This window comes from Centruroides vittatus, unplaced genomic scaffold (genome assembly GCF_030686945.1).
Source record: "Centruroides vittatus isolate TY-2023 unplaced genomic scaffold, ASM3068694v2 contig_19, whole genome shotgun sequence".
NCBI classification, from domain to species: domain Eukaryota; kingdom Metazoa; phylum Arthropoda; class Arachnida; order Scorpiones; family Buthidae; genus Centruroides; species Centruroides vittatus.
In genome coordinates this window covers 5,946,363-6,064,428 of record NW_027121169.1, presented here as the reverse complement: position 1 = coordinate 6,064,428, position 118,066 = coordinate 5,946,363, and the positions used below count along the sequence as shown (strand labels likewise).

At 32.1% G+C, this 118,066-nt stretch overlaps 4 protein-coding genes and 3 pseudogenes across 7 annotated transcripts; 3 read left to right on the top strand and 4 right to left on the bottom strand.

Moving 5' to 3' along the window:
- The first annotated feature begins 8,432 nt into the window (after positions 1 to 8,432).
- LOC136970285 (inactive hydroxysteroid dehydrogenase-like protein 1 pseudogene) lies at positions 8,433 to 9,592 on the top strand (annotated as a pseudogene).
- Positions 9,593 to 10,876: 1,284 nt separating this feature from the next.
- Positions 10,877 to 12,103, bottom strand: LOC136970200 (inactive hydroxysteroid dehydrogenase-like protein 1 pseudogene; annotated as a pseudogene).
- Positions 12,104 to 17,945: 5,842 nt separating this feature from the next.
- Positions 17,946 to 41,268, bottom strand: LOC136970183 (EF-hand calcium-binding domain-containing protein 4B-like). 3 transcript variants are annotated; one of them, XM_067264597.1, is made up of 23 exons: positions 41,119 to 41,268; positions 29,323 to 29,479; positions 28,971 to 29,212; positions 28,754 to 28,907; positions 28,527 to 28,673; positions 27,762 to 27,852; positions 26,934 to 27,029; positions 26,291 to 26,362; positions 25,858 to 25,973; positions 25,711 to 25,782; positions 22,033 to 22,093; positions 21,863 to 21,960; positions 21,292 to 21,441; positions 21,127 to 21,226; positions 20,898 to 20,960; positions 20,745 to 20,825; positions 19,482 to 19,544; positions 19,275 to 19,404; positions 18,890 to 18,971; positions 18,718 to 18,805; positions 18,503 to 18,610; positions 18,166 to 18,242; positions 17,946 to 18,092 (listed from the first exon to the last, which is right to left on the bottom strand). In XM_067264597.1, the coding sequence occupies exons 3-23, from the start codon at positions 29,197 to 29,199 to the stop codon at positions 18,011 to 18,013; spliced, it is 2,160 nt and encodes a 719-aa protein (XP_067120698.1). In that variant the 5' UTR covers positions 29,200 to 29,212; positions 29,323 to 29,479; positions 41,119 to 41,268; the 3' UTR covers positions 17,946 to 18,010. The 3 variants fall into 3 exon arrangements, with proteins under 3 accessions (XP_067120698.1, XP_067120696.1, XP_067120697.1); XM_067264595.1 differs by having other exon boundaries at positions 18,691 to 18,805; positions 41,119 to 41,266; XM_067264596.1 differs by having other exon boundaries at positions 18,691 to 18,805; positions 29,323 to 29,456; positions 41,119 to 41,266.
- Positions 39,142 to 40,840, top strand: LOC136970184 (hydroxysteroid dehydrogenase-like protein 1 pseudogene; annotated as a pseudogene).
- Positions 41,269 to 43,634: 2,366 nt separating the features above from the next.
- Positions 43,635 to 108,277, bottom strand: Prp5 (pre-mRNA processing factor 5). Of its 2 annotated transcripts, XM_067264601.1 has the most exons (21): positions 108,104 to 108,276; positions 90,015 to 90,179; positions 83,527 to 83,589; positions 75,348 to 75,401; positions 70,549 to 71,062; positions 70,076 to 70,138; positions 69,879 to 69,980; positions 68,992 to 69,157; positions 68,787 to 68,907; positions 64,474 to 64,649; positions 60,906 to 61,106; positions 56,923 to 57,005; positions 52,456 to 52,620; positions 50,604 to 50,831; positions 49,281 to 49,384; positions 48,324 to 48,486; positions 47,801 to 47,950; positions 47,465 to 47,728; positions 47,205 to 47,381; positions 46,926 to 47,117; positions 43,635 to 43,977 (listed from the first exon to the last, which is right to left on the bottom strand). In XM_067264601.1, exons 1-21 carry the CDS (start codon positions 108,118 to 108,120, stop codon positions 43,930 to 43,932), a joined length of 3,216 nt encoding a protein of 1,071 aa, XP_067120702.1. In that variant the 5' UTR covers positions 108,121 to 108,276; the 3' UTR covers positions 43,635 to 43,929. The 2 variants fall into 2 exon arrangements, with proteins under 2 accessions (XP_067120702.1, XP_067120703.1); XM_067264602.1 differs by lacking the exon at positions 75,348 to 75,401 and having other exon boundaries at positions 108,104 to 108,277.
- A 917-nt stretch (positions 108,278 to 109,194) lies between these two features.
- LOC136970284 (uncharacterized) lies at positions 109,195 to 111,081 on the bottom strand. The gene is made up of 4 exons (XM_067264704.1): positions 110,971 to 111,081; positions 110,714 to 110,884; positions 110,442 to 110,648; positions 109,195 to 109,283 (listed from the first exon to the last, which is right to left on the bottom strand). Exons 1-4 carry the CDS (start codon positions 111,007 to 111,009, stop codon positions 109,215 to 109,217), a joined length of 486 nt encoding a protein of 161 aa, XP_067120805.1. The 5' UTR covers positions 111,010 to 111,081; the 3' UTR covers positions 109,195 to 109,214.
- Positions 111,082 to 112,773: 1,692 nt separating this feature from the next.
- On the top strand, positions 112,774 to 117,545 carry LOC136970283 (uncharacterized). Its single transcript, XM_067264703.1, has 7 exons — positions 112,774 to 112,882; positions 113,140 to 113,232; positions 115,633 to 115,714; positions 115,794 to 115,876; positions 116,002 to 116,112; positions 116,185 to 116,232; positions 117,220 to 117,545. The coding sequence occupies exons 2-7, from the start codon at positions 113,155 to 113,157 to the stop codon at positions 117,310 to 117,312; spliced, it is 495 nt and encodes a 164-aa protein (XP_067120804.1). The 5' UTR covers positions 112,774 to 112,882; positions 113,140 to 113,154; the 3' UTR covers positions 117,313 to 117,545.
- The last annotated feature ends 521 nt before the right edge of the window (positions 117,546 to 118,066 follow it).

The window sequence follows — 118,066 nt, the reverse complement described above, 5'->3', positions numbered from 1 at the left end:
AAGGGATTCGAATCTTGATCCCTGAAAGTAATTCGCTCATGGAGTTAGCTAAAGTACTTGTATATAAAAAGTGTATTAATTTAAGTATTATTTTAATTTTTGGTAAATTGAGCCAAAACAAGTAAACAAATATTGAATATTTTGCAATGATCGTTTTAAATTCATAACTGGAAATTACAGAATAAACATTGCTCTTTTATTAATAAATAGTGTATTAATTTGTATATTTATAAATAGATAAAGTTAATGTCAGGAATTGTACATTTGTTTAAATCACTTTATTAAATTTTAAACATAAATATATATGTTACAGTAAAAACCCGTTTTTAGTTAAAACGCGTTTTAACCCTTTTTCCTCGACATCTTGTTTACGTTTATTTTGCGATCCCTCCTAAAGGCAATATAGGTCAGTCAGGCGATATTATTTTAAAAGTTTACCAAAAATCAAATCATCATTATATCTATATGAAAAAACTCACTCACATTCATTAATATCTTTAGTTTTAAATACGATATTTTTCAATGCATTTTATTAGAAAAATTTATAAGAAAAAAAATAATATATATCAGAACTGACACACAAACTTGATAATTTGTAACATTTTGTGAAAATTAACATTGTCTAGTTACATAGTTGTTTGCCAGCACTGAGCCAGAAAGACGTAGAATATTGTTTTGTACAATTCGATATAACACTTATGCATGTATGTTTATTTGTTGTGAAATTATCGCATACTGTATTATGTCAAACATTTGTTTGAAATCAAAATTTTATACTGCTATCAACTAATATAATGAATTTTTATACTTTATTCACTTCATATCGAACGAGATTATATCTGTTGTTAATAAATTTCACAAAAATCGATATTTACCAAAGTAACGATGAATCGGTACCCGCGAAGTTTTGCTTAAAAAGCCAGGGTACCGATCGATCGGTGCCTTCAGGGACAAAGGGTTAATTAATGTTAATAACACAGATGCGTGACCAATATTTTCAGTAAATATCGTATTAAATAATACCAATGTTTTCATCCCAATCATCGCTTTATTTATTTCCCCCAAACATATTTATGTGGCTAAAATTAGTTTTAAATAATGTTAAAAGTTTAAACTAGTTCTATCTAAAATCAAAACATGTACAGCAGTAAATTCTAGTTTTAACTAGACAAAACGGGTTTTTACTGTAACATATATATTTTTAAAAAAATTGGATAAAAATTGTCCTTATTATTAATACCGAATTATAATGGTTTCCAACAGTGGCCGAGTGGATAAAATCACCGAACATTCGTAGTTAAAACCTATTAAAACTTGAAGTGGCCTGGCTAATGGGCCTGCCACGTAGAGTTTTCAGGGTATTCTTCATGTTAGTAACACCTAAATAGTCGGTTTTCTATGAAAGTCCTCCCGGGAGGCACCCCTCTCGGCAGATCGCCCAAGAGTCGCGTTGTCATAACCAAATAAACCAATCGAATATATACGGATTAATATGTAAATATTGATGATAAAATGAAAAATATCGAATAGCAAAGTTTCATGAAAATCGACCGATTAAATTTTGAAAACGAATACAATTTTTCTCAATTAATTTTAAACGATAAAACAATAAAGTAACAAAGACATTCGATAACATAACTTATCGCAATAATTATAGCATATAAATTGTAATTTTACATAATTCTTGATGGGTAAAACATACCTTACATGTACACTAGAACTTTTGTTGGAATAAAACACTAAAACGACACTTAACTAAACATCATCTGATCTTTACCAAACATACAAAGGTCGCTTATTATAATAATTATTTTTTAACATTCATTATCACGTAAAGAATTACCGATGTTCCCGATTTGGTTTGGTTTCTTCGTATACTGCAACGTAATACGTGGGCGATGCCTCCGGGGAGACCTTTTATGGGAAACTAGTCTCTTTTTAGGTGTTATTAACGTGAAGTAAACCCGGAAAACTCCAGCCCGTTGGCTAAACTCGAATCCATGGCCAGTGTTCGGTGGTTTTAGCCCCCTGACCATAGATGGGCTCAGATGATCCCGAGTAGCTCATTTACCGTATTAATCAGTCGAAATGTAAAGTAGCAAGTATTCATTTGATATTTAATATTTGAAATTTGTTAATGAATATTATTACGATTTTAGTCTCTGTAATCCAAAAATTATTGGTAGACCAATCTCACAGCAATATCATTGGCAAATTGATTTTATTTAGAATTACATCATATGCATTTCGGGTTGGTCTAATGTATTCCAATCTCTCTTCAGTGCTAAACCAAAAAAAGTTTTTTTAGAACACGACATCAATGTATAACATCAAGTTTAAAAAAGGAAAGAACTTACAATATACGTTGGTGAAAATTACAACAATATTTATATAGGTGGGAAGGCAAACCTTTCTCGCATTGACTGGTATCCTAAAATTACAATTTTTTTGTTGTATACATCTTATTGATATATGGCTAATTTAAATAAAAATTGCAAACAACACTTATACTCACAGATTAAAATTGTTTTCACCACAGATGTATAATAAACACTCTAAAACATCTAATAATTAAATAAGCTGACCAACAAATGTATAGGTGCATTTCCAAAGCATAAATTACTTAACAAATTAACAACACTATTAGTTCATGTATACTTCATTGAATTCTTTTACAATAGTAATCACGTGATGACTTCTTATTACTTATTAATTTATTTTAGCGCCATCTATTAGATTGTACCAGCGGTAATCAATTTCCACCCCTTTCGAATTATTAATTAAATTATTATTTTTTTGATTTCTTATTTCTATATGTTCTTTGAATTTTCTTTTATAAATGTCTTTTTCAACATGAAAAATTTTAATATTATTTCGATTAATGTTACAATTATTATTGTTAGTGTGGTTAAACCACGGGGAATTACTGTACTTGAGTCGAATGGCAGCTTCATGTTCTTTGACTCTTACTTCTAACACTCGCCCGGTTTCACCAATATATACACACGGATTATGACAATTACATTCAAGTTTATATACAACACCAGCTTTTTTTAAAGGATCTAACTTATTATTACTACTTTTATTAATATATCTACAAATATTTTGTGAAATTTTATTGGTCAAAGATGGGGCCAAACAAATATGATTATTAATACTTTTCTTACAATGCTCAAAGATATTTTTAATATATAGAAACCTTTTATATGTTTTGTCAGCTTTAAACTTAGTATTGTACCTATTCTTTAAATAATGTTTTCCATTTTTTGAGAATGAATTTCGGATAATCGTTCATTATGAATTTTGTTTCCAATTTTTTGAGTTTAATATTTATATTATAATTATCAGATATTCTTGTATATGTGTTTTTTTAATTCAATAAGGTAAGAATTCTTTTTAATGTAATCAGGGATATATGAATGGTAATTAATAGTTTTGTTCACGTTAGATGATTTTTTATAAGTTATAAAATCAAATTTTTTAGGGTTGTTAACTATGGTAATTACCGGATTACCGGAAGTGCCGCCATTTTGTATACCTAAGCTCACATTAACCCAAAAAAACTGTAATTTTAGGATACCAGTCAATGCGAGGAAGGTTTGCCCTCCCACCTATATAAATATTGTTGTAGTTTTCACCAACGTATATTGTAAGTTCTTTCCTTTTTTAAACTTGATGTTATACATTGATGTCGTGTTCTAAAAAAACTTTTTTGGTTTAGCACTGAAGAGGGGTTGGAATACATTAGACCAGGGGTGAGCAACCTTTTTAATCAACGGGCCAATTCAAATTTTAAAATTTTTTGGCGGGCCGCACATAAAGTAACACTTATTAATAATTTAGAAAACTTTATTTATAATAAACATTAGAATAAAAAGATATAAAATTTAAAAAAAGTAAAGATTTCATATACAAATTTGAATGCAAAATAAAAACAAACAAGAAAAGAACAGAAAAACGAATTTACTTGAAATTTTTAATGAGAAATTTGGCACTGTTTTTTCGATACCAGCTGATCAATATCGGCCGGAATTGAATTGACGAGGTAGCTACACGTACGAGCTTTCTAATCGTGCATCACTCAGTCTTGATCGGTGGTCATTTTTGATTAATTTCATGGTTGAAAATAATTGTTCGCAAACATACGTACTTCCGAACAGAGACATCATTTGCTTTGCATTTTTCGTCAAAAGCGGAAATTTCTCAGGGCTCACATAAGATTTATAAAAATTTTCGATATTTACTGAGAAAAATACATTTTTTAAATCGATATTATTCTGCATGTCAATCACTTCCATTTGAAAGTCTTCGGGAACTGTATCCACATCGATATTAAATGGCGAGGAAAACATTTTCATGGAAACCGCTGTCTTCTCAGCTTTGAACATTTGGAATCGTAATTGAAATTCGTTGATTAAAATGTCTATATATTGTGCGTATTTTTGAGAAGTAGTAACGTTTTCTTTTTCTAAATGTGGAAAGTGAGACACATTATTCTGCAAAAGATGCTGTTTCCACAATTTTAATTTGCGCTCAAAGCCCTGAATTTTATCATACAAATTGTGAATAAACTGTCCTTTGCCTTGAAGTTCCACATTAAGATCATTGAGATGCTGAGTCATGTCGATAAGAAACCCAAAATCGCACATCCATTCTTTATTACCGAAATGAGGAAAGGCATATCCCTTCATATCCAAGAACAATTGTATTTCGCTTTTTAAGTTGTATACTCTTTTTAGCATTGCACCTCTACTAAGCCAACGTACTTCGGTATTAAAAACCACGTCGCCATATTCAGTTTCTAAATCTTTCAGGAATTCTTTAAATTCACGGTGATTTAACGCGCGCGACTTTATAAAATTGATTAGTTTAATTATTGGTACTGTGACATTCGGCAAACTCAATCTTTTCGCACACAAATTTTCCTGGTGAATTATGCAGTGATTAACGAATATTTCCCTTCTTATGACCTTCTTAATGTCTTGAAATAGCCTTCCCGATACTCCTACCTCCATGCTTGACATTGCTCGTGCTCCATCTGTCGATATACCAATAATCTTTTCTAATGAAATTGAAAAATTTTCCAACACAGAGTTTAGTTCATCGTACAGGTCTTTGTCGGTTGTAGTCCCTTGCATTGGAATCAGTGAACACAATTCTTCGGTAATATTAAATTTGCTGTCAATACCACGTAAAAATATATCCAGTTGTGCTGTATCGCTAATATCGCAACTCTCATCAAGTGCCAAAGAACAGTATTCGAATTTTGCAATGCGTTCACGAAGCGTTGTTGCTATGTTCTCGGACAAGTCTTCAATTCTCCTTGCAATGGTGAATCTTGATAAACTAATGTTTGAAATAATATTTATTTTATCAGGAAATGCTATTTCTGCAACAGCCGTCAGACATTCTTTTATCATCTCTCCATCCGCAAAGGGTTTCATTTTTTTTTTTTTTTTTTTTTTTTTTTTTTTTTGTCAGTATTTGACTGACAACAAAACCAGCCTTCACTGCCGTATTTGATAAAATAGCCTGTTGGTTTCCCAAGTTTTTCTCCATTTGATTAAACTTATTTATCCGGAGTTGTCCTGTTAAGTTTTTATATTGTTGTTTATGTTTTGTATCGTAATGCCTTTTTATGTTATATTCTTTTAATGTCGACACAGTCTCTGAGCATATTAAGCATACAGCTTTATCTTTGACGAAAGTGAAAAAATAATCAAATTTCCACTTTTCTTGGAAATGCCTGTGCTCATCCGCAACCTTCCGTTTTTTTGTTTGCTTTTCCGACATGCTATTATGGATTAAAAATTTGAAAGTAAAAAAATTTGTATGAAAACTTAATTTTGAATAAAAAAAAACTCTAATATTACCTTTTTGACAATAATATTGCACTCACGCCTTTCAAGAAACACAAGAATTGCTAAAATTGCTAGTTAACAGCTTACCAGTCTGACTAATTGTGTGACAGAAGCAAACACAAACAAGCACAGACGCGGCGCGTTCGAATTGCATGTTTGAACAAGTCGCCGACAAGTGAGTAACTCGTCACAAAAAATTGTTTCGGTTTAGTATGTACTACCATTTTATTATAATTAATTTTATAACAATATACTGATGGGAGAAAGTCGATAAAATAAACTCAATTTTAGAAATGCTTGGCGGGCCGCATAAACATGTTTAACGGGCCGCAAGCGGCCGCGGGCCGCGTGTTGCTTATTCCTGCATTAGACCAATCCGAAATGCATATGATGCAATTCTAAATAAAATCAATTGCCAATGATATTGCTGTGAGATTGGTCTACCAATAATTTTTGGATTACAGAGAATAAAATCGTAATAATATCTACATATACAGCAAAACATTTATATATTGTTAATGAAATTTTCAAGAAACTACTAATTAAGAAAAACCCGTCCCCATTTCATAATATAACATTTCTACGTTATTGATTTATATTCGCAACTAAAAGAGACCATCTTTGATTTTAATTAATTAACATTTTGTGCACGGATTCAGCGCCGGATTAAGCCTCTAGCGGGCCCTAGACAAAATTTAAATTGGGGCCCCATTTAAATAAGTTGCTTCTAAACAAATCTTATATAATGTGACATTAGCGTAGGTAGCATGGGTGACACCCGGTGCGGATATCGTGGTGTCACCCCAAGTCACACCGTGGTGTCATCCTTTTTAACTCTTTTATAAAACACTATTGAATTGTAATATCTCCGCACTCGAGCAACTCGAACGCTATATCGAATATGCGATGTCGCGACGTATAAGTTTAGATTTAGAAAATAAATCATAACCATACATCAGTACTACCACGAGAGACGACCCTAGGAAGATTTCTAGATGGTGCGAGAGATCTCGTGGCGTACATTACTTCTGACGCACGGGTGGCTGTTGACCTTTTTTTTTTTTTTTTTTTTTAGGCAATGGCTGGTCGACCGCAGCTTACTAACCATTGTCAAATACAGTCAAACCTGTTTTTATGCGGTCTTTTTTGTGCGATTTTTTATTTGTGCGGTATAGTCGGCGACTAGTCTCGTGCGATTTGTCATGTCTCACGTTGACTTATTATAGCTAAATAAACTTATTATAGTAATATTATTGCATGAATACGCGAAAAATGAAATAATTTATTTTTTAAGTCAACAAAACACCACCTGGACAAAAATACGTAAAACAGACGATCGATGAGACGATGCAGTCAAGTGCTGACATCTGTTGTCAATAAATTCTATTTCGTTCGGTTTTGAGTTATTTTCTGTGAGACTTTTTTATGCGGTCCCTATTGACCGCATAAAAAAATATATTTTTAATTGTGTTGCGAAAACTATTTTTTATAGCCACTCGTGAAGTTTCGTGCGATTTTTTTTATGCGGTCCCTATCCACCGCATAAAAATAGGTTTGACTGTACAGCCTTTTCTGTCCTATCGAATTTCTTAAATAATTTTTAACTCGTTTTGAAACAGAAATCTTCTGCACTGAAGCCGGGCCCTAGACATTTGTCTATTTTGCCTATTCGATAATCCGGCCCTGCACGGATTTGAATCGGATAAAATTTACTTACCTTTTGTTGAACGTTATCTATGACCACAGAAAATTTCGTAATTGTATACAGAATAGAAGTTTTTGTTTGGACCGTTTTTCCGGTCCCCTCCTATAAAACTAGTATAAATAACCGAAAATAACGTGATGTATTTGAATATTTGCAGTAACTAGTATAAACCCTACTAGAACCCCAACTTCTGAGATGTTCATATAAATGTCCCGCGAAAGTCGACCAGCAACTGTTCTCAAGGTTAACGAGATGTAAACACTGTCTCTCATTGCGGCTTGTATTAGATAGGGGAAAAAAACACAAATTTAATCTTTCTCAAGCTATAATTTGTAACTCAAATCATTTATTTCAAATTATTATATATTTCTGTAATAGTTTTCCTATAAAAACGCGTTTCGGGGTAAAAATTTTTACCTACTGATTTTTAAATATCATGTTTGCTTTTATTTCTACATGAATATTAATTATCAATACAAAGTTCCACAGGTTTTTTACGAATTAATCTAATCCGGTCAAATGAAGGAAAAAATAATAGTAAAAAACTGAAAAATGTGTGAGAAGAGGAAAAAAACTAACTTATTTAAATTTCAAAATTTTTGACTACTGTAAATTAGAATTGGATATTTGTATTGCGAAACAGTAATTTATTTTATGGTGTAGTTTCAAGACATACAACTAGACTTCTATTGTAAAAAGATTCAGTAAAAATAAAAAATAAAAAATTTTTAAGAAGAATAAATAATTTAGAAACAATAGAACATTAGTCGCATACATTTTTTTTATACACTCTCACCGGCATTGATAACGCATTCAGTACTCAATCATGTTCTTTCCTCTTTTCATTTCGCAGAATGTCACATTGATAACGCATTCAGTACTCAATCATGTTCCATTGTATGACACCGACAGTTTTTTTCCTCGCAGCCGTCGGAGTAGCTTTTATAATTTTCATATTTGTCTACTCATTCTACGTCTTGGTCCTTGGTGCGAAGCTCTTCGTCTTCTCCAGATTCCTGTCGACCGATATCAAGAAGTACGGAAATTGGGCAGTCGTCACCGGTTCCACCGACGGAATAGGAAAGTCTTACGCTAAAGAATTGGCCAAAAGAGGCTTAAATATTATTCTGGTCAGTAGAAATGCGGAAAAACTAAGAAAAACCGCCGAAGATCTGCGAAGGAGTTATCCGATCAACGTGGAAGTTATACAAGCCGATTTTACATCAGGATGGGAATTATACGAAAACCTGAAGGACGAGTTAAAAGAGAAAGACGTAGGAATACTCGTAAACAACGTCGGAATCGCCGGCCCTTCGCCTTCTTATTTCTTATCGCTTAGTGAAGAAAATTTGCTCGATATCATCCACGTTAACATCGATTCCGTTTTAATAATGAATTGCGTCGTGTTACCAGAAATGTTGAAGAGAAAACGCGGAGCCATCGTCACTATTTCTAGTTTGGTGTCCATGTTTAATTTGCCTCTGTTTAGTTGTTACGGCGCGACTAAGGCCGCCTGCGAAGCAATAAGCTGCAGCCTTACCCACGAAAAATTGCCGGGTGTGGTTTTTCAAACACTCATTCCTAGTTTCGTGAATACAAAGATTTTGGATTACAGCAACAAAATATGGAATCGACTATCGTTCTTCGCTCCCGATGCGGATTCGTACGCTAAGAGCGCGATCGGAACTTTAGCTTTATCAAATTACACAACTGGTTACTTGGGGCATTCTCTTCAAATTCCGGGAAAATTTTTGCCAGAAATTATACAGAAATATTTGAAGAAATGGTTAGCGTTTAATATGTTTGGAAAGGAATCTGTTCTTCAGTAATTAAAGTAGTTGTTGTTATTTTTATACAAGAATGTCCTTATTAAAGTTTCGAGATATCAATGCTTCTCGTTAATACGAAATACTTTTGTATTAAGGTTTTTTTTTTCTCTGTAAGACATGTATTTTAAGTCGGTTCTGTACGCAAAATATGTAATTTTAAAGTGAAATTAATTAAATTATGAAGTAGATACGAAGGCTTGGATGTGTAAAATGTTTTTACAATAATAAATATTATGTTTGAAACTATAAAAATCATTAAACGATATTTTAAATCCTAAAGGTAAAGATGAACGGTACTGGTTACACTGGTTACTAGTTACTGATTACATACATTGGTTTTTATATATAGTGACGTATACACGGGGTGCAGTAATCCTATATATACGTCACTATAATGCATTTACACTCGCACAAGATTAAATTTTACATTTGGCTATGTTTATCGGGTTTCGGGGTTGGGAGGATGGTGAGGGGTGGATCCACCGCCAAGGAAAATAAAAAAAAGGATTAAAGAGGGGTCATCAGAACCCGAAAAGTATATCCATCAAATACAGCAATAAAGTCAATATCAATTAACGTTTTCTGTGATTTAATTTATTTAAAAAAAAAAGCCAAAATTTAGGCTTAGTAAATACACATCATCGTACTTCTAGCCGCAACTAAGACAGATCAGATCGTGGCTACGTGTTTGAGTTTTAAGATAGAAGACTGAAACTTTGAGGATGCAGTTCGCTGACATTTTAATGATCTTTTAGGCGTCATTATATATAAAAATCAGTGTATGTAATTTAGTTAAATATTGATAATTATCTTCTATAAGTATTAGATATTAATGGTGCGGTTTCTTTATATTGTTTAAATATCAATTTCTTTAAAAAAAAACTTTTCTTTTCTTAAAAATTAATTGATTTAACTTCACAGTATAGTTAAAGTGTTCTTACTTTGTAGAAATGTAACACCAGATGAGGGGCGCAAAATAGACGAAAAAGATTGCACCCGAAATGCATAGTGGAATAAAGAATGATGAGGATAAACCCAATAGTCTTTGTCTCTGATAAAATGCGGTACAGACAAAATAACAACGGTTAAACTAACTGTGTAGTTAAATCAATTAATTTTTAAGAAAAAAAAAGCATTTTTAAAGAAATTGATATTTAAACATTGATAATTATTCTTATTTACAATTCTTTCCTCCTGAATTTAATCTAGCATATCATTCAAGTAAACACTAGCTCTGTGGCATTCCTTTAAATTCATCTACTTTTACTCATACGCGATATTGTATTAATATTATTGTCAGTGTAAATAGGAGGAATTGTAATTATAATATTTGTATAATTATCTGGATTGTTAATATAATTTATTATCCTATTAAACCTTGTATATATCTTCTATCAATGGTAATACTTTACTGACAGACAATCAACAGAATTTTCTACCGTTTACCTTTATTGTAATGTAAAAACATTTTACACATCCAAGCCTTCGTATCTACTTCATAATTTAATTAATTTCACTTTAAAATTACATATTTTGCGTACAGAACCGACTTAAAATACATGTCTTACAGAGAAAAAAAAAACCTTAATACAAAAGTATTTCGTATTAACGAGAAGCATTGATATCTCGAAACTTTAATAAGGACATTCTTGTATAAAAATAACAACAACTACTTTAATTACTGAAGAACAGATTCCTTTCCAAACATATTAAACGCTAACCATTTCTTCAAATATTTCTGTATAATTTCTGGCAAAAATTTTCCCGGAATTTGAAGAGAATGCCCCAAGTAACCAGTTGTGTAATTTGATAAAGCTAAAGTTCCGATCGCGCTCTTAGCGTACGAATCCGCATCGGGAGCGAAGAACGATAGTCGATTCCATATTTTGTTGCTGTAATCCAAAATCTTTGTATTCACGAAACTAGGAATGAGTGTTTGAAAAACCACACCCGGCAATTTTTCGTGGGTAAGGCTGCAGCTTATTGCTTCGCAGGCGGCCTTAGTCGCGCCGTAACAACTAAACAGAGGCAAATTAAACATGGACACCAAACTAGAAATAGTGACGATGGCTCCGCGTTTTCTCTTCAACATTTCTGGTAACACGACGCAATTCATTATTAAAACGGAATCGATGTTAACGTGGATGATATCGAGCAAATTTTCTTCACTAAGCGATAAGAAATAAGAAGGCGAAGGGCCGGCGATTCCGACGTTGTTTACGAGTATTCCTACGTCTTTCTCTTTTAACTCGTCCTTCAGGTTTTCGTATAATTCCCATCCTGATGTAAAATCGGCTTGTATAACTTCCACGTTGATCGGATAACTCCTTCGCAGATCTTCGGCGGTTTTTCTTAGTTTTTCCGCATTTCTACTGACCAGAATAATATTTAAGCCTCTTTTGGCCAATTCTTTAGCGTAAGACTTTCCTATTCCGTCGGTGGAACCGGTGACGACTGCCCAATTTCCGTACTTCTTGATATCGGTCGACAGGAATCTGGAGAAGACGAAGAGCTTCGCACCAAGGACCAAGACGTAGAATGAGTAGACAAATATGAAAATTATAAAAGCTACTCCGACGGCTGCGAGGAAAAAAACTGTCGGTGTCATACAATGGAACATGATTGAGTACTGAATGCGTTATCAATGTGACATTCTGCGAAATGAAAGGAGGAAAGACCCACGTCTTTCCTCCTTTCATATTAAAGAATCTCCTTTCTTATAGTTAATGATAGCCGGAGGAAAGGAAACGTGTTATTTTATCATTTTTATTTAGATACTTGTATTGAGTTTTAATCTAGAAATAGAATTTCCTGTTAACTTCTTACATCATAAGTATAATTTTATAAATTAAGTTAAATGCATTTATTAAACAGTTTATATGAATTTTATTGAACTACGCTATTCTCTATTTTAATAGTGTTCGAATGAAAATTTTTCTGAATTGTTAGAACTAAAATTTACCTTAATTTAGTACTGCAAACTCCTTTGTCAGACACGATTCCTCAAACATGTCATCCTTATACTGCAGGGATCAGGATTCAAGTCTGATTTAGATCCTCGTTTATCCTACGTAGAGCATTTAAAGATGCATTTTCCATTTGTTATCCCTGCTTGCTGCTTCATTTGAGTCAAAACCATCTATAAATAATGGGAAATCTGAGTTTGGATGCTTGAAAGTCACATGGTTTGGTGATAACTATTAAAAACGTGTATATTTATTAACTCGGGCATTGCAAGGTTTTCTTTTCTGAGAAAGACCCCTTTTCAGTAACGAGTACGGGGCTATTTAGAAGGGAGTTACAACGAGGTTTGACTGTAATTTTAAATAACCTTGATCGTATCTTAAGCAAGTGTTCAGTTCGTTGACTTGATTTCAGTGACGTGACATAGAAAAAAACGAATTACGTTATATTAATAACAACCTGTTTTTAAAGTTGGCTTATTTAGCAAGTAAAGAGTAAAAAATAACAATTGCTTCGGATATATTTAGTTGTCGATACTAATAACAAGTAAAATCTTCATTAAGTTCGACCCAACTGGAGACATGACGTATCCATCTCTTATCTATCACGTCTTCTCTATCTCTTCACCTCTCGACCTTTAACCATTAAAATTCAATAGCATCGATCCCCTAATACAAAAATCTCCCTGCAAAATTTCAGAATTTTCGGCGAGTTTCAAGAGGAGTGAACAAAATCGCGCCCCCACACAGGCTAGTATCCATACATACAGGGGAAAAAAACATTTATTTTTGCATTTCTTTGGTGTTTCAAGACCCCATGAGTCCAAAAATATAAAAATATTCATGGTAATTTTTGACCGATCGCCACACTTTCTCTCTCTCTTTTTTTATATACAACATTATTATAAAAAGGATTTTATTTCTGTTGTTATTTTATTAAACTAAACTAGAAAATACGAAAATTAGGTCATTGCGAGAAAAAGTAGATGGAAGAATGTTTAAGAAACTGCAATGTAAACTTGCATTCATTACCACGTTTTTATTGAATCAAGAAAGGTAAAAGGTAATTGGGTCAGTAACACGTTGGAAAGTTCATAGGTTTTAATACGAACGAATTATACATGCTTAATTACTTAAGGGAAGCACCAATCTTCATTTTTCTTGAATAAAGGTTGGTGTTTCCCTCAAATTTTCGATGAATTCGTCGATCGAAGTACTCGTCAGCCATCTTGAATTGTCTTGACTTTCGATAGCCTACTCTGTGTCATAATATAACTACGCCTATTTACGATATTTTCGTTTACGACAAGTATTGTGAACACAAAATTTTATCGTATTGCAACTTACAACAAATGTTCATTGTAAGTTGCGATACGATGCCTTCGTGAATCGCTGCCTATATGATTTAATTAAACCTATTAAGGATAGACTTTAATCAGTCCGGTTGAAACCTAAAATAACTAGGCAAATGCCTAGGGATATGTCTAATAGAGTCCGTAAATGGAATTGTTAATTTACTTATAAATAAAATTAATTTTTTATTACGAGGTCCGGATTACAACTTTTCCTAGGTTCTGAAATTTCCATATTCTGACGCACTGGACCTAATCGCTGCAAAAAGTTATGGAGCCACATGTTAAGGCCTAGCACAGCATGATCTTAACGTGTGGTTGTCAATCAATAAAGAGGTTGAGGCGCACGTATTCAGCCAAAAACGTGAACGGCGGACGGACGAGCGCCGCCATCTGATAATTCTATACGGTCGATAATGGCGTTCGCTACGTCTAGCATGGCGAGTAGAAGATCGGTTTAAAAGTCTTCGTTTTTTGTGTTTGGGGCTAAAATTATGACGTATTTTATTAAAATAATAATTATTTAAGCATTTACGAATAATATTGTAAAGAAACAGACGATTTTAATCCAGAAATTATTTAATTATTCAATTTTTTTGCAAACGATGTGAAGTGCCTATAGAATTTACATATATTTGTCTTCATAATAGCTTATCTTAAGATAGGTTTGTTCTTCCACTGCATCATCTACCATCAACAGCGTAATACGTTTGTAAATTTTCTAAAAATTAATTTTCCGAGCTGCTTTCGAATTTACATAAGCCACTACTTCCCTCGACAAAAGTATGAAGTAGTCCTATCGCACAATAGGAGACACGACGCTAATTAAAAATAATTATTTGTTTATTTACCTTCGCTGGCAACATTCCTCGTCGTTAAACGTTTCCGCCATTTTTTAACAATATCCCATGAGTCAGTGCGCGACGTGGACGTGTGGCGCAACGTGTTTTACTTGGAGTTCAAACATCAAAAGTGTACTTCTGCTTGCTGTACAAGTTTAACGTTTGTACTTGCGCATCAACCTCTCTAATGCCATAAGTAAACTATGTAAATCTGTATATAAATAGACTTATCATCTTTGAATTTTTCCTCTCTACTCATCATGGTTGACTAAGCTTGCAATTGGAAAATCATTTAATTAATGAGGTACAGTACGGTTTGGCTTGAAGTGTTAAGAGAAGAAAGCGATTTGTCAAAGAGGAAGTCTTCCGGGAAGATTTCCTAAGAAAAATTGGTCCTTGTTTAGTTATTAGACACCCAAACAAAGGCCAGTTTCTTATAGAGTTTCTTAGTAGGGAACAATCTTTGCAACGTCGTAAACTGAGTCATTGTACATCAACCGGAGCAAAAACGAGTTCAAAATTTTGTTCGTAAATCGTCGAGGAACATGAAAAAAGATCGCGGATTGAAGGAACCTCCGAAGTTACCAAATATGGGCATTAAAGTGGCAGGGGAGGACATCAAATAAAAAGCAAGAGGGCAGATGACGACACAGAGTTTACCTGCCTAATTTCCGTGTGTTAAACTCTCATTTAATAGTTAAATGCGTAGTGGACTACGTTATATCCGGAGTACCCGACCGCTCGCGCGAGACGGGTACTCCAAAAAATACATATACTAACGTAACGGTCACAACATCAATCTAATGTAATCCCCAAAATAAAAGATGTATCGCACAGTTAATGCTTGAATATCAATTTTATTTATTAAACAAATATTTACTTTGGAAGATTAATAGAAAATCCATTAAGAACAAGTACTTACATATGAAAAAGTACATTTTTATAGTCCTTTTATTCTAACCTTGGGCATCTCTTCCGCGAGAAATAGTTTCCTCTAAAACTTTAAATTCGTAAGAAACAATTATATAATTCAAAATTATTTAATCGTCAGTTATATATATATTTAACATTTTCAATGACTGGTTGAATAGCAATACGCTCCACCATCTTGTTCGATTTTCACAGTTAACACGGCCGATGTTAGCGATACTAGTTTAAAAAAATTATCTTTTGGATGAATGTGGAGCTTCTTTCCAATGTTCAATCAACAAATCTTGTCGAGTATTTTGATACGAATTTAATTTAAAATTATAAAATTAATTAAAAAATAAATTTACAGCGTATGGTAATCTACAATTCTTCTGTTGTTACTTCTGGGGAATTAAAGCGCTTTAATTCCCCAGAAGTAACAATAATACCAACACTTTCATTGCTAAAGATTAGCTTCACCTTACGCTCTTGAACAGGGACCACCAAACTACGGCCCGCGAGGTCAGCTCATTTGTGGCCGCCGCACTCTGCCACAAATGAGCTAAAATACATGCCGTGTTTAAAAATATCATATTGCTAATGTCGCCTTCTTTGATAACTTTTTGGTAAATAAATGTGTTTGTCGGCTTTATTTTTTGTGTATTCGGTGTATTGTGTTGAACAAAATGGTTATGCGGCCCGCTCTCGTCGTTCTCTCAGTAATCTGGCCTGCTGTGAAAAAAGTTTGATAACCCCTGCTCTTGAATATGATAAACTTGTATGAAAAAATTCTGAATACCAACTCATAAAATTAAGCAGGAATTTATCAGAAAAGTCTGATGTAACTAGTAATTTCCTCTTTGTTTTTAGAAAAATGTTAATCAAATTACTGTAAGTTTATCAAAGGAAATGATTCTAGAGCCCGCGTAGGTCTGAAATCACGCTCAATCAGTTATAATTTTTTGTTTTAATCTTGATAAAATGATCGCAAGTGAAAAAAAATCAATCAACGAGTTACATAACTTTTAAGGTTTCGTCTGGAAAGTTTGCAACATGCTTTTGTGTCGCGAAAAGTAATGTTACTTCAGGCTTCTCCCGCTTTGTAGAAAAATTTCTCAAGTCTCGACTCCATTCGAGATATGAAACATATGACCTCCTCTATCTCGCCACCTTTCGACCATTAACCCCAAAATTTAATACCATTAATGTCCTTTATATACAAGTCACCGTACCAAATTTCGTTTCTTCATCTTTACCTCATCCTGAAATATTAAACGAAATATACTCATATATTCAGAATCACCAGGCATGCACATCCATGGATTTCCCCCCACTTTTTGACGTTTTGGATTCAAGGAATCTCAAAACATCAAGATTTGTGAAAAACCTGGAGAGTCAAATTTCACACAGTTACAATACATTTCCGTGTTATTTATTCATACCTTTTATTATCTATTCCTCATTGTTTATATGGAGTGCTAGCCTTTCTGGCTATATTACTCCGATAGAGCGATGGTGTGAGTATCCGATGATCTGGCCGAAGCTTTTCAACTGCTTTGCCTTACGTGAGAAAAGGGAAAATAGTCTTCAGGAGGTCTTTTAAGGGTGACTGGCCCCTATTCAGGCGATACAGACGTAGAGGAAACGCGGAAAATTTCAGGCGCAAACCCACAATCGAATTCCCAGCGTTCAGGGAATTTTAAAAATATTATTTCTAAAGAATGGTCAATGGTGAGACAAAACAAACATCCTATTATTTAAAACAATGCGAATCAAATCAATTAAAAATACTAAAAACTAGCAGACAAGCTCGGTGTTGCTCGGGCAAAAAGTAACGATAGCGAAGATTAATATTATTACATTATAGCCAATCTTACCCGTTTTCACAGAATGCAAGAATTAGGTTCCCTTGTTTCCAGACTAATTAGAAAATTTTTAGATGAGTCTAAAAATATGTTCGATTTTCCACAAAAACGCAGAAAACCGCCTGTAAATTTTGCACGTCGCTTTCTCTTAACATTACCTTTGTTAACACTTTCGGGGGAGAGGTTGTTAACACTTCCCTCCCCCCGCGGGGGGAATTTCGAAAAATCCCTTCTTAGTGTACGTTCTCGTGACGTACCCTAACTGTGTACCAAATTTCAACTTTCAACTTCTAATTGTTTGGGCACTGCGCTTATTATTATTATTATAATCATTATATATATAGATAGGTAATGGCGCTTGTATTAAAGTACAACGTTTAGTTATCTAATCTATAAACTAAAAATCGTAATAAAAAAATAGTAACAGTAAGAAAACACAAGAGTTTTAATTTAATATAATTATGCAAATTAATAATAGTTATAGTTTTCATAAATATGCAGATGGCGCTTGAAACATTTCGGGTTGAACGCTTTCTATTTCATGGATGTCGTATGATAAGCTTTGATCTGAGAATCTGAGATTAAAATTTTAATGGGGAATCAATATGTGGAAAGAAAATTATATATTATATATATTTTATTACGATTAAATTATTTTATCTACAACACCGTCCAGGAAAACCCCTAACAACATTTATTTTTCTTTGTTTCTTCTTGAAGTCTCAATACTTTTTCTAACTCTGCATCTTCTCTTACTTGAAGAAGACTTGGAAATCAATTATAAAACTATTATTTACAAGCACTGCTAATGCTTTGATAATCACGAAAATTGGAAATACCTTGCCATTTTCTTAACAGATTCGTCCACGTGTGCCCCATTTTTTGAACTTGTTTCGTAAAATACCGCTTCATACTCCTGAAAAATTATTTATTTACATGGTAAATCAGGTGCCAATAAATTACGTTAAACAAAGAATTATGTGTACATAGCACGATATTGCCCAAAAACGAGTTAACCATTGTAAAGGCTAAAATGTTATTGTTCTATTCAATTGACAAATTAAAATTCTTTGGCATCCTTTCACGAATTGTTGACAAACAACGATTGACTGGCTTTTGGACCACTCTGTATTTGTGACATTTTATTCATATTTTTAATATTAAACCAGTACAAACCTCTGCCAGCTTTTGTCCATCTTTATAGAGTATGACTCTGTTTTCATCGTTTTCGCATAAATCAATTTTGTTACCAATTAATAACAACACTGGGCTGTCTGCTGTTTCCTTTTTTAAAATAAGTAATAATCAATCAGCACAATAAACTTTATTAATATACATCAAAAAAAATGTTAAATGACGATCACTTTAATGCGATTGATCCATCCTCTTACGCTCTTGAACGAAGACTCAGAAGTGATGTCGTACATGATGATAACCCCATCCGCTTTGCGAAAGTATTGCTTCGTTATGCTACGAAATCTGTCGAGATTACATTACGTTGGGTTTTTTTTTTTTTTTAATCGTCTCTCCTTTTTTATGAATAGATGTATGAAAACACTTTACCTTTCTTGTCCCGCCGTATCCCAAAGCTGAAGCACTATTGTCTGACCTTCTACAATTATAGATTTCACTTGAAAATCTACACCTGTATGGGGGGAGCATGTTTAAACTGAAAGTCTACATTAAAATTGTTTATTAATATGGCAAATTTAAGTGGTAGCTGTTATTGCAAATGGTTATTGTACAGTTGCACAACAATATTCCCAAATCCTAGCCAACCTTTTAGAAATTTTGTCATGTTAACAATACATTTTATCTGTTTAATATCTGAAATATCCATGATTTAAAGCAATATTACAATTGAAGAAATGGATTATCGTATTTACATAATCTATAAACGTATTACAAACATATTTTATACATACTGATGATGATTATCCCAACTCACCAATAGTAGCAGTGTAATTTGGTCGAAAATTATTTCCACAAAATCTGCTCATGAAGCTGCTCTTACCAACTCCAGAATCACCGACAAATACCACTTTGAACACTCTCTCGGGACTAAGTATTAATCTCGTCTAAAAAATCATAATTTAAAAAATAATAATATTCTGTTGAGTGAAAGAAAAGTAGAATTTAATAAGTTTATCTTTACCTGTTTATTATCTACATTTTGATGATTACTACAACAGTTTATATTTTTCTTTATTGTCATTTCCTAATAAATTTAAAAAAAAAAATTGTTGTCAGTATTTCAAATGTATTAAAATTTATAATTTGAAACTACATTTATATATAAAAGAGGCTGAGATAGAGGTGGACCAACAGAGCCATATGTACAGGCTCCCAACACAGAGGAGCACAAAGTTTAGTGATATCCATTTCTTAAATAACAATTGTGGTTTGTACAAACAAAGTTAATGTTTTTTACATGTATGTAATTACTGAATCTTTGAAGTGTCTTATGATATCGAGTCAGTGATCTCAAAACTAAATTTCAATGTCATATCAATTCAAAGGGGATGATAGGAGAGAAGGAGGAATTATGATATATCCCCGAACATTTGCTATTAATTTGTCTGTATACCTTGATAATATGTTGGTAGACAAGCTTCTAAAATTAAAATTACTTGCAAAGAACCAAACAATCTTTCGATTTCAAGAGATTTCTACGGCCACAGATTCCGTGAACTCTTACGGAGATCTTCTATATTTCTCCATAAGGTAAAGCCAATTGCATCCATGGTTTGTCTCTGTTTTCCAATTTTCTATGATTCAGTGATTCCATTCACTTTATGGTCAATTCTAAATAATGAATTTCCATTATAGCTTGGTTTAGAAATTATTTTCCATTTAAAAAAATCTGTCAATTTACTGCCACTACCAATCCGTATCCAACCGATCGATTCTTAGGGTCCTGTTTTATGCAAATTTTTAATTATTATTGTATTCCTCTAAGGATGTTCACTACATCAATACATAGTTTTGGTAAATCTTAAATTACACGAACCAAGATTTTAATATTATAATACTGTAGTATGTGAATTATTGAGGCTGTTATATTATTATTATTATTATTATTATTAAATTTTTTTTATATTTTCTTATTTTATAAACGGTTAAATGGTGAAATATGCGGCTAAATGATGATACTAGCGCAAGCACCTCACCTTTTGTCATGTGTATATTAATGGGATTTCCGAGTGGATTTCTACTATTGCTATCTATTTTTACTCTCCGTCTGTTACATATAACAGAGGGAAAGTATAGCGATTGGTCATTAGCCACCAATATATCCATTATAGGTCAAAAAATGCTGATGCCTCGCATCAACCAATCAATAACTTAGCAATATCTTGTACTATTTTATTATCTATCATCTGTATAATTAAATTAGCGTGAAATTTAAGAAAATTACCTGATCCTTCTCTACGAAATATCGATTTCCTCCATCATTCACTGTCTCAAACGATTTCTTGACTTTCCATTCATTTTTGGGCTATTTGAAAAAGCATATATTTACAAAAATTAATATATTTACATCTATTGAGATAATTATGAGAAGACAAACCTCGTTTACTGGACTACTTTGTATAGCTGCAGGAAATATAATGCATTTTACTTTCCACATAACCTTCACAAAGAAAGAAAATTATGAAAAATTTCACAATATTGTTATAAATGCCATTAAAGGATGCTCCTAAGTAGCAAGGCAATATGAAACGATTTGTGCCATTGATTTGCTTACTTAGCCGCTTTGTCGTTTAGAAACACCCAAAGATTCGTGCAAAAATTATTACCTGTTTATTACTTTGAGATTTTGTTGGAAAAATATTTTCATGAGAATCGGGCATAACGCAATCACCTTCAGCAACAATTCTGCAGTTTTTCATTTCAGTGCTGGAAAGAAGTGATCCGCTTTAAGACATGTAAAAATGTGAAAATGTAAGGGAAATAATACAAACTTTTCATTATTATTTGAAATTTCTTGTGTACTTTCTAATATTTCTTCATTTTCGACTCCTTCTTCAGTGTTTAGAGTGGAATTATCAGTTGTTTCTGGCTCTTCATCGTATATTTCGGATAAAATAGAGCTACGAGGTGATTTTTGGCTCCTATATTTAATTAAAAGATCACTAAATTATATATTTGTTGTTCTTTTTTTTATGTTCTAAATCATAACGATATCCTAACGTGTTTTATCATCGGTTGGTTTAATGCATAATATGAGGGCAATCTACCAAAAAGAATGCTTCTTTAGAGACTTTCTATGGTAAACTAACCCTTATTTAGGTGTTAGACGTGAAGAAAACTCGGAAATTGCCACGCAGCCAGTCTATTAGTGAGATGCGAACCCGTGACATGTGCTCCAGCTTTATCTACTTGACCACTGGTGGGTCTGATCATGAATTATATAAGCTGTCTATACCAGAAACTTCAGGCCGCTCCCATTGTGGATCAAGCTGAACCCACGATGGTTTTGGAAAAAGTCATCTTGCTGCTCAGAGGAGGAAAGAGATTTTAAAAATGACTTACCCTAAATAATCGGAGAGAACACTTCCCTGTTTCATAAAAACCCTGTTTGAAGGAGAAGGTATTTCGATATTAGGAGCTACTTCTTCATCAAAACTATTCTGAAATTTATTTCTTTTATGAGTTCTTTACTTTTTCAAAAAAATTTGTCATAATTTTTACACATTTCTTACCGTTCTGCTACTAACTGTGGAGTTCATATCCTTTTCGTCCAATAATTGTTTATTAACAGTCCTGTAAATTCATTTATTGATAATTAATAAATATGCAATTTAAAAACACACTGCTCAACAAAATTGGGGAATAGTGCAATATGTAACAACCTACGATCGATTAATTTTCTCACAAAAATGATATGAAATACAAAAAAAGCAAAGGTTTTAAAATTTTACATTCATTTTAATTTATGTATAACTGGCGACTTGTCAGGGACAACCGAAAGATTTCTGATGTTAAAACGACAAAACAAAGAAATAAAAACATCTTTAATACGATTATAATCTCCGTGAACTGTTATAACCATAGCACACCTGTGTGCTATAGTTATAACAGTTTACGGCATTAATAAAATTAGAATATTCTGGAGTTGTTATTGTATTCTTATTCACTCTTGTTGAAGGGCACGAACCAATTCAGTAGACATTTGTGGATCTAGTTGACGGACAGCAATTCGTCTTCCCAGCACATTCTTAGCATTTTCAGTTAAAATGGTTGATGGTATTTCACAAGTTAAAAATACTGTACATGGAATAAACTAAATCGTCTTCATACTTCTGTCTGTTTGTTCCTGGTAATTGGACATAACGGAAGTATGTAGACGATTTAGTTTCTTCCATGTACAGTATTTTTAAGGTTCTAAGCATGTTCAAATCAGATTTGGCAAGCTCACAGGCCAGTCCATGTGTTCCATACCCTGGTCTTCAAGCATATCTGTAATCAGTTGTGCTCTGTGAACATGCATTATCGTCCACAAGAAGAAGATGAAAATTTCCAACTGCAGTAACATAAGGTATGACAAAAGATCTCTGGATTTTCACCCTTTACACTATTGTCGTAAGTGAACTATTTCTGATTATGCAGGGATCAGTACGACCACCAGTTCCTATTCCTGCTCCACTAAATAAAACCCACTCTTGTACAAGACCTATCATCGACAGAGTTGATAACACCATAGTTAGTCGTGGGTTTGTAGTTGACCAAAGGGATGGCCACGTGGAGTTTTGTGTCTAAAATCTAAATAGGGGCCAGTTTCCTACAGTAAATCCTCCCGGGACGCATCTACACTTGACAAGGGAAAAATTCTTCCAGGTCCCTTTTATAAGCTTGAATTCATCAATTATCTAATGTATGCTGATTTGTGGAGCTGGGATTTCGGGGAAGGCCGTCGCAAAAGCTAACATTAGGAGGAAGCTCCTTTCCACTCAAAGGAATTTCCTTACACCGATCACTAAAGCTTACAGGACCTCACCGACAAACGCAATGCAAGTCATGGCCAACCTAACTCCCCTAGATCTCAAAGTGGCGAAAATGTACTGGAAATATCATCTACTTCACCAAAACAAAAGCATCCTTGAATCTACCAGCATTCCACCTGACATCAAACATCTGTGGGACAAAATCAAAACCTACAACCTCGATCTGCACTATGACTTCCTTCCTGACCATCCATCTCTCAACACCCCGAAGTCTTGCTCATCCCAGGCAAAAGAAAACAGGGGCATCACTTCTATACAAATGGATCCAAATCCCTCAGTGGGATGTGCTTTTGTTCATGTCAACCCTAGAGGCACTCCACACATCAGGCCAACTATCGGCTCATGGAATATTGCTCTAACAATCAAGCTGAAAGCTTCGCCATTCTTAAAGCCCTAAAGTACATACAAACTAATCACAAACAATTTTCCAAGGAACCAATCACCATCCACACAGACAGCACGATTGCTCTTCATCAAATACATAAACGAAATAAAAAGTTTACCATAATCCAGCAGATCTGTGACTCTCTCACATGCCTAGATAAGCTTAATTAATCGGTGTCCTTTGAATGGATCAAGGGGCAAACTGGAGACCAGTGGAATGACAGGGATGATCTACTGGCCAAAAAAGCCATCAGCAACATCATCACCACCACTTTCTTCGGATACATTCCAGCTAGCTGGGTTCTTGGGCGCCTCAATGATTACATCATAGGCGTATGGCAACAACGATGGGACACTGAGGTCACTGGGAGACTCACGTATGAGTTTATCCCAAACATCTCCAACAGAGAACACATGGGACATCTAACACCAAATCACTGTCAATCGCAACTCATGACTGGCTACGGAAACATGGCAGCATACCTCCACCGCTTCCTCAGAAAGGGGAATGGGGAATGTGACTGTGGCACGGGAGAACCAGAGGACTCGCACCATATCATGTACTTCTGCCTGAAATACCACAATGACAGAAGGAAACTGAAGGAAGAAATTTACAAGACAGGAGTCAACTGGCCGTGTAAGCTTCTTGACTTAGTTAACAACAGGAACAACTACGAAGCATTGGTCAACTTTGTGAACGGTACGAACATTGTTAAAAATTAGGTCTTAGCTGCCGGTCAAGTAGGACATCACTCACAACATTAGAACAGCACTAACTGTATTCTTTTCAAAGTACTATAAATGTGAAGCAGGTATTCTTTTATTGACTCTCAGTTATGCTTTGGAATAAGGCTACTCGGTCACCTTTGTTATTCTCAGTTTTATAATACCTGCAAATCTTATTGTTAGTCAGTGCACACAGCCATTTCTGTAAATTGTTAATTCCTGTTTTTTGTGCCTCACTGTTTTGTCACCTGTTCCCTCCAAAGTCTGGAGGAAGCATTGTATCACTTGTTCTATTTTCAACAATCTGATGTTATGTTTTTGCGTCGGCTCTGCATGAAGCCAAGGGAACATTTTCTTTGTTGCCCCATCCTCCCCACCAGGTTAGGGGCTCTACTTTCGCAATTTCATTGGAGAAACTCAAAAGCCAACGGCTGTCCTAGGGTTTTCCCTTGCCTAAAACTGCTGAGGCGTGTTTCCTGTAACCTCATTGTATGTACTGTACTTTTATTGTAATTCTGGTATCCCATTCTCCCCACTGGGTAAGTGGAAAAGTATATTGTCACTCGCGTCCTCTGTGTCTGGATGGAGCATTCTATCCGTTGCTCAGTTTCCAGCCATTCGGTGTACTGTATATGTCGGTTCCTAATTGGTTTTATATGTCGGTTTTCACACTTTCCTATCATTCTTTTCTTTCCTTCACCCTTCTCACTTCAGCTAAACTCTTAATTTTTCCTTTTCAAAGGCTATGCCTCGGTGTTAGGCCATCTATCCTTTGAAAGAATGAATGATGTACGTTGAATCTCGACTTATTTTTCAATATAACACACCTCCATTGCTCAGATCCTAGTCTCCGTTTTATAGTCCGATGGCTTCGAGCTCTGTGTTGATTGATTATTTGTTAACATTGAACATGTCAGTAATCTCCAGTGTAAAGTCCTGATTTATAAGATAAGAGTGAATGGCTTAGCAGTTAAGCAATTAATGAAAAATAATGATTCTCCTTTGGTGGGAGTTACTCATCTACGACCTTTATTCTGGTATTCTGTGATGATTCTGTATTGAACTTACTCCATCTTCTTCGCACTATTTAGTGTCTACAATTAGAGTTATGTTAGACATAATTGTAATTGTAACAGCTTCTGGATTTACTCTGTAAATTTCTACTTAACTTATAATGCCTTATCTTCCAATTTTCTTGAGCTGTGCAATAAATTATTTGTATAAATTAAGACCCTCTCGTAAGTACATATAACGCCTTTTTCGTACCTGAGAACATCAAGTTCTTTAACCAAATGTTCTCTTTCCATTGCTATGTTTTCTGACACCTGTAAGGCTGCTCTAGAATATAAAGAAATAATTATAAAATTAACTTAATTTTATTATTATTAAATCTAGTATGATTAACAATTATACCTGGCTCGTTTCTTTCTGTCTTCTAGTGTCTTCTGACGAAGTTCTTCTAAGTAATTTTGCATTTCTTTCATCGATCTGTCAGATTCTGTCAAACGTCTCTCTAGATTATCTCTCTCCTAAAGATTAAAGTACAAGGTAAACTAATTTATTTAATTTTTTTAAATGATTCACTATTCTGAGGTATTTAAAAAGTGTTTTTAAATATTTTTCTATGTTAATGTCGTATCATTTCATATAAAGAGAACCTCGATTTCATTACAAAAACGTGTACAGAAAGTTAAATTTTTTAATACGTTTAAGAAACTAAACTTAAATTAAGCTTGTAAAATTTGAATTATGCATTAAAAATGTCAAAAAGTTCATATTTTTATAATTTCTTCAGTTTTCTTATTTTAAAAATTTTCATAACTTGATAAAAATACCAATATCTTACCATTTGAAGTTTGATATTTTCTTGTTTAGTTTCACTTCCTGCAGAGGTAATTTCTTTTAGTTGCTTTTCCATCTAAATTTTCGAAAACTTTACTAATTAATTCATAAAAATTATTACCTCTCTTCATATTTATTATATCACTAAAATGTTAATAGTCACGAAATAGTTACAGATGTCCATAGGGTTACAGTTATAAATGACACCATTGACGAGTGCAACCCTATGGACATCTGTTCTCTATTAATTTTCAATATAAGAAGTATACCTTACTTGATCATCATTGCTCTGATATTAAATTATTTAACAATGATGAGATTGTTACCCTCACATCAGTTGCCAGATTAGAGTGTCAGATATTAATATATTTGATAATCTAGAATTATATTGTAGAATTTGATACATTGCAAAGCAATTTCACATCCAATTCCAGAGAAACTCAATTACTTTTATGGAACGAAATGCTCTAGAATGTTTTGCAATAGAAAATTTTGGAATTTGTAAAGAGCACATAACGAAAATGTTTCATTACATTTCATAAAGTTTTTTAAATTTTTCTTAAAAAGAAGAATTTAAAAAATTTAAGCGATTGTAATTGAATCAATTCCGTAAATTCAATTAATTTAACTTTAAAAATCTTCATCACCTCCGATTGTTTCTCGAGAAGTTCTTGCAATTGTTTTTCTTTGAGATGAATTTCATTTTCCAATTCTTCTCGTACTCGTTTTTCTCTGCTTCGTTCCTAAATTTGGAGTGAAAAAATAATTATTGAAGTAGATCATCGTTTCGGCCGTCTGCTGTCCTAAGAACATGTGTTTGATAGAACCTATAACTAGGTAGGTATACTCGAATACTATTCACAGAGGCCTTAGTGTACCGAGCAGTATTTACGTATAAGCAATAGCTTAGAGCCTCGATATATTCTCAGCGACAGTTTATACATATTGCCCATTTTATTTGGTGAAGGGGTCTCTTGTTTGGTTTGGTTTTATTCGATTATGACGTGGGCGATCGGCCGAGGAGCATACGTGTCGCAACACGTGGGCATAATGCCTCCCGGAGGGTCTTTTATGGTAAACTGGCCCCCTATGTACGTGTTACAAACGTGAAGAAAAACCGGCAAACTCCACGTGGCAACGCGAACCCACGACCAACTACCACTGTTTAGTAGTTTTATCTATTTGCCCACTGATGGGCACGGAAGGACCTCTTGTATGACCCGAAATTAAAGTACAAAGCAGGAAGTACGTGCTTCTATGGACTTTCGTCAAGTTAGCTTGCCAAAACCAAAAATGGCCGACCAGTTTACGCATTGGGTCTAGTAGTTCTGATGATAAATTTGATCAATTTCTATGTTATTTTCTGAAGTGCTAATACATTTTTAATTTCATTTTATCATCATTTATGTAAGGACGTTGTTAAGGTACGAAAATTATGTATAGGATGTAAATCTTCAAAAACTTATAATACTGACCTCAGCTAATAGTCTCTCTTTCTCCAGTTTTATTTGTTTCTCCATTTCTTCATATAATTGTTGCACCTGTTCGTCGTGCTGATTCATTCGGCTACATAAAAAATATATTTGTTTTCTTAAAATTTAAAATAATCATACAGAACCGTAGGAACGACTCTGCATTTGAGAGCCAAATAGCGACGCCTACCGATAGCTCAACATATTAATATTCAGGGCCGGATTTACATAAGGGCATTTGGAGCCTGTGCCAGGGCCCCCACAAAATAGGGGCCCCCACAAAACTAAAAAAAAATTATGTTTAAACATAATTTTTTTCTATTACTGCGACAGCCTAGTGTGGCTTAATCATGAGGGCAACAGGCAGAGAAAACCAAACCCGGGAAAAAACCTATGAAACATCGGAAAATTTCGGAAAAAAATTTCACATAGGTATTTTTCAGTTAAATTAAAATAATTAGTTTTACACAATAAAATATATGTATGTTTACAATAACCTTATTTTTAAATGAAATTTACAACTTCCTAGTTCAAATCTAATTGAAAGTACAGTATTTTGTGTAAATTTTCTAAATCATCAAATTTGCCTACTCTTAAAGGGGGACCCCACCGAATTTGTGTTCAGGGCCCCTGGATTGGTAAATCCGGCCCTGTTAATATTAGTTTACTGTGATAAATTATAGTCACAGTAAACTAATACATTGTACTAATAAACAAGATGCTTTTAAAAAATTATTTTAAGAATGGTTGAAAAGAAAGTATTAATACTTTTTCAAAGCTGTTTCGAGATTCACACATTCCATTTTTGATTCCTTGACTTCTTTAATCAATTTCCCTAAAAAATCTTCGAATTTTCTGCACATATCTATGTTTTCCGATCTCAGTTGCATCCAAATGAGACGTACATGCTCTTTACTATAAATATATTTAAAATAACTTACATAGAATAAATATAAAATTAGTTTCATTGAAAATATAGAAGGTTGCTGTCATACTCTTCAAATAAATCCGCTGCACCCAGCTGTTCAAGGAAATCTTCGAACGTTTCATCTTCGCATTCTTCTTCGATATCTTCCAAAGTTTCTGAATCTGTATCGTAATTATTCTTATTTTTTGTAGTAGGGCGTGTATCAATTCCAATGAACATACCTGCAACAAGTAAAAACATTTAAATTCGATGAAATGTCATAAAATTGCATAAAATCTACGTACCAAAACCGTCAGTAAACTCTTGCAACGTTAAATATCCATTTTTGTCACTATCTAACGAATCAAATACAACTTCTAATTGTTCTGGAGACAATGGTAATTCATTAATTAAGCGTTGCATGTCTCGTTTCGTTATTATTCCCTTTTGTTCCTTATCACATAACGAGAATAATTCGTGTGCCTTCTCTACAAGCACCTGTTTCATGTTCTGAGATGACAATACTTCGGACATTTTCACGAAAAATCTGTAATTTATGTATAAATTTTTATTTTTATTTTTTTACTACCTGTTAAATCCAGTGGATCCAAATGATTTCTATAGAATATGAACTAGATATAATCATAATAGTTTTACCTGAGGTTTCATATATTTTCTTACAACTTAACCAGTTTTCTATTAGAATCAGTAAGAACGATACTTTCCGCACTTTGGAGGATTCAAGAGCTGAGTTTTCTAAGAACACTTCAATATATTCAGCAGTTTGCGGTCTAAATTGATACAAATACAGAATCTGCAAGAATTAATAGATTTATCAACATGTAATCCAATATATCATACGATTTACACATTTAATCGAATACAGGGCGATCAAAATTGAGCTCTGTACAGAATACTATTGGGCAAATCTCAACCAAATTTGGTATACACAGTGTCCCGAGTTTGCGGTTTCGATTTACGTAAAAATTTTACTTCAAAATTCAGCCGTTAGGGCGAAATTTGGTGTTATCTTCTTCTTAACATGTATATATCACGTACGTTTTTCTAACGAAATTTCGGAAGTTAAACAAAATGCAATAATTTTATTTTAATTACATATGTGAAACGTTGAATTGACGATTACATTAAAGATATGACTCTGAGTACCTGTTCACCTGTCGAAGACTTGTGAAGAATTTATTGCCACCCTTTTTATACCAGAAATTCCTTAGAAAACATACATAATTATTACATTAAAAAGACAATCGCGCCAAATTTCGGCCTAACGGCTGAATTTTGAAGTATTTTTTCACGTAAATCGAAACCTCTTTGTCGGAGCATTATGTATACAAAATTTTGGACAGTATAAATCGTAAAGTTTTATGGGCGTTACTTCCCATCCCTCGCCCATAAATAAAACTGATCACACTCGCCCTTAATTACATTAAAGCTTGTTCGAATTTTAAAAAAGTATAGAATTATGTTAAATTTTTTACACCAATCCTCTATGAACTTTGCAGAATATTTTAATACAACTTTTACTAACTTAATTTTAAAAAGTAATTTAACATGACTTAAATTTGAAAGTTAAGACAATGACGAAAATATATACATTTTCAAGTCTATTTTTTATCCATTTTCCACCAGCCACAGAAGTAACAGTTAAAATAACATGAAGAAAAGCTTCACAAAATGACTTAAATTTCTTTATCCCATTCAAACATTATAAAAATAAATTTTTCCCTTATAACCTTTGACATACGAAAGCAGACTAGCAACAACTTTAACCTCAATCTCTTCTAGTAACTTGAAACAGAGAAGTTTAATTTAAATAAAATTATCTAAAAGTCTTCCGCCTCTTGTTTACGTAAGATAAACGTTTTGCGTGATGTTAGAACACCCAACATGCACATGTGTGAAGAAGCCTACATCTACTTCTTTGCTATAATTGGTGTAATGTTCGTGGCTCTGTCCATTCTTTATACATTTAAAGTGTTAATGGAAGGATTAGGATTTTTTACAGTATCTTTTTTTACACGAAGAGAGTGTAAAGCAAGAACAGTAGTTGTCAGTTCTGTTGACGGAAGCGGAAAATATTAACGTGAGTTAAATGCATAAATTTAATTGGACTAATTGATTATGAAGATTAGAGCATCAGGATGAACGAGGAAGGTGAGGAAGAACGTGATGACGAAGCCGAGAGGTAGGAGTTATAATGTAAAGATTGTAATGTAATTTATTGTTTTACCTATAAACCCCTACATAATTTTATTTTGTGGTGGAGTGCAGGAAACGGTTGTGTTCGAGAAACACCCGCAGAGGGCCATTTACGCCTTCCTAGAGTGGATGATGGGAATAGGGAATTTTGTGTATTATGCAAGGCTAGTCCATCTCCAGGTTTCAGAATGTCAACATCAACTGCAACTTTACCAAGAAGGGCAAGGGTATATACCCTCACTACCATAATTATTACTTAAAATTATATTACCTCTGGACACTCGTATTGTATAATGGTGGAGTCTGCAGAGTTCAGCGAACTCTTAAAGTTAGGAGGTAAGCAGAACCTTAAAGACCATTAAAACTCGAGATAAATCAGGCTAGAAGGCTTAATGTCTGATGCAGTGGGGGCAGATGATCTGTATCGTCGTGTCTTTTCGGGAGTTGCAGTGTTGCTGTGTTCTTGCACTTGCGACAGTAATATATAAATCATTTTCTTGTATTTTTATTAATCGAAAATAAATATAAAATATTTTGTTTACTCGACTTAAATTTTTTATATTTTTCGCAAAACGTGTGTGACCTATATATAACATATGGTGAATTTCACTGCTGGAAATTCAACGTGTCACTTGTCTGCTTGTGTTAAAATAGGTCACACACTTGCATTATTTTAAAAATTTAAAAACTGCATGGCATTTATTATCATTTTAATATGAAATTTAATTTTAAATATATTTGTTGTTAAAGTTTAAATTAAATACTTTATATCGAAAATATTCCAAAACAAAGCCCAAATGGCCTTCTCTGTCTGGTCCTGAATGAACAATCCTTTTTCTGCCATTTTCTACAAATCATAATCAAATTGACTTTTACACTCATTGTAAATTTATATTTGTGTATGCAGTAGAACCTGTCTAAAACGGACTCTTGTCGTAACGTTTAAACGTAAATCTTCATCAATATAACAAATAATTTTTATCCGAGATTTATTTTATGTAGAATACTAGAATATTAGCCGGAGCCCAAAACCTGTCTAACGCGGAACGATTTTGCATATTATCCCATTCTGAAACAAACTTTTAACTGGAGGAAAAGCGGTTCTAAATACGAATTGTAATATCTTGTTAAATTTTTCTCTTATTCCTAATTAATACTAACTTAACCTTCTATAAAACGAAGACCTGTCAAAGCAGAAAATTTTGGTGAAGCAGATATGAATAAGTGCATAACCTGTTTTAGATTATCAAGGATTGAATTCGGGTGAAGAGATTTCTTAAAGTAAAAATGGAGAACATGCCTTCATTGTGTATCCTTCATTGATCGTTTCTTTCGATCTCAATTACTTGGATTTCTTGTTATATATATAACAATATGCTTTAAATATATATATATATTAAAATAGTTTGGTGTTCAGCACCGAACCATTCTCACAAACATTACATATTATGTAAATTAAACCTTCAAAAACATTTGCGAGAGGTAATAATTTCCTTCATTTAGGAACTTTCTTATGCATATAAACTAAATTTAATTATTTTTGTAGAGAATTACATAAATATGTTTATAACATTTATTCTGTTTAATAAATCTTTATTCTAATGTTTCTGTTAATCTGTCTAATAATTTAATTAATGTTTAATTTTTTCTTCCGATTGTTGTTTTAATTTTAATTAATATTTGGAGACAAAGTTCGCCCATGTAGGGACCACCATTTATTAATTCTGTGTTCCAGACAGACAATACAATCTCGGCGATCGACCTTTCTTTTTAGGCTACTAGCCGCCAAAACGCTAAAAGTTCTTTAAAAAAAACAAAAATTTTTCCAATTAAAACATATAAAAGTTTTTTAAAAGGACTTTTAGCGTTTTGGCGGCTAGTAGCCTAAAAAGAAAGGTCGATCGCCGAGATTGTATTGTCTGTCTGGAACACAGAATTAATAAATGGTGGTCCCTGCATGGGCGAACTTTGTCTCCAAATATTAATTAATTAATGTTGTTATACAATTAATGTCTTGACCTTATGTTTATGTCCATACTAATAGAAAATGACGCCATTTCAAAGGTGGCAACGCTAATAAATCGTTTCTAGCAATTGGAGTTACTGGCAAGTGACGTGACTCAGAAAGTCTAATATTAAAAGTTATATTTATTACATTAAGTATATAAATGATTCGGGCAATAAAAATAAACGACCTAGAACTTTCAGCATCTGTTTCGTGCCATTTTGTAAATCTGGATAACGTTCCTGCTCCGAAAAATGTGGGAAAATGCGATAAGAGACAACATTAAATTGGAACCGTGGCAAAGTGTGTGAACTCAACTTTGAGGAACGTTTTGTAATTCGAAGTTGGAAGCATATTGTTAATGGTGAAGTTTTAACCCTTACAGATTTAGAAAGCATTATTTTGTCTCCTTCTGGCTAAGATGTCCAGTAAAAAATGACGAAAATTTAGTATTATATTCAAAGAATGAGTTAAATTTAGAAGACAACAGTTAAAACCAGTGGTATGCCTTCATTGGAAGTGGTGGAAGCGCCGCTTCCACCTTCCAATGACCTTCCCTTGTAGTTTCTAAAATATAAATTTTCATATTTTAACGTACTTTGAATTAATTAAAATTAATATTTTATTATAACTGCATTATGTATACATGTGAAAAAAACGATAAGATTGCTATTGTATATTCGAATATCAGTGGTGGAATGGAAGCGCTTACGAGACAGCTTCCACGGCGAGAATAACTGAATGGTGTAAAGCAGCCAGAGGGCATTGGCGCATGCACCTTACAGAGCACCAACCTCAGCCAGTTTAGCCGGTGGAAACTACACACATGTAACGCTTCCAACGATTCTATCCCTTTGCCACTGGTAGGGAGCTATCTGACTAAGTGAATTGTTTAGGATTTAAAAAGTAAAGAGTATTCAATGTTATTTTTATGTACGTTTTGTTTGCAAAGTTATATTTAATTATAATTTTCTTTTAATTATACTGTAATTATATTGATAGATTTTCAGACATAAAATTTTTAGAATTTTTATCACTTTTAGATGTTAATAATTTTAATATTATAAAAAACAATTTTTCCAAGCATGTTTTAATTCTATAAATTAAGTAAATTTTATGGGAAATTTTTTGATTTATCTAAATTACGTAGTGAATCGCAATATTTATATTCGCCCGGACTATATTGACAAGTAACACCTAGACATAAAAAGCATTATAATTAATGACGATCCGAACAAAGACGTACTAAAAGAATTATATGATTTAATATTATTAATTTTTACGGTACCATCTACCGGTGGGTCTGCTGAGCGCAGTTTTTCGACCACGAAGCAAATTCATACATTGGCCAGGAACACTCGGTCGGAGGAAAAATTGTCGTCGCTAGCATTGCCTTCGATAGAAAAAGAGCTTTCAAATACGTTGTTGGAGTCGACGACCAGCGACTTTTATGATAAAGTAATTAACGACTTCGCGGAAAAAACCGCCGAATAGAGTTAGTTTATAAAAAATATAAAAAATAAGTTTTTCTATTATTGTTTATAATTATATCATATCAATTTGTATTATGTATGTATATAAATTGTTTATTTTTGTCATTTCCAGTATTTGTTTAAAACTTTTATGGAAATGTGAGGTTCCGGACAGGTCTGACCCGTCACGAAAGACGCGAAAAAACGGTTAATTTGAAGAAAAATTTATTAGTTTAAAAAAAACATAGGTAAAGGTCGTTTGTAGTCGGACACCCGTTGTTTATATCAAACTGCCAGGCAGAAACCATAAATCGAGGAAGGAAATCGTCCTATGATCGGTGGAAGATCGAATTCGTCTTCGATTTTGACTTTTCTCGCGCTCCAGGTAAGAGTCTCGTTACCCTTAGTAACCAGGGACCAACCACTCGGGAAGCGTGATTGAGGGAGAACGACCAATCAAATGGACGAAAGAAAGAACGGAGATTGATATAATCTCCGACAATCGAGGACACCTGGCACTCGGTTAACGTTCCGAATAACCAAAACGCCGTGTGTCAACGCGCAAAAAAACAAAAAAAAAATAAATACAATTTCTCGTCTATTGTGCCAACCTGTAACCATGCCACTTCGGACTTAGACCGTCTCCCCGACTCAAACAGAGGAAGTCTCCTCGTGCCCTACAGACTTGTCAACGCCACTGTCCCGGGGCCACCTTCGATCGACCATCGAAGAACCACATCGACGCCCAGGATGTCCGAACGGCTGATTGTCTTAAAGCAAACTATTTTGTACATAGTATACGTTTATTTTATGTTTCTTTTTTGTCGGTTTTTGTCTCTTCCGCCACCACGCACGTACGAATGGACCCTAGGTCATCACTGACGTGCAATTAACTGATTGCCCCTGGAAGTCGGCTTCTTACAGAAACACAGCTTCCCTATCATTAAATGTCACGGCACGCCACTGGTTAAAACACTCTCAAACTTAGATGTTAGATGGAAAAATTACTGGTAAAATACATCTGAAGGGTGTGCTGATAGAAGTAATTTCTCCCAATTCTTCACCAAAACAAGTACGGGATATCCTTTCTAATACTACAAAATTGGAGATATGTGCTGATGCTGAACATGAATTTTAAAAATTGTTGCTGATTTAAAGAATGTGTGAGCTGTTTGATTGCGATAACTGTTGCAAACAATTACTTGAGTCACAGGCAAGGTGTGATGAAAGTGATGCTAATTTCACATTAGACAAGGATGGACTTATGCATTTCCATGAAGTGCATAAGTCTAGTTGGCTGCAGTATACATAAAGAAATTATTACTAATCACATTGTTAAATTTTATTTATCGACTAGGTTTATATAATTTCTTATATTTTCATTTGTATGTATTATTTGTACTTGTAGAGAGGTCTAATATATGTTGACTAGCGTATATAAAGATATTTATTTAAAACAAATATGCTTCGTTTTTGTTCGAATCCTGTCAAAAGATTCATTACTATGTAACTACGTTTTACAAGTCTTTGGACTCGATTTTCTCAGTTTACATGTCATTTCGTAATTACAATAACTAGAAAGTAAATTTAAAAATAAAAAAAAAACATTAAAACGTATTAATAATTCTCGGTGATAATTCGTATAACGATTTCTCAAAGCTTACTAGCCTTGTCGCTGATTGTAGCGATCCTAGCGGCAAGTATCCGAACGATAGACACACTATATTATTCTAGCCACTGTACAGTACCGTGGCTATTACTGTATAAGTAGCGACCAGTAACTCTCGTTGATCTGTGGCCAGTCACGTGATATAAGAGCGGTATTTTCTGGCCACTCAGTAAGTTGCTATCAATTCCGTATTAACTACGATTCCTTGTTGATCTGCATGTAAATGATCAAATTGTGAGAATACATTAGATAATAATTAAAAGTATCTAAAGAGTTTATATTAGGAAAGAATACCCTTACGATTGGAAATATATATGATAAATTGAAAATTGAGATGGAAACACTTTTGAAAACCGTACGACTATGACATCATAGGTTACAGGGCCAGTCACAGTTATATAAAGGAACCATGGAGAGTTGCGTTGAATCCAACTCGCCCTGATTTTCGCGTAATTCTTCGTGGAGTAAGACAGACCCTACCAGACAGAATAGAGCGCTAACATAAGGCATATATGTAATTGGATGAAAACACTCGTATGAAAGTATATTAGCGGTGAGCACATTTTCTTGAATTTTTTGTTCGATGAATTGCCATAATCATACGATAATGGTTGCCCACAAATACACGTATTTGTGTAACAAGTGACCAAGCCGATGAAACCACGGAACACTGGTGGCGGGGTGGCGCCTGGCTACGTGTTTTCTGGGTTATTCTTCATCCAAATGGAACTCAATTTCGTATTGAAAGCCCTCCCTGGAAGCACTCACCCTTGCAGATTGTGTGTGTTGCTTTGCCTTATCTCATTAAACCAAACGAACACCTTGTTTCAGATGATTTAAGCTTAGTAAATGATCATTTTTCTACGTTTTCTTGCAAATAATTTACCATTTTATAAATTTATTTGGGTGTTGCACTTCGTACTTATCATGGCGGCGCGCACGACTTAGATTCAAGAATAAAAACGTAGTAGTGATTATTTTAATGTGTTTAATCTACTGGAAAGTGATGATGATGAAGGCTACAAACCTAGATTTGAATGGAGCCGAGCGCAGCCATATTTGTTTTCACTTTGTCTTCGATGGTAGATGATGTCATGCGTATTGTCTTTTAATACTAGGTTATCATTGGCTGGTTTATCGAGGCTACAAGCACGCCATCCTCTCAACAAAAACCAAGAGGGAAGCGAGATTGCATCAAAAATTTACATTGCCTCAAACGGTTGCACGCAGAGCATGTTATTGCAATTTTAACACCTGATCACTGGCAATGACTCCAAAAATATCTGCCATAAATACTCATTAATGCACATAGCGTGACTCATACAAAGATCGTTTAATAGTGACCAAGACATCTTCGGATATAACGAATAATTAGCGTTATCGAATCATTGCCCTCGTTGTATCGAGGGCAGCAGTATTTTTTTTTAGTAAATTCTTACTTATTAACTTAATACTCGTGTATTCAATGGGATAATATGACATATGAAACTTAGATCTAAAAATTGAAAATCGGGTTTCTGAGTATCCTCTTACTTTAACGTGAAAGTTAAGTGATGTTTTGTACAAATGAAAAGGGCATAAAATTTAAAAAATTGCAAAACAAAGCTGTTAAATTCAAAAGGTACCGATGCAGAACGTGCTAGATTTTCGGTGCGTACAACCCGCAATGCATTTTGCCTGCAGAAAATTGCTAGAATGAACTAAAAACTTCACTCCACTCTTTGCAGCAACCGTTACTCCTTATACACGAGCCGAAAATTACGATTTAAAATCGGCATATAACCCGCAAGTCTTCTAAAGTGTATTACGGACACTTAAACTACAGTTAAAGCATCCATTCTTCACTCCGGTGAATCCCGGATATAATGGCGGCTCCAAGAACTTTTCTGGTGGTCTCTTCGTATAATTCCGAGTAAGGCCGAACCCTTAATGGATGATTAAAAAAGCTGCATTACTTCCCACAGGGTAGAGTAACTAATTAAAAAAAAAAAGCTATGGAAGAAAGATTCTGACCCACATACCATTCGCCAAGAAATTTTAATTTAAGAAATAGCACAAAAAAATTATTTACAAAATCTGGTGTGGATGAGAAACTCCTACAATCTTCTGTACGTCTGCATGTCTATATGTATCCTACAAGGCCTTACAAATTAAGAATTTCTCGAGATTTCAATATAATTTTGCCATAAAGAGTTACTTTCCTCATTAATTTCGAATGAATAAACGGAAGTTTTAATCTGAATCACTAAAAACTGAACTATTTAATAATAAACTACTAGTTTTTATACGAGAGGTCGAGGGTTCGTTCGTTCCTGCTTCTACAGTCTTTATAGGGGGTCCAGTTTTTCTTAGAACGGTTGTAAGGAGGTATAACATAACGCATCTATCAAGTATATTCTGTAAATTACGGTTTATACTTATCTCTATTTGTCCTTAAAAGCAAAATATAATTGCTTATTAGCAATTGCATAAGTAGAACGTGCGTTTTTTACTCCCCAAACCGATCGATTTTTACCATAGCAACTCTAAACACTTATCGAGGATATTTTATGTCTGTAAATGTATAACGCAGGTAAAAAACCAGCGTAACATAATTCATATCTTAAGTTTATCTAACTAGAAGAAAGAGGGTGAGTTTCTCATGCGTAAAATGTAGTTCATTGTAATACAGTTTGTACGTAACGGTGATGAAATGAAAGCTTAAGAGCTTGAGAGCCTTTATTCGTATACAAAACATTATTTGCGCTGTTACTTTAGCAGCTTATGTATAGCTGTACAAAAACTTACGTAACGAAACACAGGAGAGATGATACATAAAATATTTACACACTTCTATACTTGTTACGGCAGTTAAATCAGAGGCTAGGATGGAATGGGCAAAGATTTAATGTAACTAAACGTATACAGTTAGTTTGTACCCATCGAGCTGTACAATTAATTAAGTTACGCCCTATTCTGATTCTCATTCACTATATAAAAGTGTAATTTCAACACTTCACCATTATAAAAAAAAAGGTCGAAATTAGCATTCAGGTTTTACAACATTGGCTTTTTTAGTGGCGAAAAGTCGCACGTGAACAGTTACTAATTGTTTTTTAAAGAGGGAATGGTTAATGACCATTGACCTATTTATGATGATTTTGTAAACTTTATTATTAGATTTCATGGTTAAATTCTACAATTAAGCAACGATTTTCGCTTCCTTGACCACTGCTAGTGTGAGATCGTCGAGTTTTATCCTTGGGTGATAGGTTTTGTATGGATCGATAGAAAGGGGCAGTCATTCAAACAGACCACTTCGTGTACACACAAATGACATAATTTGAAGTAAATGTAGGGCGAGCGTTCGTCGAACCGCATTCCACCATGTTTGAATGCGAAGAGGCACACGTTTACTTTCTCGCAGCGGTTGGGGTGACGTTTGCTAGTATATTGGCCATCTGCCTACTGAAAATCCTCGTGAGTGCCATTAGGTTGTTTATCATCTCGCGCTTCTTCCCTCCTAACGTGAGGAAGTTTGGAGAATGGGCAGTGGTCACTGGCTCGACTGGTGGTATAGGAAAATCCTATGCTAGAGAACTGGCAAGAAGAGGGATGGACATCGTCCTGGTCAGTAGAAATTTGGAGAAGTTGCGAAACACGGCACGCGAATTGGAAGAGGATTTTAGAGTCAACGTGGATATCATTCAAGCGGACTTCACCAAAGGTTGGGAGATTTACGATAGGATTAAGGAAGAACTCAGGCATAAGGAGGTAGGAGTGCTTGTTAATAATGTAGGATTAATGGCTCCCCAACCGTGTTACTTCTTATCTCTTACCAATCGTGATATCCTCGATATTATACACGTTAATATCACTTCGACTATAGTAATGGCACGTGTCGTCCTGCCAGACATGTTGGAAAGAGAGAGGGGTGCCATCGTCATCATGTCGAGTCTCATGTCCATGTTCGTCACTCCACTAATTAGTTGTTACGGAGCTGCCAAAGCCGTTAGCAATTCTCTAGGCATAGGACTGTCGTACGAAAAGTTACGCGGGGTGGTTTTTCAAACTCTCGTATTATCTTGCGTTACCACCAATTTGTTGGACTATAGCCATAGAATGTGGAAATGGAATCCTTTTGCCACCAATGCGGATTCGTACGCCAGCAGCGCCATAAATACCCTAGGTGTTTCCAAGCATACTACTGGATATTTTGGACATTCCGTGCAGCTATGCATGAAAATTGTACCCGACATACTATTAAGGTACATGATGTATTGGTCCAATTTGTTCATGTACAAGAAGCAAATTGCTCGAGTGCACCCGGAACAGTTTTAAAGATGTTGGATTGTACATTCCAAAGCACCCCCAACATAGGATTCAACGTAACTGGCATATAGTTTATCATCATTTCTAACCAGCTATTAGTGTAAATTCTCATTTAAAATGAAAGCTGCACGGCTATCATGGCACTAACCCATTGCAGATAGAAACTGTTCTCGAAGTATGAGAGATTTTAAAGAATAGATTTCGTCCTACTTATTGTTTAAACTAGTGCAAACAGGAACAACACATGTTCCAGTAACCTACTGTTTATATCACGCCATATTGCCTAACTAATGGCTTTGTACATGTTACGGACAATTAGCTTTGTAGCAGAGTGATGCAGGTGAATGGGAGGATAATGTACATGTGCCACTGATACTCTAATTTGTATTTAAGAATGTGTTCAAGACCACAAGGGGAAGTAGTTATTGTGATGATTTTCATATAATTTAATGCTGTTTCTTGCCATGTTTTTTGTGAATAAAGTCTATCTGTATGCACTAATTTCCATTATTTCTTTTCTTAAACAATAATTAATTACAATTAACAATTATGTAGAAGGAAATTCAAGTTTTTTCTTAATTATTAACCAGAATTATAACATAATTTATTAAATTATGCTTGCTCTCTTGGCTTATAATGTAAATTAGAACCTTAGATCGGTGTATTAATGTGGATAATTAATGTCATTAGGTAATAAATATAAAATCCGGATGTATTCAGGTGGCAAAATATCATAAAATTCTAATAAATTTAAGTTTTAAAAATATTTATAGACTTACTAATTGCCACTAAGTTATCTTTCTGATTTTCTCCATTAATTATCCATCACAGAAAGGTAAAATTTTGGGAAAACAGTCCTTTCTAGCATCAAACAAAGTTGTGTGGTAGTCTGTTCCTGTACATGGCAGCTGTATACATGCAGCTGGTATAACTAATTAGAGAGGAAACAGTAAAAATTATCACAACAGACATCCTCCTAGTACTTTTATCTACTCTGCAGGATGATAAAGAGTAGTTTCGGTTGAATTTATTTATCAAAAAGTCGTTATAATTTATTCTGTCCAGTCGTTTATACTGATTTTTGATGTTCGACGGCATCGAGACCGAAAAATCTGAGCTACTTGCCTACAATATAATTTATTTAGTAAAAATAAATTGTTCTAATTCATTCTGTTGTTGATTTAAGCAAAAATTTAATAATTATGTAAAAAATTGAACCTATTCTAAATGATAATGCCCTTCTAAAGCTTAGTTGATAGTAGTTCCTTCCTGATTTTGTATAAATACATCTTGTTTTAATCTGTTTCTAAAAAAAATCAGTCTTATGAGCAATATCTTAAGACATTGTTCATCACATAAAATCCAATTACCATTGACTCTCAATGCAACAGACTAATAAAGAGAAACAATGTATGATAAATGTCAGTTGTTTGTTGTATCTGATAGCCTGGCCAATTAGAAAACAAACTTTGTGAGAGATGACAGACAGAAAATTAATGTTGTGATTAGAATTGTTTGGTTAATCTGAGATAAGAAAAGAGTTTCTAAAATTAGGTCTTTTGAATAGAAAGCAGAGGAAAAAGGAAGACCTATTAGTGTAATGGGATGAGATTATTGTGGCCTGTACTGTGGTAAATAGGAGGAAACCAAGCATCACTTACAAGCTGGGATGTAAACAGTGAATGCTGATAGACTATCTAACAGACGTTTCACACACTAACCATCTGTCTGATATTTCAAGTCAAAGGAATGGAATTACAGTACAGTTTGATACTGAGATTTGGTCCTTTACTTTCAAAATTAAAGACCAAGGTATAAATGTCTTCAGATAGTGAATACAGTATGTGAAAAAATAAAGTATCACCCATAAGACAGAAACCATGAGTTCTGTTGATCTTTATTTATTCTTTTACAGATAAAGCTTGGCACCGGTAAGGAGAAACAAATTCAAGTTATTCTGATGGCAGGGACCTAAAATCAGCACGGTATTGCCAAAGAGTTTGACTGGCTCATACAGACTTTCCACCAATCACACACCAGTCTGGATGCAAACTTTTTGGCAACTCCATGTCAATTGCAGGTCTCCACCAAAATAACTTGAATTTGTTCCTCCTTACCAAGTACCAAGCTTTACCTGTAAAAGAATAAACAAAATAAGCCCAAACTTCTACAGTAATTAAATCATTTAATGGGTTATAGCAATTATTTTACATAATTACTTACATTAATACAAGTTGGCAATGTAATCACCTACTTTTATTACAAATTATTTTGAACATAATTAATAATTAGCCTCATTACAGCCCAAAATTATCCAAAGTTAATGATTTTATTAATGTAGAAAGTGTACACACCATTAAAATCCAAATGAATTTGTTACATAATCAAATTAGTTTCAAAGAAAAATCATTTGATAGTAGTAGCAACTAGAACAAAAATAATGATACTTTTCAATACTAAAGGAAAATTACAAGCTTTATAATGTATCTTTTGTTTAAGCTTACACACAAAATGTATAAACCTGAAAATAGAAGAATTAATAAAAACTAGATTAACTCAAATGAAAATAATTTAGTAATAAACTGACGACCTAATCCTTAACTACTTTCAGTACTACTGAATCTGTGTGTTTGAGCACCAAATCACATGTAAGAGTGTAACACAAGCATCTGATGTATTCATGTGCAGGAATATTTCGATTGCACCTTCTGTTGCTCTGGAATACAAAACTTCAGCGTTACCGAAAGTAGTTAAGGCCGGACTCCTGCACTTTTCTTTGTATTCTAGGAATTAAAATTTTATAACAGAAATAACAATAATACTAAAATTCTGATTGTTAATACAAGTTTTAATTATATGGCATGCACCTATGTCAACTTCTTTAAGTTATTATATACTAGTTCAGATGATGTTGCGATTGCAGTGACAGTTTTATTTATAGGAAACTTAGTCTTGTGCCTTTAGGGGTCCTGAGCATTCACAAATGCATGTTTGTTGATACTTGAACTTGATCCAATACTTGAATTCTATACTAAACCTTGTACAATACTAATACAGGGTAATGGGGTTTTGTAAAGTCCCTATTACCCTATAATCTATAGTATTTCACCCGATAAATATTCAAATTTTTCACGAAGTTATAAAGATTTTGTGTTAAATCAAAATTCTGAAACTCTAAGACTTAATTTATCTGTAACTGAAAGATGCATTCTATAAACCTTAAATATTCTTAACTGAGAATTTGTAACTTCAAACTCATTACAAGTTTATTCAAGAAAATTATCTCTACAATCTGTCAAGGATGAACTATTTTATTGAATAAGAGACGTAATTACATATTTTCTAATCAACCGAAAACTTTATGCCGATCTTTTAAGATTTAATTAATTGTTTAATACAGGAAAAATAAAACAAAAGTAAAAATCAATTTTGGAAATATACACTGGTGTAATTTCTTGTTTCTGTTACTTTAAAATAAAAAGGTGTTAGAAGGGTGCAAAAGAATATTTACACGGACAAGCTCGGCAAAATTAACGGTGTGATCATCATTGACCGAGTCAACAAATCATAAGAAAAGAAATTTGACCAAACTAAAGCACTTTGTAACGTCCTCTGTTGATGGGTTGATACGAATGTTGCTGCAAAGAAAAAAAGAAAACAATATAAAGTTTAATTTGTATTCTTGCCCTAATTTTACAAATGAATTCATAAAAACTAAATTATTTTTCAGACAAATTAATTGATAAAGCACATAAGTAAATTAATTGAATGTCCCGGTTACAAAAATTTCTATATTATTATTAATTTAATAATACTTCTTGTCCTTTCAATTTTGATCATATGTGATAGCACAATATTTGTGCTATCACATATGATCTCCATTAATACAAGTCCAAAACACATTTGGACCCTATTTGGCTATTTAACTTTAAATGTATTTTTCTTATAATAAAAAACTAAATCCTGTCTTTAGTTTAAAACTGATGATACAAAACTAAATTCCCCTCAATAAAATTAAAAATTGAGGGAAATTTAGTTTTTTAAAAATACAATTATAATTAAATCATTAAATTAGTTTAACCAAAGGGGTTCCAAATAGGTTGGACTTATATTAATGATGATAAATTACATTAACATAATTAAGTGTATATTATTGATTAATAAACTCCTTTTATTAAATTGTGTTGGTGCGATAGGTCCTACAGAACAACTGTATGTGAAAGCGCAAACATTGCTTATTGGAGAATAAGCAAATTTTAATTCAATTAAAAGATAATTATATGAGAAATATTCTTGAAGGTTTAAAATGCTTCTATGACATATAAGTACACGTTTTCATCTTTGAAACGGATACATTAATTTGAAAGTGCTAACACTAAAAAGTGAATTCTTATTTTTACTAGAAACAGCTCCACCAGACATTTCATTAATTAATTAATTAAGCATGAAAATTATGGTTTGAATTTCTGTGCTCTCTAATAGCAAATCCAAACTATTTATAATTTAATACTCTTTTTCAGACATAGTCAATGACATTCTATTGACCAGAATCCACACACACACACAATTTTCACATTCTTTTAGTCTAATTTTAAAATGTTTACAATTTTTTCATGGAGTAATTATCTATTTTATATAATTTAATTCTTTGAGTTAAGATATCTACTATTTATCCTTTGTTGTATCAGAAACAGGATCTAATTTTGAATATAAATTACAGTTGTTTTGCCATGTGTAGCAAGTATCCAATTGGTTACTGCCAAATATCTTTCATTTTGCTAAAAAAAATTGTCAAAGACCCATTTGTGCTAAATCTCTTAAACACTATAAAGAAGAAAATCAATTATCTAAATTTGATGGAATAGGCAGTCTTCTCTGTTTTGTGTTTTGAGTACATCGAGTGCCACATATTTAAAGTTTAATTGCATTACAGTATTTAATGTTTACAACTGTACTTGAAGGTAAATTCAGTTACTCAAAATATAATGTAATGTTAAGTACATGTGGAGAGTCGGTCTCCACATTATGTACAATGTTACAGGTTGTGAGGTGGTTTTTTTACAACCATTTTGGATATACAGTTTCCACTGTAGTAAAGTATTTGTGTTGATGTGATGACCTTGAGGTTGATATGAATTTATTTTTTGGGAAATAAAAAGAAAAATTAAAATTTACCCAAAGGAAATAAAGATTCTAGAATACATCTGGAACAACATTCATTATGTAATCAACAATTGAAAAACACATTTCCACAAAGCAGGACATTATGTAGACAGTTTAGTCCACACTAGTATAGTAATACATTTTGAAATTCTGTAGCCAGCTGATTGCTTATTTGACAAAATGCTTACACTCATACACAAATTTTATTCCGATTTTAGTGAAGACTAGATTGTTGTTGTATTTTGGAAATGTAAAAATAATAAATATAAATAAAAGAAGGATATATTTATCTATTATTTTAACTAGAGACAAGCATCTGCTCTCTTTGAAACTGTTAATGTTCTCTTTCTTAAAACTGAAATTTCATATACAATAACTTTTGTTATGCACAAGTGTTCCTGAAGTGTCAAAAAGGGAAAGAATATGAAGACTTCTTCTAATTTGTGATTATTTTTATATTGTCCTGGCCATTGTATTTATTAATAATGAATATTGTTTCCTGTAACAAATTTCATGCTATAAAATAAAATGGCTTCAGATTTAAAAATACTTGGTAATTCATGCAGACCCAAACTTAGATTCTTTATTATAAATCTTAAACAAATGAATGGAAATCAATGAGATTTTCAGGAAGCATGCCTCCCCTTATGCTTAACATACTGAGTGCTGGAACTGGTTGCTAGGTGGCAACTTTGTTTCTTTTTCTTTACAGAAATGCTGAACAATGTCACAAATGTGCAGATTTTCATGGAATTTGTCAAACAACTTGATGATGTGGATCTGACACAAGATTACTTTGAGCAAGATGAAGTGACTTGCCACATATCACAGGAGTCTATGGTGACAGTCCAGACTTATTTTGAGAACCATGTCATCTCTAAGATTCTATGTTGCCACAGTCGCCCAATCTTACCAGCCATGATTTCTTTTTGTGGAGCTATCTTAAGGAAAGAGTATGTCATAAAAAACCCAGCACCACTGATATCTTAGAATGCGACCCCAGAACACTGATGATACATTGTCAACAATATGTGTACCTGACAGAAAGCAATGGCCACTTTAATACTTGCTGTGATGTGACGTGATGTGATGTATTCAAGATAAGTGGAGGTATATTTCCTGGAAAACTCATCTATTTCCACCCATTCAAGATTTATAATAAAAAATTTGGGTTCAGGTCAATATGACCTGTATGTCTTTTGTGGATAACAAATTAAAACAGAGAATCAAATACAGGTAACAGATTCTTCTAAATTAATACTTTAGGAAGAATGTGTTACTTCATTACTCAAATATTGACTGACTTAAACTGAGCACAAAGTGTAATCAATTTGTCAATAACCTTGCTCAATTTCCTACAGTAACTAAGAATTAACAGCATACTCAATGTAATTCTTCACTCTTCTGTTAAAATTATACATACCATTTTAATTAACTCCTCTTTAATAAGACGAACAATTTCCACTTTAGCTTTTGAAACTGCAAGTTCGTTTGTGCTTTCGATGGCCAGGTACAGTTTTCTGTCTCCGTCTTTTGGATCTTTCCCAGGTGGATAATATGTGCCACGGACCGTAATCCCGGCTTCAGAATATTCACTAATCTGAGCCAATGCTTCCTAAAATTTAGAAATGAAAACAAAACTTGTTTTTCAATACTGGAAAAACATTTCATGGTGTTTTTTAAAGAATAATCTAATCCTTACCTTAGAAGTAACTTTCCATCTTGCTTGTTGAGGAAAGTCATTAATTTCCAACTCTTCTTCATATTTTCGAAATGTTTCGACACCACCATCTTCGTCCTTGGCTTCGTCTTCTGATTTTGGTTGATAATTTAGTTTCGCATGAAGTTTTTCTGCGCGTTGTTCTGCTAAAGTTTTTGCCTAGAAATGTAATGATTTTTAGAGACTAGAAACTTTAAGCAATGGTCAATTATTTGCAACTCTTTATTTCTAGATATACTTACAGAGATGACGGGCGACGACAACTGTCCTTTTAAAACTGCTTCGGTTGCCTGTTGTGTCGCCCCTTTGGCTTCCAATCCAAGGTTCTTTTGGAGACTAATTCTGGATGCTAGACGTTTTGCGAGCTCAAGTTTTTCTGCACTACCAGCAGAAGGAAACAACACACCCGGTAATCCCGGTATGGTTGTACCTTGGCTGGTTTTCGCAATAGTGACTTCTTGTACACGTTTTTTTGGCGCTAACATGTTTTCTATTTCTTGATCAATCTAGAAAGAAATAAACAATCATAAACTGACATTTCAATTAAAACTGTTGATTATAAATTAAATTTTACTTACATCAGCTTCTGCATCTTCATCATCAGAATCTTGCAAACCAAGAGCGGCTTTCTGAAACTTCTTTTTCTCATTTGCCAGTTGGGCCTCAGCTTCATCAAATTTAAAACCTTTCCCTGTAAAACCACTGCTGCTTCTGATCTTTTTCCCTTCCTATAAAAAAAAAAAAACATTAATAATAATAATCATATAATGAAGCATAATATATGCTTCATTAAATGTTATTTCATTTTTACAATCATAAACTGTATTTAAGTTAATCAAAATGACAGCAAGAGAACTGAAAAACTTCATAGTCCATTTTCAAAATGTTTCAAAATTTAATTACATAAAGACAGTAGGTTTGAAGTTTATGAAGCATTATATATAATCTAACTATTAAATTCAAGATGTCTGTTTAGTTTCATAAACAGCAATTCTCCAATCTTACCCACTGTTAAATTTTACAAAGTAAGTAATACATACACCTTTATTTACAATAAGAAAAGAATAAAATTTTTCAAATTTTAGCTCTTAAACTACTTACCGCTTCTTGTTTTGCTTTATATTCATCCCAAAGTTTCTGCAGATTCTCAGGAATTTGATTTCCAGACAACTCAAGGGCTTTTATTACATCACCAGCATATTTTCCTTGATCCGGCGTAATGAATGTGTAAGAGTAACCTTTATTGCCTGCTCTTCCAGTTCTCCTACAAATAAATTAAATATTTGAGAAATGCAAATATTTTCATATAGTAGAAAGATAATTTAATATAATAAATTTTTAAAGCAGAGTAAATGGTTTTTCACCTTTACTTCTTTCCCAATGATATAAAAAAGCGAAAGTTTGGACATTCATAAACATTAATTAACTAATTAGAATATTATTTGACTATATATTTATAAATTTTAAAACAAGATTTGTATCTCAATATTTAATAGTTTACTTCATAACATATATCATGACAATGAGAGAGAATACATATTTAAACTACAGTATATAACAACAAAAAGTGATCATTATTATTACTACTTGTGAAGCTCAGACTAGAACAGAAAATTTCTTTGAAAATGACTGACCAGGTTTTTCTTTTAACATATTACAAAATGACAAGAAAATGTCTATTTTTATAATGTAAACACAAATTGTGCCCAAGTTTCATTCCAATGCCTGTGGAAAATAATGGTAATAAACAGATATGATTCCAAATGTCACATGTTATAAAATACATACATAAGTGACTCTTTTTTGTATTTACTAGCCTTATGAATTGAGTTATTAATGCAAAGGTAATATTTTAATTAATTATGATATTGTATTAGCAAAACATTTGTAAAAACATGCACGGAGAGAACTATGAGTCATATTGTAGTATTATTGCAACTTTTTTATTTACTGCTGAATTAAATTTTCTGCATATTATATATAATTTTTGATAATTCAAAACCATTACTTGCACTATAAAAAATCCATTTTATCAGTCACTAAAATGTAATCACTTACCCACATCTGTGAACATAATCTTCATAGTGATTCGGACAATCATAATTCACAACTAATATCAGATGCTTTACATCCAATCCTCTTGCTGCTACAGATGTTGCAACCTGAAAGCAATGAATAGGTGAGTATTAATCCATAATTAAAGAATTAAATAACTATTGCCAAATTACATTCAGATTATAATATGGGTAATTAATGATTAAACAAAGTAATTAGCCAAAAGGTAGATGATTAGCAGTCATCTTGTGTTAATAAGTTTAGATTAGATTAAATAATTTGGAAATTTCTAGAAGAAAACATTAATGTTGAGTAAAGCGCAAACCTGCATCATCTGCATATCACTCAAATGTGTTACTAGATATAATACCAGATTACCATCCAGTTATATAAACTTACTTAATCACTATGCCAACTTGCAAGATCTTAGACAGATCTACAGATCTCTATGACATTCAACAGACTAAAACTTTACTCCAGCATGGTGTGTATGTGTATACTGCTGTATATCATTATTTCCAAATAACTATTAGTCATTAATCATAACAACCCAAATGTAATCTGGCTATAATATGGCTAATTACTTTGATCCTGCTTAATGGAATATTATAGTCCAAATGTAATTTACCAAATTATTTAAGTTGTTTGAATTTACAATAGGCTCTCGATTTAACAAATTAACAAAGGAAAGTGATGTTTGCTATTACCAACAGTCTGTTAAATCAAATGCATTTTAAAACATATTACAGTAGAGAGTCATTTATCTGAATCAATTGGGGACTGGGGTTGTTCGGATAACTGATTTTTCGGATAACCGATTATGTACAAAAAATATATTAACCTGTCTGATGTTGAAATTTTTCTCCGTCGTGTGTTGCTTTGTGTTGAATTTTTGTCGATTTTACGCCTAACAAAAATTTTTATAATAATAATCAAGGCTATTGTATCGTTAAAAATTATTTCTTTATTTTGTACAAACAAAATAAATATGTTAAAAAATATAAAAACAAAAAATTATACTTTTAGAAGTTAATCTAGTATCAAAAACGTCCGATTCAGCATGACACAGTCCGACTGGAAAGTGTTCGAATAACAGACTCTCTACTGTAATAATGAATTTACAATGCATATTGTGTAATTTATACTCAGTAATCCATCTTTTAGCATGTTTTACATGCAGACAAAATAAAAAGATTATAAATTTTTCTATTAAATTGAAGATCTACTATATTTTATTATAAGTAATCTTTATTTTATTTTTCTTCATGATAACTTTTTGAATAATCCATACACATACATACATAACAAAAATTGTTAAACACTTACCAACACATTGACTTTTCCAGCTTTAAAATCGCAAATGGTTGAATCTCGATCAAACTGATCGATGCCGCCATGAAGAGCCATAGAATTGTATGACGCTTTAATCAGATCTCGAAGGAGCCCGTCGGCATGCTCTTGTTTGTCGACAAACACCAAGGCACTTCCCTGTTCTTGATAATATCCAAGCAATTCTAACAACTTTAAAAATTTCTCCTCCTCTTCAATCAGTACCTAAAATTCAAAATTAAATAAATTTTATTTATCTTTAGAATAAAATTGATTAATGATTAAAAAATTTCCGGTTATTTGTAAACAAATTTTGAGAGTATTTCTGTCACAATTAAGAACAATGTTCAGTAAAATTTCCAGCAATTCAGTTTTATCTTGTTGAATGAAAAGATATTTTTGATAAAAAATGAAAATTGTTTAACATGCAAACTGCTATTATTTGGTTAATTATTTTATTAACCCTTTGCCCCCGAAAGTACTGATCAATTGGTACCCGATTGTTAAGCAAAACTCCGAGGGTATCGATTCGTCGTTACTCTGGTAAATATCGATTTTTGTAAAATTTATCTACAATGTATGTCAGCATCATCTTGTCTATCGTCTGTTTCACATATTTTTGGCCAGGTGGTGTTTTGTTAACTTAAAAAATTTTAATTAATGCTTTTTTTCCTTAAAAAATTACCAAAAAAAATAAATTATTTCATTTTTAGCATATTCATGCAATAATATTACTATAATAAGTTTATTTAGCTATAATAAGTCAACGTGTTATAAATATTCAAGTTGTGACCTTCAGTTCTGATATTTCATATATTTTTTATTTTAATCGAAAATATCAGCAAATGTTACATGTATTGCTACTGGTAATCATATGTTTATTACAAAAACATATAATCTTGTTTGATATGAAGTGAATAAAGTATATTAGTTCATTATATTAGTTGATAGCAGAACAAAATTTTAATTTCAATCAAATGTTTGATATAATGTGTGATAATTTCACAATGAATAAACGTACATGCATAAGTGTTATATCGAATTGTACAAAACAATATGCTACATCTTTCTGGCTCAGTACCAGCAAATAACTAGGTAACTAGACAATGTTTCAAATTAATGTTTCAAAATGTTTCAAATTATCAAGTTTATGTGTCAGTTTTGATATATATTATTATTTTTTTAATAAATTTTTCTAATAAAATGTATTGAAAAATATTGTACTTAAAACTAAAAATATTAATAAATGTACATGATTTTTTTCATACAGATATAATGATAGTTTGATTTTTGGTGAATTTTTAAAATAATATTGCCTGACTGACCTATATTGCCTCAGGAGGGATCACAAAATAAACGTAAACCAGATGTCGGGGGAAAAGGGTTAAATCTGTACAGTACATATTTAAAAAAAATATATATTTTTGATCAAGAAACATGGGACTTTATTTGTGTATTGTTTCCAATTATCTAAATTAGAGTAATGTGAACCATGTGAGATTACCACAGAATGTTTGGTAAATTATTTTTGTAATATAAGAAATTTCATTTGTAATTGTAGATTTCTGTTTAATTATGTTTTTCATCCTTCTATAGTCCTTTTCAAGTTCTGTACTCTACTACATTCTCATCCACAATTCACACTATCTAATGTGGAACCTTGGTTAAATAGGTCACAGTTAATTGAGACCAACAAATATATCACCATAGAAAAGTTTTAATATAGAAATTTCTTTTACATAATACTGTATCACAATCAAAGTTTTTGTACAATAGAAAAAATGCATCTTAGATAAATAATTAAAGTTTATGATTGTAAACAGTATATAATCTGTCAGGATATACTTACAATGTGTTGCTCCACGTCTTTACAGACCACACTTCTTCCGCCAACTTGCACTTCTATAGGTTTAGTCAGTATCCTACGAGCCAGAGCTTCCATTTGACGAGGAAACGTCGCTGAAAACATCACAGTCTGTCTGTCTGGACGTATTCCATCCACTATTCTCATTACCTTAATCAGAAAGATCAATAATTATTACTGATAGAAATATCATTTCAATGGAACTTACAGCATAATGCAAAACCATACTTCTCAATTTAAAAAAAATGTTTTGTTACTCAAACAGTTAACCATTCAAAATTGTTTAAGCCACATTACAAGTTTAACTTTTAATGCAAATATTTAATCTGTTAAATTGGTCTGAAAGTTCACATTTAGTTTTAATAATATAATGGAATTTTCAAACTACTTTTTCTTGTATTACATATAAACTTGATTGATGTAGTAAAATGGAATAACTGACCTACACAAAGTACATTTAACACTGTTAATTTATTCTAAAATAAAAAGTTGAAGTTGCCATCTTTATAAAGATCACATTGGGACTAATTTTAATGTTTAAGTATACTAGTCTCATATACAAGTATCCAGATTGAGACCAACACATTCTGAAAAGGGTATCAGTAAAATTATGTGAGAATTATAATAAAAGCAAGGCATCAATTCGAAGACAAACTCACAAAGTTTTATTGCAAAAATTACAGTTCTACATTTACTCCTTTTTACTCGAAATTATAAGATCTCCACATGCTCTTCCTGTTGCACAGAGAATAGAATAGTCTGTGATGCATCAGTGTAAACAGTCAAGCAGGAAAATTCAATTACCTATCTGCCAACGAATGGACTTTGAAGGTTTTGTTTGAAAGCCTTCTCAATCACCTTCATAATCACATCTGATAATTGGGGTTTCTCACCTTTGCGACCTTTCAACACACTTCCCATTTACAGGATCTGTTCCTTCCAAACCTCAATGATGTTTTGTGGTGAAGAATCCTTTTCAAACATGTAAAAGTTTTGTTGCACTTTGCACTTGCACATACCATTACACAGTTTGCAATTTCTTGAGCTGACACCATTTTGAGAATCATTAGTTGTGAACTGTGCCACAACTAATTACTCCATGCACCTCAATTAATTCTAAGGGAAACTTACACAACTGCTCTTCCTCAAACAAGAAGTAAAATGAATTTATCTTTATACACTGAATTTTGACAGTAATTTAAAATGTGTTGGAATAAATCACGTCAGGTCTCAACAAAAATAAATCTTTACTAAACAATATTCTGTATATAGAACTAAAAAATGAGCAAAGTGTAGTGCATTTAAGATGAGAGAATGTTTCAGAAGGGCTACAAAATATATAAGAATTGAGAATTTCAATATGTAATGAAAAATTAAGAAATAAAGATGTATAAAATAAAAAAACAGGTTTGAGATTCCAATGCTAAATCAAAGAAATATTAAAATAATGAAAATACAGCAGAATTATGTAAGAGTGGTTTAGTTAAAGAATTCAAGTAGTGAGTTATCTCTGTTAATAAAATAAAAAATAGTTTACAAAATAAAAATAAGTCATAGTTATTTAAAATTCCATCATTTGAATGACAATTTGTATGTCAATGCTTATATAAAGATGGATCATTCACAACAGTTTTAGTATTTTGTTTGTGTTTCACACAGTGCAAACATAATTGATGGTATAACTGGTTCTCAGCAGAGTAAATGTCGAGAATGTGTCGCATTCCTGGACATCATAACTTCCTAAGTACATTTTAATACTTTAATTAATTATTTAATGCAATAAACAGGTACAACCACCTCATACTGATATGACAGATTTGATTAATTAGATTTCCCATTAATCTGTCAGACTGTATTGTTAAATGAGGAACCACCAATCATCATATGAGCAGTCATTATAATAATTGTAGTTTTATAAAGATAGATTTAATTAATAAATAGATATTAATTAAATAATAAAATTTTCTTCATTATTTATTATAAAAGAAAAATATTCTTGCATTAATTTATGTTCCTTGAAGAAATGCACTATATATGAACCAGTCATATATATAATGTGTGTATATGGGGATGATAGTGGGGATAACAAAAGAACATCCTGAGAGGAACAAGAAGCAAATTCTAATATATATGTAATGTTATTTAAGCTTAGAAAATTTATTTAAAAAATTTTCCATAACAGACAGTACATAAAAATGTCCTTAATTAACCTTCATCCTTTTTCATGCAAAAGGAATTAACAGTCTTCCAGGCAGAGTTGACCTTTCCTTAGAGGCTACTCGTCCACCTCAATATGCAAAACATTAAAATTGTCCCTCTGACAACAGCACAGCCAATTAAAAAGTATATATTCAATTTATTAAAAAATTTTCTGTAAAAGACAATACAGACTTATGAGTGTCCCAACTTACAAGTTTTTCGAGATACAAGCTGTCTCTCAACCAATTTTTTTCTTTGAGTTGAGAGCTAAAATTTAGGTTACAAGCCAGCTTTGGATACCCCACTGCTACTTGGCACAGTGAACCATAGATTAAGATTACAGTTAAGATTAAGATTAAGATTAAGTAACAAAAATGATGAAATTACAGCAGTTTTCCATCTTCTTTTTGAAGATGGAAAACTGCTGTAATTTCATCATTTTTGTTACTCTTCCAATGTCTCACAGGCTAGCTTATAGTAAAACACGTGATAGAGTGACATACGTATTAGTTCACTTCCAGGTTGTGTGCAGTGCCACTGTCTCTCATTTCTCTAATTTTCCATCTTTTTTTTCTTTATCTGTGCAGCAAACGTAGCAACATCCACAAAACCAGTTTATTGCATACATTCTATTGTGTTTTTATGCAATATTCGTTATTTATAAATACATTTTTCATATTTAAAAACATGTAACAAAAAATTGCAGTGTTTTGGGGGTCCAAAACTGATTAATGGCATTTCAATTCATTTTAATGGGAAAATTGATCTGACATATGGATAATCTGAGTTAGGAGTTCTATCACAGAACAAATTAAACTCATAAGTCAAGACATCACTGCACATAAAAATGTGTCCTTCATCCTGTTTCACACACACAAAAATGTTTAAAATAAATTTTCTAAGTTTAAATACTGATAGTCCTGGCAATTTTTTTTTATTAATTTTGTCACTGCCAGAAGAAAGATTTTAATGTTTTACATATTGAAGTGGACAAGTAGCCTCTGAGGAAAGGTCGACTCCACCTGGAAGATTGTTAATAGAGAGGTTGTGGCTGAAGTTTTCATCCCTAAAACATGAATGTCAAATGTTGAAAGTCTAGAAGTTTGACAAAGGCATTTGGAATGTCATTAGAATCATGCTCAACATTCCAAATTGGTTTACAAGATGGCAGTGCTCAACATTCAATGTTCATGTTTTAGAGATAAAAACTTCAGCCTGTAATTCTTTAATTCCTCATGGGTGAAAAAGGATAAAGGTTAAGGACACATTTTTAAGTATTGTCTGTTATGAAAATTTTTAAAATAAATTTTATAAGTTCAAACTTATAAAATTTATTTAAAAAATTCCATAACACACAATATATAATGTTATTGTTATCTATTCATATTATTATATATATCTTTTAATTAACCACTTAGCAGTGAGGAACGTATATATACGTCGAGGGAAATCGTGTGGCAGTGGTGAGGGATAAATACATATATTAAATTATTTTGGGGTTTTGCCAAAAACTACCGCAAAAAAAATCACATAAAAAATGAATTACATAACAATAAAAAAAGACTTTTCTTTACTAGACAAGTGTTTACAAAATCTTTTTCCGAAATGGCAATGAAAAAATTGCATGAAAAAATACTTTAAAAATTTCCCAGATATATTCTCCACTACTTGGGATAGCATCATACCCAACTATCTCACTGCTGAAAGAGTAAGTTAAATAATGTATATAATATTGAAACTTTGCATGAGCAGAGAAAACACATTATAGGATTTTTCAGAATCATCAAACTTGAATAATGGGAAATTTGACTGAAAATATGCACAACATAATTGTGCATAAAAATTGCCATGTTACATATGTAAGCATTTTAGCAAAGTCCACGTGATCACAAGTTCAGTAACTTCTGATAATTTTATTAATACAAGTATTTTATATTGTTGCTATGAATTAATATTATCGACCCAATATACAGGTGCCATTTCAAATATACACAATATTTGAAAAATCCTAATAATTTTACACAGGTTTGTTTCTGGAAACAGGAAGTCTGTTAGCTTAGAATTGTGTACAATCAATGGCATTTCCCAAACCACCTAGATATTTTTTTCTCTTTCTCATACTAAAGTTGATCAATGCAGAAGGCCAAAAATTAGACTTACATAATAAAACTAAAATGATTTTATATACACACTCATATTATCCTGCATTATTTTTCAGAGCATTTTCGAATAACATAAAATTGGCATACTAACCTGAGGCTCAAAGCCCATGTCGAACATTCGATCCGCTTCATCTAAAACCACGTAAGTGCATCTTTTCAAATTCGTTACTCTACCTGAAAAGATTTATTCATGAACGCATGAAATTTAAATATGTTAATAATTTTTTTCCACAAAAGAAGAAATACCTTATATCATCATTCGCCGATCAACTGTACTCGGTTGGAGACATCATCCATCAAAGCAAAAAACAGAAATATTTTCATTAATATTTTATTTTGCTCAGAAGGAAAATTGGAATGGTATTTATCATTCTTAATAATAATAAAAAATAAAACTAATCTTGTATATTTTGAAAGCCGAAAATCAAAAAAACAAAACTTATCAAATAAAAATATCAAAAAAAGAAAAAAAAATTTTATCAAATTTATTAGTTTTGACAGATTAACCTCCAATTTGATTGATTGATATTCATTTTCAGTACAGCTGATGGAGAAGTTTAATTTATCATTTTGATAGTTAAATATGATTAGACACTATTGCAGTAAATGCACTTAAATAATAATAATAATAATAATAATAATACAAATAATAATACATTCCTGATTTCATTCAAACATTGCAGACTTGTTAGTTCAAAATATTTGACATTAATGTTTACATGTTCATTTAAAAGTGGATTATAGTTAATGTAATCTATCTGCCCTAACTGGAATGTCAAACTTGCAGTCCAATTAGGACAGATTGCAATTAATCCAGCATATTATTTTTCTGTTTCTAAATGGTACAGAAATATTTCAATTTTGATTCTACTAATGCATATTGTAGGCTATATGGTCAGTCATACTTATAATGTAATCAATTGGCTTGGATGACTGATAAAGAACTATATAACCTGCCCTGATCTATATAATCTGCAATAACTTACAGAAATATGGACTAAATTTCAAACCTGGTTTTCATTTTATACCTAAATGTAATTTCATTTGCTGTCATAATTTGAACTCGTATATCTTCCTTGTAAATAATCTTTACCATCTCCATTCTTTCAATGCCATGTATAATACAATTTGTTTCTTAATTATTGAAGAACAGGGATGCTCACATATGCTTTTAATGTTTTACAAGTGTAAGTCTTGATTTTGCCCTTTTCAGATAGCCTTTCACATACAATATTGATATAACCAGCACATATGGAACAGAAACAATCAATTAACCCTTGTCTGGATAAGCTATTTTTATAAGACAAATGGATGAGTCCAATGGATTCAGTGTTAATTCTTTGGAGTGAAATACATTTTTCTTTTATATTATTATTTTGATCTACATTATTAGTACAAAACAAGTTTTTTATTAATCCTTTGAATTACATTATGCCAACACATTTTATTTAAACTTATTTTACACATATGGCATATAAGTCTACTGAATGTTGAATGCATACAGTATCATTGCATACATCATCAAAATGTTTTTGCATTTGAGACATGTTCATAGGCAGATAAAGCATCGTTTTTTCTTTTGTGGTTTTTCTCCACTACAAGTTAGAACAGTGTATTGGAGGTAACATGTCTTTCTTACAGCACTCTGATATTGTATTATATTATCAAATTTAATGCATCATGAAAGACTTTTGAATGCAGTGTCCCACAGTAGCTCTAAAAATAAGAGAACCATAACTCCACAAAACTTTGTAACTTGTGTTATTGAGTTTCAGATATCTTGAAGCAAGTCCAAAAATAGTTGGATTTGTATTATGTCATATAGTTTTCATTGGTGTATCAAATAATGGTTATTGTATACTCATATATTTTCCTTGTTTATAAACTGAACAATTTGTAAAAGCATATCAGAAGTTACAAATAAGTAAAAACTGTCAAGTATATCAGCAACATTTTTCCAGATTGAAGAACAACTAGTTGATATGTGTAAAGCAACACATTTTAAAATATTGCATAACTAAGATTTCTTTCTGAGAGTTGGAATGAAAGACCATGTGGGCCTACCATTGTACCCAAATCTTAATCATCCTTTTCAAAATCAAAAGCAATTATATCATCTGAAACATCTGATAATTTTGATTCATGTCAGACTACTCAGATAATTTTCCTCCTCAACATTGTCAAATACAATCGGTTCATCAACACTGAGGTTATGTATAATTTCCTAAAGTTTTATTCAGACAAAACATGATGCCAAGACATTTTAACAGTTGAGATAGATGTTACCTGAAACAAAATACATTTCAAGTTACTTGCTGCAAATACTTATGTAATTTTGTAGCAAATAACTTGAAACTTTAGTAATTCACTAACTGCAAGAAGTAGCACCTTCAAACAACAACAATCAGTCGTCACAATGCTTTTTGCCTATCTCAACAAGAAAATTATACATCTGATAAAGTGAGTCTAACGAACTCACATTATCCATTTGAAGATAAATTTATTTTAATTTACAATATTTTAGGTCAGTGTACACAAAATGCATTATTATTCTAGAATAACATTTTGTAAACCTAAATTGACAAATACATAAAGCATCGTCTTAAATCAAAAAAGAAATATAAAGGTTACTATGTTGAAAAGAGTCTGACTGACTCACCTTATCTGGACAAGGGTTAATTAAATTTTATCCATATGTCAAAAAATCCACATTAATTGAACCAGTAAGAGAATATTTTAGTGTGTGCCAACAGAAATCATGCTTGAATTAATGTGTTACTTGTAGATGTACTTGTAACTATGAAAATATTGGCAATACACATAATTAAGCTAAATAAATTCTTTTCATTTAATGAATTTGATAGCTAAGATGATTTAAATCGAACAAATTTGTTTACTGTAATGCCATTATTTTATTACATGCAAGTTGTTGAAACAATAACATTTCAAAATAACTATTTACAGGGTTCCTATTCAAACTTTTGTTTTAATTTCCATGACTTTCTCTGACCTCCCCTGACCAACTTTGTACAAATTCCCTGACCCTCAAGACCATTACAGAATAGCACACTAACATAATAAAACAGCACTTGACTTCCAATGCACATATGTTTTGCTTCTCCAATGTTTTAATTAGTTATTTTTTCTAATTAACAATTATATATTTTTTATAATTGCCAACTTACTGAAATCAAAAATAAAATGTTTTATTAAAATTTTGTTATTAATCCACAACATAAATCTACATGGATTTGAAAAAAACCAATTATTTTTTATTATTCATTAACAAATTTTATATTTAACAGATTTATCCCTTAATAAATTACCTGAACTTTATAAAATATTAATAAACTGAAAAAAAATCAGAAATTGATTTGTTACACAACAAAAATTATTATTTATTATTTTGTGTACTTTGTAAATTTTTGGGAAAATTTTGTGTAAGCTTGGAAGAAGTTTTGTGTCCTGAAAATATTGTGCACTCCTTTTCATAAGTTGTATTGTACCATATTACTTCTTGCTGCTTGCAGACTATACTTAGTCAAACATATTGTCAGCAAAAAATCAAAAAGGCAGCCAAGGAAGCAAATTTCCTGACTTTTTGACAATTTTTAACAAATTTCCTAACATTCCATGACATTTTTTTGAACACTAATGAAAATCCCTGACTTTCCAGATGCATAGGAACCCTGTATTTTTGTATTCAAATTTACTCAAATCTCAGAAATGTTAAATCAAATCTTCAAAAATATCATCTTATTAAAGCTTCTTCATTTGTATTATATCATTCTCATTCATGTTAATGTCAAACTATTTTAAAATTAACTGTGCATTTGCTATAATTCTTCTATATTTGTGAGTATTTTTGGTAGTTTAAAAGCTATAATTACAAAAAATTTTACATGCTTTTGTTACAAAGTAATCAACTACATTGCAAAAAGGTTAATTTCTTTATAAACTTGCTATTTGAGCATTTATAAATTATTGTTATAAATTATAAAACTATAATCTTAAACTTTCCATTCATTGAAAATTTAAAGAAAATAATCTTATTTAGTCAATTATTAAACTCACCATTATTGGCAGCCAACATGTCTATCATTCTTCCAGGAGTACATACTATAATTTCGGCCCCTCGTTTCAATTCTGCAATCTGTTCTGACATTCCAGTACCTCCGTAAACACATACTACTCTCAAGGCTAGGGCTTTACATAACTTTTTGCATTCCTTGGTGATCTGCATAGCTAATTCTCGTGTTGGTGTCATAATTATACCTAAAGATTAAAGAACATTAGTTAATTTATTAAAAAGCACTTAATTAAATCATTATATTTACTTGAATAATTTGCACGTTTATTCTTCTTGCTGTTCTGTAGCATTCAATATGACTATGCTTAGTTTATAAACCATGTGGTGTTAAAAGATTAAAATACTAAAGAAAAATAAATTATTTGTATATCTACAATTTTTAATTATGTATTTTATAATGAATTCACTCACTAATTAAAGGAAAATACGACTTCTGTTGTTTAATTTGAATCAAAGGTAAAAATACCTTTGATTCAAATTAAATAACAGAAGTCGTATTTTCCTTTAATTAGTGAGTGAATTCATTATAAAATACATAATTAAAAGAACTGTTAATAGGACAATAGTTTATACTAAGAGATATAGATATGAAAGTTATCTACTATTAGTCTTACAAGGGGATGACATGATGTTGGGGTTACCGATTTTGATCAAACTTGGTGAGGTTGTATGCATCCCCAATGCCTCCGAGCAGTAAAGCACACCACTCAAAATTAAATGAGAAAACTGAGGTGAAAAATTGCAAATAATTTAAAACATTTATTAGAATTTCCACCATTTATAGTGACTGGCAGCTCAGTGGGGAATGCTGGTTTCATAATCAAGAGGTTGATGTTTCAAATCTCCTTGGTAACAATCTGGTTTTTTCTCCAAAACCTATAATTTTCACTTTACTCTTGGTATTTTTTAATTTATTGTATTTGTTTAAAAATTATTTTATAATATTCCTGTACATATGGGATTCATACTAACATTTATTTATAATTTATTTGGGAGGATGATAGGACATAAACAAAATTATCATTATCCATGGCCAATTTTGTTAATAAAAAAGACATTTTTATTAACATTATTCAAACTGTTTGCTTCCAGGAGCACAATTTTATGGATAATAATTGTCATGCATTTGTCATGCATAATTGCCATGCAACTGTCAAGCATGTGAAACATATTTCTACAGTGTTTATTGAATAAATGCAAATTTTTAGAATAGGAAAATTTATATATGTCACCGGAAAAACAAACTTGATTAATGTTTAAAAACACTTCTCCATCATCAACTAATTTGAAGGAGAATCAGGCGTACAGTATCACATTTCAAATATCAGAGCACCTAATGTTTTTTCTACCACCTTCGCAACTTCTGAAATTAATGAAGAACACTCAGCTGCAATTAGGTCTTGATTTTGAAGAATGCTTTCACAATATGTAAATTTTATAATAATGTTGTGCAATGATTCTTCTGAAGAATACATTTTTATGTTATTGATGTTAACATGAGATATCAAAGTCATCTTTTCATTCATCAGCAAACAAAGACACAAATATAGACATATTTCGATTAAACAATGGCTTTGTTGCCAGAGTAAGTAAGTGCTGTATATGACTACACAGAAAATGTTTTGTATTTAAATAAATATTGTTAGGTAGCATTTCTTAATTGCCTTTGACATCAACTTCCTACTTGAAATAGATGGATTTTATTGTTTAATTATCCTGTTTATTATGGATTTGTAGTTTTCTAAAAATAAACCAGTTTTTCTCTCTGATAATAGAATAAATTTAAAACTATCAAGAATAAAATGAAAATTATAGTTTCAGGAAAAAACAATCAGATTAACACCAATGAGCCACTTACCACTGTGTATATGGTGGAAATTCTAAAGGTTTTAAGTGATTTGCAATTTTCAACCTTAATTATTTTTAAGTATTGTGCATTACTGCTTGGCACATGTCAGTCATTACGGATGCACTAATCTCACAGAGTTTGATCAAAATTGGTGACGTCAATGTCATGCCATCCTCTTGTTAGTTGTATGTTTAACTTACTTTATTTATGCTCACTTTTACGAGTCTAACTGTACAAAAATGTTTAATAATATTGTTCCTAACTACAGATGGTCAGTATATTACACAAAGTCATTCAGTTGATAAGTGAAATTTATCACTAGCAAAGTAAGTGAAATGCTTAGTAACTGGAAGCATAGATTTTGTTGATTGCATCATCAAATATTTTTGAATATCTGTGCACTCTGACATTTTGGAAAAAATGTGCATGAATTATTAAGTAAATTATGAATTATGAATTATTAAGTAAATATGGTATTAGAAATTTGTTAAAATTTATATAATAAGCTAAATCTGTAGCATCCTGATGCATAAATCTGTGTAAAAAATTATATATAAAATGTATCCACTTGACTATTGTGTTTTAATCAAACTGAATTAAAAACTATAAAAATATTTTTCTAATTCAAAATTTAAAAAATTTTAAGACAAATTATAAATTCAGTCTGCTTTACAGGTATCTCTTGATTAACATGGTTATGCTTCCACATATATCAAAATCAATGCTTCAACATATATCAAAATCACGTTAATCAAATAAAGTTAGGTAAATCTTAAGTAAAAAGCTGGTAAAGCCGCATTAATTAAAACTTCTGCCGCATATATAAAAGGATTGCTACAATTAATTTCATGCATTAATCAAATCTCATGTAAAGCAAAGGATACCTATATTTACTGGACTATCAAAAAGTACAAACCTCCATTTAAAATATGATATATTATCAAAATTTTCATTTTATTAATTTTAAATAAAATGAATGGAAACTGTGCTCTTCAGACTTTAATTAAATTTTCTTTTTTTAAGTAACTACTTCATATTATCAAGAGATATTGTAATACTTTACATACTAAAGACTGATTTATAGTCCAATGGCAGCATGGAATTTTAAGGTCACTGTCACTGGAGTTGATAAGAACATTGTCTGGTTTATAGTCAAACTGTAGCCAGCAGCTATCTTGACTCTCTATGATTGGCATCAAGCATTGAAATTGATCATCATTTAACTTTACAGCTGTATCACTAAACTGGAAGTGAGAGTGACTGTGTGTGTTTGTTTGTCATCTAGCAAAGGGGAGAACAGCAAATATAGCAGAATCTACTATCACAACAACTTATAGCCATTGCACTTTAAACCAATCCTAAGAATGTCTTCTAATTAGGTAATAACAGTGATAATGTTTTCTTAAAGTATAAGGATGAATTTATGGTTATGCTCTTTTTTAGTCCTTTTCTAACATATTTTTTAATGTCTTTTTTAAACTGGAGCTCTCAATGCTTTAAGAGTCAAGTGGCTTAAAATTGAAAGCCTTAATGTAATTGTGTTCATGAATCAATTGAGTATTCTTAAAAACTTAGCCTATTAAATGTAGAAAAAAAAATTTTAATTTTTAAAACAATTCATGTGCATAATACCAAAAATGACTGTTTTATCAAATCATAGATAAGATGAATTTAAAGATAAAAAATATTCAAAGTACATTTACCAATTGGTCCTTCATCAGAATCAAGCTGTGGCTGATCAAGTATGTGACGCAGCATAGGTATGAGAAATGCAAGAGTTTTTCCAGATCCTGTTTTAGCAATACCAATGATATCTCTTCCTGACATGACTGCTGGAATAGCCTGAGCTTGGATTGGTGTTGGTTTTTCATAACCATGTCTGTTAAAAAAATTGTCTATCAGTTTTTTATCATTTAAACACTCACATACACACACAAACAGAAATGAATTTATAAAATAAACCTTTTTTCTGACATTATACATAAGAATAACATTTTATTATGAAATGGCTCTTGTGGGTTAATATCATTTTAGTATCTAAATTTATTGAAGTGTCCACTTTCTAAGAAATTTTTTTAGATACTAATTAATTAAAAAGTATTTTTCTTACTTCAATTTTACCAATAGTAAACTTTGAGGTCAGAGTCCCTGGAGTCAAAAGAATTTCACAGACTCCTCAAAACTGCTTTTAATTCAATTTCCTTACTTGGAGTCAATGACCCTTCATCAAATAAAAGTTTTTCAACATATAAAGAATTAATTTTCATAGTTTCTTTACTGATATGTAATGCAAATTGAAACCAATGTCATGTCAGATCAAAATAATCACTGCACAAACAATTGTCAGTGTCTATTGACACATGTTTGTATGCTATTTTCAATCATTTTGAGTACAGTGATACCACATACTTCGTATGACTCTAACTTCAAATATTTCAGAGTTCAAATACTAAATTCTACAAAAATTTGCATCAGAGTTTGAACAATGCTTTAAAGTTTGAACTGCATGTGCAGTGAAAAATGTGCTTGAAGTGTAAATGCAATCTGTTGTGTGCTTGTCATCTCACTCTCACATTAGACTTGTATGTTTTCAGTACTCTTTTCATTTTATTTTTGGTATGTTTGGTTATATATATTGTGTATTATTTGCCAATTTTTAACAATTTCTTCCTGTAATTTTTCTTTGTTGATAGATTTTGGTTCTCCCTAAATGTTTTGTATCCTTCAGTTGAGAATTTCTCAAATGAAACTTTTTAAACCACATTTGACATGTTCAAAGTTTAGGAGCATATTCCTCATATATAACACAAATATTTTTTATGTTCTATTATGGCATTACAGTAGAGAGTCGTTAATCGGAATCGCCGGTAATCGGAACGATTTTCAGTCAGACTGTGTCGTGCTGAATCCAACATTTTTGATACTAAATTTACTTCTAAAGTATAATTTTCATGTTTTTATATTCTTCAATATATTAATTTTGTTTGTGCAAAATGCAGAAATAATTTTTAACAATACAATAGCCTCGATTATTATTATAAAAATTTTCGTTAGGCTTAAAATCGATGAAAATTCAACACGAAGCGACAGGCAACGGAGAAAAATTTGAACATCAGACAGGTTAATATATTTATTCGTACATAATCGGTAATCGGAACAAATCACTAATCTGAACAACCCCGATTTTTGGTTCTCTACTGTATATACTTTCAAAAACTCATAAAGCATAATATGACTGATGATTTTTATCCAAAGACATTAAAACTTGATTTTATTCAAAGAAAATGTAAAGTAAAAGCTTAAAATAAACTTCTAAACAAAGAATACAATCTCACATTAGCATTAATGTGTTAAATTTCACAAATATTATAATTAAATGTTTAGGGTATAGGATGAAATTATTTCTACTGGAAAGAATTGCTTTGGACTTCAAACAATTCATTGTTTGAACCTCTTGGAATGAATTAGATTTGAAGAGGCACCACTGTGTTTTTATTACTGTAAATTTTGCCGATATCTGGGAGGACTTTCTAGGTACAATTCTTTGTTAGTCAATATCCTCTGAGTTAACATTTAAATTACTGAATATTAATATTACAAATGATAATCCTGAAAATTTTAAGCAAAAAACGTTAATAAAAAAATTGAATTAAACTTCATATTTTGTATTTATATTTTTATGACAAACTTATACAGGGTGTCCAAAGTGAACTGTGCAGTGGAAAAGGTTTAAGTAAAATTTTATTAAAAGTGAAGTGTGAGGATCTAAACAGGGTAATTAGATGAACTAGTATAAGTCTCTTTAATTTGAAATAATTTTTTTACGGTAGACTATCCCACAGCCTTTACAGGTTTTGAACTCCCTTAAGGTTGGATTCTTTTAAAGAAAGGAAACTTGTACATATGTATAGTTACCTAAAATATTTAAAAAAGTATTATGTTGAAATTAGTCTGTTTTTTTTTTAAATATTGCTGAGTGTTATACGTTTTATTGTTACCCATATAGCATCAATGTAATACGCTGACACAAAAAAGAAACAACGGCAGTTTCTTGGAGGATAATGTGAATGGAACACAGAAGTACTGTAAAAGTGTAAAGAAATATAATTAGAACTTTGGGTATAGTGAGGTATAGTATAGTAGGTAATGTCACCTACTCGCATTGTTTTGTTAAGTGAATATATTTATTTTGTAGCACTGAAGAGGGACCAGGAAGAAAACACTGGCCCAAAATGCATCTGTAGAAAAACAATAAAGGAGTTCAAAACCTGTAAAGGCTGTGGGATAGTCTACCGTAAAAGATTATTTCGGATTAAATAGACTTATACTAGTTCATCAAATTATACAGCTGTCATTAGAAAATTCAAAAAGGGTAATTAGAGTTAATTAACAATTAATTATAAATTATAAAAGCAAAAGGGAAACCTCAGGGGAAAGAACCGGATCTTTACTAGGGATTTCCTGATTAAAAAGATAAAAACCCCAATCAAATTTCTCTCTGAGTCAACAAGTGTTACAATGTTTACATTTATCAGAGAAATTTAATCAAAACAGACATTTAGTTATGATGAAAACTGTCAAAAAACGAAATTTATGAGGTAACTTGAGCCACAATGACGGATGGAAAGTGGCAATAATTCATCAATATGTCCGATTCTTGACAGCTCATATCTGCAACACCCAGACCTAATTCAAACTTAGGACAGATTACATCAGACAGTTCTCACGCAAAACGTGTATAAAAAGGGATTGCACCCGATCATTCAGGCAGACAACAACAAACATTGGAGGTTATTACAGAACGCCATAGACAGCGCAGACCTTCACCTGCATAGAAGAACTCCAGCCGCCAATACCTACCTCACCAAATTCGCCTCCTTCCAGATGCTTAGCCTTAGATCACTGATCATACCACCAATGTCACATAGAAGAATCTAGAAGCTTTGAAGTGTCATTTAAGAGGTATTTAGTTAGTAATAAGGTTCATTAGTTATAAGTAGTATAACACGTAACTGTTCCTATGTATTTAACCCTTTTATGTTTTTATTAAATGTGTTTTTGTATTTTAAACCTGTCTACCTGCCTTATTCGAGGGAAGGACACCTATCAACATATTCACCTTCCTCCCACTCAATTTATACCCTCCTAGCCATCCTTTGACAATGTGAACAGGTTCTACCATCCCGTTGCCGGTAAGTGGGGTTGAGAGTTCCCTTCTCTAACCCCCCTCAGTTCTCACAGAAGTTTTATGCATAATAATGTAGTTTCTCCTACAGCAAATATCAGAAATGTTCCCCAGAAGTCCCAGGACTCAGCGGGTCAAATTCCATGGGCTATAACGTGATCGGCAAAGAAGTCTTTCAAAAACTGTAGACCAAAAACCAAAACATTCATGAGTGAGCAGTAATGCCATCTTCTGCAAAGTGGAAATGTGGGGTATACAATTTATTAGTCTTGTATGCCATATACAGGGTGGGCCAGCGAAAACGAAACGGCAGAGTGTTCGTGTTCGTCCAAGCAAAGCGCTCAGACAGGTCGATTTTACTCTCGAGGGGACATCTTTTGCAATAAAGTTTTTGCGATTCTGAATACAACAGACAACAAAAAATTTTAAAAACTCATTTATTTTGTATTAACTAAACAAACATTTATTTCGAAAAAAATGTTTGTTTAGTTAATATTCAGAATCGCAAAAACTTTATTGCAAAAGATGTCCCCTCAAGAGTAAAATCGACCTGTCCGAGCGCTTTGCTTGGACGAACACGAACACTCTGCCGTTTCGTTTTCGCTGGCCCACCCTGTATATAACATTAATGTCATTACAAATTTTTCACTGTTCAGTAACTTTTCAGACACTTTGTTTCATCCTATAATAAACTTATGAAATGATACAAATAATTCAACATAGAATTAATATCAATCAAACCTCAATATAATAAAATATATGAAAAAAATCCAAAAATTATAATTTCTACATTTAATCCTGCTTTTCGAAATTGTAATTTTTCTAACTTACTTCTTTAATATTTCCAAAACTTTTTTGCTTACTCCACACTGTGCCCAATTTTTGATCGGTTTCGGACAACCTTTCCCTCGAACTTTGATACCTTCTAGTTCATCGCGATAACTTTCAACCTCTGTAAAAACGCAATAAATAAAATCAATTTTGAAAAACACTGATATGTGACATACAGAATAAAAACATTTTAAATTAAAATTACCATCAGGAGTCATCTTGGCTAATTCTGGAACCTCCACATAGAAATTCTTACGAAAAGGCAAATATGTAATATCATTCTTACTGATGGTGACAAGCTTTTTAGTTTTATTTGCTTGCAGATTTGACATAGCCGACTGCAGATCTTCTGTTTCCTCTTCTGAAGAATACTGAAATGAAGTTTTATAGTACATTAAATTACCTAGAAACAATATAAACTCTTATTTTATATATTTTTGACAAAAAGCACAGGAGTTATTAAACTTCAAACAGGGTGAAAAAAAATTATGCCCCCCACACACTTTCATACATACAGAAATTATTGTTACCCATATATTTTTTTTTTTTTTTTGCATTTCTCAACATTTCAAGGTGTTCTGAGTCCAAAAATGTAAAAATCAGGGGAGGTCATTTTTTGCCAGATTGACATACTTTCCCTCTGTATAACAGCTGGAAAAGTAAAAATTAAGCTTTTGGCCATTTTATAATAATTAAAAATTTAAAAAATTTTTAAAATAAAATATAACAGATGATGCCACAAAAATTTTAAACATTGCCGGGAAAGATAGGCAACTTGTTGCTGGAGTTTTTTAATCAGTTCTAGTTCATACCATGTTTATCATGAAAACTTTCTGTAAATTTGCAGAATGGCTCATGAACAGTCACTAGTCTGCAAGCCACCACATTGTTTTAAACTATATTTATAAAACACCATCTAAGTTTATGATTCTGGGTTTATATTAACAATTGTAAATAGAATAGCTTACTTAATAATCACTTTCTAGGAATTAATTATGTCTTAGAAGTGAAAGTCTAGTATAAGGTTGAATAAAAAAAATCAAAACATTATCTCTAAGTTTCAAAATATAAAAGTTATGGAAAATTTATTACTTCTAAAGCATCTTGATCCTGTTCCATCAACTCTCCTTTACGTGAAGCATCTTTCTTCTTAGCCACCCCCATGATGACAGTTACTTTTCCTTGACCTTTTTCCTGTTACATTTAACAAAAAATTTAAATTTTGAGACTAGACAAAACAGACTAAATTTATATAATAATGTTATATACATATACATAAAAGAAAATACCTCGCCAGTTGGGTCTTTCTTCACATTCTTATGCCTTAATTGCCTCACTTCTTCCTGAATTCCCTACAAAGTAAAAAAATAAAATTACAAATGTTTAAAGTTAGTTAATATATAAATGCAAACTGATTAAATTACCTTACTAGAATACTTAAACAAATATCTGGCCAACAATTATTAAATTTTATGAAAGGTAGTAGTAAATTTACTTTTCACACAGTAATGAAAGTCTACTGTATAATTTATTTAAAAATTAAATTACCCACAACATATTCTGCCATTTCATACTAAACAGAAATTGATTAATTTATTATGATTTGGGGTGAATCATAATAAAAATGATGATGATAAAATCTTAAGTATGTTAAGCATTCATAACAGAAAATTAATTAAGAAAATTATACTCAACTATCAATTAAATATATTCTTAATACATTCTATACTATCTTTTGTACACATAAATAATGTTGACATACCTGCATATATGCATCGAGTGGATCAACATCTTCCTCGTTACCTCCTGTTGTCTGTTCTGGTTCTTCACTTTTACTGGTTTCGGTTGTTTCCGTAGCCGGCATATCTTCGTCTTCATCGTCTTCTAGTGTCCATTTTTTTGTTGGAGGCAATATTATAATTGGTGCTGTGCCGGATCCTTCTTCTATTTCTTTTTTTCTGCGTTCTGCGCGCCATTTTTCTATACGTTCTCTACGTTTTTGCATTTCCATTTCAAGTTGTCTTTGTTGAGCTTCTTTGTCTAGCATTCCAAATTTGGCCTCATCAAAGTCCTCGAATTTGAAGCCTTCTTCTGCTTTTTTGTCGTCATCTTTTTTTGAATCTTTTGAATCGGAATGGGATTTTCTACTGCGCTCGCCACTTCTGGAACGTCTATCCCTTCTGGAATGTTCGTAGGAGCGTGGCGAACGTGATCGAGAACGACGTCCACGGGAACGAGATCTTCTGTAGCGACGATCTCTTGATCGACTTCTTGATCTGTCATGTAAAATAAAGAAACTACAGCCTACACGTATGTCATAATTAAAACTTTTAAAAATTATTTTAAAGAACTTCATAAAAGTTGGAACATAATATTTTTCCATAGAACTTATATATTTCTTTATTCTTTTATTAGATTATTATATCATAGATTTAAGTGCATTGAACACTGAGTGTCAAGAATTATATGATGTGCACATTTACTCAAATCCAAGCCCTAGATCAGCAATTCTCAACCTTCTTAGCTCTGCGACCCCCAAATAGTAAATATAAATAGAATTAATATTTCGCGACCCCCCACCTCACCCACCCACCCAAAGGAATAATAACAGTAAGCCTTACTATTATTAATTGAATTTTGACTGTAATTATAAATGTACATTTTTTTAAATATTATATAATCACATTGCACTAATTTTATACATTAAGAAAATACTGACAGTATAAAAAATGTAATACAACTATTCCTATTATTTTATGTTGCTGTGTTTATAGCAACGTGTATGAACATGCATGCATGATGTGTACATACATGAGCAATTTACAAGGTCCAACTTAATGTGTACATGCTCTTTGTAATTTAATCTCCTTCTATAACACTTGCTGTGTTTGAACGTGCATATGGATGTGTTTGAACAAGTCGTACTGTCACTAGTATAAAAGAGGCACTGGTGATTGTACGACTTCAGTTGAGTTTTGAATGCGAAGCATGTGTCTGGTCAACCGTGAAACTGAATTGATGTTTTTTTAAATTTTTAATGCAAAATGGATAAATTTGTGAGAAAACAAAGTGAGCCATCTACATCCAGTGAATCAGTTGGTAAAAAGACAAGGTTGTACAATGACAGTTATTTAAATTATGGTTTCACCTGCAACCCTCTTGAGGATTGCAACCCCCAGGTTGAGAAATGCTGCCCTAGATGATGTGCATGGACTCAACAGTACATTATATTACAGGAAATCCTCATTAATTCAAACTCAGATAGTCAAAATTTCATTAGTTTATAACTGTACTGTAACTGTATTTGTCCAAGATGGGGATATAGGGATTTATATGTTAAGGAATTTAGTTAGTTAGAAATATGGCTACTTTGAAATCTGAAGTGAAAATTCTGTCCGAACCGTGATGTGTATGTTAACTTGTACATTCAGACAGAAGTCCTTGTGGCTCTAAAGTACAACAGAATAACAGACCACAAACAACTCTAATGTGGCTTTGCTTTTACAGTAAAATATTTCTGGGTGACTCACTTTAACTATCAACTACTTTTTTCTCTTATCCCTTAAAATTTGGCTGAATTTCAGCATGAAAGATTGGACTACAAATAGCAGTTTGAGATATTTGTGAGACTCTATGCTTAATTCAAAGTACAAACACTGGAACAACTAAATGTTTACTGAAGAGGGATAGGTGAGAATTCCAATCCAAAATGCATTTAAATAAAATATCCAAGAATTAATTGTCTTCTGAGTAATTCTTGAACTCGAGTGAGTATCAGATTCAAATGACATAACATTTCAGTTTATTCGTCCAAAAAATCCCTTTTAAGTGGTTATAAAAGTGACTGATTATATCTGACAAATAATGCTAATTTTAGCTTATTATTAAAATGTTTAATTTAAATATCATAAAATTATTATTGACTATAATTAAGCACATATCAGGCCTAATAATTTACATTATCTCTCTGTACAAGAATGGCTTTGTTCAATGAAAAGATGGAATAATGTTTTCAATCTGCATAGGGGATCTTCATCAAGTTGGTAAATTCTAAAATAGAATGCAAGAGAAGAATATGTGATGTTTTTTAAAAGGACTTTTAAAAACCATCATATGTTCCCTTCTCTCTAGTGAATAAAAGATAGATGCCATGGTAAGTCTGCACAATAAAGTTAGTAGTACTAGAGTATGCATCAAACAAATAAAGACAAATAAAGGGACTATATTAAAAGAGTAATTGTGTGTCTAGACTTGTGTACTCATGTACCAGGATGATAGGTTACTGATAAGGATAAAAGATCACTCGTTACTGAATAGAAAATAGAATTCAAAAAATATATTAATTGTATATTTTGTATGCTTGCTGACATTTAAAATATGCATGAAAAGCTTATTTTCATTTTCTGTACATATCCTTTATTTCCTAACACTATCTTTGTTTATGTGGTTTTATTGAAAAAATTTTCTTGACATGACAAAATGTGACCTATAATTAATATTCGTATGTAAGTTTTATAACTCCCATTGCTATTCATTGAGGCATCTGGAGCTTGAGAGGTGAGATGGAATTTAAGTCAATGACAAATCCAAGCCCCTATTTCTTGTCAAAACATTAAAATAAAATCATCATATGATGCAAAAATAAATAAATAAAGTCTTATTACATGTGTAAAAACTAAAATTAATTAAATATGTTCATGTAAAGTTTAAAAAGACACATATATAAATATTCTCAAGAAACTGACTGTACAACAAATGGCACTAGTGATTGTTAACATTTCTAGTATACAAAATGCCTTTTGTTCAATTTTTAATGAAATTTTTTCATACTATACACCTAACTCTTTGCAACAAAGTTTCTATAAGCTTCCCCCTCTCTTTCCACCCTGTGGGCTGTCACAAGGCTCCTTTTCAGGCTAATTGTGAGTTCAGCCAGGCCCACAGTGAGGTGGCTGTGTGGTGAGGAACAGAGCTCAATATATATGGGACAGACTGCTTGTGAAAAATTCCTGAAGTTTTCTGCCTGGATTTGATTTGGGATCCAAGAGTGGTGGGCACTCTTCTTTACCATCTTGGCAATCCTGTTGGCAAATTGTTTAAGTTGGTTTTTATAAAGACAAATCTTCTGGAATTTTAAAGTATTTCTACACTGTGCAAATTCTTCTTTATGTGCACTTTCCTGAACACAACTCTGAGTAAATCTGATTCCATTTAAATGAAGTATAAGATAAAAAACACAAAAAGTTATTTAAATAAAATGTACCAATCTTATTGTGCTTTGCACATAGTTTTTAAAAGTACACGTAAAGCACAATAAGGTTGATACATTTTGTTTATATTAACACTTTGTTTGAAAGGTTGTTTTTTAAAAAGTTATTTTTAAATATCAAAATAGTCAATTTTCTTGTAAAAATTGGTCAAAAAGACAATTCAAATGTCAGAAAATTTTTGCAAACTGTATTTGTTACTTGCCATTTTAAAAGTTGAAAATTGTGAAATAGACTTTGTCACTGATGCGTGAAAAATTAACAAACACAAGTAGAGTAGAATCTGCTTATTGTAAACATGGCTATTGTTACCAGTAGAAATGAATATCAGAATTACCATGCCCAAGAAAATATAAAATTTCAAATACTGCAATCAATGTTTCAGTTAAAGTATCATTATATTTAGGTAAATTGGCATTTTTCAGCTGTTTATTGATACTCTCAATCTCAGCATGTGGCTTATAACATGAAAGCTGTCAGGTATTGTTAACTCAAAACAGAAACATCAGTACTTACTCCAGTACTGAATTTACTAATCACAATAACATTTTCAGCCCCATTTAGGGACCTTTGTCAAATAGTACAGCCATTCCATCAGACCCAACCGTTATTAAAAATGATACTGTAAGAAATAGCAAACAACACTAAACAAATTACTGTAAATTAATAATAGTAATTATAAATAATAAATCTTCAAATTACACATATGTTTGATTATTTTAATGCATCTTTTTAATGTCAAAATTTTATTAATTATAGCATTATTTACTTATTTTGCTTATCAGCTGGTTATCATCATCAGTAAATGAAAGTCTAAGAATTATTACAACAAGCAGATTCTATTGTCTGTTATAAACTAACTATATATACACTAGCAATCCACCTGTGGGTTACTTTGTTTGACAGCTGTGTTGCAATTCACAGAAGTTTGGGAGGTAGAAAGGTAGCATTTAAATTAATGGACTGCTCGAACACTTCTGCATTCTACAAGACGTTAAAGCTCAAACTTTAACATCTGTAGGGGCTTAAAAGGGACTTATTTAATATTCTGTAATACCTTTCAACTATTCCATACTGTTTTTTGGTAATATGTCTGCTTCTAATCAAATATTTCACATAAATGAGTCAGCAAGGCCAATGTAAATTTATAATATTAAGTACATGAAACAACTGGAATTTACAGGATATTTTTGGCAGGAAATGCTAGACTGTATGGTAATATTATAATTTCCAAATTTTATATGTTGGGACATAAAAATTGGACCAGAGGTAGATAGCGTAACTAGTAACAAACCTGATATGCGGATTCGAGTTCTCCTTTGGAGTGATCTTTTCTTCCGGATGTTTTCTACATTATTCATTAATTAATTTAATTAATTCTGATCACAAATTTATTATAAGATGGCAACAATATCTTTATCAATGCTAAATTACTTAATAATTTAACTGAATCATAACATATAAAAATAATTTATAATTTATAAACCAAACTTATCTTCTAAACCTACTTATAAACTAAACACACTGGTTTAAAGGAATTATAATTTTGAGGATAAAATAATAGCCATTCTGAAGTTCTCACATAACATTTTGTATTAAGAATACTTGAAGTCTTCTTTTCTTTTTTTTGGATGATATCTATTGATCTTTTTATATCTACAGCTTTTCACATATACAGCAATATCCCAGTATCCAAATACCCTACATCTGAATTCTGCTACAACAAATGACATTATTTAGTAATCATTGTGACATCTGAATGAAATAATCTCACAAGGGAACTGTCGGAGTGTCATCTAATAGATTTTAATAAAATTTAGTTAATAATTATGTTAAAACTATACAAACTCTATGACAAATTTGTAGTATTCACTAAAAGTATTAATCAGAGTTATTAGCAATCAAATGTCGTACTATTTTATAGTGGTTTAACACAAATATGCAAATTTTTAGAAGTGAAAGGGTCGTGGAGGAAGACGGCGATATTACATTTAGAATAAATGCTGAAATTTTTGGAAATGAGAGAAGAATTAATAAAATTTAGTTTAATTACGTTAAAAGTATACAAACTCTATATTAAATTTGTAATGTTTACTAAAAGTGTTAATCAGGATTAACAGCAATCAAATGTCGTACTATTTTATAGTAGTTTAACACAAATATGAAAATTTTTAGTAGTGAAAGGGTCGCGGAGGAAGATACAGTAATACCTCGATTTTCGTTGACTTTGGTTTTCGTCATTTTTTGCAAAAAAATTGCCTCGGATTTCGTCGGAGTGTCACATGATCTCGTTGCTAATTTTGCGAAAACAAAGAGCGACCCACGCATTTTTCTGCTCACAAGTCATCGTGGTGGTGTTTTTTGCTGTACGAGCATTACTCCGCGCGTCTAGCCAAACAATTCCATTGCTTCCATTCTTTTTAGTTCCATCGTGGGACCAAAGAAAGTTTCCAGAGCCAGTAGCCCTTCGAACAAGGCCAGGAACACGATCGAGTTGAAGGAAATCATTAAAAACTACGTGACCGGCATTAAAATTGCTGAAATCGGTCGCATGTACTGTACGGGAAGTCGTCATCCACGATAAGTTTCGTTTTGGCGAAAAAGGAAGCAAAAAGGAGGCTAATGTAGCGAAAGGCGTAAATGTGCTAATAAAACAGAGACCGTAAACAATTGAAGAGGCCGAACAGTTATTATTAATTTCGATCAATCAAAAACAGTTAGATGGCGATTCTGTTTCGGAGACCATTGTATTAGTTTTTTATACTCATTTTATATTAATTTCTTAATTTTTTTTAGTATTAAACACTACGAAAACAGAGGTATCACTGTATTACATTTACAGAGTAGAAGAAGGAATAACTCAAATAGGAAACTCAATAACTCAATAAGGAAACTCAAATAAATATTATAAAAGATTAGATATATTTACTAGTTTAACAATGAAATTTAATATAAAAGTATTGATAGAATAAATATAAAGAAAACAATCGAAACGTAATAAATAAATACATTTTAATAGATATATTTAAAAGTTATTATATTCACAAATTATTAGATGGGCAACTATTTACATGATATTTTTCAACAAAGCAAAATAAACAAAGAATCTGTTGGCATCGTGCACATTTAACAAATCGAAGATTTTCGCAATTACTCTCGACACAATTTAAACTGTCAGTGTTTAAAAAAGAAAAACAAACTTGTTTTACATTTAAGAATTGACACTTTTCATTTATGAGTCCAGAAGCGAACCGTGCATGTTTAATCAAATTATTAAATATTGGCGCAGATAATTGATGATGAAGAATCAAATGTAATTTTATAATGCCATTTCTAGTTGTCCAAAACAACTTCATCGAAGAATCATTACAGAATAATTGTATAGCATTTAAAATTTCTTTAGCTAAAAGTTTTAATTGTCTATGAAATCCGACATCTAAAGGTTGGCATATAGACGTACACTTTGGTGGAATAATTAATATTTCGCATGAATTTCGATTTGTAGATGTTTGAAATACTGTATTATAAATATTAATATTTGTTTGTCCACTCCACGAGTCAATTATTAATAAAGAGTTTTCTGTTATATTTGGAGATAATACGTCTTTTACATAGTTTGTAATAATTGCTGTAGATAATTTGCCAGATGAGCTAGCTGTAACAGTTACGTTTGGGGCATTGAACAGCGATGCTTGAACTCTAGGTCCAAAGGTTCCACGAGCCTCTTGTAAGCAAATAAATACATTACCTACAACTTGCCCGTTAGCATTAACTAAATATTGAACAGTGTAGGAATGCGTAACTTTATTACTTGGAGAATGTGCAAATCCAATAGTGTTTTTTTCTCCTTTATATGAAAGTGTTCTTGGTGAAATCATTTCGTATGAAAAACCACACTGATCCGTATTGAATATGAAGTTACGCGAATAAGATGGCAATAAATTTTTTACTGTTGTTTGAAATTGCGCAGCTTTTACTAAAATATCCTTTTCGTTCACTATTTCTGTTTTATTTACAAGTTTTGTAATCTTTCGAGATACTAATCTATATTCTTTTTTAAATTTTGCAACCCAAGAATCACTAGCTGTAAACTTAATTGAACTATTCAGTTGAAGAAATTTCTGTAATGCCCATATTTTTAATTGATTTCCTTTAACAATTTTATAGCTGCCTCGAGCTTCGTCAAACATTTGTTTAGTGTCGTTGCATTCTTAATGATTTTTAACGTTTCAATTCTATGCTTTCGAGATTTAAATTGTTTTTCCCATTTATATAAATCACTAAAACGTTTTAATTCTTTAGCTCCTTTCCGCTGTAATGTGTGCAATTTCCATTTTGGGTGTTTCTTATGCAAGTTAAGAATTTCTTCTTTTCGTTTTGTTGAGGAGATATTCTTATCGAATTTTTCATCATCTGAATATCCTGATTCACAGTCAGTGTCTGCGTTATCAATTTCTTTCTCTAGAAGCAGACGTGTTATTTTATTCTCTGAAATAGGCCTATCTATAATCAAATTATTATTTTCCATCTGACAAAACTCTTCGTCATCTCTACTTACATAACTACTTAAAATATCGCTAAATGCATTAAAAAGCAGTTTGGCTACCTGTTTATCAACGTCTGAAATATTAGGCCTACAAATATTTCTGTAGGCCAAACATTATCACATAAACGTTTAAATTCTGCTATAATGTTTTGAATATTTACATTTAATTCTCCCATTTTCGAAAATTAGAATTCATTCATAAATGTAATAGCGCCGTCTTTCTCCGCGACCGTTTCACTACTAAAAATTTGCATATTTGTGTTAACACTTTTAGTAAACATTACAAATTTGATATAGAGTTTGTATACTTTTAACGTAATTAAACTAAATTTTATTAATTCTTCTCCCATTTTCGAAAATTCCAGAATTTATTCTAAATGTAATATCGTCGTCTTCCTCCGCGACCCTTTCACTTCTAAAAATTTGCATATTTGTGTTAAACAACTATAAAATAGTACGACATTTGATTGCTAATAACTCTGATTAACACTTTTAGTGAATTCTAGAAATTTATCATAGAGTTTGTATACTTTTAACGTAATTATTAACTAAATTTTATTAAAATCTATTAGATGACACTCCGACAGTTCCCTTGTCAGTATTATAAATACTGAAATTATTTAATTTGAATTATTTGACAAAGGAGAAAGTAGAGAACAAATGCAGACACAGGAAGCTGTCACCAACATCTGTTTTCATTGGTTTTGGTGACATTGTGTCTATGTTCTACTGTAAATCACAGTAGAACATAGGCACAGTAGCATTTGGATAATAGGATATGACTGTATCATTTAGATAATTGCAACTGCCTAACCAAATTACTTATAAATAGTGATGTAACGAATAGTATATTCGGTCTCAACCGAATACCGAATATTCGGCTAGAAGCGTGGCCGAAAACCGAATATTTGGCCAGAAGCATTGCCGAATGGCCGAATATTCGGCCAAACTATTCGGCTTGATTAACACACGTATGAAAATTGGCACGCAAACCGCATTATGGCAAAGATCGCGCACCGTGCTTTCTATTGGCCCGCTGTCACTACGATTTTTTCTTCCATTAGGTCTAAATTATATAAATTAATTAATTAAATTATAATTATTAAAGTTAATGTGAGGTGGAGCCTAATGTCTACCTCTAGTGCCAAATTGGTTTATAATTTATGTAATAGTTGTAAATAGCCCACTATGACTCGGCAGTTGTTGGTATTTAGATGTAAGTTATAACTTATAAGTTATTTTATTTGCAATCGATCATTTTAACTCTTTAATTAAACACTAAAATTTTGTTTTTACTACGTATTTGTAGACTGAATAGTACCCTAAGGATTAGGGCGGCCGGATAGCCGAGCGGTCAAGGTTAGCACCCTGCCGCCCTGGGGGACCCAGGATCGAATCCGGATGGGTCGGGGGGTGGTCCGTCCGGATATGTCGGTCCCCGTCCCTCACCACCCGGCCGCCCCATTGTGGGCCTGGCCGAACCCATAATGGGCTTGCTATAAGAGGCCCTCTTAGTGCCCACAGGGTGGAAAAAGTTACAAAAAAAAAAAAAAAAAAAAGTACCCTAAGGATATACTTTAGTGGTGACATAATATGGTCTAGTTTCTCCCCAGTTGTGGAACAGTTCAAATATATTATTGGGGAATTTCTATTTGTGAAGTTTTGTGATATTTTGTTGCTATTGTTTTTGTCAATATTTTTAAAATTAACATGATTTCAAATGTTATCTTTTGTATATAATGAAAAATGCTCATTCTTTGCTTTATATATAAAATAAATTATATATTAGTTACTCGTCTTCTAGAAATAGATAAATAATTCTTTCATTAAATACGATAAGTTTCAATAAAACGTTTCGTAACTCATTTTAAAATATCGTATAAATATTAAAATATACAGGAATACGAATATGACATAATTAACTAAACAACAACATTAATGCCCGATACATTCTAACCTACACGCCATCAATGCCATAAGATATCGGGCTAAATAAAGGCTATATTATTATTTAACTACGAAATAATTTAATACTAGAGTTAGATGCTATTTCTTATTAACTTTAATAATTATAATTTAATGTTCAGCATTAATAAAAGTTACAAAAATGATTAATTTATTGTGTTTTTGTTATTTCTTACTCCTGTTTTTAGGTATTCGGTATTCGGCCTAATAGTGATTAAATATACGGTATTCAGCTGAATAGTGATTTAAATATTCGGTATTCGGCCGAATAGTGAAAAACAGACCGAATACGCCGAATACCGGGTAGTAACCGAATATTCATTACATCACTACTTATAAACCATGTTAAATCAAGAAAATTTGTTCTTTCTATCATTAAGAGAACAGTATTACCAGCTCCACAATCAAGGATAGCATTGAATTAAATACCGTATATTTCTGCAGATAAGATGATAGTTGAATCATAAAAAAAGGCTCCCAAAATCTGGGGTTGTCTTATAGGACAGATACAAAAAAATTAGATTGAAATTTATATAAATTAAAATCATCATAAAAAAACAGACAAACCATAATTATTTACTAGTAGAGAGTAGGGCATGTCCACAAAATAGAATAGCCCATATGACATTTTTGTGAATAGCCAAGGCCATTACCTGAATGCCTGAATCAGTGCGAACATTTGCAACAATAGCAAGGCAGAAAATAAAATTTGTTCACTTGAAAAATTACGAATAGGACGTAATTCTGTATACACTATACAGTATTATTATCCAGATGATGATCGCTGATCTAAACTAAATTCATAAGCCATTGATAGTTCGTCTTATAGGACAGATATATTATATGCTAAAACTATAAAACTTTGACGAAATTTATATCTCATCTTATCTGAAGGTTATCTTATCTGTGGAAATATATGGTAATCCTGTCAAAACTAAGATCAGTAGCATTACCATGCATATACATTCATCTTCTGAAAGACATCTCAACTACTCTCCCTCAGGGAAATGATTGTGTGAATATAAAAATATTGTAACAAGAATTCTGCTTGGAAGTTCGTAACATCGTGGAACCAAAAGTTATCAATGTTATTGCTTGTCATCTTTCATATATTATAAGGTATCCTCTCTTTTTTTTATAACACTTGTCCATTGTTTATAAACAATTACTCTTTATAACTATAATAATTATTTTTAATAATTGTATATATAAAACCATACAACTGCTTAAAACTTTTTATTTAAAACTCTTTTATGTAAGACTGTTCCAAACAAAATTTTTCTGACGTTTAAATTAACAAGGCAAACTCAGATGACAACTTGCATTTAAAATCATAGCAGTTTTGATATCCAATGAAAAGAGAGGAATCCATCAGTGGCTGAGTGAATAAAACCACTGAATGCCAGAAGTTGATTACAGATTGCAGGTTTGCACTTCACCAACATATTGGCTGTGTGGAATTTTCCTGCTTTCCTTCATGAGTCTAACACCTAAATAGAGACCAGCTTCACTTAAAAAGTCCTCCTGGGAGGCATCCCCTTGGCAGATCCCATATGAAACATTCACATAGCCTGTCAAACCAAACCAAGAAATAGAATACTTAAAAATGGAAGAAACTATAAATATTTGTATAACAGACAAAATCTCAACTTCTTGGATAGCAAAGCCTGTCTAATTTTAAATATTTCATTATAAAGTTGTCTTGAAATTATTCAACTTCATTGAGAAAAGGTAATTACAATTTTTGATTTTATTTTAACATTATTTCTGGAATTATCAGGTTGCTTAACAGTTTGGCATAATTACCAAATGATCCACCAGATTATTTATCAGGCTGTATTAAGGCTAATTTAATAATTAGATACAAAGCAATTTGGCTAGAGGTAGGCAGTTAAGCCACCATTTCAATAAATCTAGCCAAATTGATATATATCTAATTATTAAGTTAAACTTAATATAGTCTAATAAATAATCCATTGGATCATTTGCTAATACTAATTGAATTGGGTTGCTGTATGTTGTTATAATTTGACATGCCTCTAATATTGAAACATTAGGGAATATTGAACTACCTTTATTCCCAATGCAGCTGCTGTAAGAATTTATTGTTACTGATCAACTCCTGAATTCCATTATGATTCATTTAATCCATCTATCATCTATTTCCTATTAAAAATTCTACAATATCATAATTTTGAATGATAAAAAAATCACTTATAAATTTTGTATGATAAAAAATTAACTACTTTAGTATATGCAAATAAACTAAGTAATTATAAATATATATCTGTCTATGCATACAATTATAATTTGCTTCATGCACTGACTTTTAGCTAAAAAGTAAAAGAAAAAAGAAAAAGAGCCAATTCAGTTGAGGCTGGTTTACACAATACAACTACTGACAACAATTTTTTTTCCTGCCCCAAAACACCCTCAACATTTGCCTATGATTCAGATGTTTATCAAAACTCCACCAAAAAATGGTACAGTAAATAATTATCTCAAAAATGAGTCAAACACTACTTCCAGCAGATATCTTCTTCAGCATATGAATGCTTTGATTTCTTAATATTTGTATGCTGAAGAAGATATCTGCTGAAAGTAGTGTTTGAGGTGTTTTTGGGATATAATTATTTCAGATGTTTACATGATGCACCAGAATAAGGCTTGCAAGTCATTATGAGCATGTGCAAGAGCATTCACTTCTGATTGGTGAGAATGCAATCTAACACCTGATTCTGATCTTATCATTGATTTGATGATTCAACAATGAGCAGAAAAATCTGGCAGATTAGGTTATCTGCAATACGATTGTCACAAGTTTTGTCAAATGAAGCAAATCCATGCATTTTGTGGTTTCGAGTGACAAAATGTTGGTTGTAGTTATATCGCATAAACTAGTCTTTACTGTAACTCTCGTATAATGCAACAATCCATTTACTCATAAACTACAATTGAATACCTCTGCTTAGAACTTCTTTGAGTTTTTCTATTTTCATTTTCTTCCGCTGATTTTCTATTATTTCTGTTGGAAAATAAAAGTAGATATTACAGTAATCAATTATTATAACTATATTTGGTAAATTCATTTATATTAATATATGTTTGTTTGTGGTACATATAAATCCAATTTAGCTTAAAATTATCATCAAAATATAATATAAATTTTATGATATGTTCTAGAAAACAGTTTATGAAAATGTTTTAAACTGTCATAAACTGTTTTCCATAAACTGGGAACTATGAATAATGATGATAAATTATAATCCTTTAATTATTTTTATACAAGTGCCTCAAATTTTTCAATAAGGTAAACATTTTGAAATTCAAATTACACCAATTATTACAAAATGAAATAAATTATTTTACATTACAATAGAGCGTCGTTTATCTGAAATCCGATCAACCGAAACGTCAGTTAACCGAAAGCTTTCCAGTTGAACTGTGTCATGCTGAATCGAAAACTTTTGATACTAGATTAACTTCTAAAGTATAATATTTTTTCATTTTTATATTTTTCAATATATTTATTTTGTTTGTACAAAATAAAGAAATAATTTTTAACAATACAATAGCCCTGATTATTATTATAAAAATTTTTGTTAGGCTTAAAATCGACAAAAATTCAACACGAAGCGACACGCAATGGAGAAAAATTTCAACTTGGGATAGGTTAATATACCATATTTTCCAGTGTATAAGATGACCCCTGACTTTTACAGTTAAAATATTGAATTTGGAATATATTTGCCCTATAAGACGACACCCAGCATATAAGACAACCCCCGACTTTTGAGAAGATTTTCCTGGTTTAAAAAGTCATCTTATATGCCAGAAAATACAGTATTTTTTCATACATAATCAGTTATCCAAAAAATAAGTTATCCAAACAATCCCAGTCCCCAATTTATTTGGATAAACAACGCTCTACTGTATTCTAAAATACACTGATTATTATTTACATAAAAATAATTTACATTATCTTTTACAGCGATATAGCATGACTAGTAATTCAAACTTATCAACATATTGATGCCAAGCCTTCTGAATTACCAAATTTTTGTGCAAACAATTTAATATTCTTCAACATTAAATTTATTGGGTTGTTCGGAAAGTTTGTAGCAATTTTTAAGAGAAATAAAAGAAATTGTTTTAAAACTAAAAATATACTTTTATTCCATTATGTATGCACCATTGTTTTTAATGACGTGTTGCAATCTATGGAGCAGCTTCATGATACCCTCTTCGTAGAACTTTCCAGTTTTTCCCACAAAAAACTGATCCACATGGTTTTTGCAAGCTTCCAAAGTATCAAAGTTTTTATCATGAAGGGAATTTTGTAGAGAACAGAACAAATGGTAGTCCGACGGGGCAAGGTCGGGTGAGTAAGTGGGGTGGGGTAAAACATCCCAGCCTAGTTCCAATAATTTTTGGCGTGTTCATAAAGACGTGTGAGGTCTGGCATTATCTTGGTGGAACACAATGCCTTTTCTATTGGCCAGTTCAGGACGTTTTTCTTTTAATTGCCATGTTCAGCTTATCCAATTGGGAACAATACTTATCAGAATCAATTGTTTGATTCTGTGGAAGCAGCTCATAGTACAGGATTCCTTTCCAATCCCACCAGACAGTGAGCATGACCTTCTTTGGATGAAGACCGGCCTTTGGAGTTTTTAATGGTGATTCATTTTTCTTACCCCATGATCGTTTTCGACTGATGTTGTTATAAATGATCCACTTTTCATCACCTGTCACTAAACGCTTCAGAAAAGAGTCATTTTGATTTCGTCTTTCAAGAGGATCACAAATGGAGATGTGATCCAGTAAGTTTTTTCCATTAAGTCGTGAGGGATCCAAATGTCATAACGATTCACGTATCCAAGCTTCTTTAGATGTTGAAATACAGTACTGTTTGATGACTTCACTATGTCTGCAATCTCTCGAGTTGTGTAATGAGGGTTTTCATCCAATAATGCTTTGATCTGGTCCTCTTCAATAACAGGAGGTCTTCCTGAGCAAGGAGCATCTTCAAGGCTGAAATTACCCGTTTTAAATTTTGCAAACCACTTTCGAACAGTTGATTCTGATACAGCACTCTCACCATAAACATCACATATCTTTTTTGCTGTTTGTACAGCATTTTTGCCTTTACAAAAAAAAAAAAAAAAAAAACAAGTGTCGATAATGCATGTTGTTCGTATCCATTTTTTGCAATGAGACAAATTAAACACTATTTGCATAATCTTAAGTGTTTTTGTAACGGATGCATCTCAAGGTCATTTATCGTAATATTCGTTGGTTTGTACAATTCTAATCATTTTTGCGTCAATTGGTGTCTCAACTGTCGGCTATCAAAAATCGCTACAAACTTTCCGAACAACCCAATATTTTACAATATTCCTTATGTGTATATATGGAAGGCCATTTTGCATTAGAGTTTTTTTAAGAGTTCTGCACCCACAAACATAATCTGTAAATAATTATTTAAATATTTATTCAATAGTTCAACCTCTGCCTTTTTGTTTTTAAGTTCACAGTCAATTAAATATGTTCTCTTTCATAATCTAGCACTTTCAGACTCATTAACCATCCATCTTCAGGGTGATCATGCAATTTTATTTGATTTACTTTCGTTTGTCAGCAGTACGAGATTTTCAAAATATTAAAAGTACAGGTAAACAAAATAAAATAAAATAAAATCCACAAAATTCCTCTTAAAGATGGACAATTAATGAGTCTAAAAGTATTGGAGCAAGGAAAAGAAGAGATTGACTGAGAGTTCCAAAAACAGCAAAAGTTAATAACTAGTATTTGAAATTAAGCTGGAATGATTGAGTGATTTAGTATTTATTGAAATTAACTTGGACATGGTTTTATTTACTTAAAATTAAATTTAAAATTCATTGGATCAACAAATGTTCAAATACAGATGAAAGCTACATACATAGTGAAACTTCTTTGCATATCTGATAGTATCTGAACCAAGTGAAATAAATTACTTACAGTTCCATTGAGTTTCAGGTTTAACAAGAAGTACGAAAATTCACATGCAAATAATTTCAAATAAATATCCAAGCAATTTATTATTGACTAGCTGTACCCAGCCACACTGTTTTTTGCTCTTGTTTTAAGGTGGTCGGTGTCTTAACCACCCTTGTATCATGCACCACTGGTCTTGGATCCATGTCATTGTCCCTGGTCCCTTCACGGGAGAATTTGTCGCTCGCGTTTACATACCTTCCAAGACCATGGAGGTTCTCTCCCCCTTGATATGGGATGTACAGTACATACCTGTTTGTTTATGTGCAGACCCTTTGGCAAAGTAGCCATTAAGGGCCAGTTCACCTGGTTTTGGGTTGTTTTTTGTACATATGGTTGTTCTCTTTTGTTCCCTCCTAAGGCATGGAGGATTTGTCTGTCTCCCCATCAGGATGTACATTTGTGCGTATATGTTTATTGAGCTCCAAAGCAAGTCAGCTGTAATGGAGCTCTTACTGCCTGGAAATGAAGGCAGTTATTCTGTATACCACTGTATTTTGGCTATTTGTACTTTTTGTATTTAATAAATGGCACTCGGCAGGCACTCTGAGATGTCATATTTGACACTTTCCTATCTACCTTTCTATTCTCTTCACTCTTCTCACTTCTACTATAACTCTTGATTTTTCCTTTTCCAAGGCTATACCTTTAGGTGGAGGCCTTCTAATCCTTTAGTAAATGTAAATGTAAATGTACCCGGCCATGCATTGCTGTGGCTCAAAATGTAGCTATTGTGGCACCTCCTTGATACCTTGTCAAGACTGACACCACTGTGTCTTTATGGACAGACATAAAAACCAGGTTGGTTGTGAATTTTGTTGTGCGAGTGGTCACATTGTAGGCTTTCGGACTTGGAATGGAGGCGGAAAGAGACAACCGGAAGAAGTACACTCTACAAATTATCACTTAACAAAAATACCCATTTATTGATAGACATTATTTACAAGTTCTACAAGATATTGTTTACAAGTTTACGATCATTTCAAAAGCTTAGCACAATGGCTAAAAAGTATTTTAGACACTTAGCACAATTGCTAAAGGGAGAGGGATATAAAGAGATAAACCTAATGTGACCCTGACTGAGAGAGAGAGCTCACAGTAAGTTCATGAGATAATAAATACCTTAAAACACTTGTAGAGATTGAAGTTCCGAACTTTCTGGATTGATGGAGTCACTGTCCTCTGGAGTGGTGTTTTCTTTTCTTTAACAGGGACAGATTTGCCTGAATGACGACGGCTAAGATCGGTGATGGCGAGCGACTGGTCACACACACAATTCAATAATAACTGGATGACAGCAAACTCCTCTGTTGCGTCATCGGACCTTCTCTTTTATTTGGCGGTATTCTCCTCGCAACTCTTGTCCTTTTTCAGTAAAGTCGTCCTCCACATCCAATGACAATTTTTGCATTTGATTCCTAATGACATATTCGATATGTCACCCCCAAACAAGGAAGCAAGTCCGTGGGAAAAGATATAATCATATCTGTAGCAATCTTTTTTCTTTTGAAAAATTTTTGAATAAATTTTTTTGTCAGGCCCAGGCTCACACTATTATAAATGTATAACACTCTCTGCAGGGGGAATTCGAAAAATCTCTTCTTAGTGTACATTCTCTTGACATACCCTATTAAAATGCAATCAAAAACGCAAAAAACCACATCTAAAATAGTATAATAGAAGCCCAGTTCTTCACGGTAAGCCTTAATCCTGTCCCTCTCCCCTGTGGGGGGAATTTCGACATCTATATTATATAAAAACACACGTGTATTCGAATGCAACATTGTGTGAAAATTTCAAAGCAATCAATGAAGAACTTTTGGAGATTAGCTATTAGGAACAAACAAACATGTACATTTTTATTTATATAGATTAAGAAACATAAGTAGAAACTCAAGGACTGTAACAAAAGTAATGCAGAAGTGGTCATAACTTTTTTATTTACTGAAATTGCACATGTTGGTAGAATAATTCCTCATCTACACAACAGTACTACTGAATATAGTCTCCATTATAAATGATGCATTTCTGCCATCACTAAACTCAACTCTGAAATCCTCTTTAAAAAAATTCAGGTGTGCTCTGTTGTACTGACTTCTACATAGTCACTTTTACATCATCTGTCATCAAATCATTATCCCCAAACATTGCCCTTCCTTGGACTGAACAGATAGAAGGCAGAAGACACAAGATCTGGGTTGTATGATGAATGGAAGACTACTGACCAGCCAACTTTTTGCTGATTACATGATTTGTTGTCAAGGATATGTGTGGTACAATTGTACATTGTTATGGTGAATATGGATCCTTTTCAGATTCTTGTTTGGTCTCTTTCTTCTTACAGTTTCTTAAAGCTTCTTGAGTATCTCAATGTACTGCTCCCTAGTCATAGTATGACCACATTCCAGAAAATCAATGTGAATATTGACTTTGTTATCCCAATAAACAGTCAATATGAATTTCTGTACTCTACCAATATGTGCAATTTGAACAACCTATGCCGATTAATAAAAAAGTTCAATCCACTTTTGCATTACTTCCAGTACAGCCCTTGTAGAAATCTTGAAGTTTCAATACAAAATCTCATCCACATATTTTTCACATAGAAAAATTATAAGAAATGCTTATACTTTCCTTACATACTCGATTTAATTTTTACATTTAACTTACATATAATATTAAAACAAGAGCTTAAATTCAGTAAATAAAATTCTTCTCTGTGTTGAAACCATGCCCTCTTTTATGTTATATTTGGAGACACCATAAAGTGTTGACACTATACACTGGACTTTTTCACATCCACTTTATTTTCTTATGTACTTTAAGTCTTTAAGCTAATTGTTCCAAGTGCCAATATGCATTTTGAGCTGGTGCTCCTCATTTGTTGTCTGATACATGTTCTCATCAGCCAAAGATGAGGGGTACCAGCCTGAAATCTGTATTGGCACATGGAACAATTAGTTTAAACACTGTAAAGTACATAAGAAAATAAAATGATGTGAAAAAGTCCCGTGTATAGTGTCAACACTTTATAGTGTTTCAAAATGTAAATAAAATTATTCAACAAGCAGATCAAATTAATTATTGCAGTTTGCACAAAAATTTTATTAAGAATAGTTTTGCCAAGGTAAAAGTTTTCTGACCGAGAACATTTTTTAAAGTGACATATTATATTGAATTTTAGCAATACCTTTGAAAAGGATGAATTAAATATAATTCTGAAATCTAATAAAATGCATAATATGTGCAGAATAGTGAAGTTTGAAGTGTATGCTATCAAAGTCTATGATTAGTCATATAAAAATATTGCAATGTTTGGATTTATTTTTGGACATTTGAGTGTTTATGTTTTGTAAAGTTTATTTTGGAAGTGTTATTATATCTTAAAGAACCACAAAACGTTCGACTTACCTTCGTCTGTCTCTAGAACGAGATCTTCGAAATCTCTCAGGAGTACGTCGATCCCGACTATGTGATCTACGAAAACGATCCCTGCTGCGGGATCGACTTCTCCTCCTCCTGCCACGGTCGGGACTGCTGGAAGTACTGCGAGATCTAGATCTAGATCTCCTCCGTCTATTAAAAACACAATCATTTATTAAAATGTCATAAGATAAATATAATGCATAAAATATTTGATGTAACATAAAAATAAGAAAAATTATCCTAAATATTTTTCTGCAATTTAAGGAAAGCAAGTATTAGCTATACCAGGAAGACTGATAAACAATAGTTATACTCTAGTTTATAAGATTAATACTAGAAATAATAGATATACTCTAGTTTTCTTAAGATTTTTACTCTCTTATAGGCACTAACCTATCCCTCACATTCATCATAGTTTCAGCAAAGCCCACGATAAGTACAGACAGATCATGAGAGATTTGGTAAAAAAATTTCAAATTCAAATCTATTATGAACATATCAGGCTCAACTCAGACATGAACTAAAAAAAGTGACACATTAATACCTTTACTGTTTTGACAATCAGATCACTACTTCATTTCTTTTACAAGTACAATACTAATCTAATAGTTGAGATAAACAGAGGATTGCTGAACACATGTGTACGGGGAAATGACGTATGATGTAAGATGAGAGAATGGGGAGGGGGAGGACAGTGAGAATTTATATTTTGCAGAAAGCCTTTCATGCCATGGGAAAAGAGTCAACATCACAAAAGTTAATGGCTGTGTTATTGTGGGTGGCCTTGCGTATTTCCACTTGCTCCCATCTAAGCAACCTTTCCTTAAGCATCTGGAGCAAGTGAAAATATACAAGGCCACCCACAATAACACAGCCGTTAACTTTCGTGATGTTGACTCTTTTCCCATAGCATGGAAGGCTTTCTACGAAATGTAAATTCTCTCTGTCCTCCCCCTCCCCATTCTCTCATCTTACGCCATATGTCGCCCCCCCATACACATGTTCAGCAATCCTGTTTATCTAAGCAGTTGCCTGATGATGCCCATTCAACATGGGTGAAAACATTCACAATACTAATAGTCATTTTCCATATTTTGTTTATAAAAGAGCAATTTCTATTAAGTTTTTGTTTTTGTCAATATAAAGTATATGGATGTATGAGCAGAGTGGACAGAACAAACAGAATAACATCAGTATGCGTTCACACGATCAAATTACAGTGGAAGGTCAAGTAGAATTTAGAGCAAAAGAAAGAGTGAAAGTACTCAGACAAAGCATTTTTTTCAATATGAATAAACATCTACAAAAAATTAGTGGTAATGAGTGGCCTATTATTAGAAGAGGATGTGGTAAATTATGTAATTCTTCATAGTTTTTCACTACAAAATTAAGGTGTTTCTACTATGGTAAGAGGAATGAACACAAATAAAAAGTGCTCATCCCAAAAAAAAGAAAAAAAAAAGATTTTTGTTAATGAGTGAAGTGCAAGGAAGTTTCACTCATTAATAGCTGGGTTAGTGACCTTCTCAGTTTGAGGTGAACAGATGAAAATGTTGCCTCTTTCAGAATATGAAACCAGTTTTCTTTCATAAAACTTGTCCTCTCCATCTGTCCTAGTGTATGCATGTCCATAACTTACAATGCAGGCAATTTTTTTCTCCATCTGTTCCATCTGCCCTGTCCATCCATCCAAGTGTATGCTTAGCTATAACTAACATTTTTTGTGCGATCATTTGTGAAAAAATATTTAAAAAACTTATGTTGTATGGATGTATGGTACAATATAAATTATGAAACAATACAAGAATACACAGTGTTAAAAAATAAAGCATTCAGCGTTTATGTGGTGTATAGCAATAACATATAACTTCTAGACCCCGAATCAGATAAACATTAATGTAAAAACTAGCACTGCTGTCTGAAGCCAAAAAAAAGTATGCACCACCATGACAGCATAAGGTAAAAAGTGCTTATTCTGTGGACAGATTGTTGTGTGCTGACTTATGGTAGCTATTTCTGGCATAATTGCTATTTATTTAGACCCGAGTGTGTGAAAGTTGTCTCAAGAGCATAACAGGAATGCCACAGAGTTGCTGTGCAGTTAATTGTATGGCAAGTTATAAAAAAAACATCTGGTATCACATTTTCCAGTAAGTTAGATATAGGCCTAGTTTCTCTGATACTATAATGTCAGTTGGCAGTCAAAATCTTGTAACTCCTTCTAAAGAAATATTTCTGGAGAAACATTAAACTTTCTTCAGAAGTCTGTTATTACCATATGTTGATTATTATTTTTATTTACATATTGAATTAGGTTTGACTCAGGATCCATGAGAGTTTTACAGATCATGGGAAATGTGTTTTGTTATCCAATAATACTGTAATTCAAATTTGACCAAATATTGGAGTTACAAGGTTTTGATCATAGACTGATGATATAGTATCCTTTTTGTACTTAAAACAATCACATGATGGAATTTTGTTGACAGGTTTCCTAAAATCAAGCAATAGTAATGTTCTTTGCAGTCAGCATTTTGAACCTAACTGTTTTTACACACAAAACAGATACACCTATTTGCATGAAACATCAGTTCCTACAAAGTAAGTTTGATTTTCCCCAGCATCTACAGGGACAGGCAGTAGTGCCACAAAGACCACTAGAGCAAAGATCTTTGACTAACATAGATGAGACCCAACTAATTAATAATACATACAATGAGTGGAGTGTGCAGGAGCAAAATGAATCTCAAATGCCTGATCCACCACAGATAATCAGACTCATTGTGGTGTTTCTGTACAAAAAATGTACACCAAACTTGTTCATTTTAAAGATCATTAATTTGAGTTAAGCACCTTTAAACACAGATTTGTTAATGTCTAGAGCAGGGGTGGCCAACTTTTGTGCATATAAGATCTACTTTTTATCGTAAAAATGTGTCACGATCGAATTGTTGTAATAGGCATAGTCTAAGTGGGGAGGGGAAGTGTGAAATACATACTATGTTTATACACTGTTTCAGTACGAAGTGCACTCACTGCTTGTGAGTCGAGTCATAACTGCATGCACACAGTTGCGTTCGGTTACAAATATAATACATTAAGTCAAGACATCACTAGCGATTGACCAAAATTGGCTTGGTGATCGACCGGTCGATCGCGATCAACTTGTTGACCTCTGGTCTAGAGTACAATCAGCGTTGCTGTATCTAAGAGCACCATCCATACTTATTAGCCGTATTTTCCGACGGTACAACTTTACACTTCCTTTAACTCCCCTGCCCAGCCTACGCAGGAGCATATGCAATGATCAAGATAAAGTCAACGTCTTAGAAAAATCAAGAGTATATGCAGTGCAACTAGAAAATCCAATAATGGGGATAATAGAGAGATATATAGGAGCAACGACAAGAATGCTCACTTGCCGTATCGCAAAACATCAGGAGGATATAAACAAAGGAAGACAAACCACAGAACTCGCCAAAAAAGTTCTACAGCAGGGCTATAACCTGCTATGGTCAAAAACAGCATTGCTCAAGAGCTGTAATAATAGAAGGATGACATTTATTTGGGAAGCATTTCTCACAATGACCTCAGACGTATGCAACGTCCCCACCCTCAACTTGCCCGAAATATGGGTTACTTTATACCAGCATCTAAGCAACCAAACGCACCAAGTGTTGCACAATTAGCACGATTGCTCCACAGCGCATGTGCTGCCAGTTGTGTGGATTTAAGATTTTTCGAACACCTGAAAAAGCTTGATGCATGTTACCAATGGAATTACCAAACATTAAAATTTAAAAATCGCCAAGAAAATTTTCCATTTTCTACTTGGATCACTCTGCACATTCTATTTTTTCAAATTCATTCTTTTTCGCCTGAAGATGACAAACTTATAATTGTCGAAAGTGCTTGAGAGACAAGAAAAGCTGTATTAACGCTGAACTTAGTGCTAATTATTAAGAGACTATATAACTTTGGTGAGAGTTTTTTATTTATCTATTTCTGTATATAACCTTTTTTGCACTAGTTGATTTGTGTTCTCTGAATTTTTGTAACTGCTTCTCTGAACTTTTTATTTTAAAAAAGTGATGATATTATAGAGCCTATAAAGAGTATTCACTGTAGAAACTAAGCAAGAGAAAATAGCCAAGTTAGAGAGTGGGTAGGCAGTATGGCTTCAATTGGTCTACAGTAGATACAATCTTAGCTAAGAAAGATATAATCAAAAAGATTCAAGCAGATAAAGGAGTAATAAAAATCACAACTGAGAAACAAAGATGTGCCACCCAAGAAAAAATGGAGAGATTGCTTTCAGTTTGTTATTACATGTAGATAAATGAAGTAAGAAATTATATAATTTTTTACTTATTTTTTGGGGTCTCAAGATCAAATTAATAAAATTTCCATAAAAATCTATGGTAAATTGATAATCGGTTAACGAACAATTTGGGTAGCAAATGTTGTCTTTGAACAGATTATGTTCATTAACCAATCACCCACTATATGTTATCCATATGCGCATTAAAATCTAATTTGAATAACATCATCATTGACGATTCATGTTGTGATGTCTAATGATGCGAGGAAATCTTGGCACCACTAAGTTCTAAATAGGTAGTCGCGTTGTTGATTGATTGGCCTGTCAACTTTCTCTGTTCAACAGGAAGTAAATTAAGTTGACCATCTGTCTCTCTCTAATCTATGGCTGGCTCTCGCCGAATAGTTTGTTTGGCAATTAAGTCATTTTATGGACCCGGAGCAAATATGGCATTCAAAATCTTGTTTGTAAACCAAAATGTTTGAAAAGAGAGATGTTCAAAGCCAAGTTTTGACTTTAATTTATATTTTTTTAATTCTACATAAATAACAACCAAATCTATTTCTTCAATACTCCTTTCACGCTGTAATTTTTAAGTTAACTTAAGATATGTAATGTAAATGAAACTGACTTAACATGAAACCAGTTTAACTATCAACAACTAGCTCAACTTAAATCACTTTCCCAAACAAGCATAAGTCTCTTCAAGCTTTCCTCGAGATCCACCATAAGTTCATAAACAAAAGTGGCAGAAGCAGATGTCCAAATGTGTGATATTTTTCTTTATTGATAAGTATGTGCTGATTTAATTTAAATATTTTGAACAACAGAAGCATACAATTCAGAACATCTATTCTTTTCTTAGTTGAAATAACATAATTAATGTCATATTGCCAACAAAAATAAATATTGGATAAAATATCTATCTGAAATAATTATTTTAAATTGATATTTTAATCTGAAATTATGCAAAAGAAATTAGTTTGCAATGGTTTATCAAAAATAAACAAAGTTTCAATTTTATTTAATATGTAATATAATGTATAAATGCTAGAGGGCAATGTGAAATAAATCACTTAACATTTCTCAATGCAAATGCTCAGTAGTTAACCCTGGTTAGCAGTAACTCGACTTAACTCGAATAAATAAACAACATTTTTTGACAAATACACTTTATGAAAAATACTCTTGGATTTGAAAAAACTGTTAATTTAATTCCGTATAAAATGCATTTTAAAATTAACAAGGTGTTAATTTTCATATATGACATAAACAGGAAATTTTGTCTGTTAAGTCAAGGTTTTACTGTAATATAAAATATATATCTATTCTATATATATATATATAGCTTAAAATCATTGTAATACTTTTTCTATCATAAAAAAAAAAAAAAAAACAAACAGTTGGCACTGAGAATCAATAGATATCAAATTTTTGTTATGAATAGTCTATATTGGGAATAAGTGGACCAAATCCATAGGGAAAGTAATCAAAGGGAGCAGGAGATTGGACAAGAGAGTGAAACCCCCCCTAAAACTTCTATATGTTTGCAGTGTTTAGATAAAACTAATAGTAGCAATTAAAAACACTGTCATCATCATAAAATATAAAATTAAGTTTAACACAATCCTATATTACTTATATACAGTTTGAAGAGTAAACTATATTGTTCACTTTAAAGCTGCACTCTATGCATTCTATTTTATTTTTATTTTATCATTTGCAATTGTGTGGTATTTGCTTGTGTATTTTCATCTTAACAACACACCAAACAGCCATAAGTGAACGAGTTAATTTTAGTAACGCCATCTCTTGCGCAAACCAATAATTAAATTTAGAATAAACTGGAAGGTGTTTATTTGTTTATCATTGCCTGGTCGGGGCTTCTGTTGGCCGACTGAGTCGCCTGTGTGGAGGTTGCAGGCCATGGGCATGGATGCGTCCGTCATGACTCATATATGCTGGAAGAGATCGGAACGAAGGTCTGGGTAGCGTAACTGGCAACGCGTCCTCACGGCAAGCAGGCGTTGCGAGTTCGAGTCCCGCTTCGGGCCGATTCTTTTCTTCCAGTTTATTCTAAATTTAATTATTGGTTTGCGCAAGAGATGGCGCTACTAAAATTAACCCATTCACTTACAGCTGTTGGGTGTGTTGTTACTTATATTATCGGGTTTCGTTGGTGTTTATTTGTTTATTTTCATCTTGTTTTTTGAACGTAAGTTGATATCTTTATATTTTCCTTCTTTCACTTTTGACCATCTGCTTTTCATACATCATAATCCTTTAAAATGGTGAATAAACTATTTGAAAGTTTGAAGTCTGCAAGTTTCTTGCTTCCTCATTTCAAATATCTTTAAATTTTGGAAGTAATTTTATTCTATGGAATGACTGATGTTCAAAAATATTAATGGTTTGTGAATCTTATTTGAAATGTTGACTGAAGAATGTCTCAGAAGCCAAAAATATTAGTGTTTCTCAACTTTGATTGCTGAAGCAATGAAGTTAGTGTGATCTATTTACAAATCATTTATTTGGATGATTTTTTACAGAATTTGTTATACAGTTATCATCCATGGCTTGAATGTTTTCCATTTTATATCTGTACAACATGAGATAATTGAGAACTTCTGTTGAATGCAGAACACACAACACAATTCACAATTCTTAACCAATGGAATAATGCTGAATTTGATCACAAACCAAACATTCCATTTGATGGTTGAAAGATGAAGTGTAAAGCCAATGGTACTTAGTAACAGAACTGGAGAGTCGGTGAAAGCAGTTTAACTCTTTATCTCTGAAAATTTCTTCTTTCTATGTACTTGGAAATGAAATTGCCTTTATCCCACAGGATACAATGGAAATTCATGCAGCAAAACCAGTCAATGTCATTATTAAAGAGTTAAGGAGTAAACATTGGCAAAAAAATTTGCCAACTCTGACTCTGTATTTCTTAATTACACTCATTCCAAAATTTAGATGCAAAAATGCAGAAAGTAACAACCCTCTATCACAATGAATCATCCAAATGCCTCTGAGACATGTCTGATAAGCTACTAATGTATCAGGAAAACTTCCTCACTGTTAGTGGTCCTAGCAGACAATAATTCATAAATGTATTTTATGAAACCGTGTCCTTCTCCATATTTCTGAATTATTAAACACTCGTTTTATAGTGTATTTCGAAGTGTATCTTTATTTAGTTGATGAAAAACTTGCCAGGTGTCTTTGAAATACACTATAAAACTAGTGTTTAATAATTCAGAAATTCATAAATGATTTTTCTGTATTATATTTTGTCACACAGATGCATTATTGTATCTAATTTGCACAACTTGTGTGATAGGATAACATTTTGCTGTATTTCTTAAATTATATAATTTGAAAAACTAAGAACTTATCATATAGGAATGTATTTTACAGAGATGGACAAATTAAATTCTTTAAATAGTCATTATGCAGAATGCATTTTTGGTCCTAGACTCCTCTTCAGCTGCACTGGTTCTGAGCAAAGTTAAAAGAAACAAACTGTATTTTTACTTTTCCAATTGTTATAGAATAGTGTTTCCCAACCTTTTTTGACTTGCATACTCCCTTAACTGTCCATTTTTCTAAGTTTTATTTATTTTTTTTTTTAAATTGAAAAGTATTGAAGGAAGGACATAGATAAATATAATTAAAAAAAATATAATTATATTTTTATTTAAAACAAAGCTTATAGTAGCATGAAGTTGCCAAAAGCCTCAATGCAAAATCCAAATATTCTTACAGAAGGCCCATATCCACCATTATTAATTTTTATTTTTTTGCATACCCCCTAAATCATCAAGCATGTACCCCTGGTTAGAAATTGCTGTTATAAAATATAATACAGGAAAAGTATGGCAATCCGCCAAATTTTGACATCCAGGTTTTTTGCATTTTTCAACATTTTGACACTTCATGAGCCTAAAAATGTAAAAATCCCTTTACGAAATTCTATGTATGTATGAACCTAAAATTTTGGAACTCAGCAGTGTTATTTCTATATATTATAATTTGTAACATGTAAATTTTTGTAATTTTTTTTTGTCTTTTGAATAAAGTAAAAACTATAGCTACAATCTTATACTTATCATAGACCGTCAGTGCATTAGCCTAATGAATTATATGTCAGCAATGAAATGGTGGATACCATACAGCAGTGGTTTCCAACCTGTGGGGCGCGCCCCCCTAGGGGGCCGCGAGACTGTTGCAAGGGGGGCATGCAGCTGTTTCCAAAATATCATTTTCGAATACAAACCAAAAAAGTTGAATAGGTGTCAAAAAAATGAATCAGCAAAACAGGTATACGTAATCCACAATCCTCGCCGCAAATTTTTCGGGTACAAATGCTAAAACATCTATCCATACTCTTGCTGGAACGAAAACATCTCGCCTTCGCGTTTGGAGCCGAGCGCTGGCGGGGTGAGGAAACAAAAGACAAACACTCGGAACATCCCGGGTATTCTCGTGCTTACTCACGCCAAACTTCAGTAAACAGAAGCATCTGTTTTTTTTTCTGTTGTCTATGAACAGAATTAGTTCATTAGTAGTGCTTGTGATAACCACGTTGATATATAGAATGAAACACTTCGCTTTGGTAACTTCTAAATTAATATTGAGGTAAATTTCATAACTGTTATAATAGTACATTATTTTTAGTACATTTAAAATTATTATTTCTTATAATAAATAATTATTTTTTTATGATATTTTTACATAATATTGTATATTATTTTGTAGCCCATTAAATAAATTATAATATCAGTTGAGTATTTATGAAATTAGATTGTTAGAAAAATTAAGGGGACGCAACAAGTTTTTTTTAAGGGGGGCGCAGGTACAAAAAGGTTGGAAACCACTGCCATACAGTATATAAATACTAAGGAGTTGCTGTCAGTATCAGCAAGCTGAAAATACCACTTCTGGGGTCAAGGTCAGAAAAAAAACCAGACTCCCCAGTACTGCTTAGCAGAATGTAACTGTTGATGCTTTAAAGGTTATAATGGTATGAAATATTATCAATGGACAAGGGAAGAATACAACATTGTGGACTATAAACAGGCCTTTAGAGTTAGAATTTAATCAATAAGCATTTGTGTAGTTAAAATAACACAATTCATTCTGTCTAACTCAATTCTTTGTTATAAATACAGACAATCTGTATGATCATTTTGACTCATGTTTGAGGAAAAAAGCACAATTCCTTAATCCTTAACGTGTTACTGCTAATATATTCATAAGCTGAATTAAACAATTAATTTCATGTTTTTGTCCATAACAGCCCTCAATGGTTGTAATAAGCATCATATACATTTTTTAATGCAGGTAACAGAAGTAATGGCTTTTTCTTTTGCAATTTGACTTTGACTTGAAGACAGCCCAACATAGATTAAAGTACATTGTGGTTCTACAATACCATAATACAAGTATCCCTTAATTAATGCAGTTAATTAATCCCTCAATGCTACTGCGTGTATCAAAATCACATTAATCAAATACAGTATCTATGTTAAATAAAGACAGCTAGTAAAGCCATGTTAATTAAAACTTCTGCCGCATATATAAAGGGATCACGACAATTAATTTTGTATGTTAATCAAATCCCACATAAAGCAAAAGATACCTGTACATCAAGTAATAGAAAGAGAATAGCCAAAATCCAATATAGAGCATCAAACTGGTTATTAGAAACTGAAGACAAGCATAAAGCTTAAAATGCATGCAAATGGACAACTCAAGTTTGTTTATTGGTTAATGAAAATAGGATTTTAAAAAGTCTTACATTGCTTAATTTTTAACTTGAAGACATCATAAGAAATAATAGAAATAATGGTATTTACACACGTTGTAAGCAGTTGCACTTCCTGTTTCAAAAAGAGCATTGTAATGGTAGTAGAGTGTATTTATATCACATAACATATCTTTAACTATAAAAAAAAAAATAATTTTTGAATCTGTTATTATTTTTTATCTGCGTATTTTAATTACATAAGACTCGTATATCTGTACTGTACAGATTTTGCAAGTATGTTGCATTAGTCTTCCTTACATTACTACTATTTAAACTTATTTGAAATTATTTAATTTAAAATATAAGTATGTATTATTGAATTTAATAGAACATATGTAATGAAAATTTAGAGTAAAACTGTAAAGACAATTAACTCTTCTGTATTTTGTAGTAAAAATAATTTTTAGTTAACTTGTTTAAATATATATAGAGATGACCTAAAAGTAACTTCTACCACTTCTGCTGTCTAGTGTACTCATAGCTCTTAACCATGTGTTTTTTGCATGGATAATTAGGTTTTTGAGGATGCTATCCATGTTTACAGCATTTATCTATTTATATGGAGATCCATATTTAAAAAATTCTGCAACATACAAATATTTCCTCTTTCTTACAACTGTTTTAATAATTTATTTTTATCATATATTAGAATAACATTGTTAATAAACATATACAAATTCACTAAACCTTTGATTTTTGTTGACTGTCAATCTTCTTCAATCAAATATTGTCTATATTTTTAATGATTCTTTCAAGCAAAGGAATAATGTTTATGAAAATGTGTGTAATGTATATGCAATTAAATAAGAATTGGTGATCTGACTTGAGGTCATAACTTTATAGTGTATTTTGGGATCACTGTTCCACAGTATACTGTATTAGTGTAATGAGTACAAAATGACTGAAAGTATAAAATAGATGTAATAAAATAAATTATCAAATATAAAATTATCATTTGTGTACACCTTGCACTAGAGCAGGGATCTTCAACCTGGACTCACAGGCCAAATACAACCCTGAAGACTATTAATCCAACCCACATAGCTTGTTTTCCCAGACTTGTTTTATCATCTACATTTGAAATTGTTCAAAACATACAAATTTTCGAAAAGTCAACTAGAATTAATAGATATTGCCATAATGATTTTTATAAAAACCTATTTAAAGAAAAAAGTTTGTTAAATTTTTATAAATCTCTGCCATGAGAGAATTTTAAAAATCTTACAAAGTCTACACAGAGGATATTTTATATTTTTGCTACTACATACCTTTGTAAACAGACTTTTTTAAAATAAAATACATAAAGTGAAAATACCAAAGATTACCAGCTGACAAATACTTAAAGGAGATTTTCATATTGGATGCAGCAAAAATTATCCCCAATTTTGATGACATTCTTTCAAAAACAGTTGCAAAGGTACTACTATAGCATTTGTTACGTTTCCATTAATACCATAACATTCTACAAGAAAACCCACCAACTTAAGATTTGATAATAATGATTTATTTTTCAACTTTAACTCCACAAAAAACAACAGATAAATTATCAAATGACTTGTGTAGCAGCCTTAACACTTTCCTAGAAAATTACTCTTTAAAAAAAGAAAATATTTAGAATAGGAAAATGTTAAATTTTTAATATGTGTATGTGTTTTTCTCTAATGAATCCTATTCTTCATTTTAATCTTGTATTATTTAATAAAGGTATTGCATATATTATTTTAATTAATTAATATTAATATTATTATTTAATAGGTACACAAATGATATAATGTTTAACTTACAAGAGAAAAGGCTATGTAACGCAACTCTGTTGTACAATACCTATGTAGGTTCATTTCGTTCACTCTAAACTTCACTCCTCTTGTTTTATCTTACTAATGAATTTCTTTACAATGTTACTTGATGCTTTCATATTATGAAAGTACCAAAATTAATCTGTATATTATTTAATGATAAAGTGGAAACAGAGCATTAACACCTTTTTATTATTTTAACAGACTATTAACACTAACAAACAATTCATAAAAAAAATTAAAAAGAAAGTTCCGGGACTAACTTGATGCTGATACTCTTTGTCTATGACCAACTGAACTTTGTATCTGTGTGCAGTAACACAGTGCTGGTCCATTTTATAATTATTTTTATTTAATTTCACAAAAATACTAGCCCATGAACAGAAAAAGTTTCAGAATCACTGCTCTAACATACATTACATCTACTGTTTTAAATAAAACATTTTATTAATATTTCCAAATGAAAAAGTCTTATATATTAATATATTATTACGTAACTTTAGTTCAAATTTTAAAATAAAACAATTCATTATATAAAACACACATATTTGTAAATTTAGATAACAAATCTATATTTATTTATTTATTTAGGATTATAAGAATTTAATCTGAATTTTAAAGTAATTTGACAATTTATTTGTTGTTTTTTGTGGGAATTCATGTTGAAAAATAAATAGTCATTATCAAATCTTAAATCAGTGAGTTCTGTTATAAAATGCTATGGTATTACTGGAAACGTAACAAATATAGTAGACCCGCAGTAATTCGGCCCGTCTAATCTGGCACCCGCTATAATCCGACAGTACATACAAAGCACATTTATTACAGCAAATCTTCGTCAATGAATGCTTAAACATTTTATAAATTTACAAAAATATAAATACGACTTTTTTACAAAGGTAAAACCTTACTTTAGTCTATCTTTTTGCCGTTCACACCATCAGCAATCCATAAAAATTCACAAAGTTTTGGAGGTGACCTTCCTTTTGAGGCTACTGCCTCCACCAAAAAATGTAAATGCTGATGGTGTGAATGGCAAAAAAACGGACTAAAGCAAGGTTTTACCTTTGTAAAAAAGTCGTATTTATATTTTTGTAAATTTATTAAATGTAAATAACTCCAGCCATGGTTTTTTATTATTTTTTACTTAAATGTATTGATATGATAGTGGCAATAACACCAAAGGACACTCTGTGATCGCAGGCATTCATATATTGCTGTCGCATCGTACAACGTATATCTGTGTGTGTCGCAATGGCTTCACAAATCCCAAAAGTGGAAGCACAAAACATTAACAATTAAAGAAAAAAGTGAGATTCTGGACTGCCTAAATCGTAATGAATCTTTTAGTAGCTTGGCAAGTAAAGATGGCATAGGACGTTCCACAATTTATGATATTAAAAAGAACCGTGAGAACATTCAAAAGTTCATGTCAACCACTAACTGTGGGCCAGGCAAGAGGCAAACACTCAAGAAAGCTGAAAATCCAGAGGTTGAAGAAGCTAAATTCTTTCTTCCACGAAAAACCTTGACAATCCAGTGTTTTTATACAACTGCTAACGTTTTCAACCCCTTCGGGGTCTTCATCAGGCACAGCACAAAGGTAGTTTCAAATGCCCGTGAATGGAACCAAGAAACCAAAGCGAGTTCTATTCCAATTTTTGAAATCAAAGAAATTGGAAGATAAAAATGGAACATTATGCACGAGCTATTATCTATTATCTACGCCTGCGTACTATTTACGTTCGCCGCTCTTTAAATTTAAAACAAATTAATGCAATATTAAGTTATTTGTGGGTGTGGACTTCCCTCATAGCAAAATTTCCAGGCTTGCGATATGTTGATTGCATCCTTGTAGTTGATGCACGTGTTGTGCAAACCCGCTTTATATATCTCTAGGGTCTCCAGCGTTCTGAGTTGGTCCGTGTGTTGTGACATTCTGATTATACGGGCGTTTTGGAGGTCGGCAGTGATTCCCTGCTGTGTGGCATACGTTGCCAGTGTGGTAGATAGTTTATTGTTGGCAATGTCGTACCTGTGCTCTCGGAGTCGCTGATGGAGGGAGCGTTTGGTCGAACCCACGTACACCAGACTTCTATTGAATCTGTCATCCCACAGGGGAACCTCATATACGCCCGGTGCGTGTTTCATGTCCAAATTGTCCTTCCCATTTCGCAGTAAGCTGTATACTGACCGCGGTCTCCTGTAAGTTATTTTATTTCGAGTGCTGGATGCGATTTCTCTGTATATCGCATCTAAATGGTGGTTGTACTCAACTATTTTTCTTGCACTAATATCTGCGGATCTTACCCCGGCTTGTAGGTTGTTAGGAGTATTTCCCCGTGCGTACTTGCGTGCCATGTTGTACACTATTTTCCTATCATAACCGTGTTGAGATGCCACTTCCTGGATACGGCCTAGCTCGACCACTGTGTCTTCATACTTCGAGTTGTGCGTGAACGCGCGCTTAATTAGTGCCCTAAAAGCCGCTATCTTATACGAATATGGATCCTCAGAGGAAGCTGGGATGAACAGAGGTACATGGCATTGTTTGTAAAATACTTTATGCGTGATTTTATTATCCCTTATTTGAATGTCCAAGTCAAGGAAATGTGCGAAGATGTTGCTTTTTTGTTCCAATTTAACGCTTAGCCCATACCCGTTGGTATTCATTGCATTGATAAACCCATTTATGTCTGGTTCTGCCTTCCATATGATAAGGATGTCATCTACATACCTCCTGTAGAGGAGGATGTTGGTAAGGAATGACGGGATTATTTGTTGTTCAAGTCTCCTGATCAGCTTTGTACAAGTTGAAGAAGCTTTGTACATAAAAAGAAACAGGTTTTTTGCCTATTCTGGGCTCATATTGGCCATGAAAGAAAAGTTTTTTTACAAGGAGATAACAAAAAAAGACAACTTTGTAGCTAGCAAGGGATGGTTGGAACACTTCAAAAGTCATCATGGAATACATTTGATGACTGTAACAGGAGAAAAAAACTCTAATGATGCATCCTACATAGAGCCATTTAAATTCAGATTTTTACAAAAGGTGAAAGATTTAGATCTTTGTCCTTCACAGGTATACAATGCAGATGAGCTGAGGCTTTTTTGGCATGTAATACCTATCAAAATGTTTGTTTCACATAATGAGAAATCTGTACCTGGACATAAGGTGAGCAAAGAACATGTAACCATATTACATTGTGCTAATGCTTTGGGCACGCACAGACTAAAGATGATGGTCATTGGAAAATCAAAGAATCCATGAACATTCAAAAACATTGATTTACCTGTACACTATTATGGACAAAAGACCTTTTAAAAAAGTGGTTTGATGAATGCTTTGTGCCAGAAGTTAGGAAATGGTTGAAAGATCATAATCTACCTCAAAAGGCATTACTGCTTCTTGATAATGCTCCCTGTCATTTGTCTGAAGAAGTCTGTCCTAACTACAGAGAATAAATGTATCACTGCAATGTTTCTTCCACTGAACTGCACTGCACTGATCCAACCAATGGATCAGCATATCATTCAGTTTGTCAAGCAGCACTACAAGAAAAAACTGCTGCTGACGGCTGTATCAAAAGACCAACCTATAGAAAAAACATTAAAAGAATTAAACATGAAAGACTTGGTTTTCTCCCTTTGTCAATCTTGGAATGCATTGCCCTCATCAGCCATTACATCATCACAGGAAAAACTTATGGCCAGAAATTGTCACCACTCCCGGCACCGCTCCTCAAATCAGAGTTACTTCGGAAGTCATAGAGCAAGTTGCTACCAAAATGCAGATTAGTTCGGAAAATTTGGAAATCTGGTATCGTGGAATGGATGAAGAAGAAAGTGTGTTCCATCAAATTCTGATGAGGAGATTGTCAATCAAGTTTCTATTCCAATAATAAATCAAGATAATGACAAAGTCATTGCAACTACTCCACAAGTGTCAGCTAAAGATGCGATTAACGGATTTGAGCTTGGTATGCAATGGGCTGAAGAGAATGATGCATCGTACAACAAACTTTTACTCCAGAGGAGATTGAGAGACAAGGCCTTACTCTCACGTTTAGCCAATGTAAAACAAAAGAAAATTGATGAATATTTGCACCATAAATTTATTTGTTTATCCATTTTCAAATTAAGATCATACATAGCATGTACCTTGGAAATACTTACATATGTTGTATGAAGTTAATTGACATCAATATGTTTAGTTATTATTTTTTTGCAAGTGCATTAATGACGTTAATTTTATAATAAACCCTATGCTATCTATTGTGTTGTTTAATTCATTAAGTCCCATATAGTATATTATGTAGCACATATAGATTTGATCTTACCAGTTTTATAAGTATGTAATTTGTTGGATTACTAGACACTCCTTTTCAAAAAGTTCCAGACTACAAGGGATCGGTGGCAGTTCTCTATAGTCCGACAAATTCAATCATCCGACACCACCTTGCAAAACGTTTATCGGATTACCGTGGGTCTAGTGTACAATGTTTATCAAGCTGCAGTCTGCAGTCTCTTCAGAGTCCAAAAAGTACTCTGGAAATAAGTCAGAGATGCCACATGGCTGAGGTGAGTGACATTTTGAGGTAGTCACACGACATGTTTTGTATACTTCTATCATCCAATGTTATATTCCACAATGGAAATAATCTAAAGAAATGGCACCCAAACAGTGCAGTGTCGATAAATAGTCCTATCAGTTTTTATTTATAGCATTTTTTATATGAGTTGGCACCAAATAATTCTTATGTGTTTTGCAAATTACTATCACATATTTCTTTTTTAAGAACAAAATTTAGAAAGAAAGCAATGCTATACTACTTCTATAATAGTATAGTAGTATAGTAAATTGCAAATTTCACATTTATTTATGTCTTTTGTTACTCAGAAATAAAAAAAATTTTAATCTTTTCTACCTGCCTCCAGACTTATCTTTTACAACTAAAACAGCAGTTCTCAGAAAAAAGTTGGATACCCAGCACTGGAGAAGGTACAAATGCAGTTCTGAATGAGGCAGTTGGGACTTTTATCAGAGCTGTAGACCATAAATATAGAAGTAAAAAAAAAGTCAAAAGAACCAATGGTGCAAATCCTTCATAGGACATGGCCACCATAATCAGTCTTATTAAACACACGATCATTGTTTCGAGAAATAATTCTGGAATCTTTTACTCTTAAATTTTACTGCATTTTTGAACATTTTCAAGATACCAGAGGTAAGATTCAAGCTCTGAATGAGGAGTTTCGCACTTGCAAAGAATTGTAGATTCCTATATAATCAATGGTCTACATGTGACTCTGTGAGATATAGCTTCCCTCCCCAAAATCAACCTATCCAGTATGGCTCAATTTAATGATTGAGATGTTTGGGATCTTATTGGGGCTGTAGAGCATACCTATACGAGCAAAAAACTGAAAGGAACCATACCTGTACATGAGACCCTTTGTGAGATATTCACCTCCAAAGGTCAGTTTTTTAAAATGTATCAGTATACTGCCTAACCTCCACACAATCTACAGCTCCAATAAGAGATCCCATTATATATAGATAAAGTTAGATGCAACCATACCACACAAGCATTGGGAGAAATAGTGATAAGAGATGTACTAGCTTCCTGTGTATTTAAAGCTACATTATACAACTGTCTCATTCATTGAATCAATCCATACCAGATAGGTTGATTTCGAGGAGGGAGGCTATATCTTGCAGAATCAAATCGAATTCTTTTGACTCTTTTACTCATACGGGCATGGTCTACAGCTCTGAGAAGATCCCAAATGTCTCATTCGTAGCATCACGTGCGCCATAGATTCCCATCAAAATTGTCAAAAATCATCACATTTTAAATAAAAGTTTTGGCTGTCAGCATGTTTTTCTGTATGAAACCAACTTTTTTACAATATTACAAGTTGAATGCTTTGTATACTGTTGATTTGATTCTTAAAACATGCTTGATGTTTTAAGAACCAAAATCTTCCATCACAATATTATTTTTCAAAGATATTGATGAATGATTTAGCGAGTTTTATAATATAAAATCAATTTAAAACAATGTATTTTATATAAGATACATTCATTCTTTGTTTTAGATAGTGATAAACATAAGTGGAAATATATAAGAATACTAACCGAGAATCTCTTGCCATGGACGTTGATCCCCTTAAAAACACTCAAATAATTACAATGTAATAGTTAAATATCTAAAATGACAAGAAATTTGAATTTTTTCTTTGAAAAATTAAAGACGTTACTATCAAGTCTTATCCCTTATGGCTGCCATTTTTAATTCAGCACAGAGCCATCTAGAATATTCTATACGTTAAATTATTTTTTAAAAATATAAATTTAGCATTTTTATAAAATTTTAATAAAATGTTTACAGTTTTATTATATTATTATTAAACTTTTATAAAAAATTAAAAGTATATATATATATATATATATATATATAAATAATTATGTGCTTTTTACAATAAATATTTTAGTATTAATAGTAGCTTTTTCCATCCTGTATACTTTTTTTTAACTCTTTCCACCCCGTGGGCACTAAAAGGGCCTCTTTCAGCAAGCCCTTATGGGTTTAGTCAGGTCCACAATGGGGCGGCCTGGTGGCAAAGGACGGGACCCGACATATCTAGATGGACCACCCCCGAAAAACTCCTGGGAGTATTTCGACTCAGTTCGGATTCAAGCCAGGGTCTCCAGAGCGGTTGGCTGCCACCTTCACCCCTCGGCCATCCAGCCTCTGTATTAATAGTAGCGATGTTTGTTTGTTTGTATACGGCAACAGTACATGCCGAAGTAGATAGAACTTCCTATGGTAAATTAACCCTTATTTAAGTGTTACAAATGTAAAGAAAACACAGAAAACTTTGGCCAGCCCGTTAGCCAGGGGTTGACCCACGATCAGTTGTTAGTGTTCAATAGTTCAATAATTACGGGTCTTTCTTTTTATTGTTTCCGCTCTTTGGGCCATAACAGAGCCTTTTTCCATGTCAATTATGAATTTGAAAGTGGCCGAATTGTAAGGAACGAGACCCGATCGCCCATAAAAAATTTCTGGATTGCGAATTCGGATTAGATCCCGTATTTAAGGCCTTGCCGTTCTCCTCAGAGCGGTAAGGCCATAAAGAGTAAAATTAATTAAACTATGAATTACGTTTAGATTCTTTATTCAAAATTTAAGAATACAGAAACAAATTTGGGAATTTCATGAAAAGATTAGAAACTTATTTCTTGTTCAACTATTTTTAATATAATAGCTTTTCAAGGTTTTTAAATGTTCTTGAAGCATGAGTCTTCGCAAATTCTAAAAAGAAGGGAACAAATTATATTTTAGATACAGAAAAAATAATTAATCGATTAGCAATTTCGAAACATATTTTATGAAATGTGTATTTTTTGTATTGGTTCTTATTGTAATCACCAATATGAATGAAAAGTCAAAACCTGAAAGTTTTTGAAAAACTCAGCAAGATTCAAATTCCGCTTTCTCACTGTAGCACGAAAATTATCTTTAATATTCAATATCGTAGAATTACATATTTAATTCCAGAATATTTATCGAATTAATTCAATGAGCTTAGTCTTTTTAAAACTTCGTCTTGCGATGGTCGTATACAGAGATGGTTAAGGCGCCAGCCTGCCGCTCTGGGAACTCAGAATTGAATCCGAGCAAGCAATCCCGAGACGTTTTTGTGAGTAATACGTCCCGGATATGCCTGGTCACCCAGATGCCACATTGTGAACCTGAAAAAAAAACACGACGGACGCTGTAAAAGCACTCTTAGTGCATACAGGGCAGAAAGAAAGAAAAATGAAATGAAATCTCGTTCAACAACTAAACACATTAAATAAGCATATATCGTTTTCACTTTAGACATTATTATTCATCTTGCACAGAATTGTAGACAGAAATTATCGAAGTTGGTTTTTTTCCAGACCTTCTATCCTCTGACGTGAAGTATTAAGTTTTATTATTAATATATTTATTATTAACTGAAGTATAATGTAATGATGAGATACAGCAACGCAAAACGTGGGCGATCTGGCAACGAGACATGTGCTCTGGGAATACTTTCATGAAAGTAGGGAACTGACTTTATTAAGGTGTTAGACATGTGAAGAAAACTTCAATATGGTCAGGCCCGAACCCGTACCTGAACAACGAGTTAGCGAGCTATCAGTGTTTATTGGTTTTATCTACTCGGTCACTGGTACGCATGCATATTCTGGCCTAGGCTTCTCAATAGACCCGACTCCCAGGGTTATAGCCCCGGTTTTCCATCTCTCTCGTTGGTCCTGTGCTATATATTGCAGGAAGAACAATCATTAAAATAAAAGAAACAATTTTAGAGTCTGTACACTCGAGAATAGTGAATAAAATAGGAAATATTACCGCCATTATTCAACAAAAAACAAAATTTTAAAATTCTCTACACTTAAATAACCTCCAAACCATACATACCATTAAATCCCAATTAGTGTCTTCAGAGGAAAGAAAATCACAACTGAAAGATAAACCAAAGATTTCTCTCAGAAACCACCAACAAGAAGTCCAAAATGGAATTGGTGAATTATTTTCACGGGGTATTATATATGTCGAATGGCTGTCTATAATTTCAACAGGCGGATTTTCGTAATCACTTCCTGAAGCTTCTTTGCCATCCCGTACCTAAGATGAATTTTTCTCTTTATTTCTCATAATAAAAGTGCTTAAAATGTTACGGATAGTAATACCTCATAATTTCTACGGGTCATTTCTATTCTATATAAACATTTTCCTGTAAATACATCGCAATACTCAACCCATCCTGGTGAGAAATCAGCAACAGATATTTCTATAAATTCGACATCTATAGCTGACTCCTTGTTTGTCAAAGACGTTAAACATTCCATGATATCATTTGGCTAAGAAAGTATTGAATTTATGAAATTTAGAACAATAAAATAACTATTAAACAATAAGAAAATTCAATAATGATTGTCTTACTTACATGATATACCCAAATATTTCCTGTATTGCATGATGTCATTCTCGATGTATTCACAACCTTAATTTTGATGCTACTGTTTGTCACATATGCCCTAATTCAAAAAGTATTTGCTTGAAAATAATTAATGATTATTATATAATTAATACGCAATAATTATATTAATAAAGAGCATCAAAAATTAAATATATTTCTGAATTTTAAAAGATTATATCTAGTATTTTAATCTACTTTTAACGAAATGATTAACTTTCTTTTCATTAAACCAAAACGAAATTAATTTTAGTTTTGCATTTGCTTATTATTATTATTATTAATAATTCCTGTTATCTTGTTTCGATTTTTAGAGTAATAAAAAATATTATTGGTTGGCTACTTTTGATTAAACCAGTTTCGAGCATGTTCTGAATCCCGGACCACCCCCAAAAACAACCCCATTGAAATGACAATTCCCGTGGAACAACTCCATGAAATAGTCATGTCCCGTATATGTCGGGCCCCGTCCCTCATCATTGCGGGCCTGGCTGAACTCTAGCTTGAATAAAGGCCCTTTTAGACCTTGAATAAAAGTCCTAAACAGGAAATTATTTACGATTTTTAGTCTCTCGTTTCATAAGCTTTAAACGTGAGAAGTAACAATAATAATAATAATACTAATAAAAGAGCAAAATAAGAAAATAAACTTGTCACACATTAAAAAAAAATTTAGCAACTTTCCCGGCTTTTATGAATTCTTATTTTTTTTAAAAAAAACTTTTATACAGTACTATTAAACAAAAATAAAAATGTGTGTGGTGTCATCTGTTATTAGATTTTATTATAAAAAGTTTTTATATGCTTAATTACTATAAAATGACAAAAAGTTTAATTTTTAGGGTAGGGATGAGTTTTATGAAAAAGTGTGAATGTTAATAACGAAAAAATATATATATCTTCATTTAGTCCTTCATTAACTAAAATGTCAAAAAAACTCCTTGACCAACCTGTTGTTCAAACGCAACCCGCGAGAAACTATCAGTGTTAAGTGGTCTTGTTCACCGACCACTGGTAGGCCATCTTGTCTCATTATTATGGGCTTCCGCAGAAGGTGCAAACAGGGCACTTGTCTTCTATCGAGTAAAAAAAATCCACAAATTGTAATCTTAAACTGATTGAGATACACCCCCAACCTTGGGACGCTTTATCTGTCTTTTTGTATTGATGCAATACAGTATTCTATATTGTAATTGTGCAAAAAAAAACCCCAAAATTAAATAATTAAATAAAAATTTATTGATTTAATTACTGTATTTGTCTTCAAGCTTTGCCCACCACGGAGTATTTTCTGCGTACACCCATCCATGCCCATTATAATTCACATCATAAATTCATATAGGTAAAATGCTTACACTTACATTGATGACGTTTGAAATTTCACGTGACATAAATCATCCAATGAACGTTCCGATCCCAAGTTGGAGGTCGCTTTGTACGTCGTACAAACAGTGACGTCATAACGGACAAAAAAGCGGATTAGTTAAAATTCACCGAATGAGAGGCGATTTTAATTTTTTAATTACTTTTTCGCAAATTAATTGCAATTGTTAGTATTCGAAGCTGGGTCGATGTTTCAGAAATTTTTATCTGAAACCACGTCTCTCGCCCGTTTGGTATGGAAGAAAGGGCTTATTGGCGCCACGGGGTGCATTTAAAAATAATAAAAAAGTATTGTATTCGTGAAGAACAGTCTTTGTTTTTAAATTTTTATAAATAATTAAATAAAATTTAACGAATCTAAATGGTAGTAGATATAATTTACGGGTGGAGTAACCTATTTTCAAACAATAAAAAAAAGCAAGAGGCCATGTTTGTTTCCTCCTGCAAAACCAGTTTCTGTTGCTGTATGACCTAACGATTTCTGAACTAACACGTAAGCGTAAGTATGTAATATTGTCACATATAAAATAATTAACATTTTAAATAACTTAATTAACACTTTTTTAATAAATAAAACCCCTAATTCTAATGTTTTATAGTTCAAATTACGCTTCAAACACATTTAACACCATAACTTGGTGTTAAATGTGGATTTCGCAATATTGTTTCATATGTCAGATTTCTTGTATGTTGCTACATATGGTGCAATAGGAGATAAGAAAAGTCGCAAGTAATTTGAATTTTCTACATTTTTAGGAGGAATTCTTCGATATGGACTGCCGTGCAAACAAGTGTTTCTGTTTTTCTAACAATCAAGATGCTTCTTTCGCATCGGGAGTTTATACAACGGTTAGTATGAGTTTACTTTTATGTAGAAATAATTATACATGTACACATTAATTCTAGCACTAGTGATGATAGTTAACGATCCATAGAAAGTTTAAATAGGTTAATTTTTTATTTTACATTTCAATAAAATAAAATAATTAAAAATATTGTGTAGCATTATGCATCGTGCGTGATATAGGTTAATGAACTCTGCTTTATTCTCTTCTCTTTTAAAATTTAGTTATTTTTCTTGAAGATATCGCTATTTATTACGATATTATATATATATATATATATATATATATATATATATATTATATTAAAGAAACCCTGCACACACACACACAAGTCAAACTCGTTTATAACGTCATCGGATGTAACGACAACCCTAATATAACGTCAAATTTTTATCGGTCCCACGATTTTACTATACTAGATAATATTAAAAATCCCGCTTGTAACGACATAAAACCTTGTTTTAACGTCATATTTGAAGCACTCCCAAATTTACAAAATTAGATTACAAATTTTATTTAAGAAAGAAAAACTAGGGTCAGAGTCCACTTCCTAGAACGACTGTGGGTGGTGCTCTCTCCACCTGACTTGGGTGGGTTGAAATTCGCCACTTTTAAACGAAGTGACGATCGGTTATTACTCATTTTTAAATTACTTTATGCTAAATTGTTAAATATTCTATCATTTTTAATATAACATATTATATCAAATAGTTTATAAAAAAAATAATTGAATTACTTTTAATTGGCCCACATTAATTTAACCTTTTGTTGCCTTTCGATTCAACATTATTCTCAAAACCGGAAGTTCCGCCATTATTGAAACTTAAGACAAATAGAAATTTCTCATGAAAGGTAATTTTTGACATTTTTAATTACATCGATGTAAACTTAGACATAATAACATAAATAAAGTTTATTTAAACATGCAGTTTGCATTTTTATACATACGATATTATGAGGGTTAATAAATTATTACTATCATAATAGATACAGTATACTGTATTACCATTAAGAAATAATTTTACGGTAATACATACGATGTTAAATTAGAATGGAGTTTATAATAGATTCTTAAACACACTTGGTACTTTTTATGAGACTGAAATTATGACCTCGCAGATAACCACACTCGGTTATAACGTCAAAAAGTTTCCGGACCCATGGATGACGTTATAAACGAGTTAGACTGTATATATATGTGCAAGGTTTCTTTCAGGGGGCATCTGGATATTGAATAACACATCCCCTCACCATCTGATCCTCCATTAAGGTCCTGACCAGATTTACAATGTGTAGAAAAAGGGTTATCTTAGTGCCCTCAGGGCAAAAAGGACCGGGGGAAATGTGCAATGAGCAAGACCTTGAGGTCATAAATTTAGCTGAGATTTATGTAAATTTTTGCACATTTCAGGTATATTTTTACTTACAAAATTTTAGCTGAATCGATGTTCTAGGTCCTGCTCACACCTTATAAGTACAACTGTATAAGTTTATTTTTAACCTTTTACAAGATAATATATCGCAGGATGTTTTGTAAGTAAAAATACACCTCAAATGTACACCAAAAAAATATAAAAATTAACAAACTCCGGCTAAATCGGTAGTTTCAAGGTCGTACTGCACATACTACAAGTAATTAATGTAGTAGATTTCCTTTTATTCAAATAACACTACAAGTTTGTAAAGATGTTGCAAATTTCCTGTTATATAATAATTAATTTAAAGTTTAAATAAATTATTGGCTATCAGATGTTATCTAACACATCAAAGTATACCAATTAAGAAATTTATTGAATGTTCAATTCAGCTCCTAACACAAAGACTAGCAGGGCCCTTTATGTTAGGAACCGATTCTTTGCTATTATTGAATATATACAGGGCCGGATTTTAGGCGATTGGAGCGATTGGTGCCAATCGGGCCCCGCGCTTGAAGGGGCTCCCGCATCACGTCAAAATTTATATATTTAAAAATAGTACATTTTTACAAAAATAAATATCTAGGTATATTATTATTAAAAATAAAACAACATATTTCAATATGTAAATTAACAGTTAATTAATTTTGTTATTTAAAGTTTGAGGGGCCCCGCAAAAAAAATTCAATCGGGCCTCGCACCTATTGGATCCGGCGCTGAATATATATAAAGGGCCCCGAAGGTTATCCTGTGTTAAAAACCGATTGTTTATACCTTTTTTTTGTTACGATTACAATAAAAGGTTCTGCTGGTCCCCATATGAGAGCGCTATTATTGCAGCTATAATAAAGGGCCCTTCTGGTTCCTTTTAATTTCTTTTGTTATTTTTGCTATTATTCTAAGTAAATTATATATAATTAAGTATAGAAAAATTCCAGAATATGCAAATTTATTAATATAAAAATCAAATTAATTATTTATTTTCCTAGATAATATCTTTATTGGGCACGGTTTATATAGGAACTAAATTAAGTTACTATGTGCTTTATGGTCCAAGTGGACATATTGTATGTAAGTAAATATAATTTTAATTTATACATTGACCTTTCGTAAAATTTATAAAGAAAATTTAAATAAATTTTTATTCTAGATAAAGAAATTTCTCTTTCGGGAATAGCTATTTTTTTGGCATTACTCCTTTGCAGTATAACTTTATTGCATGCTGTTAGAAAGGTTGGAGTTTTTACATGTTAAATCTGTATCTTTAATCTAGAATGGAAGTCCGCGAGCTACTGGTTGACATGTTCTTCCTTAAATATTAAGATATTAAATTGTTTTTAACGTATTTTTTATTTTAGGAAATTCGGTTGATGTTGATACCATGGATGGTATGCATGATTATTTTAATTACAATACAATATGGTTCTTTAATTTTGTTTTTGGCTACCGTTTTTGAAATTTTGCATCCTGTAAGTAGAACTTCACTATTCATGTGATTACATCTTTATAGTTTCTTTAAATATTTTATTATTTTTTTCTAGATTCACTTTATCTCATTGATGATAATGGTTGCCATGATTTCTTTACATGTAAGTGTCTTATTTCTTACACTTTGAACGATATCAAAATACATAACTTTATAAGCAGGGTGGCCCAAACGTTGGTTTGTAGCGACTACAATTCAATAATTTGCGAAAATTGTCCGAAATGAGATCCTTTTTTTTTTTATTGAAAACACTAAAACGATTAAAGAAATACGGTTGTCTGAGTTTTGGACCGCCCTATATCGCCTTATTTTGCTGGCCCAAAACTCAGATAATCGATAACATATAGAAAGCCCTGTTGACCCTCCACATTTCATTCTGTATACATTTATATGCAGACTCAAAAATAGAGAGAACAACAGGATCATTTGGCCTTGGCAACGGATACAGAAGGGTCCACAAAAATTCAAAGAAAGTGATATAAATAATAGATAAGTATTGAATAATCTACTTTTATGATTTATCTAGGCCTTATCTTACCTCTCTCAGCCTGGAATATAATATAAATATAATTATAAAATATTAAACAAAGTTATTTTGTATTTTTATTTTAAATAATCCATAGAAAAATCATGTAAGAAATACGACAGACTAGGGCAATTAATGTAGCATATAGACCTTTTCTCTCACCAAATAATAAATTTTAAAGAATAAGGCCTTTACTGTAGCCTTGTATCATGAGGCCTTAAACTGCAACTTGTTAAAATTACGTATAGACCCGACTCTAAGTAGGCTTGAAAGTGTTACTGTTACCTCTATCTTAATTGAAATATATTTATTCTATTATAAAATATTCATACCCTATAAAATTTAATTAAATAAATTTATTTGCCAGGTGATTCAAAAGTCAGTTATTCCAGTAAATCGCTCAAGTAAGCTATCAAAGATTTTAATAACAACACATTTGAATAAGACGACAGCTTAGTCTTTACAAGCGTCCTTTTGGGCCACCCTGTATAATTGTAGAATTGAATAGTTCAAATTTATTGTTATTTTTTACTGAATTAATTTAAAATCAATCTCATTTTTTAGACTTACTGTTTCGTTATTGTGAAAACTTATTATCAGAAGTTAAAAGTGGAGTTTACATTAGATGAAAAACCTAAAATTCCTACAGTAATATAAAGAATAAAGTAAAAATCTTATATAACTGTGTAACTTTATTATTAAATATTCATGTGTATAAAGTTATAGTGTGATACCGACTTTTTAAGATTTATTTAAATTAATGTATATTTTATTACTGTCCATATGTTACAATGAATACCGTAAACATAAAAGTTACGTAGATGTAATAATATCTCCTCTTATAAAGTTCTTATGAAATTTATAATAAAATTATTATCCTATAAACCATTTTTACATTTGTTTACATCCCTTCGAGTAAGATACAAAAATTATAAATAATAAAGAGAATCAATTCTAGAACAAAATTTATAACGTAATAATAATTCGTAAATTATCTTTCTAAATTTATATATCACGTATAGTTACGAATAATCTCCGCGCGCTCCTGCCGACTAAAATTCATATAAGTCTACCCCCTTGTATTTATATTCGTTCACTTTAGAAAGTGGATTGACGTTAATTTACATACAGTATAGTGGCGTGCCGTGACATTTGATGATAGGAAAGCTGTGTTTCTGTAAGAAGCCGACTTACAGGGGCAATCAATTAATTGCGCGTAAGGGCCCGTTCGTATTCGTTTGTTCGAAAAGCCAGTAAAAACCGTATACTTCTTTAAATTTATTTTTATTAGATTATCTGACGTACTTAATAAATAACAGAGGTAATTATATTGAACTTTCTTATTAGATTCAATAAATTCCCTATTTCCTCTAAATGCCAATTCTTGCTTTGAGAAAAAACATATAACATC

What these genes read in the sequence shown, in the direction of transcription:
- LOC136970183 (XM_067264595.1), bottom strand. Translation starts at nt 29,199, where the DNA reads ATGTCCGAAGTATTGTCATCTCAGAACATGAAACAGGTGCTTGTAGAG. An exon ending in AGAGTTTACTGACGGTTTTG is followed by an intron (nt 28,908 to 28,970) that starts GTACGTAGATTT and finishes TACTTGTTGCAG; the next exon opens with GTATGTTCATTGGAATTGAT. An exon ending in GACAGAAAGAAACGAGCCAG is followed by an intron (nt 25,783 to 25,857) that starts GTATAATTGTTA and finishes TTTATATTCTAG; the next exon opens with AGCAGCCTTACAGGTGTCAG.
- LOC136970283 (XM_067264703.1), top strand. Translation starts at nt 113,155, where the DNA reads ATGGACTGCCGTGCAAACAAGTGTTTCTGTTTTTCTAACAATCAAGAT. An exon ending in TCCAAGTGGACATATTGTAT is followed by an intron (nt 115,715 to 115,793) that starts GTAAGTAAATAT and finishes TTTTTATTCTAG; the next exon opens with ATAAAGAAATTTCTCTTTCG. An exon ending in TTTTTGAAATTTTGCATCCT is followed by an intron (nt 116,113 to 116,184) that starts GTAAGTAGAACT and finishes ATTTTTTTCTAG; the next exon opens with ATTCACTTTATCTCATTGAT.
- Prp5 (XM_067264601.1), bottom strand. An exon ending in AAGACGTGGAGCAACACATT is followed by an intron (nt 50,832 to 52,455) that starts GTAAGTATATCC and finishes TTTGAATTTTAG; the next exon opens with GTACTGATTGAAGAGGAGGA. An exon ending in GATGGAAAGTTACTTCTAAG is followed by an intron (nt 47,118 to 47,204) that starts GTAAGGATTAGA and finishes TCTAAATTTTAG; the next exon opens with GAAGCATTGGCTCAGATTAG.
- LOC136970284 (XM_067264704.1), bottom strand. Translation starts at nt 111,009, where the DNA reads ATGACATCATGCAATACAGGAAATATTTGGGTATATCAT. An exon ending in TGACCCGTAGAAATTATGAG is followed by an intron (nt 110,649 to 110,713) that starts GTATTACTATCC and finishes AATTCATCTTAG; the next exon opens with GTACGGGATGGCAAAGAAGC. An exon ending in ACACTAATTGGGATTTAATG is followed by an intron (nt 109,284 to 110,441) that starts GTATGTATGGTT and finishes CCTTCTTTTTAG; the next exon opens with AATTTGCGAAGACTCATGCT.